This window comes from Notolepis coatsorum (assembly GCF_963971535.1).
Source record: "Notolepis coatsorum genome assembly, chromosome: 11".
NCBI classification, from domain to species: domain Eukaryota; kingdom Metazoa; phylum Chordata; class Actinopteri; order Aulopiformes; family Paralepididae; genus Notolepis; species Notolepis coatsorum.
Window position 1 is genome coordinate 37,104,932 of NC_140175.1, and position 142,452 is coordinate 37,247,383.

The 142,452-nt window shown below is 43.7% G+C and overlaps 1 protein-coding gene across 1 annotated transcript; it reads right to left on the reverse strand.

The window, feature by feature from the left end:
* Positions 1–37,387: 37,387 nt before the first annotated feature.
* LOC311237095 (exosome complex component 10-like) lies at positions 37,388–119,633 on the reverse strand (the record flags this gene model as incomplete). The annotated part of the gene is made up of 6 exons (XM_084324901.1): positions 37,388–37,639; positions 86,799–87,053; positions 87,970–89,311; positions 115,706–115,859; positions 117,464–117,556; positions 119,561–119,633. The coding sequence occupies 6 exons, from the start codon at positions 119,631–119,633 to the stop codon at positions 37,388–37,390; spliced, it is 2,169 nt and encodes a 722-aa protein (XP_084181027.1).
* Between the last annotated feature and the right edge of the window lie 22,819 nt (positions 119,634–142,452).

Below are 142,452 nucleotides of genomic sequence, written 5' to 3' on the forward strand. Positions count from 1 at the left end.
AGCGCGCCACACGCCGAAAAACAGGACCCCCGTAGGCGGCACGCGCCAACGAGGAAGTGTACTGCGCGGATCACCTCTGGTCCTTGTTTCACCAGCGAGCCGAGCCGAATATTCTGGCCGGGGCAGTACATCGAGCGCCCGGAGGATAATGCAGGTCAGTGGCATGGGCGGAGTTTATGGGGGTGCAGGGGGTGCATTGCACCCCCTGGTGGCCGGGGGTGAAATTGCTTTAAAAAAAAAAAAAAAAAATCAAGATTATTTTTATTTTAATAAAATTATAATAATTGTGAGAAACAAATCTGAATTCTATTATGTTTTGTTTTACAATACATTAATTTTATAGTAGTAATCATGTCACATTATAAGGCGAACCTTCTGTAGTGTGGCAGTGAAAGGGTTAACGAGCGGCCAAGCACCAAGCAGCAGCAGCAGAATGCCCCGCGAGATAGAACGCTTGTACTTAAGCCACTTATTCTGAGATGATAATTAATGTATCTGGATAACCAATGCACGGATTTTGTCGAGGCAGGTAGCGTTATTTCGGGAAAATTGATATCTATAGTCTGGTATATTTTTCGTCCACGAAAAATGGAGGCTGTAATAATTATTATTGCTCGAGAGTCTCTATGAATAATAATAATTAGAGCCTCCATTTTTCAAGTCAGTTAAAAATGATCCCCCGTAGTGCTGTGTGTGTGAGTGTGTGTGTGTGTGCTGCTGTACTACCTAAATAAAATAAAAAATTAGGGGTTAGGGCATTGTAAAAACGCTAAAATAATAAAATAAAGGTCAAAAAAATCGCGTGCGCGCGGCTATCGTTCGCCAATGACTCGCACCCCCTGGCGTCAAGTTCAAACTCCGCCTATGGTCAGTGGCCCACTTGGTAAAGTTTCACCTCAACGCCGTTTGTGGTCGAACTAATGAGCGAATCTTTAATATTTTTTTTGATTCATATTCAGAGGTAATTCGTCGAGATATTCCTAATTGGTATTTATCAAAAATAAATATTAGAAATATGGTCAAAAAACATTTCGAACCGCTGATCGCTTCGTAACGTTCGCCTCAACTGCGTTTGTGGTCGAACTAATGAGCGAATCTTTAATATTTTTTTTGATTCGTATTCAGAGGTAATTCGTCGAGATATTCCTAATTGGTATTTATCAAAAATAAATATTAGAAATATGGTCAAAAACAACATGTAGTCGTTTCTTTTGAACCGCAATTCGCAGTTGCCCACTTGGTAAAGTTTCGCCTCAACTGCGTTTGTGGTCGAACTAATGAGCGAATCTTTAATATTTTTTTTGATTCATATTCAGAGGTAATTCGTCGAGATATTCCTAATTGGTCTTTATCAAAAATAAATATTAGAAATATGGTCAAAACAAACATTCATCCGTCTTTTTCGATGAAAAACTCTGTTGTGGTGGGGGGGGGGGGGGGGGGTGACTCGGGAAGCGAGTGCATTTTCAAGACAGAACCTTCGCATCAACGCCGTTTGTGGTCGAACTAATGAGCGAATCTTTAATATTTTTTTTGATTCGTATTCAGGGGTAATTCGTCGAGATATTCCTAATTGGTATTTATCAAAAATAAATATTAGAAATATGGTCAAAAACAACATGTAGTCGTTTCTTTTGAACCGCAATTCGCAGTTGCCCACTTGGTAAAGTTTCGCCTCAACTGCGTTTGTGGTCGAACTAATGAGCGAATCTTTAATATTTCTTTTGATTCATATTCAGAGGTAATTCGTCGAGATATTCCTAATTGGTCTTTATCAAAAATAAATATTAGGAATATGGTCAAAACAAACAAGTATCCGTATTTTTCGATGAAAAGACATATTTTTTCAATAAAAACTGACGTGGTATCAAACAAACACTAATTTAAGTGGTTAAAATTCGAAAATATGTGTAATTTTTTACAGATATCTTGAGAATAGGCTATGAATGTTAAACATGGGTAAAAAAATGTTTTAAAAATAGTAAACAGTTAAAATTATATGGCTTTAAACATGATGTATCTTTTCCTCTCCCTAAGCCCAGTGAGCTCCCTCATCGTTAGGACAGCACAATTAATTGAGCTGCAATATAATAGTCCTTCAAACATGGAAGTGCAACCCCTCCCCTGCTCTTTGCTAGTTGTAGACTCTTGTATCTAATTCTAGGTCTCCGCCCTTGCCAGATGTACCTTGAAATAAGTTTATCCCATTCCTGAAATTTTTGGTCAGGTAGGTCTAGAGGGAGGGCCTGGAACAGATAAAGTAATCTCGGCAAAATATTCATTTTTACCGATTCAATTCGCGATCCAAAATTCAGAAGAGGTATTGCATCCCATCTCCTTATGTCTTCTTTAATCTTTTGATTCAGGGGGAGGAAGTTAATGGTGAACAAATTTGACAAATCTTTTGGTATATTTACTCCCAAATATCTCATGGATTCTGCTTCCCATTGTAATTTAAATTTTGTCTTTATATTTCTTGAAGGGCTATATTTAAAACTAAGAATTTGCGTTTTCGTTACATTCAATTTATACCCTGAGAATGACCCATATTGTTCTAAAAGCAAAAATAACTGTTTAAGTGAATGTTCTGGGCTTGATAAATACACTAATACATCGTCCGCAAATAAGGAAATTTTTTGTTCTCCCCCCTTCATATCTATCCCTTTAATAATTGTATTCTGTATAATCCACTGACTCAGGGGTTCAATAAAAATTGAGAACAATAAGGGACTAATTGGACAACCCTGCCTAGTCCCGCGTTCTAGTCCGAAGGAACTAGACACTGTCCCATTTATCTTAATTCTTGCCCTTGGTTTATCATAAAGAGCCTGTATTGTTTTAATAAAACTGCTATGAAAGCCAAATGTATCCAAAACCCTGTATAAAAATGACCAATTCACACAGTCAAAGGCTTTTTCGGCGTCCAGCCCCACCAACACTGCCTCTAGATTATGCTCTTTTATATGATTAATTATATGGCGTTTGTCTTTCGCGGACAAAACCGGTCTGATCTAGGTTTTCAAGTTTCAAGTTTCTTTAATAGTTGTCATACAGAAGTACAGAATACTTTTATACAAAATGCTTCTTACTGTTACGCTCCAGAGACTGTGCAAGACAAGATAAGTATGAAATAAAATAACATAGTATAGCATGTAAATTAGAAGTAAAAAAATGAGGTCACAGTGTTCAGTATAGACATATGTACAATGTTCGATGCAGAGTAGACGTAACTGAGTTACCATATAATATACAATACTGTGTAGTGTACTAATATACAATACTATATAGTGCAAGGCAGAAATAGGATGAGGTGCAATTTAGGTACAATTTACAGTAGGTGTACGAGTTGTAGTGCAAATCCTTTATCAATAAATATAAAGTGTGTTTGTGTGATCTAAAGTGTGGAGAGTGGGTGCTGCAGTGTGTTGTTTGTTTAAGTGAGTGTGTGCGTGTGGGTGTGTGTGCTGTGTGCATTTGATGGTTGTTGCATAGTGTTTATTGTTCGTTTAGCAGCCTGATGGCCTGGGGATAGGCTGATGATTTGTGGTAAAAGTCCCTCTATTCGCTTTGCCAGTATATGCGTAAAGAGCTTATAATCTTGGTTGAGAACACTTATCGGCCTGAATAAACCACATTCAGATGTATCCTTTCCCTCTTTTGGAATCAGTGAGATTACCGCTTCCCTCCAGGAGGGGGGTATTTTACTCTCCTGAAGGACCCAATTAAAGGTGGATTTCAGCACCGGAATCAGCGAATCTTTCATTAATCTGTACCACTCTGAAGGAAATCCGTCAGGTCCCGGGGCTTTACTTGGTTTGAGATGAGCTATGGCCGCACTAATTTCTTCCTCCGATATTTCAATTGCGAGCTGATTTCTCTGTTCACTGGTTATTTTTGGAAGATGAATTGTCTTAAAGAACTCCTCCATCTTTGTTTTGTCAAATTGGGGTTGGGAATATAATTTCTTAAAAAAAAATTCGAAACAGTTTTGTATATCACTTAGTTTGTGTTGTATAAGGTTAGTCAGAGGGTCTTTAATTTTATGGATTGAATACTCCGCCTGTTGTTTTCTCAATTTATACGCCAACAGTTTACTTGCTTTTGCTCCCCCTTCATAGTATTTCTGTTTTGTAAATATCAACTTTCTTTGAATATCTTCTGTATAAATCTAATTTATTTCATTCTTTATCTTATTTATTTGTTCTCTAATTATCCGGTCTACTGTGTCTTTATGGTTTCGTTCCAATTGTTTTAATTCTGATTGTAAATCGTCATTTTTTTGTCGAGACCTCTTTAAATGAGCACTGTATCCAATTATTTTACCCCGCAGAACTGCTTTACATGCATCCCAAAGTATCGGGATTAACTTCAATTAATATAAAACACCACATTTTTTTTTCTTCTTTTTTGCGATTTTTTTTTGTGCGCAAGGAGTTCATAGTTCATAATGTCTTGATACTCTTCTTAAATCAAACCCCCCCCCCCAAAGTCAAGTCAATTCAAACTTCAAAGTCACGAAAAAGTCTAAATAATCCAAAGTCATGAAAAAGAAACAAAGCCTTCATGACTCTGTCGACTCCTGAAGAAGGCAAATCTTTGTCACAGGTCTATAGAAAGCTGTCTTAATCCAGACCTGTCGCACAAGTCCGTTCTTGTCTGGCATCATCTCTGTAATCCTCCCAATGATCCAGGAATTCCGTGGTGCGGAATCGTCCATTATTGAGCACTATGTCACCGGGGATGAAGTTCCGCTTGATCTTTGTTCTGACGTTCCTGTAATTGTGGCAGATATGTGAGATGTCTACTGTTGAGAATTGATTCCACTTCGAGTACTGTATGGAGTCCCTCCTCATCCTCTTCTCTCCATCCCATCCTCCTCTCCTCCATCCTCTTCCCTCTGTCCTCTCTTCCTCCTCCTCTTGCCATCCTCTCCTCTCTTTCTCCTCCTCTCCTCCTTTCTCCATGTGCTGCTCTCTCAGCTTCTGCAAGTCGATTCTGAAACTTCTCCATAGATCCATATCTCTGAAACACCACGTCACTGAGGCTGCGTTGTTCTCTCTCCGCCTGCTCCTTCATCCTCTTCAAACTCCTCCTCAACCAACCAACACCTCCATCATTCTCTACTGAGGCTTTATGTGCTGCAGTACCAGTCTTATGCACTGGGGTAAGACCACTCCCTCCATCTTTCCACTATGGGTTCAACTCCAGCTTATGCAGACCAGCCTGTTGGATGGCCTCTGCCTTGGCTTTCTCCTCCTCTTGTCTCTTCTTCTCCTTTTTGATATTTTTTTACCTTGTCTTCTTCTTGGTCTTGAAGATGGTCTCCTGCTGTATCTGATGAAGACGTTGGTCGAGCTTTGGGAGGAGCCATGTGTTCTCTCCTCTCTGTATCTTCAACTCCTGCTTGGCCTCGTCGATCACCTCCTGATGAGCTTTACGTTTATACTCCCTCTTCTTATTGGTGCTGCTCGAGCTTTCAGAACTAGCTCTGAACGCTGCCGTGACACTGTCGTCTCCTCCAACTGGTCCATTTACAGTCCATCCAAGCATCGTATTGACTGCATATGGCCCTCCATCCACACTTCGGATGACTTCCAGTGGTTCTAAGGCTCTGGGAACGTTCAGACCAATCAACATCTCCACGTTTGCATCTATCTGTGGCAGATAGACATGCTTCAGATGAGGCCATTTTTCCAGATCTTGCCGTTGTGGGATGTTACTTCGATTGACAGGCATTTGATGTTGTGCAAAGATTTTTGGTATTTTACAGTATCGGTCACTGTCCAATCCAGCGACTTCCAAGTCAGATGTAATGCAACTGTCAACCACCTTTTCTTGGCCCATAGTACGTAAAAGGATCCTTGTTTTCCTCCCAGATAGTCCCAGTTTAGCCATCAGACCAATTGTGCAGAAGGACGCTGAACTCCCTGGGTCTAGAAAGGCGTAGGTTACCACTGACCTTTGACCTTTGCTTGATTTAACTTTAACTGGTACGATGGCAAGCTTGCAATCTTGATCACCGGCCCCAGTAAGGCCACCGGTATGGATCTCGACTAGAGTTCTGTCCACTGCTCTGTCTGAGTTGCTCCTGCCTTTCTCTGCATCTCCATTGAGCCACATGTCCTGCAAAACAGACGTTCCCTGCACTCTCTGCTGATGTGCCCAGTGCACAAGCATCCAAAGCAAACTCCATTCTCCCTCAGGAACTCCATCTTCTCGCTGTGAGCTCTCCTCTCCAATAGAGTGCATGACTCCAGTGTGTGTCCACCCTCTTTGCAGAAAAGGCAAGTCTCCTCATATCCATCCTTAACTCTGTTTTCCCAATGAGCATCTCTTTCAATTGAGGAGAACGTTGTGGCAAAACTACTCCCTCTAGCCTGAAGACGAGGCACAGGTCTAGCTCTGCCACTTTCCTTGAAAGCCCCCATCATTGGAGCGTCTTGTATGTCTCCAAATACAGGGTCTGTAGCGATTCTCGCTTCCCGCTCAATAAAAGTCACAATGTCAGTAAACATAGCACGTTTGCAATGTCTTTCCTGAATGTTACATGCTTCTGTTCGCCACTTGTCCCTCAGCTTGTAGGGCAACTTCTTGATAACAGCAAGCATGTTTGCAGATGTGTTTAGGTCACATAGGTTATGCACCTCTTTCATGGCATTGCAGCATCCGCGCAGGAATAGGCTGTATGCTTGTAAGGCTTTCCCATCCTCCGACTTAATAGCTGGCCATGCAAAGATTTTGTCCATGTAAGCGGATGCTATGACGTGCTCATTTCCAAAGTATTCCCGGAGTAAAGCCTTCGCCGTAGCATATCCAGTGCCATCAGTCATGTGTTGACAACTTCTGACTAGTTGTTTAGGCTGCCCCCTGGTGTATTGCTCCAAATAGTGCAGGCAATCAACAGCATTGTCAGCCCTCCTTTCTATGGTCTGTTCAAAGGACTGTATAAAGCCAATGTACTGCAGAGGGTCACCTTCAAATGGTTGGATGTCTCTTTTAGGCAGTGAAGCAATGCATTGCTGATGCACCAACATGGAAGTGATGTCGTTTTGTTTTTGCATAATAGACATCATGTTGTTCTGTTCACTGCTGTTGTTCCTGGAAACAGATTGTATGTCGCTATACAAAGGCAATGGAGGCCATGTAGTCTTTGGGATCGTGCTCTGTCTCTGTGTGAACATTGGGTACTCTGTAGCATTTGAGATCATAGTCTGGGTCTGTGTGAGTGGTGAGGGCTTCTGGAGGTATTTGGCTCCATCAGGTTGCCTTTGCTTTGGCCTTGTGCCTCCAACGTATGCAGGTTGTCCTCTTCCATCCTTGTGTGACAAATGTCTCTGCATTAATGTTGAGGCCCTTTTCAAAGTAGGATTAAATTCCATCCGATTTAGAAGAAGCAGCACTCCACACCCCTGACCCAGAGGTTCTCAGAACATTCAGCCTTGCTGCCGATGCGGCTATGTCCGCTTCAAGCTGAAGTTGTTCCTTTTGTTTCTTTATTTGAGCTTCCTGGTCTTCAAGAGCATGTTTTTGTTCAAGCAACTTTTGCCGAGCCATTAAGGCGGCCATGTCGGCCTCGGCTCTGAGACATGTAGATGCATTTAAGGAAACCTTTGATCTAATAGATCTTGAACCATAATTATTTCTACTATGGTTGGATATGCTGTCCTCTGGTTGAACATCCTCTTGAGCATAATGAATACGGTGCGACTGAGGCCCAGTCACTTCCACATTTCCCATGTTCTCCATTTTCGTCCTCTGCAACCTCATTCTGCTGCATTTCAGTAGGCCTGTTATGAGCCTCTAACTGAGGTTTGTTTCCTCTGGTTACTGAAAACCAGGCATTAACATCTTCAATGAATCCATCTTTATGTTTATTGACCTTTGAGAACCAGTCATTTTGTTGTTCTTGTTCATCGTGTGGAATAAGAGGCATCAAATAGTTATGTAGTTCATTAGAATTGTCACACTTGCATCAAAACGTCAAGTTGTGCTTTAACCAGTGCAACATTTTGCTAATTTTTCATGAGCTCTTTGACAGAGGTTATCAGATGTTTTATTTCCTCCACTTTCCCTTTGCGTTTCTTTTGGAGTGATTCGACTTTATTTGCCAGAGCTTTTGCAGTGAGAGTTATTTTTCTCTTTTCTTTGTCCTGTTTCCCAACATTTGAACCACTCATTTTGAATGCACAAGAAAGTTATCACCATGAGAATCCAATTCCAATATGCAATGCATTTGCAAAGCCCGCTACATATATCAGCCACAGCAAGAGAGGAGTGCAGTACAGCGCACGTTAATTGTTTGTTGTCACACACATGATACAAGTTTTGCCCGGCGGGCCATGCACACACATCCACAGCGTGTTCAGCATAATAACAGTTTTCCACTCAGCGGTAGAACCAGCTCAAAATTGTTCCAAACGAACCAACATGGGTCCACAGCAGAACGCAACGGGTCGGGTTACATTACCGCAAATCCGTTGATATATGCTGGCTCGGTCCGGTCCTTTGTGCGTGCGTGCGTGCGTGCGTGCGTGCGTGCGTGCGTGCGTGCGTGCATGCGTTGCTCCTTTGCTCCGCATCCAATAATGTCTGACATATCGGGACCTTTCGTGGCTCCAATCCTTTGTTCAGTGTCACTTTTTGCTGACAAATGTATGGCGACTGTCCAAACAAACTGTAGTCACTGAGAGACTAAATCGGGGAAATAATGATACCTGCCAGACGTGCCGCTTGTCATAAAATCACTGCTCCAGGATACTGCGTTTGGTTAGTTTATTAAAGTTAAATCAGTTCATATACTACAAAACTAAAGTGAATCACAGCTTGGTTTATCATAGTGTAGTGCGGTCAGCAAAGTGTGACTTCCCCGTTCACCCCCTAATCATTACCATACCTGAAACCCGCGGGTGAACAGCTGACTTTTACTCATACTACGACACCACGTGACCCATTTGTGAATGACGTGACCATAACAACCCGAGTTGTCTATACCTGGCTGTCACCAACACTAGTGAAGCACTGCTTCACACGTATTCATGCAGAAACCTCCACTGGTGTGTGTGTGTGTGTGTGTGTGTGTGTGTGTGTGTGTGTGTGTGTGTGTGTGTGTGTGTGTGTGTGTGTGTGTGTGTGTGTGTGTGTGTGTGTGTGTGTGTGTGTGTGTGTGTGTGTGTGTGTGTGTGTGTGTGTGTGCGAGAGAGAGAGAGAGAGAGAGAGAGAGAGAGAGAGAGAGAGAGAGAGAGAGAGAGAGAGAGAGAGAGAGAGAGAGTATGAGAATGTAGCCTGAATGCTTGAGCTACTGCATGTCTGTGACACATACCTGTCCCCACCCACCACCACACACACACAAGCACACACACCCACCACCACCACCACACACACACACACACACACATACACACACACACACACACACACACACACACACACACACACACACACACACACACACACACACACACACACACACACACACACACACACACACACACACACGCACACACACACACACACACACACACACACACACACAATCTTGCATCACTCCGACTGTAAAAGTCCAGTGTGGGTATACATCTGTGTCCTGCAGGCTAATAGAAGCTCATAGACAGCAGGCTAATAGAAGCTCATAGAGAGCAGACTAATAGAAGCTCATAATAGACAGCAGACTAATAGAAGCTCATAGAGAGCAGACTAATAGAAGCTCATAGACAGCAGACTAATAGAAGCTCATAGACAGCAGACTAATAGAAGAAAGATATATATAATTCATTAATTTATCTAATTAATCGCATAACCATTTTATGCCTGATATTCTATATTCTATAATCATATTTGAAATTGCATGTGTCCGGATGGCAGAATGGTTTAATCATCTTCCCTTTATTCATTTGCTTAGATTTTTCAGGTCTGGTCAATTTTAGCATGGTGAAGAAAAAGTTGATGGTGTTGTCGGACCTTTTGGTCTGGGTATAAGAAACGATAGAGGAGATAGACTAGTGGATTTCTGCAGGAAGAACCAATTGTGGGTCACCAACACTTGGTTTGAACAACGTAAATCTGCAAGACACACATGGAGATCTCCTGATGGAAACACTAGAAACCAAATTGATTACATTATGATAAACCACAGATACAAGAAAGGAATAACAAACTCTAAGGCACGACCATCTGCAGACTGTGGTTCAGATCATATTCCAGTAGTGATGAAAATGAAGATCAAACTGAAAACCATCAAGAAAAAGAAAACGACACACAAAAGATGGGATGTGAAGAGTCTGAAAGGAGAAACCATGAAGAGACAATACAGAAACGAAGTGAACAAAACATTAGAAAATAGAGAGTTAGCAGATATTGAAGATCCACAAGAACTATGGACAAAACTGAAAGAAAAACTGGGAAGCGTTGCAGACATAATCTGTGGTAAACCAGAAAAAGTTGAGAAACAAGAGTGGATGACGAAAGACATTCTGGATGAGATGAAAAAGAGAGCAGACATGAAGAATGCGGACAGAAAAACTGAATACAACAGAGCAAAACGAAAAGTACAGAAGATGTGTAGAGATGCAAAAGAGAAGTATTACAAAGAAAAATGCAAGGAAATTGAAGATCTAGACAAGAAGCACAACCCTCTCATGTACAACAAGATCCAACAACTAACAAGGAAGAGGAAAAAAACAACCCAAGGTGTCAGAGACAAAGAAGGAAAACTGCTCCTTGACGAGAAGGAAATAATCAATAGATGGGCACAGTATGTGGAAACACTATACAAAGACCAGAACAGAACATCAGACACAGGAATTAGTCTAGAAGAGATAGAAAAAGTCCAGATCACGAAAAAAGAAGTTGAAGAGGCTGTGAAGTCACTGGCCACGGACAGATCGCCCGGCGAGGATGAGATCCCTGCTGAACTGATTAAGAACTCTGGTGACCGATGCATCGAGCTCCTTGTGAAACTGGTAAACAACATCTATAACTCAGGAAATATTCCAAATGATTTCCTAAAATCAATGTTCATTCCGATCCCAAAGACCGGAAGATCCACAGAATGCAACAATTACAGGACTATCAGTTTGATATCTCATTCATCAAAAGTACTCCTGAAAATCATCAAGAACAGAATAGAACCCATAATTGAACATCAGCTCTCGGATAGCCAAATGGGTTTTCGCAAAGGAAAAGGAACAAGAGATGCAATCTGCCAACTCAGAATCATTGGTGAAAAATCGATAGACCAACAGAAGAAGCTGTATATTTGCTTCATCGATTTCACGAAGGCCTTCGACAGAGTTGAACATACAACATTGATGAGAACAATGGAAGAATTCAAAATACCAGTTTCTGACTGAAGAATAATTGCCAACTTATACTGGAGGCAGAAGGCTAATGTTAGAATAGGAAAGGAGAAATCAAGAGACTTCCCGGTGGAGAAGGGTGTAAGACAAGGATGCATCTTGTCCCCTGTACTCTTTAATATGTACAGTGAATCACTGATGAAAAAAGGTCTGAGAGGAGGGAAAGGAGTAAAACTTGGCGAAGAGAACATCACCAATATAAGATACGCGGATGACACTGCTATAGTCTGTAACTGTCAAGAAGATCTACAGGACATGATGAATAAGCTGAATGTCGAATGCAAAAACTATGGAATGTCGCTAAACACAAAGAAAACTAAAGTAATGATCATTGAAAAAACACCAGGAACTGTTTGTAAAATACAGGTGGATGGAGAAAAACTTGAACAAGTGAAGGAGTACATGTACCTTGGAAGCTGGATCAGTGAAGGTGGAAGAGCTAACATGGACATTAAGAGAAGAACCGGAATTGCAAAGGGCGCATTCTGGAATCATAAAGAATTATTGAGAAGAAACATAAGTTGGAAAACGAAGACCAGGATTTTGGAAACGTATGTTATGTCAGTCTTTTCATACGGAGCAGAAGCATGGACGCTGAATGAAGAGGCAAAGAGGATGATAGACTCTTTTGAAATGTGGACACTGAGGAAGATGCTGAAGATAACATGGAAGGATAAGATCAAGAATGAGGAGGTACTGAGAAGAGCGGATATGCAAGGAGGACAGCTGCTGGAGAGGTTGAAAAAGAGAAAGATGGAGTTGTGCGGGCATGTTCTGAGAGGATCCAGCGGGGAGATGTTCAAGAAGGTGGTGATGGGGAAGGTGGATGGAAAGAGAGGAAGTGGAAGACCAAGAAGAGGCTGGGTAGACGATGTCTGTGATTGGAGTGGAGTGAGAGGCGGAGTCACGGAGTTGGAGAGAAGAAGTGGGGACAGAATGGGTTGGAGAGTGATAGGCAACCTTCGGAACGAAGAAGCCACCTAATGATTGATTGTTATTCACAGTCAAAGATACACATTTTTTTTATTGATATTCTCATTTGGTTCATTACAATTTACTCAAGCCTAGTAACAGACACAGTATTTCTGACACTGGGAATACATTTCCTGAGATCCATAGATGTCCCTAGAATCAGATACCAAGAACATGCAAATGGACATTTATTTAAAAAAAAAAGTCTGTAAATGTGTATTATATGTTCTTATGGAATGAATGAGATAAAAAAAATATTATAAAAAAAATTATAATAAATTTTTTTTAATAAGTTTTGCGTTAATTTTCATAACGCGATAATTTGCTGTGTAATTAATTAATCTAATTAACGCAATAAACTGACAGCCCTAATATATATATAGAGAGAGAGAGGGAGAGAGCGAGAGCGAGAGCCGAGAGAGAGAGAGAGAGAGAGAGAGAGAGAGAGAGAGAGTTTATATGCTTTTAAAACAAACACAGAAAATGAGAGTGAACAAAATAATTGAAAAGAGTGTGCATTTAAGCACACGTGCATGAGCCTGTGTGTGCCTGTGTGTGCCTGTGTGTCCACATGCTCTTAGATAATAATATGTGCATCAGCTTTTGTGTGTCTGTGTACACTACAGTATGTTTGTGTCCACTTGCGTGCACAAGGAGGTGGTGTCTGGCAGTATGAATCTCATAGCTGGATGCAATATCCTGACGAAACCAACAACAAGCAGTCAGTATGAATCCACACTGATACACACTAATACAAGATAAGCCTCTGTCTCCACTGTATCACTTGAGGCATTATCTAATATATGCAAACCATAGCAGATATTGCAGACTGCGACAGATTACCAGTGTCTTTTAACCCTTTAAGGCAAGCATACCGTCACACTAGATAACAGCTGTCTGGGTCTTCCAGCACACATTCATAGGAGCATGTTGCTGATGCAACAGTGTGTGTGTGTGTGTGTGTGTGTGTGTGTGTGTGTGTGTGTGTGTGTGTGTGTGTGTGTGTGTGTGTGTGTGTGTGTGTGTGTGTGTGTGTGTGTGTGTGTGTGTGTGTGTGTGTGTGTGTGTGTGTGTGCGTGCGTGCGTGCGTGCGTGCGTGCGTGCGTGCGTGCGTGCGTGCGTGCGTGCGTGCGTGCGTGCGTGCGTGTGTGTGTGTGTGTGTGTCAGAGGGGGGGGGGGGTAGACAAGGGTTTGAAACCACTGGATATCCTTGGAGATGGATGACTACACACTAGACCCTGTGTTTTGTTTCAGAATAACTTTGGCATTTTTTTACCTGAATCCTATGGTGCTGATGTGAGGATGACATGTGATAATCCTATGGTTCTGTTGTGAGGAGAACATGTGATAATCCTATGGTTCTGTTGTGAGGAGGACATGTGATAATCCTATGGTTCTGTTGTGAGGAGAACATGTGATAATCCTATGGTTCTGTTGTGAGGAGGACATGTGATAATCCATGGTTCTGTTGTGAGGATGACATGTGATAATCCCATGGTTCTGTTGTGAGGATGACATGTGATAATCATATGGTGCTGATGTGAGGAGGACATGTGATAATCATATGGTGCTGATGTGAGGAGGACATGTGATAATCATATGGTTCTGTTGTGAGGAGGACATGTGATAATCCATGGTGCTGATGTGAGGATGACATGTGATAATCCCATGGTTCTGTTGTGAGGATGACATGTGATAATCATATGGTGCTGATGTGAGGAGGACATGTGATAATCATATGGTGCTGATGTGAGGAGGACATGTGATAATCATATGGTTCTGTTGTGAGGAGGACATGTGATAATCCATGGTGCTGATGTGAGGAGGACATGTGATAATCCATGGTTCTGTTGTGAGGAGGACATGTGATAATCCATGGTTCTGTTGTGAGGAGGACATGTGATAATCATATGGTGCTGATGTGAGGAGGACATCTGATAATCATATGGTGCTGATGTGAGGACATGTGATAATCCATGGTTCTGTTGTGAGGAGGACATGTGATAATCATATGGTGCTGATGTGAGGACATGTGATAATCATATGGTGCTGATGTGAGGACATGTGATAATCATATGGTGCTGATGTGAGGACATGTGATAATCATATGGTGCTGATGTGAGGAGGACATGTGATAATCCTATGGTGCTGATGTGAGGACATGTGATAATCCATGGTTCTGTTGTCAGGAGGACATGTGATAATCCTATGGTGCTGATGTGAGGACATGTGATAATCCATGGTTCTGTTGTCAGGAGGACATGTGATAATCATATGGTGCTGATGTGAGGAGGACATGTGATAATCATATGGTGCTGATGTGAGGAGGACATGTGATAATCCTATGGTGCTGATGTGAGGACATGTGATAATCCTATGGTGCTGATGTGAGGACATGTGATAATCATATGGTGCTGATGTGAGGAGGACATGTAATAATAATATGGTGCTGATGTGAGGACATGTGATAATCATATGGTGCTGATGTGAGGACATGTGATAATCATATGGTTCTGTTGTGAGGAGGACATGTGATAATCGCACATTAATTAAACATAACGACACCTGAAGGAGAGCAGTCCTCTGTCTAGTGAACTACAGACACTATTTCCTCAACTATTTTCAACTGTAGTAGGTCCAACTTGAGGAAGGTTGAAGAAATTGTCTCAGCAGTTCACTAGAGTGACTAGAGGTCTGCTCTCCTCTGGATGATGTCATCCAGCGTCAGTGTTGGGCAAGTTACTTTTAAAAAGTATCTAGTTACAGTTACTAGTTACTTCTTCCAAAGATTTACTAAATGACTTACTCAGTTACAAATGATAAAAGTAACTAGTTACTTCAGAAATCTGTGGGACAAACTGAGACTAGCCTCCAATCAAATGCCATGTATGTAAATATTATAATTACTATGTTTATATAGTGGATCATACAAATACAAACACAATAGATGTTTTGGAACTTTTGATATGTATTGCCGCCCCTCCTCCTTGACTCCACATCGAAGAGGAAGGGGGCGTGGCCAAAGCTGCTGTTACTGTAAGAAGAGGAGCCGAAGAGCATGGAGACACACGCTCACGACCAGGCACGTGCACACATAGAGCCCAAGGGGTGCTTGAGCACCTGCCTTTTTGAGCCTCATAAAAAAAGTGCCATTAAAAAAAAATATATATATATATATACCGTTTACTGCCCTTCCAACTGAAAAATGTCAGGATAGAATAAAAATATTAGGTAAAGAGAGAGAGATGCCCCATATTCCATTGCAGTTTGCACGGCCTCCTCAGCGTGCCTCTCCGCGGACCTATATATTTTATGCATAGCGTGGGTGGTGATGATGATGATGATAGAAACCGCTGTGCCGCATACAGTTGAATGCTGGTATTACACTCATTGAGGGACATGAAGAAGTCAAGTCCGATGGGATTTGGGATTCTCAAATACAAATCGGGATTCGAATAAAAAAATGCATTTATATTAAACAATACAGAATATACAGCACTTCTTGGGGTCTGTAGGGTAAGCACTTATTCCCTCCCCCCTGAACATTTATGGAGATGTATGGGCCTTTTAAGTCAGTGATAAAAGTGTCTTTCAAGGATAAGTGAGCTCCTGCACTGATTATTATAGTTCAATATTCAATATTTGATCACCAAAACCCCCCAAAAAGCATTTCTTATACTTTGTACAATAACCGTTTGTGGATCTCGCTTCGATCTTCACTTACACTCAGGCCTGGACTGGCCATCTGGCATACCGGGCCGACGCATATTTAGGCTGTTATGATAAAACAAAATATATATATATATTATTTATAAAAAAAATAAAAAAAATAAAAATGTATTTAACTTTTTTTTTTTCATTTGGTCAACGACCGGCCCTCTACTAGGCTGGGACAGCGGCCCATTGGTACTGACTGACACTGGGCTCGCCCAATCACATATCTTACTAAGCACCCCCCGCCAGTCATGCAGGTACATGACTGAGAGGGGGGCTGGTACATGACTGAGAGGGGGCTGTGGTACATGACTGAGAGGGGGCTGTGGTACATGACTGAGATGGGGCTGTGGTACATGACTGAGAGGGGGCTGTTACATGACTGAGAGGGGGCTGGTACATGACTGAGAGGGGGCTGGTACATGACTGAGAGGGGGCTGGTAGATGACTGAGAGGGGGCTGGTATACAGGACTGAGAGGGGGGCTGGTATACATACATGACTGAGAGGGGGCTGGCTGGTACATGACTGAGAGGGGGCTGACTGGTACATGACTGAGAGGGGGCTGGTACATGATTGAGAGGGGGCTGGTACCATGTATTGGTACTGACTAACACTGGGCTGGCCCAATCACATCTCTTACTAAGCACCCCCCGCCAGTCGTGTGGTACAGTACATGACTGAGAGGGGACTGGTATACAGGACTGAGAGGGGGCTGGTATACATGACTGAGAGGAGGCTGGTACATGACTGAGATGGGGCTGGCTGGTACATGACTGAGAGGGAGCTGGCTGGTACATGACTGAGAGGGGGCATGAGAGGAGGCTGGTACCATGTATTGTGCATCATTGTAGGTCAAACCTTTAAAAAGTTTATTTCCACAGCAGCCATTTTGGATTTTGGTCTCTCACAAATTTGCCCCGCCTTTTTTTAAATACACCCCGACTAAATTTGTTTATTAACCCTCCTAGATGACAAATCCATTGAGAAACGAAGTGCCACAGATGACCCAACTACTAGGTCCATATCGTATCATCATAATATTATTTTTTAAATCATTAGGATAAGGGTTCCCTTGATAAAGATGCATGAAAAGGCTGTATAATATACAACACCTGTAGCTCAACTGCAAAAACTGCTTTTTTGATTTGATTAGATTTGTATTTGGAAATTAAAAACACATCATAAAAACAAATAATCTTGACCAATTTGTATTCCTGAGGATATCACCTAAAAGCATTCATTAAAACTAGGGATGCTCGATATTGGCTTTTTTACCGATACCGATATACCGATATTGTCCAACTCTTAATTTCCGATACCGATATCAACCGATATCAACCGATACCGATATATGCAGGGTGTTATGGTTTGTAACCGACCCCAATCGCACAACACAAGACAGGTATGATGGTTTGCCAAGAAACAGATATTTATTGAACAACAGGGAAATACAGGGAAAAGGGCACTGTCCCTTTAAGGGAGAATCACAAATACAGGAATATAATATGAGGGGAAGGAAAGGTGCCTTTAAGAGGCTGGCAGGAAAAGGGAACACTAAGGGAAAGTAAGGGAACGCCTAAGGGAAGGTTAAGGGAACGCCTTGGGACAGAGGAACTAGAGACTAGGTAAACCAGGGACAAGGAGAACTAGGGAGAGAGGACTAGGGACTAGGAGAGCTAGGGAACAGGAGAAACGGGGACTAGGGGAACTAGGGACAAGGAACTAGGTGGAACTAGAAAGGGGAGAACTAGGGAACAGGAACTAGGTGGAACTAGAAGGGGAGAACTTGGGACCAGGAACTAGGTGGAACTAGAAAGGGGAGAACTAGGGAACAGGAACAAGGTGGAACTAGAAAGGGGAGAACTAGGGAACAGGAACTAGGTGGAACTAGAAAGGGGAGAACTAGGGAACAGAGGGGACTGAGGCCCGCGGAGGCGGGCTGGGGTACAGGGAGGAACTGGGGACTGGTGGGAAAACATCTGGGCCGCTCTGCAGGACAGAGGAGAGAGTTAATGCACAAAAGGGAAAAAACAGAGCAGGTGCAGAACAGTCCAAATAACAAAGTGAACAAAGTAATAATATCTTCGTGTGACAAACACACAGGGGGAGATGTAAAGTCCAAAAATACTATTCAAAGTGAGAACCAAAAACAGAGGCATTACGCTGGGAGATGAAATGTCCAAACTAACTAACAGAGGCAATACGCTGGGAGATGAAATGTCCAAACTAACTAACAGAGGCAATACGCTGGGAGATGAAATGTCCAAACTAACTAACAGAGGCAATACGCTGGGAGAGTGACATCACAATCAAAACTCACCCAGGCGTATGCGTAAAGGTACAGGAACAGCAGCGGGAACGGGGGCAAGAGGCATTACGCTGAGTGAGTGACATCACAATCAAAACTCACCCAGGCGTATGCGTAAAGGTAAAGGGGCAGCAGCGGGAACGGGGGCAAGGGCACTACGCTGAGTGAGTGACATCACAATCAAAACTCACCCAGGCGTATGCGTAAAGGTACGGGGACAGCAGCGGGAACGGGGGCAAGGGCACTACGCTGAGTGAGTGACATCACAATCAAAACTCACCCAGGCGTATGCGTAAAGGTACGGGGACAGCAGCGGGAACGGGGGCAAGGGCACTACGCTGGGTGAGTGACATCACAATCAAAACTCACCCAGGCGCATGCGTAATGGTACAGGGACAGCAACGGGAACGAAGGCATCGCCACCGGGGCGGCTGGCTGTCCGAGCCGAGGGAGAGAGTGCTGGAACAGTGGCGGTGACGAGGGCATCGTCCACCGGGTAGCCGCTGTCGGAGCCGAGGAACAGAGTGCTGGAACAGTGGCGGTGACGAGGGCATCGTCCACCGGGTAGCCGCTGTCGGAGCCGAGGAACAGAGTGCGCGCCACACCTTGGTGTGCGCGTCGGAACAGGGAGCTGGAACAGTGGTGGTGGCGAGGATGTCGTCCACCGGGTAGCCACTGTCGGAGCCGAGGAACAGAGTGCGCGCCACACCTTGGTGTGCGCGTCGGAACAGGGAGCTGGAACAGTGGCGGTGGCGAGGATGTCGTCCACCGGGTAGCCACTGTCGGAGCCGAGGAACAGAGTGCGCGCCACACCTTGGTGTGCGCGTCGGAACAGGGAGCTGGAACAGTGGCGGTGGCGAGGATGTCGTCCACCGGGTAGCCACTGTCGGAGCCGAGGAACAGAGTGGCGCGCCACACCTTGGTGTGCGCGTCAGAACAGAGAGACGCATCGGGGTGCGTCTGCCAGGAGGAGTGTGCCAAGCACGAAGGTCTGGAAGATGCGCGTCGGCGCGCTGAGGTCTGGAGAGCGTGCCAAGCTCGAAGGTCTGGAAGATGCGCGTCAGAGCGCTGGTACGGAGGAGCGTGCCAAGCTCGAAGGTCTGGAAGATGCGCGTCTGTGCGCCGGTACGGAGGAGCGTGCCAAGCTCGAAGGTCTGGAAGATGCGCGTCAGGGCGCTGGTACGGAGGAGCGTGCCAAGCTCGAAGGTCTGGAAGATGCGCGTCAGAGCGCTGGTACGGAGGAGCGTGCCAAGCTCGAAGGTCTGGAAGATGCGCGTTGCGCGCTGGTCTGGAGAGCGTGCCAAGCTCGAGCGTCCTTGGAAGATGCGCGTTGCGCGCTGTGGACTGGAGAGCGTCTGCGCTGGTCTGGATGTGCGTCAGGACGACAGCTGCGCGGGGGGTCTGAAGTGGATGACTGGGATGCCTCCCGTGGAAGTCTAGGGAGCGCAGACCAGTCCCACTCTCAGGCAACGGCGACAGCAGGCGAAGGCTGGAGCAAACATCTCGACGCCGGAGAATGGAACAGCATAGGCAGACAGAGGATCTCCCGAAAGAGTCTAGATGTTTAGAGAATATGACTCGGCAAGTATACAACACGACCCCACGCCAAAACGAGGGGAAGCGCCCTGGTATTTAAAGCCCACAGGGGGACTAATTAGCCTGCCACCACAGGTGCGAGAGATAATAGAATATCAAACAGGTGTGGCCACTAAGGGTAAGGAACGAGAGGGTGGGGGCTAGAGAGAGTGAGTAGGGAATTCCTAACAGTAGGCTTAAAGAAGACAGAGAATAGGGAATTCCTAACAGTAGGCTTAAAGAAGACAGAGAAAAGGTAGTGAGCAGCGGGCAAAACCTCACAGTATCCCCCCCTCCAACGGGAGCCACCCGGCGACCCAAAACAAATACAGACAGAGTGGCAGGGGGCAAAACAAGACAAAAACAAAGGCACTGGCCAAGCCAGTAGGGGAAGCCACCACAAGAGTGGGGCTAGCAAACGAAACAGGGTCGCCGAGGGGTAACTAGGGTAGCAGAGGGGCAACTGGTCTAGAGGAACTGGGCCTAGAGAACTAGTCTAGCGAACTGGGCAAGAGAACTGGTCTAGAGAACTGGTTTAGGGAACTGGTCTAGAGAACTGGTCTAGAGGAACTGGTCTAGAGGAACTGGGTCTAGAGAACTGGTCTAGAGCAACTGGTCTAGAGGAACTGAGGGGCAAGCAGGGTAGCTAAGGGGTAACCATGGAAGCACCGGGAAAGGGCTAGCAGAGGGAAGGTTAGCTGCCAGGGCACTGATAGCTACAGGGCCTATGCTAGCTGTACTGCTACATCAACATAGAGGCTGCGCTAGCTGCCGGAGCTAGGCTGGCAGACAGGGCTGGACCAGCATGAGAGCACAAGCTAGCTGGAAGGACAGTCCTAGCTGTGGGATAAACTACACAAAAAAGTGGAGGCCATGCAGAGGGACCGGGTTAGCTGCTTGGGCCTGGCTAGCTACAGGGCCTATGCCAGCTGCAAGGGCTGCATAAACATAGAGGCTGTGCTAGCAGCCGGGGCTAAGCTAGCAGACAGGGGCTCTGCTGAGGGACTGGGTTAGCTGCCAGGGCATGGCTAGCTACAGGGGGGTCAAACAGGGCAAAACGGGAAGCAAACAGGGGAGCTAACCGGGGAGACTAACAAGCTAAACAGGGGAGTAACAGGCTAACAAGGGAGCTAAACAGGACTAACAGGGAAGCTAAACTGGGCAAACAGGGAAGCTAACAGGGCTAACAGGGGAGCTAGAGGGGAGACTAACAAGCTAACAGGGGAGCTAACAGGGCTAACAGGGGAGCTAGAGGGAACAAGAAAAAAAAAAGGCAAACTCAACATACACCGTCTGTGCTGGCTGGGGTCGTCGATTTGGTGGGGTCGTACTGTTATGGTTTGTAACCGACCCCAATCGCACAACACAAGACAGGTATGATGGTTTGCCAAGAAACAGATATTTATTGAACAACAGGGAAATACAGGGAAAAGGGCACTGTCCCTTTAAGGGAGAATCACAAATACAGGAATATAATATGAGGGGAAGGAAAGGTGCCTTTAAGAGGCTGGCAGGAAAAGGGAACACTAAGGGAAAGTAAGGGAACGCCTAAGGGAAGGTTAAGGGAACGCCTTGGGACAGAGGAACTAGAGACTAGGTAAACCAGGGACAAGGAGAACTAGGGAGAGAGGACTAGGGACTAGGAGAGCTAGGGAACAGGAGAAACGGGGACTAGGGGAACTAGGGACAAGGAACTAGGTGGAACTAGAAAGGGGAGAACTAGGGAACAGGAACTAGGTGGAACTAGAAGGGGAGAACTTGGGACCAGGAACTAGGTGGAACTAGAAAGGGGAGACCTAGGGAACAGGAACAAGGTGGAACTAGAAAGGGGAGAACTAGGGAACAGGAACTAGGTGGAACTAGAAAGGGGAGAACTAGGGAACAGAGGGGACTGAGGCCCGCGGAGGCGGGCTGGGGTACAGGGAGGAACTGGGGACTGGTGGGAAAACATCTGGGCCGCTCTGCAGGACAGAGGAGAGAGTTAATGCACAAAAGGGAAAAAACAGAGCAGGTGCAGAACAGTCCAAATAACAAAGTGAACAAAGTAATAATATCTTCGTGTGACAAACACACAGGGGGAGATGTAAAGTCCAAAAATACTATTCAAAGTGAGAACCAAAAACAGAGGCATTACGCTGGGAGATGAAATGTCCAAACTAACTAACAGAGGCAATACGCTGGGAGATGAAATGTCCAAACTAACTAACAGAGGCAATACGCTGGGAGATGAAATGTCCAAACTAACTAACAGAGGCAATACGCTGGGAGAGTGACATCACAATCAAAACTCACCCAGGCGTATGCGTAAAGGTACAGGAACAGCAGCGGGAACGGGGGCAAGAGGCATTACGCTGAGTGAGTGACATCACAATCAAAACTCACCCAGGCGTATGCGTAAAGGTAAAGGGGCAGCAGCGGGAACGGGGGCAAGGGCACTACGCTGAGTGAGTGACATCACAATCAAAACTCACCCAGGCGTATGCGTAAAGGTACGGGGACAGCAGCGGGAACGGGGGCAAGGGCACTACGCTGAGTGAGTGACATCACAATCAAAACTCACCCAGGCGTATGCGTAAAGGTACGGGGACAGCAGCGGGAACGGGGGCAAGGGCACTACGCTGGGTGAGTGACATCACAATCAAAACTCACCCAGGCGCATGCGTAATGGTACAGGGACAGCAACGGGAACGAAGGCATCGCCACCGGGGCGGCTGGCTGTCCGAGCCGAGGGAGAGAGTGCTGGAACAGTGGCGGTGACGAGGGCATCGTCCACCGGGTAGCCGCTGTCGGAGCCGAGGAACAGAGTGCTGGAACAGTGGCGGTGACGAGGGCATCGTCCACCGGGTAGCCGCTGTCGGAGCCGAGGAACAGAGTGCGCGCCACACCTTGGTGTGCGCGTCGGAACAGGGAGCTGGAACAGTGGTGGTGGCGAGGATGTCGTCCACCGGGTAGCCACTGTCGGAGCCGAGGAACAGAGTGCGCGCCACACCTTGGTGTGCGCGTCGGAACAGGGAGCTGGAACAGTGGCGGTGGCGAGGATGTCGTCCACCGGGTAGCCACTGTCGGAGCCGAGGAACAGAGTGCGCGCCACACCTTGGTGTGCGCGTCGGAACAGGGAGCTGGAACAGTGGCGGTGGCGAGGATGTCGTCCACCGGGTAGCCACTGTCGGAGCCGAGGAACAGAGTGGCGCGCCACACCTTGGTGTGCGCGTCAGAACAGAGAGACGCATCGGGGTGCGTCTGCCAGGAGGAGTGTGCCAAGCACGAAGGTCTGGAAGATGCGCGTCGGCGCGCTGAGGTCTGGAGAGCGTGCCAAGCTCGAAGGTCTGGAAGATGCGCGTCAGAGCGCTGGTACGGAGGAGCGTGCCAAGCTCGAAGGTCTGGAAGATGCGCGTCTGTGCGCCGGTACGGAGGAGCGTGCCAAGCTCGAAGGTCTGGAAGATGCGCGTCAGGGCGCTGGTACGGAGGAGCGTGCCAAGCTCGAAGGTCTGGAAGATGCGCGTCAGAGCGCTGGTACGGAGGAGCGTGCCAAGCTCGAAGGTCTGGAAGATGCGCGTTGCGCGCTGGTCTGGAGAGCGTGCCAAGCTCGAGCGTCCTTGGAAGATGCGCGTTGCGCGCTGTGGACTGGAGAGCGTCTGCGCTGGTCTGGATGTGCGTCAGGACGACAGCTGCGCGGGGGGTCTGAAGTGGATGACTGGGATGCCTCCCGTGGAAGTCTAGGGAGCGCAGACCAGTCCCACTCTCAGGCAACGGCGACAGCAGGCGAAGGCTGGAGCAAACATCTCGACGCCGGAGAATGGAACAGCATAGGCAGACAGAGGATCTCCCGAAAGAGTCTAGATGTTTAGAGAATATGACTCGGCAAGTATACAACACGACCCCACGCCAAAACGAGGGGAAGCGCCCTGGTATTTAAAGCCCACAGGGGGACTAATTAGCCTGCCACCACAGGTGCGAGAGATAATAGAATATCAAACAGGTGTGGCCACTAAGGGTAAGGAACGAGAGGGTGGGGGCTAGAGAGAGTGAGTAGGGAATTCCTAACAGTAGGCTTAAAGAAGACAGAGAATAGGGAATTCCTAACAGTAGGCTTAAAGAAGACAGAGAAAAGGTAGTGAGCAGCGGGCAAAACCTCACACAGGGTTTCCCCCCCCAAAAAATGGAATAATTTCAGGTAATTAACATTACATATCTCTTGTTGTGGAATTAACACAACATTGTGCATACTTTTGACAATAAATAAAATCTGAATTTGTTCTTACTTGCTTGCCTGGGTAAATAAAGGTTATAGAATTGTACAAATAAAAAAAATAAAAATTTGAAAACCGATATTTTCCGATATCACATTTTAATGCCGATATCTGCAGATAATATCGGTAGGCCGATAATATCGGACATCCCTAATTAAAACACTTATTTCCAAGGTGGTCCTCAATGGAAGACATAAAAACACAGCACATAATAGCCTACTCAACTGCAATTTTTTTGCTCAACTGCAAAAATGTATGCCTATTTATGTATTAGCCTACAGGGAAAAACACATTCACAACAGGCAGCAAAGTTTATTTTCAGCCAAGTATGGTAATAAGGTAACTATTAGGATATATATGGTATGGATTACTTACTCTTATAACTTATTACTATCTGTGGTAGCTCTAGTCTCCACCTACACAAATCGTTTTTGTGCTGTCCATTAATCATGCACCTTCACATGGTATAGGCACATTAACTGTAGGTCAAACTCGCCAAACAAACAAGGACACCATTGATTTAATTGCCATATAAATCACATACAAAGATCTAACTATTACTCCTCTCTGAACATGAATATAAAGCAAGAAGGTGATCTAATTAACTGTGTAAATCTTATGCAATATTCATCATTGATATTTGAATACTTGAAATCTGTATGAACTGAGTAGTTAGTATCAAATGAAATAAGATGGAACAGCTCCATGCATTCATTGAATAAACAACTATGTGCTCATTACCAGTATGGTATTGTTTAAATTGTACAGCTTTTTGCACATCTTTGTCAGGGAATTGCAACAATTCTGGACCTGAATGTACCAGTTAATTGTAATCATCTCTCTCTCCTTATGTCTAGTCAAGCCAGGTTGTGGAGGAGAGAGACAGGGATGAACAGGCTATAGACTACTTTGCCCATCCTGAGCCTGCTATGATGCAGATGTTTTTACATCACCACCCAAAACAAGATTCAGCCAAGAGCGAGTGAGTACACTGGTCCACTTGCACTGGTCCACTTGTCCATGGCACTTACTACCCAGCTTTGTAGTGGTTTGGGGGAATAGTACAATAGGTACGCATATTTAAGGGGACCGCAAGGATGGTGTACTGGTGGGTGGTGTCCGACCGATTATGGTGGGCCGGTCTGGGCCAAAAATGTCAGGGCCGATTTTTGGTCCCAGTCCAGCCCTGCTTACACTTAGCCTAGAGATAATTGACTCTTCCTTGGTTTGTTGATTCACGACTGGTGATATAATAAATCTTGAGCGAGACCATGCGTTCTGGATTGGACAATCATTCATTCCTCCCTCACCGATCGATTCACTGGTGGTCCAGCACACTCTGGTAGCTCTGATCAGTTACACTTAATAATAAGATAAGTCACGTTGTTGCGAGTATAGCTAATCTCCATTTCAAATAAATAAAACTTGCCTTAATTGACTGACATCAATCCCTGTCTCCTGAGTCGTTCAGCCATTGTGTAGTGTGATGTGTGCCTGATACCAGTGTATGGCAGCCCTCAGTGACGCAGGAAGGGGGGGGCAGGGAGTGTAACTGCAAGGTTACAAGATACAAGATACAAGAGTTTTATTTGTCACGGCATACAGGTATACAGTGAAATGCGGGGGGTTGTTTTGTTTTGGCTTTTATTCCATTGTAATACTGTATCCTACTCAATGTCACCGAGCGGCACTGCAGATTTACCCTACTCTTGGAATTCATTACCGGCCAGATCAGTGTGCGATCCATAGCATCATCTTTGGGTGAGCCCCGTCGTCGGGGGGGGGGGGGGGTGCGCGGCGCGCCTCTCAGCGGAAAGAAACTCAGAGCGTGTTTTTATAGTCACATATTTGTCATGTGTAGGTGGGTTTTCCAGCAAACTCACCACTCTCGCTGCCGTTGAATTCGTAAGGGCTGCTACCACATAGTAGTACTTGGTGGCATCCGCGATAATATTCCTGAGAGCGAATTGGGCTTCGCGCGAACCAAGCGTTGGCACTCTGCGCAGCTTGAGTGAAACTGCGTTCAAAGTTCTGCAATCTGCGTTCTGTTGTTCAGTTGACATGTTCGATATAATCTCCGAAATACGTCCAAGGGTCACAAATGTAGGAATGCAGTAATGATAGCGTAGACGGAGTCGTGTTCCGATGCAAAAACACTAGTTTATTACGCACGCTACTGTCTCACAAACAACACTTCCATTCAACTTTCACTGTCTCTCTTTATCTACGTCATCCCCCGCTAAGGGTCATGGGAGATGTAGTAAACACCACAAAAGGCTAGAATGCCGTGAATTGTGTCCCAGTAAGTAGCCACTACACGCAAATCATTAATCATACATCCAAAATAGCATACGTTTATTATTATACACGATGATGATACAGCTCCCAGGGGAGCTTTAGAGACCCCCAGGGGAGCTGATGTCTGATCTAGGGGAGCTATAGCTCCCCGGGCTCCCCTCTTGTATCGCACCCTGGGCCAGATCCTCATAGGGGCGCTGTCTCGATAATGCAGTGTTATTAAAGTAGTTAAAGTTATGCGTGTAGCCGATGGCCTGGAAGCGTGTATAATTTCCCTAACGGAGTTGCACTTCCGCGTTCGGTTTGCGCGATCTGAGGGAAGGAGGCCATTCACGCTAGTGTAGAGGGGCTAGTCGCTCAAATATAATCGTTTTATATATAATTGTACCAACACAGATATTAGGCAGTACACACATTGTCCTGCAATACATGTACAGTGAATGCACAGCTACATACGCCATTTTTCCCTATATTTCTATCGCTGCTGCGGTCTACAGAGAAATGCAATTCATGCCATGAAACTGCCTAAAATATATTATATACAATATATATAATTGTATCAACACAGATGCACTGCATGGCACACAATTTATTGTCCTGCAATAAATGTACAGTTGATGCAGCTAATCACTCGTGTTTGACCTACATGAAAATACCTGAATTGAAAAAGACAAATAGATGTTTATATTTTTATTTTTATTTTGTGCACGTTGTGCAAATGGAGAGGCTGTGCTCTTTGCACACAACCCGTTTCGGGAAACCCAGCCAGGCGTCGGAGCGGCGGTGTCAGCCTCCCCGCTGGTATCGCTGTCTTCCTCCTCCTCCTCCACTAGCGTGAACGGCCTCCTTCCCTCAGAGCGAGCCCACTTGTATCACCGGCAGCTGGACAGCAACATCGGAGCACTGTGATTGGTCCCGCCCCTATCTGCTCCCGGCCAATCAGATCACGCAAACCGAATGCGGAAGTGTTATCTCAGCACCCCCAACTCTGACTGACTTCCCACGCCCCTGGCAGCCCTTGAGCCTGCATAGGCCAAGGTTGGGTGCTACCAGTGGTGGTAGAAGGAGGCAAATTTCCAGCCTACATTGTGGGGAGCGCTTTGAGTGTCTAGAAAAGCGCTATATAAATGTAATGATCATTCATTCAAGTCGTAATGCCGTTATTTCCTTTTGTCTGTGAGTCCATAAAGCACGTCTCCAATTCATGTGGGTGAAAGACACGGCTGATATAACGACAAAACCCATGATCAAATGATGGTCTAGGCGTTATTTATTTTCATTTAGAGGCCGAATGCCATCACAGGTGGAAACGCCTGAGGGACCAGTACAGGAGAGAAAGAAAGAGAGGGAGGGGAAGAGAAGTGGGGCAGAAGCAAGTGATGCCAGACCGTGGAGCTTTGCACGAGTCATGGGTTTCTGAAACATCATCAAATCTAGCCAGCCTTGAAGGGCCAGGAGCAGCCGACCGGTTACCCCTCCAGAACACGAAAAGGTGTTAGAAGCAGAGTTATTTCTCCACCTTTTTCTGTGTAGAGGACCCCCATATTGATACACATGAGGCTGCATACACCCATTCTATATACCTTATCTCAGGGACCTGTCCTGAGATAGAGAAGATTTTTATTATTAGATATGATTAGTCCAGAATTCCACAAATGTCTGTTAGCTGACGAGATAACAGTGGAGAAAGTGAAACCGATCAAAATAGTCACTCTTATACAGTGTACTTTCTCATTAGGCTAAGTTCTAGTGAATTCAATTGTGAAATTAAACTATATTAAACTATTCTTATTCAACTTTCTGGGGACCCCCTGAAACCTCTCCAAGGACCCCACATTGAGAACCACTGGTTTAGATAAAGCATAATTAAAAATCATAATCTGTTCCAAAAGGGGGCGCCCTTTTTATGCCTTTTGGGGGGTTTTGGTGATCAAATATTGAATATTGAACTATAATAATCAGTGCAGGAGCTCACTTATCCTTGAAAGACACTTTTATCACTGACTTAAAAGGCTCATACATCTCCATAAATGTTCAGGGGGGAGGGAATAAGTGCTTACCCTACAGACCCCAAGAAGTGCTGTATATTCTGTATTGTTTAATATAAATGCATTTTTTATTCCAATCCCGATTTGTATTTGAGATTCCAAAATCCCATCGGACTTGACTTCTTCGTGTCCCTCAATGAGTGTAATACCAGCATTCAACTGTATGTGCCACAGCGGTTTCAATCATCATCATCATCACCACCCACGCTATGCATAAAATATATAGGTCCGCGGAGAGGCACGCTGAGGAGGCCGTGCAAACTGCAATGGAATATGGGGCATCTCTCTCTCTTTACCTAATATTTTGATTCTATCCTGACATTTTTCAGTTGGAAGGGCAGTCTATATGCGTAACGGTAAAAACAAATATTATTATAATCTTTTTTCAAAAAGGGCACTTTTTTTATGAGGCTCAAAAAGGCAGGTGCTCAAGCACCCCTTGGGCTCTATGTGTGCACGTGCCTGGTCTGACAGCACTACAATTACATTTTCATATAATAATATCATAACGCAGAGGCTGAGACTCACTTTTTTTTGCTGCCGGTAGAACATCGCCGTACGAATTGGAAGAGCCGTCACGTGTAGCGCTAACCCTTCCAGAAGCTTTGTGGTCCGGGCTTGAACTTCCCATAAATGTGTCTCCATAAATCCTTTGTAGGCTACATCCCTTCAATATAATTACATGTAAATCCTTTTGTACATATATTGTTGACTTAATTACATATAGGCCTACATGTAATATATATATATATTTTTATGAATCTCTTTTTTATTTATTTTTATGAATACCATTATTAACTTCAGTCCTCAACATACATATCAAATATTAATAAATTTTCACGATCTTAACCCCTTAAATACCAGTTTTTGTGATTAAAATGTGGCATTTTTTCAAGACAAAAAACACAAAGGGTTAATTATTTTCCATCCCATAAATGATAAATGGAATTTTATTTTGGTGGGATTATCAGAGCCTGAAGTGTCAAAGATTGGCAGCAAAATTTATTTTGATACATTTAAATTTTTTGTGCTGTGACACATTGTATATCTTACCATTTGTGATTGTGACCAGAAATGTACATGCCATAAAAACATATATTTGTTTTCATGAATACCATTATTCACTCAACATACATATATTCAAATATTCATTCGTTTTCACAATTGTATATAGTTTTTGTGAAAATACTATATAATAATAATAATTTTATAACAGAAAACGTTTTTATGTACAGGAATAAAACATAAACATAACATAACAAATAACTACATAAACATAACAAATAACTACTATTTACAACTATTTACAATTTGAGCAAGTGTATGCCACTGTGCCCGTATGTTCCTTGCAAATTGCCCGGTGGCATTTGCAACACTCCCGGGCATATCTGCCTTCCGATCCCACGCACAAATGGCATCTATTTAGTTCGCGAAAGTCGACCATTTTGGAAAATTTGAACGTCAGGAATTGTCGTTTTTTTGTGGCCATTTTGAAGAGGCTGCACCGACAGCTTTCGATGAGCATTGGACGTTTTCCGAACGACACTTCCCAAAGGCCTCTATGGGGTTTCAAGCAAATTACTTCTGTATGAATCTTTTTAATATCTCTTATTACACAAAATGTAACATTATTGGTATATATTGAAGCACAGTTAGTTTCTCTTCCCTATGTTTAGCATGTAGCAACAATTATATTTGAAATTAGTTTCAAAATGGTGCCACCCTGGCAAAAATAAAAAAGCTACTGTACATACAGTAGATTTCATTATCTGTTCTTATGCACGCCATACTAAATCCAAATTGAACTCGGGCATTTGAAAGATAATATATGTATATAAATGTGCGAATTGGCTATAATAAGGTAATTTATAAGCCTACTATTCTATATTCTATAATAATATTTCAAATTGCATTGGTCCGGATGGGAGAATTCAGTACTGTATCTACAAAACCTTCTGTTTAATCATCTTCCCTTTATTAATTTCCTTAGATATTTTGTACACATGATCTCAAGAAAGTACTGAACGAGATCATTGGCAGTTTTTCATGTCTGGTAATTTTTAGCATGGTGTTATTCACTGTCAAAGATGCAAAGAAAAATCATAATTCATATTCTCCTTTGTTTCATCACAATTTAAGCAAGCCTAGTAATAGACACAATATTTCTGACACTGGGAATACATTCACTGAGATCCATAGATGTACCTAGATACCAAGAATATGCAAATGTACCTTGTTGAAGTGGAGCAATATTCCATTTACTTAGGTAAGTATTTTAGGCGGATTTTCAGAAAATAGGGCTCCGGGCTTAATAGGTTAAGGGGATGCATGTTTAGATCAGGGTCCCCCATTTTCAATTCATCATGACATTTATGACATACACGACATACAGATAAACAGTACTGTACCTCCAACCAGAGGACCATTGTACGCCGACACATGATGTTGGCGAATAAGGCCATCGGCCAACGCCTCGTCCCCCTCCGGCAGCTATGTGCCTACAAGCTGAAACAAAAGAAAAGAAAAGAGAGAAACCAAATACAATTATTAATTTCATTTTCTAGGCCAATAAATTTTTTTTTCACATCATACTATATGGAAGTGCAGAGAACATTTCGTCAGCGACTCAGTGCATGTGTGTGTGTGTTCCTGTGGGCAAGCCTGGATTAACGATGGGGCCGTTTGGGCCGCGGCCCGTGGGCCTCGAGCTCCTGAGGGGCCTCCAAACCATTTTTTTTGTTCTCTTATTTTGGAGATCGATGTCATTCTGTGACACTGAAATGAAAAAATATTTCATCAACTAAAATATTTAGTCAACAAAAATATTTCAGCCTAGTCACACCTCTCGGGTGACTTCCTAGTGCAGGGGTCGGCAACCTGCGGCTCCAGAGCCGCATGCAGCTCTTTAGCCAATCAGCTGCGGCTCCCTGGCCCAACATTTTTTTAAATATATCTTTTTGTTTTTTAAGTTTTTTTTTTATCTCTTATTTTGGAGATCGATGTCATACATGTGACACTGAAATGAAAAAATATTTCATCAACTCAAACAGTACGTCACACCCCGCGCCTATCCCTGCCGTCTGCAAGTGGCTAATCTTGAGTTTCCGACCCCCCAGTAAGCTAACCATGGATAAATCCAAAAGAAGGAAAGTCTGAGGAAAATAGAGGGTTTAATTCAGCGTGGACAGATTAATTTGCTTTCACGACTAACGATGCAGGCTTACCTGTATGCCTGATATGTGGTGAGAAATTTGCGAACAACAAAAAAATTTAGATAAATTATAGATTTTCGACAAATAAGGGAAGGACTCAAATAGAGCTGCATAGTTCAGGGTTTTATTTCAAAGTAGGTCTACAGATGCCAGTGTTTTTTCTCCTTTTCTGTGTTTTATTTCAAAGTAGGTCTACACATGGTAGTCTTTTTTCAAAGTGGACTACTTTTTATTTTATAAATGTTCCACAAATAAGGGAAGGACTCAAATATACCTGAATAGTTCAGGGTTTTATTTCAAAGTTGGTCTACAGACACCAGTGTTTTGACTGACGTTATTAGGTGGAGTTGTGACAGGTCCGTTGTTGTGGAGTGGAAAGAGGAAGAAGGTGAATAAAACCGTTATGTTGATGATCAGATATTAATTCTCCCGTGATTTTATTTTACTATAGTTTGAAAGTATAGGTGGACTATTCCTACGTAGTTACACCGAGACCCAGTTGCCCAGCCATTGCTCCATTATAAACCCATGCCGTGTGCAGTATACTGCTATCTAGAATGCTGGCTAAGAACAAATAACGTGGGTGAAGAAATGTATCAAAGCGCTTGCGCTGCACACATAGGAAACGGAAATGCTGCACTAATAATAACATGAATTATTCTAAAACTTATTATTTTGTCTCTTCTTAAAATTAAGAGAGATTTCGGCGAGATTTTATTTTGTAAACTGCATTTTGTGTCGTAGTTTTTAGTCAACGACATTGCATGAATCATTTAGTCACGTTAGTATCACATGATCTCCATTAATGTGACGTCTCGTCTCGTTGTTGTCAGGGGAAAAATATGGTCATTGACGACGATATTTAGTCATCATTTTCGTTGACTAAATTAACACTGGCCTACATAAATCACAGCCTATCTTTGTTCTTCAGTGCCAACATAACGTCCAGTTTCCAAAAGTAAAGGCAATATTCCAGACCTAATCTGGGCACACAGAGATCTTTTCTTCTTGTGCAGGTTATATTTCACATAATTCTCAGTACTGAACACATTTTTTACGTATGTTCTGAGTTTTGGCTCAGTCTAGATCTCACAGCCATTTTTCTTAAACGGCTGGAAAACAGCCTCCTTAATCATGACAATGTTAACATTCTCTTTGTATAATTCTTCAAGTCAACTTCTGTTCTCTGAAATATCTCCTGCTGAATTTTCTTCCACAACAGGAAGAATCACTGTGAGTGCTACTGTAATTTTGAGTTACAGAGGTTTGAATACACTGAAATAAAAGTTTATTTTACTTATGTCTGAATTATTTTGCAAACAGATACCTGCAAAAGAGTTCCAGCTGAGAGGTATGAGCTGGAAAACACAATGGGTCCACAGCCAAAGTTGATAACAATACCACAGAAAATCTGTGTTTTGCACATATTTTTCTAATGGTATGTATCGGTATGTTTATCCAAAAAATTGCCACCAATACATTTGCATGTGCAAGAAAGTCTTCTCAAGTATTCTATCCGCGGAAATATCCCTCACGTCATATATCGTATATATATAGAATTTCATTGGCTACAAAAACGGTCAATCATTTTCATCGTCAGAGGTGATTGGTCTGGTCATCGGGAGGTGAAACCGGAGGTGGTAACTTTTTCGAAACTGACGCTCGTTGGCTGTTTCGTCTTATAAGCCGAAATTGGAAGCACGTAATATGCCAGATAGGGTGTCAATCAAAGGGCGGCCATTTTAGCTTTCAACTGATGTGTTGGTTGATGGACAATAACACTGCATGATGGCTCTGGGCTGCATTTCTCCTGATCATTCAATACATTGGAAAGTTGAATTTGTTGAAGTTGAATTTTTCGATCGTCACCACACTCGACCTATTGCATGCTTCGTGTCTCGAGTTACAAGACGAAATATCCAGCGAGCGTCATTTGACAAGCCGTTCCGACGAGTGACCACCAGTGGCGGCCGGTGTGAACTACATTTGGGTGGGCGCGGGGGGGTGAAGGGGGGGGGGGGGGGGCAAGCGGACAGCTGACCAAGCGAATACTGACTCATAACGTTACCCGAGACGTGAGAGATTCGACTCACGCTCACGGCAATGAATCGGCTCTTATGAACGAGTCGCTCATGACCGACACATCACTAGTTACCCCGTTTCCAACGTTAAGTCGAGTTCATTCATACTACACTAGAAGTACACGTATGATCAATCCAATAATGAACACATATATATATCTTGTCATTTTAAACAAGTTACCATTCATTCATTCATCCATTATGCGTCACCTGCGGCGAAATTAAATGTTATAGTTCAACAACAACACGCTGTGTTGAGAGAGAGAGAGAGAGAAAGAGAGAAAGAGAGAGCGAGAGAGAGAGAGAGCGAGAGAGAGAGAGAGCGAGAGAGCGAGAGAGCGAGAGAGAGAGAGAGAGAGAGAGAGAGAGAGAGAGAGAGAGAGAGAGAGAGAGAGACCGCATTAACTCACTTTGTTTAGTTATAACGTGGTCCAGGAGGGCTTGATAAAGTGTATATATCCACTGTCCCACAGTCCCAGACTGTTGATGTATATCCACTGTCCAGACTGCATCCAGCTAGCCAAATAGCTTCTTGTTAGCCAGGTTAGGCACACCAACACAAGTGACGACGAGCTGTGTCTTTGCCCATTTCCGCATCGAACAGCCTGCAAACTACCTGGCGTTCTATCGCCCTGCTCTAAGACAAACTCTAACCTTAACCAACTTTGAAAGAGTGCCTAAGCTTAATCGTCGAAAGAACTTGCCTAACCTTAACCAACTTCGAATAGTAACTAAGCCTAACCTGTGTAGACACTGGCGTCGGCCAATCAGAGAGCGTCTCCGAGAAATGCGGCTAGAGCGTCTCCGAGAAATGCGGCTACGGAAAGTATAGACGCTGCTTGCTTAGATGATATAGATCGCTTGAAAACGCGCCCGGCTTCCATCATATTACATCATATTTCAACGCACAGTGCGTTACGTGCGTTGACCTATTTGATTGGCTGTGAGGATACAGCGATGAAACCAGTGCACGCCATGCTGTGCGCGATATGTCTCGCCCCCGGCCTGAGAGGTAGTTACTAGTCACTTCCTGTGAATGAAAAACTATTATTTATATTTGATATATTAACGTTATATTGTGCATTGGAAACACAAACATACTTAAAATGAGTAAATATTATTCATTTTAAACATGTTTATTTTATTTCTAGGGCTAAAAAAAAAATATATATATATATATATATATATATTTTCTTCTTCTTCTCTCTTTTAACCAGGGAGGGCGGCGCTCTAGCGCCCAGCCGCCCACTATCGGCCGGCCGCCACTGGTGACCACGTCCGATTGTAAACGGTCCTTAACTGATGGCGAAAATTATTGACCACCACTGTAGCCAAGGAGCGTCTGCTCCGAAAGCGATCCCAGACGAGCGCTGATTGCAACGATAAGGAGGCAGAAGAAGACCAACAAGTTCTTTGTTTTGACTCGCACGTCTGAATGAATAGAAGCGGCTGGCCATTTTGGATAATCATGCTGAATTATTGCGGTACACACATTACAAAAACCTTTGTAAAACACAGGTTTTCCGTGGGATTTTTATAAACTCTGGACCTGTATGTATAAGACTACAGGCTATGGAATCGTTATGTTTTCCAGCTCCTACCTCTCAGCTGGAACCCAAAAACAGGCATCTGGCAACAAGTCAACACAAAAGTAAGGAGCAAATATTTAATTTCCGTGTGTTCAAAACTTTTTCTATTACATTAGCACTCAAAGTGAATTTTAAGTATAAAGTATAATAAATCACAAATTACTTTGGGTATAATAATAATAATAATTAATTGTATTTATATAGCGCTTCTCAATGACCCGAAGTCGCTGACAGTAGTTATAGGAACATAGTAAAAACAAAGAAACAAAACACAAAGAAACAAAAACAAAGAAACAAAAACAAAAGGAACATGAGACCATGGGGGGAACAGGGGAAGACCGCATGAGATAGCACAAAAAGACAGAGCGACAGGAGACAGACATCAATCGGGTTGGATGGGGGGGGGTTATGGGTGGGTGGGGTTGAAGGCAAGGGCGAACAGGTGGGTTTTGAGACGAGCTTTAAAGGTGGAGAGTGTTGGGGAGTCTCTGATGGACTGAGGGAGGGAGTTCCAGAGTCGGGGTGCAGTGCGAGAGAAGGCCCGGGTATGCAATCAACCTGCGTTTTATGCTAAATGTGCCCGACTGTTAAGGGGTTCAATTAACCACCCATAATTTTTTTTTTTTTGGGTTAGCACTCCCTGCTAGTAGTGCACCTTAACCACACCTTCATACCTGCATTTCTGTGTTCACACACCAGAACTAAAAGATAACCAGTGTTTCATGTATGGGTGTGATTAGGGTTGCACAGATAGACAGACAGACAGACACACACACACACACACACACACACACACACACACACACACACACACACACACACACACACACACACACACACCTACACACACACACACACACACACACACACACACACACACACACACACACACACACACACACACACACACACACATCCACAACCCAACACTCTCTCATAACCCCCCCCCCACACACACACACACACAGACACACACACACAATGCCCTTAAACACACACATTCTCCCCCACATAACCAGACCCAATCCCTGCAATCACATAGACATGTATGTGCACGCCCCAACAACCAGCCTCCTCATAGTCCACTACCTCCACTGATAGACAGTGAAACAGAAGGCTGCTCTTTGAGTACAAGTAGAGCGATGTAATTCAGCGACCCAGGAGCCAGAGAACACATACCTGAATGGGCTCCATGGAATGGGGACAGATAACACATACCTGAACGGGCTCTGAGGACAGAGAAGACATACCTGAACGGGCTCCATGGCCTGGGGACAGAGAACAGATACCTGAACGGGCTCCGTGGCCTGGGGACAGAGAACAGATACCTGAACGGGCTCCGTGGCCTGGGGACAGAGAACAGATACCTGAACGGGCTCTGTGGCCTGGGGACAGTGAACTCATACCTGAACGGGCTCCGTGGCCTGGGGACAGAGAACACATACCTGAACGGGCTCCGTGGCCTGGGGACAGAGAACAGATACCTGAACGGGCTCCGCGGCCTGGGGACAGAGAACTCATACCTGAACGGGCTCCGTGGCCTGGGGACAGAGAACTCATACCTGAACGGGCTCCGTGGCCTGGGGACAGAGAACACGTACCTGAACGGGCTCTGTGGCCTGGGGACAGAGAACACATACCTGAACGGGCTCTGTGGCCTGGGGACAGAGAACACATACCTGAACGGGCTCCGTGGCCTGGGGACAGAAAACTCATACCTGAACGGGCTCCGTGGCCTGGGGACAGAGAACACATACCTGAACGGGCTCCGTGGCCTGGGGAAAGAGAACAGATACCTGAACGGGCTCTGTGGCCTGGGGACAGAAAAGACATACCTGACGGGGTCCGTGGCCTGGGGACAGATAACACATACCTGAACGGGCTCCGTGGCCTGGGGACAGAGAACTCATACCTGAACGGGCTCTGTGGCCTGGGGACAGAGAACTCATACCTGAACGGGCTCTGTGGCCTGGGGACAGAGAACTCATACCTGACGGGGTCCGTGGCCTGGGGACAGAGAACTCATACCTGACGGGGTCCGTGGCCTGGGGACAGAGAACTCATACCTGAACGGGCTCGGTGGCCTGGGGACAGAGAACTCATACCTGAACGGGCTCCGTGGCCTGGGGACAGAAAAGACATACCTGAACAGAGTCTGTGACCTGGGGACAGAGAACTCATCTGAACAGAGTCTGTGACCTGGGGACAGAGAACTCATCTGAACGGGCTCTGTGGCCTGGGGACAGAGAACACATACCCATAACGGACTTGAGGACATAGTAGAAGACAGTAGACAGCTATCCGGGTGCAAGCTAGCCTAGTTTAGTACAAATTAATGGAAGCAGATATGGACCACTAGACTAGCTTTTGGCCAAAAACACCTCTCCCAGAGTTTTAAGATAGGCTAGTGGTCCGTATCCACTTCCATTCATGTGTGCTAAGCTAGGCTAGCTTGCAGCCAGATAGCTTTCTACTGAACGCACACAGAAGAAATTGGTATCCATCTTCTTGTCTGACTCGTGTTCCTATAAAAAGGAAAGATATGCTTCATCAGAAGGGGTCATCTGCATAAGGTCATTGTATATCCCTAGCCAGTAAAGTCTACTTAAATATAGAGAGGCTACTGTATTATAATAACATTGTGTGAGTGGATATGAGTGGTTCAGAATGAGATTGAAGCAGGGTTGAAGTTTGATGATGTTGACCTCTTTCTTTCTCTTGTGCATCTGAAGGTGTGGAAAGTAGGTCAGGTATTTTAGGGGAAGTTAGTCTGCAGTCAGCAGAGCTCACACTCTGCTCTGCTTTGGGGTGTCTGCAGTAGCCTACAATGTACACTCACTGGCCTAGTTAAGCCTTCACCAAGGTGAATGCAGAACAATCTAGCTTCGTAGTATACTCGTAGGTTTTTTATTACATACATTAACAGTGTCTGGGCTTACATAATAATCAGTCTCTTTTTAATGAATAATGTAATTATTGGTAGAGTGGTGGTAGAGACTACAATGGCTGATTTCCAGTGTATCTAACCTGTGTGACCTTCAAGACAATTTATTCAAAGATCTCGTTTGGCAACAGTCAACAGAACATTGTTGGCTCGATTTCAGGTTAGGAATAATAATCAATTGAAGTACAGTGCAAATCTATGATGACTTTATTTAGGTCTGGAATAGGAACTGGGTCAGAGATTCTGCCAAGCCTGGTTGAAGAGATGTAGGCCTACTGTAGGGAAATAATATATTTTTGAAACCCTTCATCTTGCTTTACAATGACTCTTCAACCATACCAGTGAACTTCAAGTGTTCATGCTATTCTTTTTTTTAAATCTTTTTTTCTTTCTTTCCTCCCATCCCCCAATTTAGTCGCTCTGCCAATTTCCCTCCTGGTCATTGTGCTGCCCTACTGTCGGCCTGGGGAGGGTGTAGACTACCACATGCCTCCTCCGATACATGTGGAGTCGCCAGCGGCTTCTTTTCACAGTGAGGAGTTTCACTGGGAGAAAGTAACGCACGCAGAGGTTCACACCATCTCCCCCAGATCCCCTCCCTGCTGAACAAGTGCCCCCGACCAACCAGTAGGAGTCGCTATTGCAACAACCAGGACTCCTACCCCACCGGATTCCCACCCACGTGCAGCAGTCAACATGTATATTTTCAGCACTACGTTTGTTTACCAATGATTTTAAGTGTTATTAGCTAAATATGAGCTTATAAAAATCTCTGCGCATTGCACCGGAAAACGGACAATTTAGACGTGAGAAGAAGAAGGAGACCCAGGGCTTTCGGTGGACATCTACATTTCATAAAACTACAGTACCCAGCTCACACCAGCCGCCGACAACGGAAGCCCAACCATTTTTCTCTCCGAAATATTGATGTGATTTTCGTGTTTATATCTCACGGGTCAAACAAACGCTATTGCCATAAAATACAACGTATATTGTTTCTTTACCTTTCTGTGAATGTCTGGAAAAAAGGCGCGTCGCAATCCAGTAAAAAATGGCGGAGCTATGTATATTATACAAAAGTTATTGTAGCGTTACAGTAGATTTCTTTCACAGTCTTTGCTGTAACGGGCGCCTATACTAAAAAGAGGAGATTTGGCCCGATCCATAGATGTAGTATGTATGACTTATATAGGTAATAAGGTCATTTATAGGCCGGATATTCTATATTCATATTATATGTGTCTGGATGGCAGAATTCAGTACTGTATCTACAAAAAAGCCTGTAAGTCAACTGCCCTTTGTTCATTGGCTTAGATTTTTAGTACACTTGGGCCGGAATCCACAGAGAATGGATTGCGCGAAGCAAATTGCATTCACGGAGCCTGCCCTGCGTCTGCGAGGTATCCACAAAGCACATTGCTCGATGAGATACCATGCGCAATGTGTGTATAGCTTGCGAGCAGTCTGCACTCTGCCCCGCTGACAGCGCTCTTGGCAGAAATGTGTGTCGAAATAGCGTGCTGTCAAGTTTAGCGCGCTGTCCAAAAAAAGAAAAGAAATTAGAAATCAAGAAATCACTCCATCCATTAACTCAACTGGACTGTCATACTATTCATTTGCACTAGCACTATTGCACTTGGGACATTGATATTATATTATTGATGTTATTATTTATACATGCTATATTCAGTATGTTTGTATGTGGTGATGCTCTAAACTCAATTTCGTTGGACCAACAATGACAATAAAGATTATATTCTTTTGCACGAAATACAATACAAAATGAACGGAAAATAGATCTTATGAGTTATGAACAGTATTTAACTTGTTCGAGAAATATAAAGCCATAGAAAATAAGAAATAAGGCTATAGCACTGACATTTCAAATGCTTGCTTCTGAGATGATGATCAATACAGTAAACATTTATTTCTGATATAGGTGCTGGTCAGCATGCAATGTCATGATTATTATTATTCTGAAGTTATTATTATTATTATTATTATTAAATAAAAAAATTATAAATAATTAATTAATACGAACTCGTCTCCTTCACTATAATCTAAATTAAATCAGATATAGGCCAGGGCTTTACAACTTAATAAAGAATATATATTAAATGGGATGGGAACTAAATTAAATGTACCATATACAATGAAATAATATTATAATCATTTGGGCTATATTCCGTTTATATCCCATTTAATTGTATTCAATCTCTTTATTAAGTTGTAAAGCCCTGGCGTATATTTGATTTCATAATTAGATTATATTCTAGTGAAGGTTATTATTAATTAATTATTAATTTTATAATAATGTAGAAGGGTGGATTATCCCTGCTTGTGGGAGTAGTAGTACACAGACACTGGGTAGTAGGATACTATAGTATTGGACCTATAAGTACCCCCGTCTTTGGCCCGGAACGTCATACTGGAGGGCTTGCAGCTGGAGTATATGGGGCCAAGGATTTACTAACCTGGGGACTGGTACTCTGGTCTCCCTCGCCTTCCAAGGCGGTCAGCAGTAGCTCCCCACACACCCTCACTCCCTCAGTACCTCCGACAGCCCTCCCACACCCAGTGACTGTCAGTTCAATAGTATTATTGGGCTTCCCTTTAAGCAGTACCCTTCCTTGACCACCTGTATAGACCCTTCAAATGCTATTCTGTAAATGGGGTGTAAGGGTTAAATAATTATGCCGTCACAATATTTACCCAGAGAATAAAATAGCAAATGGAACTCAAAGAAAGAGACACACACAATGATCCCCATTAAATCTACGTTTAGTGAAGCCTGGGCAGATTATACATTACAACGTTAATGCTTACTCATATGGCACCGGGTGCTCTTGTTATCAATGTAGGGGAAGCTCTTCCCACCATAGGCACCGAGTGCTCAATACATTAAACCACCCCGCTTGTACTGGGGGAACCCAGGCATAGAACGTAGACACATTGGGAGTCTCAGAATCAAACAGTCAAATAAACCAATAACAAAAATAACCAATAAATGTGGGCCCACCAGGGACGCGAGAAGTCCGCAGGGAGTGGGGGTGCTGAGATATCGATTTTTTTTTTTTTTTTTTTTTTTTATATAATTTTTTTTTTATATCAAATATATATATTATATAATTATACTTGTAGTTGTATTGTCTGCGAGACATCGCCACCACGCAACACGCCAAAATGCTCGCTATCTGCAAACAGCTCCACTGTCTGTCACGTCATGTGTGCGAACCATACCAGGATCTTTGGGGGAGCGGCGCAAAAAAATAAAATCTCAGAGTGTTTCCCTGAGTCAGTGAGTCTCGCAACTGCCGAGAGAGAGAGAGAGAGAGAGAGAGAGAGAGAGAGAGAGAGAGAGAGAGAGAGAGAGAGAGAGAGAGAGAGAGAGAGAGAGAGACGCCCGCGGAGAGAGAGACGCCCGCGAGAGAGAGAGAGAGAGAGAGAGAGAGAGAGAGAGAGAGAGAGAGAGAGAGAGAGAGAGAGACTCCAGCTCACTGCCGCGGAGAGAATTACATTTGTTTTTCTTGCAGTTTTATTAAAAGTCACTCCTCATCTCCAGTAGTAAAAAAAGGCAACATTATCGCCACCCACCTGTCCTGATGGTCTGCCCAATTCTCAAAATCTGCATGTCACAGAAGTAGTCCCCGCAGCAGGTTGCTTCGTCTTCTTTGTAAAATCAAAATTGGTTAGAAGGCTTAACTTTACTTCTTTGATATTCCGTTTAACTTTCGACATTACCATTTTACCAATGGATTTCCAGTTCCGCGTTGACGCTTCCAGGCCGCGTCTATTCGAATCCCAACCGGTTCATGCGTCGGCTACACGCTGAACACTGCATTATCGAGACAGCGCCCCTATGACGATCTGAATGAATTCCAAGAGTAGGGTAAATCTGCAGTGCTGTTAACAACACTGCATTATCGAGACAGCGCCCCTATGACGATCTGAATGAATTCCAAGAGTAGGGTAAATCTGCAGTGCCGTTCCGCTCTGTGACATGAGTAGCCTCGGTTACAAATTTGGAATAAAATCCAAAACAACCTTGCAGTTGCAGTTACACTCCCATCCAGCAGGGGGTGCTGCAGCCCCCACCGCACCCCCCCTTCTCGCGTCCTTGGGGCCCACGTTATCAAAGAAAACCTAACCTAAGCTGGCTTAAATTGTTTGGGGTACCCCTTAGACACTGGTGATTAGCGTTCACTTCAATGGACGTTGCTGTTGATACACACGTGGTACTGTTAGTACTTAGCCAAGATGGCGGACCCACTCTTGTCACCACTAGTCCAGATGACAAGATGGCGTCGGCGATCCACGAGCACAGCCAGCAGGTTGGGCGAACAGCAGGCAGTGGTTAGCGGGCAGAGCTTGCTGTATGGCGTCCTCTGCTAGTGGGAAGAGGCGTCCTCTGTACCGTCTGGGAAACGTCCACCGCTGCTGTTGCTGTCTTGCTTCCGTCGCGCGAGCTAATACTTTGGCTACCTTAAACACAGCTAAGCTTTGGGTCTCGGTGCACCCTCCTGCTATTCGGTTACACTGTTAACGCAACGTGGCTGACTATACCACCGGTCTCTTCAGCGCCTCGCGCCCGGTAGTCTACTCAAGTCAGACGGAGCCATTAGCGGCATGCTACTATACCGCACACTATAACTACTATAACCCGATAACGATGACGTTAGTCTCGTTAGCTTAGACGTTAGTCCTTGGGTTCGGTTTCTCTTACTCACACACTATCACGGATACTTCTAGGATAACCCGTCACTAGCAAGTATGTCTCATCACCCGTCGCTCGCTCCGGCGGGGCTCCCCTTCACTGACTTCTTCAACGGGGCTATTCCAAAGCACCTCCCGTTGTGGCTGCGACCGTTCACGGCCAAGTCCAATGTCGAAGAGAACTTCCTGTTCCCCTCACCTCCAGGTGATTCCCTCTTCCTCGTTGCTTGCTTCTCTCCACTGCTCCACCTGCCACCACTGCACTCCGCCCCCTGCTGGCAACCTCCACCGGTCCCACGCAAAGACCACTCCAGAAAGGGAAACAAAGGCTCAATGTTATTGCTAGTAATCCATACTGCATCTGGAGAGGAGTAGCACCTCACCTCGTCGCAGTGGCGGCCGCTGGGTACTTCGCCACTAGGGGCGCTATACCAAATATTTTGCGAACATGTACAGTACAGTACATGTACACAGTACAGTACACAGTACCTATCCGACTCACGCTCACGGCAATGAATCGGCTCTTATGAACGAGTCGCTCAGCTGTTACTACAACAACACACAACCAGTCAAATAAAGTATAGTCTAGACTCTAATTCACAACTTGAAACACAATATAAATAGAAAAGTTAGAAACAAAACTCGCCCGTCTCCAAACACAGGCAGATCTCTCCCTCTCTCCTTCTCTCTCTCACACACAGCGCGACGTGGAATCGATTCGTTACACAATCAGACCTATTATATACCAAGAATAACTTCAGTATGAGTATAGGGCTGTACACATATTTTGCATATTGTTAAACGAGCCAAGGCTAGCTATTAAACTATCGATATGAATCGAAAATCTGGGACCCTGATGTAAACAAGACAAACGTCTTTCTCTGGTCTGCATCCCCTTAACAATTGTGTGTATTGAGCCGTACTGTATTGTACCCATTCTGCAATCTGTTAATAAAGTTCTCATTCATTCATTCATTCAAACATAGACGATATTGAACAAGCCATAATCCACGTATTTTCAATCCGAGAGAGCTGCAGTAGTTAAATCAATGAGCCATCGATAAATAAACAATCAGCAATGTCTCGCTTCATGAATGGCCAGCAGTAGTACTGCTCCTAAAAAAACTATTTACAACCGTTAACGTTAAGAAGAGAGAGAGAGAGAGAGAGAGAGAGAGATTTCTTCAACCTCGAACCTAAATTCCTTAGCAACCCGTGTTACCAAGTAAACAAATCACAGAACGATAGCCAGTTAGCCCGCACCAGCCTAGTAGTACTAACGTTAGTGAGAGAGAGAGAGAGACTCACTGTTTAGTTGAAACGTCCAGGGCAGGAAACGTGTATAATCCGCCATATAGCTTGTTAGCCAAGTGTTAGCTCAGCTGAGCTCGTCGACGTTAGCACAACACTCAACAAGTACATTCCTTTGTCCATTTCCGCTCGAACAGACTGCAAACTACCTGGCGTTCTATCGCCATGCTCTAAGACAAACTCTAACCTTAACCAACTTTGAAAGCGTGCCTAAGCTTAACAGTCTAAAGAACTTGCAGTCACAGCACGGCACGCTCTAAGACAAACAACAGTCCTAGTACCAGGAACCAAGCTAGAACTTGCTAGAATTGGAACATTAGAAATTGGATTCGGCCAATCAGAGATCGTCTCTGTGAAATTCTGCCATAGAAAAAAATACTGGCGTCGGCCAATCAGAGAGCGTCTCCGCGAAATGCGGCTATGGAAATTCTCACGGAAGTTCACGCTGCTTTCTAGACCGCTTCAAATCGCGCTCGGATTCCAACATAATAGTCATATTTCAACGCACAACGCCGTATGCACTGATTGGCTGTGACGGAGACAGCGATCAAACTGTGACGCGCACTCAGAGCGCTATCGCTTCTTGCCCGGGCGAGAAATACGAAAAAATAAAAAAAAATGTCACTTCCTGCCCATGAAAACGCTGTTTTTTTAATTTAGATAATAACGTTATATTGTGCATTGGAAATACAAACATACTTAAAATGAGTAAATATTATTCATTTTAAACATGTTTATATTATTTATAGGGCTATAAAACAAAAAACAAAAAAGTTTTATTTTTTTCTTATTCTCTCATTTAACAGGTGGGTCGGCGCCCATAGCGCCACCAGTGGCGAGCCGCCACTGCCTCGTCGTTAGACTGGGCAAGCTATCCAAAGGAACACTGTCAAAGGAACACTGTAAATCACACGTTATACACACACAGGGAAAGTAACAGTTAGCTAGCACTACTGAATACTTTGTAGAATATTCAGGCTGCTACAATAATAATAATAATAATAATAACTTCGTTTTATATAGCGCCTTTCATAAAACCTAAGGTCGCTTATATAGGGAAAAAATAACAAACAGACTGTAGCTAAGGGGCTACACAACCTTGACTGTATTTAAATAATGAGCTTGGCAAATACTAAATGATATATTAACCAATATTAAATGTACACAAAATGGCGGACACTGGGTCTCATTCCCGAAGTTTTTTTCAAAGATATATTCTGGAAGACTTATCTTAGAACCACTGAGACATAATCAATGACAAGTTTACTCTGAGTCCTGAACGTGCTGGTAATATGTCTTAAGTGGCTGAAACGGTCGCACAAATTATATTATCTGATATCTGCCTAGGAGAATGGCATTCTGTCGTAAACTCGAAAGCGCGTTCCCGTTCAGGTCATTTGCATACAAAACAACGCCTCCAGGGCTCCTTATTAAGAGCAAAGTAATGACGCTGTGTGAAAATGGAATGGCGGAAGTGCTTTGCGAGTCTTGCGAGCCGCGTGATTACGAAACCTAGCGTCAGTCAGTGCCAATCAGAGAGCGTCTCCGAGAAATGCGGCTAGGTTTCGTAATCACACTTGCGCGCCATCAAAACTAGATTAGATTAATGTATTGGCATCATATACAGCTTGCGGTACACCTGCCGCAGCGTGCGCGCGCAGTACTGTATATGAATGAATTAATGACATATAATATATATAGCCTACGGCGGCGTAATGAATGAACGCAGTATGGCTTATTATTCCATAATTAAGCCTATAGGCTGATTGATTGATTGATTGATTGATTGATTGATTGATTGATTGATTGATTGATTGATTGAAAAGTTTATTAACAGATTGCAGAATGGGTACAGTACAGTACAGCTCAATACATACAATTGTTAAGGGGATGCAGACCAGAGAAATACTTTCGTCTTGTTTACATCAGGGTCCCCCATTTTCAATTCATCATATGACACACACAACATACAGATAGACAGTACTGCTACATCTACGTCTAGCCGAACAGTAGTACGGCTACTGTTCATTCGTAGGCGGACACAAGACTTGTTATGGAATATTAATGCAGTCTATTTCCACCGATTAGCTTTAGTTCTTATTTATTTATCCACTGTCATTTCAGTGTTGGTGTATAGGCTATATAGTGTATTTCAATATAAGTTTAATTGATTAATGATATATTCGAAGGAATGCAGGTTTATAGCTATATCAACCTCCTCCAATGTACAGAAAAGTATGGTTTTGTCAATATTCCAATGTACAGTTTTGCTTGTACAGTGTAAGTCTATCAACCCCACCCACCCCTCCTACCCAACCTCCTCCAACAGTTTCTACGTCAAATGTACTCTCTTTTCTGGACTCTTTTTGTATCACAAACAGTACTGTATTTGCAAATCTGGTATGTCATAAATGTATAGATGTAGCAGTACTGTCTATCTGTGTCGTGTGTGTCATATATGTTATGATGAATTGAAAATGGGGGACCCAGATGTAAACAAGACGAAATTCTTTCTCTGGTCTGCATCTCCTAATGTAATTGAGCTGTACTGTACTGTACCCATTCTGCAATCTGTTAATAAAGTTTTCAATCAATCAATCAAACAAACAAAGGTCTGTCCCATTGTATACCAATCAATGGGATACATTGCATGTTGACCTGCATTCTTTCAAATGTATATAATTAATAATTAAAACAGATGTGTAACAAACAAGAAATACAAATTCCACAGAAGGCATTAAATAATTATTATTTTCAATCATTTCACAATAATTGCATAATTGTGTTTGAATATCTGAGTAATTAAAGTAATTATACATTTGTCCAAAATAGCTGGTTCAGATATGGTTAAGCAGCTGCCCTGTGATCAGATGAATCCATATTATTTATTTTTCCGACATCAAATGCGTAATTTCTTATCGTACAAATATTGTCATATTTATTTTAATTATGATTAAGTAATTAATTCCAAGGAGGCCTGTAGTGTTGACATGAGGGAATCACTATGAGAACACAGACTGTCAAGTTAATAAAAAATGTAATTAGTCGATCAATCATGAGATTTGATCGTGGCTGAGAGCAGATTTAAGAGTGCTCCTCAGCACTCTTAAATCTGCTCTCAGCCACGATCAAATCTGATCTCAGGGAAATTTGGGGACTCCCACTCCCAGCCCTAATATGTCTTAAATGGGCCGAAATCTGGCTAAGACGAAATTTTTTGTCGTAAATTCGTTCGGGAATGAGACCCACTCTTATTAACTGGAGGGGACAGGGGTACAGAGTTGAATTATTACATTTAATGTGTAACATTAAACTGAGGCTAATAAAATGTACATGCAACCAGTCGGGTAGTCGCTGGATAGAGGGGGCCTCGGAGTATGTCACTACACTTCTCCTGGCTTTGGCGATATTACGATACCGTTTTTAACTGGTAATTCACTTCACCAACGTTACCATACAGCGTTGTAGCAAAAAACAACTCCCTCCTCTCTCTCTCACTTTTTCTTCCCCAACTAACAGTATCTTTATTCTCTCCGTTCCAATACTAACGTGGGTGAGACTGGCTCGCAAACTATAACGGTAACTCTTCTCCATCCCAATACGTGCAGGTGCGCGCTGTATACAGCCACTATAGCGATATATCTCTGCATGTGGCTATTAGATTATGTTTATACAGCATTAAGCCAAAGTCCACAACGTTATATAACGACATTTAAATAAGTACGATGCTCAATATCTTGATTTGATATTGTCGTTCGAGATATTCTATATTCTTTCACGGTCTGCTACAATTACTGCTGCCATGATCACCTGTTTAGAGGCTCATTTACATAGAAAGGGGAGATTTTCTGCTCATATTACCTCATTTAAATATACGCCATTTGCACGGACGCAAAGCCTATATGTTACGCAACGAGCAACCTAATTTCATTCATTTGAGAGCGAGATGCGCCGGCTTTGCGTCAGAAAATGCGAGCAAAGCCTCTGTGGATTCCGGCCTTGATCTCTGTGCTGAATGAGCTCAGTGGCAATTTTTCACTCTTTGTCAATGTTAGCATGGTGTTCTTCACCGTCAACGATTTATAATAATAATAATTTATATTCTCCTTTGGTTCATTACAATTTACTCAAGCATAGCGTAACAGACACAATATTTCTGATACTGGGAATAAATTCCCTGAGGTCCATAAATGTCCTGAACATGCAAATGGACCCTGTAGAAGTGGAGTAATCTTCCTTTTACTTGGGTATGTACTTTTAGGCACATTTTCAGAAAATTATGGCTAGGACTTAAGAATTGAGAACTACTTTGTTCTCAGGTAGACCAACATCTACAGTCTTCTGTCAACTCATTCAGCCCATAAGGGATCCTCGTGCAAACCTTCTATTCACATTAAAAGCATGAAACAACTAAATTGGAGTTATAAGATAAGAGATAAGATAAGATAAGATACTCCTTTATTTATCCCCTTGGGGAAATATAAGGTTTTGACACAAAGTGAATTTAAGACCTTGTTTTCTTTCTGTCTGAATATCTGCTTCAAGACGGTCTCTGGGATGTCTGGCATCCTAAAACAACATCTTACACACACAGTCTAAAGGCCGACATGTTCCCATAGATCATAGGCGTTGTGGCACGGGTGAAGACGTGTCCCTTTCGTTCCTTACCCTCTGGCATTTCATGTCCCCTAAGATTTTGTCCCCCTTAAGCAGATTCAAAATTGAGTAAAGCACATTTCTTATCTGTAACATTCCCAAAGGCCAATGTGTTGCGCATAGTGTGCTGACTCTGCTGAACTGTCATGACACTGATATCTTGTAAAATGACAATGTCATAAGTCCCTGTCATAAGTTTGCTAATTGAGATCTTCAGAAACCTTGGAATCTCTCCTCTGATTTATGCACGACAACATTATAGGAAATGCGCTAACCGTCTTCTCCAGAGTCAAACAAGAAGATAGATACCAATTTCCTCTCTGTGCATTCAGTAGAAAGCTATCTGGCTGCTAGCCTAGCTTAGGCGCACAAATTAATGGAAGTGGATACGGACCAGCTAGTCTAGCCGTTGGCCAAAAACACCTCACCTTGAGTTTGAAGCTATAGGCTGGCTGGTTCATGTGATCCGCTTCCATTCACTGGTGCTAAACTAGGCTAGCTTGAAGTTGCTTGAAGTAAACCTAAGGTGGTGTTGTTCATTATCTGTCTCTGTCTGTCTTACTCTCACTCAATCTCCTCTCACCCTTTCCCGAACCACTGCCTTGTCTCCGTCACTTGCATGTGGTGCATCGTGACTCAATTGCATCTCTCCTCTTTTAATTTTGCCGTTCTAATCTACAGTATATGCCTCACTCTATCCTTCCCTCCCTCCAGACACAACCCCCCCCCCTATCTGTCAGGTCTATTTATACCGCAATTTACATTTGCATCTGGAGGCCTATAAATGCACCATTAAAGAAGTAGTGGGCAGGAATGGCAGGGCTTGACCTCCAATCAGCAGCTGACACACCAGCTTGTGATCCTGAGTGACAGGGCTCACTCCCCGCCCTCTCACAGGAGGGGGTTTGGTGATGAATCGAACAGGAAGAGAGGGAGAGAAAGAAAAAAAAGTTATTTAAGGCGAGACACTGCAGGTGAATAGGCAAATATACTTTTTTTTGTTGATTTTGAGATTTAGTTATATTTTGCTTCCTAAACATGTCTTCTATGAAACTAGTGACAATAAAACATCAATAACACACATTTAGTTGTTTATTTTACTTCATTTTGCCTTATTGCATCCATAAATGTCCACATATTTAATGGGGAAGTGCCTCATTTGCATATATAAACATACATTTCAGAAAACTTGCAATATATTTTTTCTTAGTTTATATGTACATAACAAACTGGGAAAGTTTCATAGTGATATCTATTCAAATATTTTTTGCCTATTAGGGGGTACTACACTGTACTACACTGTTTGTAGTTCTGTTCAGTTCAATAACATCATTATTATTTGCATATTTAAACATACAATTTCAGAAAACTTGTAATACAAAACAGTCTTGTCTTAATATAAGTAATCAACTGGGGAAGTGTCATTGTGATATCTATTAGTTAATTATTTTACCCTATTCACCTGTAGTGTCTCCCCTTAAACAGCGCCTGGCTGACAAACCCATGACAGTTCCCTCCTGGGCCCTCATTTATCAACGCGGCGTACGCACAGATATGTGCGTAACCCATGCGTACGATCATTTCTAAGCAAAGTGTGGGATTTATCAATTTGAACTTGTGCTTGACTTTGTGCGTATATTTAAGCACAGGTCGGACCATGCGTAGTTGGCGCCCGTTGGTAGAATATATTATTACAACAAGGAAATAAGCTTCTGTGCATTAGTTTCAACACTGGCATGTTCTGTATGAACCGTAATTCATTATAGTTCATTGTAAAATAGCAACAGTAGTGGTCAAAACCCTATAAATAGCATTTGGAATAATAGGTATTTTCTCTCAGAATGAATGCAGCATGGTTTATATAGCGTTATCGGAATATACGGGGTGTACTGACTGACTGCGCTCCGCTTACTGTAACTCAACTCGTTATTATTTTGCGCACAGACCGCAGAAACACGGGAACGTTTTGATTATATTTAAAAGGCTTTACGTTAAACGAAACAAGTGGAATTTCGAAGCTGTAAGCAGAATACAAGTCATATGAACACCCACGATATAGTGTTCTTACCCCTTCCTACTGTATAAGAAAGAATAGAAAACGCATTGCAATGAGACCAGGGTGTATGTGTATTACAAAACCCTTGCAATAATGTGTCTTAAATGAATGAAAAGCATACATGCTCTGGACACAGAGCATATATCGTGTGGGTGATATGACTTGTATTATGCTTACAGAATTCCACGTATTTAGTTTTACAATGTCAAAGCATTTTAATATAAATCAAAACGTTCCTGTATTTATGCAATCTATGCGCAAAATAATAAGGAGTTGAGGTAGATACACACTCAGAACGTATTACATGCTGGTATGCTGATAGAGTAAACTATTATATGAATATGATATGATATAAGGTATACACTGGTCCGTCGCATACACTGGTATGCGCAAGTTACTGTTGCATAATGTAGGCTATGGCTGCTATTATATGTAATTCATATAGGCTACCTAATAGTATATGATTTTTAGAGGCATCTATTTTGTTGTCGGTATTAGGCTAATACCGACAACAACATGGGGGGACCCTGATGTAAACAAGACAAACGTCTTTCTCTGGTCTGCATCCCCTTAACAATTGTGTGTATTGAGCCGTACTGTATTGTACCCATTCTGCAATCTGTTAAATAAAGTTTTCATTCATTCATTCATTCAAAATAGATGCCTCTAAAAATCATATTATAGCCAATCGAACACAACTAATAAAGGCATTCATATTACAGCACGGTTATAATGACACACACATGATGAATTGAAAATGGGGGACCCTGATGTAAACAAGACGAAAGTCTTTCTCTGGTCTGCATCCCCTTAACAATTGTATGTATTGAGCTGTACTGTACTGTACCCATTCTGCAATCTGTTAATAAACTTTTCAATCAATCAATCAAACCACCAACGCCAAACAGTGGTCAACGAACGGTCTTTATTAGTATTTTGAGCTGTCCAGGCAGAATTGCAGCAATGGTCTTAGGGAGCCGTTGATATCTGACATCACCGTTTACAAGTCAGCCTTTTATTTATCCCATAACACGCGTTGTGTCTTCTTGGTTCGGCAGCGCCTCAGTGAACAATCTCCCGTGAAGTTTCTCAGAGTTCCGCTCGGGTCAGTCCATTATTTCACATCCCATGGGGGGTGTTTCATCACTTTCATGACCATATATGGATAATCATGCACGAGCATTGACGGTAGAACAAAGAGGTATTTATCAACGCGGAGGAGCGTAGGACCTGTGTACGCACGGTTGATAAATCCCGTTTTTTTTTTGTGCGTGCACACATTCTAAATTCTGTGCTTACGTATGAAAATAGAATACTTTCTAAGAAAAATTGATAAATGAGGGCCGACCTTATGCCACACAGTAGGTAGTCCTGCTGGAGCCTGGCTCATAATTACACCGCCTGGCTAGAATACCATTAAAACCCGCCGCTGCGAGTGCGGTGACAATCGACTGCCGTCACTCCTCGTTTTCCACTCGATGATGACCTTTAAAAAACTGCATCCTTCGGAGTCCTGAACGTGTGCTTTCCACCAGATACCTTTCTCTTTTATACGAAAACACCAGCTGGATTTGACTATACTATGTTGTATTATAAGCAGAATATGAACAAGACTGCGTAGTGCACATGGGGTCATTGGCAAGGTAACTCATACATGTGTCTGTGGGGGATGTTCTATAAATAGTGAACTGGAGTTTACAAGGTCAGTCACCTACGGGCATTGGGGAATCTTTAGACAATGGCATCTTTGTGGAATGAAAGGCAGTGTGTCTGAGCCGATCCCGGCCTCCCTAGGCGGCCGTGAATCAATGGAGAGAAAAGACAGCGGGCTAGTGAGAGGGAGAGAAAAGGACAGAGGTTTCATTGTGAGGATCAGCTCAAGGTAAAACATTTATTATTTTTTATTATTGTATGAACAAGGTAGGCTACTGGGTGCATTTTAAATGTATATCCAAAAAGCACCATGGCTTTGATTACAACTTCTACACGATGTGTACACCTCACCAAAAAGACCACCAAAATGAACCAAAACATTTCTGAATAATTGTCTCAAATAAATAATTCGTTCCCTGTAGCTTTGATGAGAAGGGTCTCAGATCTACCTCAGAAGTGACTCTCTGCGGCAAGCACTTGGAAGTCATATGTTTCAATAATTTTGTATCTACTTTCTCTCAAATAAAGTTCACCACTCTCACATCCTGCTTCTGAAATGCAAAAGCCTCCCTCAGTCTCTCCTCTTTCTCTTCATCATAACCATGGTAGTGATGGTATTAAGATATGCACATGTTTCGAACACAGCGGGAGATATGGGGTCTGGAGCTATTTTCAGCCGCAGAGATTAATCCATTCTTATCCGCCCAGTGAAGGCCAGAAACGCAGAAACAACGTGGAAGAGGGTAGATCATGCAGCACTACACCGCTTATCAAGATTTGGAACCTCGTCAAAACGGGATGCACTTCGCTTCAAAGCACAGCCACTTGCTTGCGGCATTGAGTCAGGCTGTCACAACAATGAACGCCAGAGAGAGAAGCAACAGGTTTTCCTGCCCCGAGGCACTTTACTCCACATTTGTTGGTAAAATAGTCCGTCCTCCATCCTTTTATAAAAAAATTATTAAAAAATGCTTTTCAAATGCTGAAAGAAAGAATAAACAATGCGATATGGAGCAAATGGAATCGGGGGGCCGTAATATCGTCTTGTCACCTCCATCCATGATGGGATGGAGAAGGGGTGAAGTGAGGGAATCACGTCTCGGGCCAGCCGCGGCTCATCCTCACCCTTCCGTCCCTCCGACAGCCATCAAGCGGTTACTGGCCTATGGTTGCGAAGGCAGCACTAATACAACAGCCTGTGACAATGTTTTTAGTAGCATATCCACCCTCATAATGTGATCCGACAGTGGAAAAAACCCAGAATTATGGGGCACAATCTTCATGGCCTTTGATGTTTGACTACCCCCGGCTTTTGCCAGGCCTATTTTAAGAGCCAGCGTGTTATTTTGCTGTAGCCTATAGTAGGATTTTTATAATGCCCTCATTCCCATTACAGTAAATGCTGTCAGAGGCCACGTTGGTTGAATATAGCAGCCAAATGTGTTTTATGTAACATGCTACCACCCCCCCCCCACACATACACACACACACACAAAATAAAAACAGTCTCCCAAAATTCCAAAACAGCTTTTCTCCGTTCTAACGTTACATCACACCACCTCCTTCTGTTCCATGCTGCATTATGTGAGGTTAGGTTTCGTTAACCGTGCCACATGGCCACGATCATAAAACGAAGGCAAAAGTATTCCAGGTCCGGCCAGAGTTGGCTGGCTCGCTGGAATGGTGAGGGAAGAGAAAGAACTTTGCTCTCTACAGTGATTCCAGATCCGTGGCTTAAGACAAGCAGAACGGTTCAGTCTCCTGTGTACTTCCGTCCGACATTACTGAGTTCTAACAAGGTGGCTTTGGAGCAGATGACTTGACTTGACTGCTGACATTCCCAGTTCCACATGTGTCACAACCCCTCCCCACCCCCCCGCTGCAACTATTTCACCGCTTTTCTCAGCAAAGAAAATCCAGCAGCGAAAATAAACCAGCTCAATATGTCGGAGGCACCATGACGTTTCGACAACTTACTTTACTGTTGTGTTACTGCCAGCAGTAGCCGTGTGGCCATGGTTACAAAATATTGGAGGGAAAACATGGCAATTTCGCGAAATAAAAAGGCTGGAGGGGGAAGGGGTAACATTGAAACAAAAATACTGCTTTGTGTGTCATCAGGGTTACCTCAACGCCGTAACAACAAAGCTTTCATTTATAACATGGCCGACTCCAGCTGTTCAAAGTAATAGCTTGGGTTAGATAAATATCACACACATGCATTATGCCTTTGTAACTCTTGGTTGCATTTCAGCTGGAAAATGACTAAGAACCCCCACGCACACACCTTCACAACACCATGCGTACAGGAATGCATCATCGGCCTACAGTGTGACTGATGTTATGGCAACATAATGTACACAGAAACAGCACATATTTCATTGCCCAACAAGCACCTTTATGAATGTCAAAGTGCACTGTTTTCATTGGCGTTACATCGTTCTTGATTTAATATTCCCTGGAACTACAGGAATAAAGAAGGTAATTGTTTCTTAGCAAGAGCCTGAAGACTGGATGAATCAGTCTCTTGGCGACTCTGTGATATCCCACCCAAGAGGAAGAATGAGTTGACTGACATTCAAAGCCGCTGATAGTCTACTGTATGTACAGAGTGTATTAGAGGTTAATGCACTTGGTACATAGTACAGTACCTTAGAACAGGGGAAAAGGCGGAGTATAATATATGAGAAAGACTTTACAGTTATGAGAAATACCTATGGCTCTGACAGAACTAAGCACTTTGTTTTCTTACCCTTTTCTTATCAACCGTATTGTGTAAACATCTACAATACTGGGTTGATATGTCTATGTTATGTGTATCTGCCAATGTCATGATTTGATGTCTATTTTATGTGTATCAGTGACAATAAAACAATCAAACCGTAAACAAAGAGGCCTATTAAGATGTTAGATCCTAATATGAAAAACGTATGTGATTTAATGTTCTATGCCTTTTGCTGCTGTCTATTTTATGCTTATGTTGTGCTATGTCTGCACTTTATGCATTGTTCTTGATCTGCCCATTTTGTGCTCATTTTATGCCTTTTTCTACCGCTGTGAAGCACTTTGAGCTGCAATTCTTGTATGAAAGGTGTTATACAAATAAAGTTGATTATATTATTATTATTATTATTATTAAGGTACACAGGTAGGCCTACACCATTTGTAGGATGTGTCATCACATGGGGGAACACTGACATCATTTTGGATGCTGAACAAACAGTAGTGTGGAATGAATGTGCACTCAGATAACTAGATGCACAGTACAATATGGCCTTAAAGTGGAAATGAAGCAGTGCGATAAATACATATTCATAGCATCACATTAGTATTTAGATAAGCCACAGAAGAAATCACGTTATAAAAATAAGCAGTTTCTAAGAAAAAACGATTTGTTGTGTGCATTTCTGAAGCATTTAGCATTATGGGCGCGGCCATTTTGTTGCTGACGTCATGCCACTGGTTGGGTGTATACACGGCTGGTTAGCTGCCTATAGTGAATGGGTCAGTCAGTAAATAAAATGTTGCCTACAAAACAACGGGACCGCGGTGGTTCTGTTTGTATTGCTCCTGGCTGTTCAAACTAATTTTACCATGTGAGAGAGAGGAAAGTTGGTTAATTTCCACAAACTACCAGTGAAAAAAACAGTGTTGTTGGCACGTTGGCTCAGGCTGGCTGCACTCAGGCAGCGCGACCAGCCTGTTGGACAGGGAAGGAGGATCTGCAGCGAACACTTCATTGCCTCGGATTATGTTGTTGGGGTGGGATGTTTGTCCAGAAGACCACTAATCAGCTGAAGCCGGACGCGGTTCCCTCAGTCTTCGACAGACAGACCGGCGTTAGCTCTCGGGAGCAATCGCTAGCTAGTTGGCACCAGCCGGGGACCGGAGTTAGCTCTCGGGAGCGATCGCTAGCTAGTTAGCACCAGCCGGGGACCGGCGTTAGCAACCGGGAGCGTCGCGGAGCATTCAGCCTGCTGGCTACACAGCTTGTCGGTGTGCTGGAACCTCGGCAAGCTAATGGTAGCTGGCTACATAGCTTGTCGGTATGCTGGAACCTCGGCAAGCTAACGGTAGCTGGCTACACAGCTTGTCGGTGTGCTGGAGCCTCTGCAAGCTAACGGTAGCTGGCTACACAGCTTGTCGGTGTGCTAATAGCCTCGGCAAGCTAACGGTAGCTGGCTCCAGGCTATTAGCACATCAACAAGCTGCTGGAGCTCCCGACGCTCGGCTGGTTGAAGTGGATCTAGGTAGCCAGCAGGCTGAATGCTCCGCGACGCTCCCGAGAGCTAACTCCGGTCCCCGGCTGGTGCCAACTAGCTAGCGATCGCTCCCGAGAGCTAACGCCGGTCTGTCTGTCGAAGACTGAGGGAACCGCGTCCGGCTTCAGCTGATTAGTGGTCTTCTGGACAAACATCCCACCCCAACAACATAATCCGAGGCAATGAAGTGTTCGCTGCAGATCCTCCTTCCCTGTCCAACAGGCTGGTCGCACCGCCTGAGTGCAGCCAGCCTGAGCCAACGTGCCAACAACACTGTTTTTTTCACTGGTAGTTTGTGGAAATTAACCAACTTTCCTCTCTCTCACATGGTAAAATTAGTTTGAACAGCCAGGAGCAATACAAACAGAACCACCGCGGTCCCGTTGTTTTGTAGGCAACATTTTATTTACTGACTGACCCATTCACTATAGGCAGCTAACCAGCCGTGTATACACCCAACCAGTGGCATGACGTCAGCCATGACGTCAGCAACAAAATGGCGGCGCCCATGTTGAAAACAGGGATATTATATTTGATTTTTCAGACAAATAAGATAGATTTCACATTTGATTATAGAACCCTGTCTTACACAAGGTACACAACAAACAAACTAGGATCACATTGCTCACTGCTTCATTTCCACTTTAAAGGGGCACTTCACTGAAAAACAATGCTGATTTATTTTGCACATAATCTCCCACAAAAAAAAAAAAAACTCTGAACAGTTTTGCACAGATTCATTTAGTTTCACAGTTATTGAGATAAATAGAGAGATATTGAAAGTAATGAGTTTGAATGTGGCCACCAGCGATGTCATTGGGGACATTGAATCATTGTGTTGTGTAAAGTTCAAATGTATTATAAGGTAGCAGTCCCTATAATACAAGGTATTGCTATTTTCTTACATCATTACATGGTTCTGTAATTAACACAACATGTATATTTAAGGATTAGGTGTCCCCGATGACATCACTGGTGGCCATATTCAAACTCTCTCTCAACTGTCAAACTAAATGAAAGCAAAACCCTTTAGAGTTTTTGGATGTGTGGGAGATTATGTGCAAAATAAATCGGTCACGTGCCCCTTTAAAGTCCCCTCCCACACACTTCTGGCTCAGGACACTCACTGAGAACGTCTATGAATTACTTACATTTCAGATGATACTGGGTTTCTTGGTTCAAATACAGTAGATCCAAACATAGAGTACTTCACAATACTGCGCGTGTTGTCGACTTTTGAAATGCAAGCTCTGCTTGAAGCCTACGTGCCTGCAGTGGCCTTTGATGGCCTCATAAAAGCAAAACATTAAAAAAACGATCAAATATTTTAGCTCTGAGGTTGTCCCAGCGCTTTCGCAGTAGGATCCACTCAACAGCCCCTAAATCCACACCAGACCTGGGCCACCACTGATGATGTCACCGCCAAAAACGATTTCACGAGCGGTACAATTTCCCACACTAAAAGAAAAGAAAAACTCTGAAACGGGACGCGTCACCGACCAAGGGGAGGAATGAAGCGCCTGTCAGAGTGGGTGTTCTCGTCGGACGTTGCACAATTTAATACATATTCATGTATCCTGCTGTCATATACATATATACATACATACAAATATAACACATACCTCCGGGTGGTGAGCTTCCTCTGCACGGTGAGTGTTGGAGGTCAAAGAAATCCATACCGCTGGTTTCCCTCCAAAATAACAACAGCTGCTAGTCCCATCTCCGCTCTGACCGATATTCCCCCCATATTTCCCCCCTACCCTCCAGTTTCCAGAGAGGAAACCTCAGGTGGATATTAATAGGTCCAAGTACTGACAACAATGTCCAATTTGAGCGTGGTCATTCTTCTGTCAGCACTTTCCTAAACAAATCAATTGTTTTTCCTCCCTTGGGTGAACTAAAGCTATTAGTCCACTGGGGGACAGTTTCCTTCTAATTCGCTGACTCTCATTTGTCACGGCTCATCTTTTCACAGACTGAATATTTATATATTATTTATCCCTTTTTGCTTGAAGGTTCGCTTTATTTGATTTCCATTAAGAGCTACTGTATGTGGGTTGGCTGATTAGCTTGTACTCTCGCACGGTGAATGGAATGTCGTGAATGAATCAGTAAATAATTAGAGAGGGTAGTGTGGCCTTCCGGTCAACCCTCGCATTACCGCCTACGCACACACACACAAGCGTTCCTGTCATTTTAAAATGTGATGCAGCGGCCGCTGCCTCATGCATATAATTGTGAACGGTACAGCGCCGTTAGGGTGGTAATGGAAGTTGTGTTTGTCCCAATTTTCCGATTTTGAGAGGCCTGTTGAGTCACAGCGGGAATCTTAATCACTGTCAACAGTATAATTATTGTGATCAGGAGTTTTTAATTCAAGAGGCTATTATAGTCACATTATTGTGCCTGCTACACGTCATCTCTATTGCTTCTGTCACGACTCCCATCTACTAAAGCACATGCATCATTGTGTAGTTAATAGTAAGGGCATTGTATTGAATATTCATTCCCCAACCTTAACCCTCACCACCACCTATCTACCCTAACCTGAACCTTGACCTACTGGTAACCCTAACAATAACCCCTCTCCTAATGAGATTCCGAAAACCCTTACAAGAAGATAATTCCTTATTTTTTTCCCATTCATATATTTAAATGTTCACCTGTTATGTCCTTGTTTATTTAGTGGTGCTTATTTGATGGTTTTCAGTTGTTAGTTTTATTGTTTGTATTAGATTAAGATTAATTAAACTGGATTTTGAAGACTTTGAAGAAGTCTTTATTCATTGAGGGGCAGCGGTGGCCTAATGGTTAGAGAAGCGGGTTTGTGACCGGAAGGTCGCTGGTTCGATCCCCCGGACCGGCAGGAAGAAATCTGGGCTGGGGAAGTGAATTAATAACTCTGTCCTATCCCCGTAACACCAACCGCTGAAGTGTCCTTGAGCAAGGCACTTAACCCCCAACTGCTCCAGTGGAGTTGCTCAGTGGCCAACGGTGTCAGACTGTGGTTGTACTGGGCAGCTCCCAGGTGTGAATGGAACTGTGTGAATGTGAAGCAGGGCGTTCCTGAAAAAGAGCATCCGCTCAGCGAACCTACCCTGGGTAAATAAAGGTTAATAAATTGCACACATTGACAATGTCATCATGCAGTGACATACACATGCGATGGGTGGCACACACCCATCCCAGGTTCTCCTGTCCGTTCTGCATGTTTTTCCATTGGATTTATCTTATCGGGAGGGGAAACCCTTGTGAGCATGGGGAGAACATGCAAACTCCACACAGAAAGGCCCGGGAGATACCCAACCTGAGTAACTGGCAACCTGGTCCCCAAGCGGGAATCAAACCCTGGACCTTCTAGCTGTGAGGTGACAGTGTTAACCACTACACCACCGTGCCACCTTGTATTGTTTATTAGGTGAGATACCTTTCTAAACCACTATTTTTCTTTTTTTTAATCTCACCTGCACATTGTCTCATTTGTTGCTTTGATATTTTTTTATAATGAATAAACATTAAAAAAAACGGTGGGGTGCCTAAATTAAAAACAAAAGGTTTTTATTTTGCGGGCTGGACACATAATAATGCCTGAGGTCACTAGCTTTTTGTTTATCTATTACATTTGTGCAAACCAGCTCATTCTGTTCATTCCTTAGTGCCTGTATGAATACAAGGAAGGCTGTTTGTTTAAAAGGTGGGTAAGGAGGTCTTTTGCATTTAGTCATTTAGCTGATTATCCAGATGTATTCAAAGCGACTTACAAGTTCTGTACAACAACAACAAGAAGAAGAAGTCTTTATTTGTCATGCAGATTTAACACACACACACATACATGCGATGGGCGACCCACAGGAACTCATGCACTGAGTCGCTGATGAAATGTTCTCTGCACTTCCCATTCCATCGTCCTTCCCCCCAAGGGCAGAAAGGCCCGGGAGATACCCCACCTGGGTAACTGGCAACACGGCAACCTGGTCCCGAAGCAGGAATCGAACCCAGGACCTTCTAGCTGTGAGGGGACAATGGGTCTCATTCCCGAACGGATTTACGACCAAAAATTTCCTCTTAGGCTGATTTCTGCCCATTTAAGACATATTAGGGATGGTAGCGCGATTCCCCAAATTTTCCTGAGATCAGATTTGAGCGTGGCTGAGAGCAGATTTAAGAGTGCGGAGGAGCACACTTATGATTGACTGACTAATTGAAAATGTTATTAACTTGACAGACTGTGTTCTCATAGTGATTCCTTTATGTTAATGCTACAGGCCTCCTTGGAATTAATTACTTAATCATAATTAAAGTACAGACTGTACCTATACTGTACGTAGGGCAGAGCATATAGATATAGTATCTACTAAATCCTAATGCAACAAGTCATTAATGCAATAATAAGCCTATACTGCGTTCATTCATTACGCCGTAGGCATTAATGGAATAATAAGCCTATACTGCGTTCATTCATTACGGCGTAGGCTACAGTATACTGCGTGCGCGTGTGTGTGTGTGTGCGTGCGCGCTGCGGCAGGTGTACCACGGGCTGTATATATATGATGACAATACATTAATCTAATCTCATTTCGATGGGTCACACAAGACTCGCAAGGCACTTCCGCATCCATTTCCACACAGCTGCGTCACTACTTTGCCTTATAAGGAGCTCTGGAGGCGTTGTTTTGTATGCAAATGACCTGAATGGGGACGCGCGTTCGAGTTTAAGACATAATGCCATTCCCCAAGCAGATATCAGATCATATCACAGGTGCAACCGTTTGAGCCACTTAAGACATATTACCAGCACGTTGGGGACTCAGAGTGAACTTGTCATTGATTCTGTCTCAGTCGGTTCCAAGATAAGTCTTCCAAGAGAACTCTTTGGAACATTTTGGGGAATGAGACCCAGAGTTACTACACCACCGTGGCGCCACAAGCCAGCAGGAAGGGTAAAACCCTTTCAGCTGAGTAACAATGTTCATCAAACAGGTCTGCGGCGGCCAGAGGATGTAGAGTGGAGGGGTCTTGAGGCTGTGTAGTTAGAGACCATTGACCAATAACTGGTCCTTGACTATTGGAGAACAGAGTCGAATATACACGCACTCGCACACACACAAAACACCTCTCTCCTTGGCCTTCACTGGGGTCACGCAAAACCAATTATTTTCATGGCTTTGATTTCAGAGTAGGTGTGTAAAATGTATTAATAGAATAATGATGAATTTGCAAGCTATTAGGTTTCAATTAGTTATTCGCCCACAAGAGTTTGTCAGATTAGAAATTCAAGGTTAAACTGGTCCTGGACCAGTGAGAGTGGAACACAAACACACGCGACACACACAAAACATATCTCCCACCATGGCATCTCTCTCTACTGCAGCTTTCACTTATTTTGCACAAAACCAATAATTGACATGGTTTGGATTTCAGAGTAGTTTTGATGAAATGAACACTTGATGAGTAAAATTGGATGCATCCATATAATACCAATGGCCTGAGGCGAGTGAAAACAGATGACTGATTGGAATTCCCCTTTAAATCGGAGTCTGAATACATTTACATATTCTCCACCTCAAGTGCACACTTTGTATGAGACTTAGCCATGCATGTAAACAACATGGTCTGGTGCTCAAGTGCAGGACTGAATTGCATCCATCATCGCCAACACATTTCTTCAGAGGTCAGGGTCACAGGGCAGCATGCCTGGTGCAGTTTGGGAGTGATCAGTTTTTTTTTTTTTTTTATGTATTTAACCAGGAAGTAATACAGGACTCCCTCTTGTATCCAGGGAGTCCTGGTCAAGATTGGAATTAGTAACATTTGGACCTCACAAGACAGTAAAAACACTGATCACAACAATGCAACGTCCACCCTCCACACACACCCTCTAATCAAGCCAAGTCACTATTCCTTAACTTCAGCCCCTGCTGCCATGACCTTTTGCATGTTAGGGTCAGAGAGTAAAATTTGACATTTAATGAGATTACAGTAGTCTGATTACAAAACCCTGTCATTTTACAGGGTTGCTCTCAATAATCACATTACAGGTACTTTTTAAAGTATACATAATTGATGTGGAAATTGCAGAATGTACACACACACACAATTGACTGCACCAAAATGGTGGAGCGTCCACACACGGCAAATTGACACAAAGGTGGATGCATGACTACTGTTACTTTGCATGCTCCAGTTACAGAGCCACACATGTCATGCACAGGTTTTACACTCTGGTTCACTATAAGCACCGGGCTAAACATGCAACCTTTACACAATGGCATGCACAATGAGCTCTGCTTGGTGACTATAGGGTTGGGTACCGTTCACATTTGAACCAATACCGGCACCCAAAGGTACCTTTTTTCAGTACTTTACTCTCTCTGTAATAACAAAGATTTTATTTCAGTAAAACAAAGTCCAAACTTCCCAATTCCAACATTGTTATTTATTTAGAACATTAGAACATTTATTGTTGTAACACACCACACAAACTAAAACCCCTCCCTACCTCCCCCTCCCAAACAGTTACAACCTTTAAAAAATGTTTTGTTTAATGTCAACATTATCTGGCCATCCTCAACCTGTTTTGGGAACATTATACCGTAGTTAATGTTAGCAGTTAATGTTAGTTTCGCAAGATGAGTCGTCACAGGGCTGTCAAACTCAGGGCTGAATAGCTAGACGTCATAGCTTCTAAAATTGAAGGTGCGCGCTGGTCTGTGTGTGTTATGAAATGACAGTTCAATATGCACTCGTATTATGTGCAAGGTGAGCAAAAGGCACTTAACTGGGGGAAGATGGTGCATTGAGGAGCCTCCAGATACTCTAGTATAGCTCTGCGCCCACAGTGGAGGAGATGGAGGTAGATAGGATATTCCTTTATTGATCCCCTTGGGGAAATCCAGGCATCATAGCAGCATGGGGGAGGGGGGAGGGGAGGTACAGGTAGTAGAAGTCATGGTACAGGTCATAGAATTATAGTACAGTGGAGAAAAATAAAAATAGAATAAAAAAAGGCAGTGTAAACAATATAACAATATAATTAACTCTGGACATGTGCATATTGGCAACAAGGTGCAAGCTGAGGGTATTTATACCTTCTGTTATATTTGCCCTACAATAAATATAGTTACAATATATAAAATCTTAATAATCAAATAATCTAAATCTAATTTATAATCTCTAAATGCTAAATATAATGCTCTGATGAAGTATACAGTATACACATAAGGTGTGGTATGCATAAGGTAAGTGTGCCGTGATATACATCATATGTTATATATTGTCCTTTTAGGTGGGAGTCAGACACTCAGTGATGGAGACGGCGTATGGATGTAGAACAAATATGCCTCGCTGCCATTATAAAGCCTCTTCACGCACCTATGAGAGACCCGGGAAAGGGCACAAGCGGGGCTTTCCACAATTCATTCAACAACACACAGCTGTGGCCATTCACTCACTAATCAGCCATAACAGTCATTGGCCTCACAGCTATGGGGGAAAACACTGTCATTTCATTAAAAAAAACACAGCATTCAGTCAAGGAGGCTACACCACTGAATTACAGTCTGGCAATTGGTGTAGATTATTTGTTACATTTAGAATATGTGACGTCCAGGCAAAAGAGCCATACTTAGAAGTGCAATACAAAGTGGGGCTCTCGTCTAGAGGTTGCTGTTTGACGGCATTACAGACTCTACCTTTAAGGTTTCTATTTCATGGCTATTGGAGGCAAAGTAATCCAAACAACTAAAAGTAATCAGATGACAGTTTGAGGAGTTTGAGGTTACAATAATGTAATAAGATATACGTATCCATTTTAAAAACAGTTATCACTTTTACAAAGCAAACTAAAGAATGCAGGAGATTATAAAAATAAGGGATACAGAAATTGTATGAATGCAGAATGAAGAATAAAAACAAATAAAATATAACAAGTCATTATGAATTGTTGATCCGTGAATTGAGTGATTGCTAAATTCACAGTATATTCCCACTAGTTCAGACTGCTAGTGCAGAATGCTCCATATCACAGGCCTGATACTGAAAAGGCCCCACCTCAGGATCTCCGATGACTTTACAGATTATAATCTTAAACAGGTAATCAGTCACTTACAAGAAATCACATTTCTAAATGAATGTTCCCAGTTGGAAATAAAAATAAATAATAAATATAAAAAAACACAGAAGAACTGGCCTGTTTTCCATTGGTCCTGATGGGGGAGTCAGTCAGCCTTCCCTGCCGAGTTGGACGCGGCTCAAAGCCCCCACGGGCCGTCCAGAACCATCAGTCACCACATTCTTAGGGACGGAAGATAAACTTTACACAATTGAGTAAAGATTGATTCTCGCTGGCGCGCATCTCCCAAATATTTCTCTTTCTGGAAAGGAGGTTTTTGTATCAGTGGGGGAAGTGCTTTGAGCAGATGGGTTTCTAAGAAGTGTGAGAACGGATCCTGACGCTGCCTGGCCACCGCTGTCTGTGTACAGCTGTGCAATAAGCCTACTTTAACTTATCTTTTTTTCCCCTTTTGCCATCCGTCTTCTTGCTCTCCCCTCATGTGTATACAAATTTATTTTCCTTCGCCAGTTGAGTGGCCGGGCCGCAGAATTTTCTATTTTGAATATTTCCTCTTTCTGTTCTCTCCTGTACACATCAGCAGGAGATCCGTCAGTCTACACCAAGCAATAAGAACTCAGCTCAACAAGCACAGCTCAACGTTGTTGAGTGAAACACATCACATCCTCAGAACACAATCTGTCGGCCTTAGAAGCAGGCTCTGTTTGTGTTACATAGTACTGTGCGTACCTTGTTTAATTTTACCAACTTGTTGAAGTCAGAGGTTCTAGGTAGGATTGTTAGTAACTGTCTAACTGAATATATAACTGTTTCCACTAGAGGGCGCTCTAGGCGGAGCCACTCAAGACACCACCAGGTGGCGAGTATAAATAGGAATGTCTCCTCCTACTCGACCTCTCTCCCCCACCTACTTCTCACAGAGAGGAGGACTCATGTGTTACTGCTCATACCATGTGAATAAATAAACCACGCCAGTTAAAGGCTAAAGATAGAAACCATGCCTCTTGACCACATTATTGTTGCCCTATAGCCTGATTCTGTGAACACAACTACTGTGTAATTAATCTCCGTTGTTATCTCCAGTGTAATTACATAAAGTAAGCCTTTGTGGTTAAACAAGTATTTTTTATTTTTTTTATCCACTTTTTCTCCCATTTTCTATATTTTTCTCCCATCCCAATTTCGTATCATCCAATTCAACCCTCCCCTGTCACGAACGCTGTTTCTTGCCTCCAACAAGCCGGCTGCAATGTGGACTAAGTCATACATAGCACAAGTCCCCTCCGGTACTTGAGGTAACAGCAGTCGCATCTTTTCACCTGCGCAGCTCGATCTCTCATTGGCGAGGAGTAAGGCGTGGGAGGCTCACGCTGCCCCCGACACTTCCTGATTCTACTGCGCAGGCGCACCAACCGACCTGTAGGAGTCGCTGTCCACAACGCCCATCAGTTTCCCACCCCCTAATACGCCCAATGTGTATTAGTATGAACGACCAGCTAAACTGAAAGCAATGTGGAGCGCTGGGCTCGAGCAGGCGAGCCCAGCGTCTCTGCATTCGTGGCGAGCGCCTTGCCCACTACGCCACGTAGCCGCAACAAGTATTTTTTAAGTAAGATCTCATGTATAAGATGTCTGACTAAACTTTAATATTCAACTTGATTGCGCAAATAATTTTTCAAACTGTCCATAGAGCGCAGTTATAGAACTGACACCAAGCAACTAAAGCCGCATGCATACCCTCCAGTAATAAGGGCACCACATGAGGCGTGACACACACATGAACCCGGGAACTCCGGATGGGAACTGAGAACTGAGCTTGAAAATAATGACAATGGTGTGGATTCCTACCTACGTACTGTTGAAGGATCAAAACATATTGACAAAAAGAGACGGTGAGGAGAAGGTTGACAGATAGATTCCTACTGCACTGTGCCATGTGTCCTTGTACGAGGTTGGTTAGGGCTGGATAGTTGTTTTGTTTCAGTTTTTTTTTTTATTTGTTTGATTATGTGACAAGGCTGGCCATACCTTGTGCACTGAAAGCCTTTAAAAAGAAAAAAAAACTGAGAAGCATTTCTACTCAGCCACCCTCTCGTGAGACGTTTCCTGTTTGGCGCACGGCGTCTCAAGCCTGTGGAACGTGCTCTGTCTCCGAGCTGGGACCTCCAACTGGTCCTGGAAAGGCTGTTGGGGGCCCCGTTTGAGCCTCTTGAGCAGGCGCCGTTGGATCGACTGTCTTTCAAGAAGACCGCGTTCCTTCTGGCCATCACCTCCGCTAAACGCGTGGGTGAGCTGTGGGCTCTCTCGGTGTGGTCAGAGTGCCTGTCTATTGAGGCCGATAGCAGGCGACTCTGAGGCCTAATCCGGCCTTTGTGCCAAAGAATATCCGGAGCCCTTACAGCTCTTTGAAATGTACTGTATGCAGGGCCGCCTCAGGGGGTGTGCGAGCAGTGCGGTCGCACAGGGCCTCGCGGGAAGGGGGGCCTCGCAAAAAAAAAAAAAAAAAAAAAAAAAAAAAAAATATTTTTTATTAATTTTTTTTATTATTATTATTTTTTTTTTTTTTTTTTTTTTTTGCGAGGCCCCCCTTCCCGCGAGGCCCTTTTTCATCACAGACCTAAAATCTAGTTTTGCTTATATGCTTATATATTTCACATTAGACACGTTTGTAGAATGTGTCTGACTTGTTCCTGGGTCTGCAGTCCTGCAGCTGCAGACATACTCACTATTGGAGCTCAGCCTCTGGGGTTCTGCAGCAGCATTGGTTTCAACGAAGGGAGTGGTTTTACTTACAGCGTGTGTAGACAGTGTAGTTGCCGGCGTGGCAGCGTGAGTCGGCTGCGTTTGACATTTTCGCGCGTGCAGCTTTTGACTATGCTTAGTTATGCCCAATAGCCAAGACGAAGAAAGAGGTCGGTCATTATCAGTCGGTCGGTCACCAACCAAGGAACGTTGACGAAAGGCCTCTCGCTAGCGGGACAAATGGCCGGAGCCTTTCGGTATAGCCATGTCGGCTAGTAGCTAGCTTAGCTAAATGCTAACTAGCGTTAGCTAACCAGGCGAGGCGAGTGGATGTCTTTTCAAAAGAAGGAGAAGAGAACTTGTGAGCAGATAAATCTGTTAGGCAGCAATACGCCGAAATTACACCGTGGGGCCAAGAAAGTATCCTTCCACGTTGATACTGCGTTATGGTGAGTCAACTTATGATTATGTACCCGCCGTGGATCTGAGTCACCTGACCCTATCTCTCTTTCTCTCTTGGAGCCAAACTGGTCTAGCTAATACTACTAGTAGCTAACTGTGTGAGCTAACTGTTAGCCAGTTAGCTGTTTAGCGTCAGCTGGGAACGTTCGTTTGATGCTATCAGTTAGCCTTGAGAATAGCAGGCCCTTTGACAGAAGATGTAGTCGGGCCTGCACCATGACAAGGCTCTGGCCAGTGGCCATAGCTTCTTTTTGTCCCGCCAGCGAGAGGCCTTTCGTCAACGTGGAGACCTTGCGGCCTTTCGCCCAGCGTTCATCGTGCAGGTAACTTGGATTAATGAAAATGTCATGATGACATTACCCCACTCTTCCTTCCTTCCCCTCCCGAATGTTTTGTTAATAACGATGTTTTTTTCCAGGCAAAACATATGCTACTTCACAACATTTGGAGATACGACATGTGCTGTGTGTGAATGGTCGTTTGTGTAGCCACGTTGTGTGTGTCACGTGGCCTGGTGTCACAGTACCTGGCTAGCCTATTTAGCTGATGTCGGCCATTGGCTCCTTGCTGCTTTGGTTTCTCTGTTGACCCTCTTCTTGTTGGATTTAAGTGTTGATCTTTGTCCTTTTGAATCTCTCATACATGCTATAGTCTCTCTCTAACACACACACACACATGACAAACACACATGTTCTCTCTCTCTCTCTCTCTCTCTCTTTCTAACACACACAGTCTGCCTATGGCGGCCTTTCTCGATGGCTAGGCTGTGCTCAAGGATCTTCAGTCACAGTGCTCGGGTATTCTGCCACTGTGTACTCTCTGTTTAGGGCCAAATAGCATTTCAATTTCTTTCCAATGTGTCTCTCTCTCTCTCTCTCTGTACACTGTATATTGACTGTAGAACGGGAGCTCTCTCTCGCTCTCTCTTTTGCTATATGTTGACTGTATCATGCCCCGCCTCGGGCAGCGCTATTATTTAAGAATATGTTGACTGTATAAAAAAAAAAAAAAAAAAAAAAAAAAAATATATATATATATATATATATAATTTTTTTTTTTTTTTTTTTTTTACCTTGGGGGGGGGGGGGGGGGGGGCCTCGCGTTAAATCTCGCACAGGGCCTCGCATTTCTCCCAGGCGGCCCTGACTGTATGTGTGACGTTTCGGGATATTGTGTAGAGAGCCGGAAACCATTTCCAAATCGTTGCTCTGACGTGGGTTTCTTCCTGGATATAGGCCCGTTTCTGAGATAAAGATTCTTATTGTCAGGCTCTTCTATAATATAAAGCCCCAGCGATATGAAAATAATCCAATTACACAATATGCCTGCAAGGCTGAGCACTGCTGCTGCCTACATGCCTGGTTGCTAGATTAACTCACACACACACCTTTTTTATTAATAAGCATATATTCAAAATAAACATAGAATAGCCTACCATCTGGATCAAGCCTCCGAAAGAGGCCAAGAGAAGAACGTGTCATGTTTGCACAGCTTCAATTAGATATCATAACAGACATGAAAGACAGACGGACAGAGGAGAGGAGAGGAGGGATGTAACATAAACAAAGACAACAGAGCAAGAGGTGAGTGTTAGAAAGCTAGTGGAATGGGAAGGAGGACACGTTCATTCAACGGTGATAATCACCTGTGGTCGTGGCCCAGTACACCTAATCCATGTAAACAGATGCAGCGGTCACAGGGATCAGTGTGTTTGTGTGTGTCCATGTATGTGTGTGAGTGTGTGTATGAAATGCGGATATACTGTAAGGTGTGTGTCACATTTCAGAGCAAGGGTGTGCGCATTTGCCAGAGTGCCTGACGAACATCACCGACCATATGGAGGTCTGAAGCATGTGACCTGGCCTCATCCTCCTCCCCTGAACACCTCATTTGACCGCAGGCGCAGGGTACTACTGCTACGGTCGTGGAGGTGTCCCTTCATCTTAGTGGTCGGAACACTGTGGAGGCCGTGCAAGCAGACAATTAATGGGGTAGGGGGAAACACACACTAGAACTGAAACTACTACCCGAGTACCCGTCCTGCACTGCTGTGAGGTGGAGAAGCATAGTCAATATGGTCGCAGTTGACCCAGCTAACTCCTGCATGGCAGAAAGCCAAAACAACACAGGTGCGTTGACAAAGGTGCTCTGAAACACGGGTCCCCTGAAGGTTATGGCCACGTCTGGTCAGTCCCACAGAGTCAATGTAGCTGGTGGAGGAGAAACCTGATCAGTGGCTTGCTGTTCACAGTTTAATATCCAACCATATACATGCTAAAACAAAGAGGCACTTAACTGGGGAGTGGAGATGCATTGTCGGCCTCAATTAGTGGACCTCATAGCCTGTGGAGGTTGAATGATGGAAGACGAGGTGGATGGTGGATCCTGTAGGCAACGTTGAAGGTGTAGAACGGACAACACGCTGTCGATGAGACTTCCACCCTGGAAAAGTCTCTGTGTCATGTGCTTCCACACCCTAGAGCAGTCTGTCAACTAAATGCTGCATGGGCTGCCATTATAAACGTACTTACTTACTTAGGCCTTTAAATTCCCAAAGGAACATAGGCCATCGACGAAGCTCCTCCATCCTCTCTGGTCTTGTGCCTCCGCTCCAGATCTTGCCAGGACAGCCCTTCTTTCTTCATCTCCTGTTCTGTGGTTCTTCTCCAGGTGGTTCTCGGTCTGGAGAGGGTTATCCATGCCTTCAAATCGTCTAGGCTGGAATATTGTAATGCCCTGTATGTGGGTCTAGACCAGCTCTCCCTGCGATGCCTGCAGCTAGTGCAGAACGCTGCTGCACGCCTCTTGACCGGCACAAAGAGGCGTGAACACATCAGACCAGTACTGGCCTCCCTGCACTGGCTCCCTGTTCAGGATGATTAAAAAATTGCTATGTTTGTGTTCAAGGCCTTAAATGGTCTGGCCCCTCAGTACCTAGCTGAACTTCTCCACATGTGTACCCCAGCTAGAGCACTGAGGTCATCAAATAAGTTACTTTTAGATTTCCCGAGATCTAGGCTAAAGACAAAAGGCGACAAAAAGCTTTTGCGGTGGCTGCCCCTAAACTATGGAACAGTCTTCCACTGCCAATTAGGTCTGCCCAGACCTTAGAGAGTTTTAAAACACTGCTGAAGACTCACCTGTTTTTATTGGCTTTTTGAGGCTTGGTAAGCCATACATCCCTGGTCGTGTCGTGATTGTTTTTAATATATTGTTTTTTTTTTACTTTGTGTATACTGTATTTTGTATTTTTTTGTATTTCTGTTTTTATATTGTAAAGCACTTTGGTGCAACTTCGGTTGGTTTTTAAATGTGCTATAGAAATAAAGTTGACCTTGACCTTGACCTTGCCTCTCTTCCTCCTGCCCTGTGGGTTCCACGTCAGCGGCAGCTTTGTGCTGCCAATAGGCTTGTTCGAGATGGATTTCGGTTTGCCTCGACTAGTAGACGAGAGTAGCCGAGTGAAGCCGGGGGAGGAGTTAAAAAGGCGGACACTGCCGATTTCACGAGAGCCTCTCGCCTAGTCTCGCATGGCAGATACGCTTTCACGTCACCACACACACATTACACACCTGTCCAGCTAATTATAATGCGATGGCCGTGTGCAAAATTAGATCAGATTCAAATGTACAGCACACCATATACTGCTATAGTGGAATATACTATTCATATACCATAATGTATACCATCTTGTTGCGCGCTCCTGGCCGCACGCACACACAACACACTGCTGAATAATTCTGTTTTGCATCAATATATATATGTATACTGTGTATATTGAGGCAAAACAGAATTATATATACAGTATTGAGGCAAAACAGACGACGCATGTGTGTATGTGTGTGTGTCTGACAGCTTGAAGTTTATCATGATGATATGATGATAACGCATAACCAGTGGAGGTTTCTCTATGACAACACGTGAAACACAAATTCACTCATAATTCATAATTATTATTAATTTACATATATATATAAATTTATTTTATTTATATATATATAAAAAAAATATTTTTTTAATTATTATTATTTTATATTTTTTTATTAGAAAAGTTTTCCTCTGTAAAAAAAATACCAGTGAATTTTTTCTTTTTTAAAAATGGCCAAAATTGACAGCTCTGAGCAGGCCTGCACTGCAGTAATGACTGCAGTAATTATTCGTGAAGAAAACTTCACAGGTGTGACCCAATGTTATATAAATAATAAATAACAGCCAATCGAAATAGGTTATTAACTTTGTCTAAGCACGGTCTGTGCAGTTAAACTCTTGCCATTGAATGGATGATTGAATGATTGACAGCCCTTGCCATCCAATACATGGAGGTTGAATATGATTGGCAGCCTTGCAAATCCAATCAGAGATTGCTGCATTGCAAAGTCAAAACGGGTCCATCTGCAGGTTAGGTTTAGCTCTGGCCAATCTCAAGTTTCTCAAGTTTCTTTATTAGTTGTCATACAGAAGTACAGAATACTTTTATACAAAATGTAACTGAAATAAGCATTTTGTATAAAAGTATTCTGTACTTCTGTATGACAACTAATAAAGAAACTTGAGAAACTTGAGATTGGCCAGAGCTAAACCTAACCTCCGACCCTGCAGATGGACCCATTTTGACTGTTTGAAAGAGCAAGGAAGTAGTTTAGTTGTTGTTTAGTAGAAGTAAGCTGTACAGCTATAACAAGTAAAGTCAGGCTAAATTAAACTTTGCGCCAACATTAGGACCGAAGTATAAACCAGCAACTGAGCAACATGAAGAAGTGGACTTATGCATCTGGATCAGAAAAAACGTTGTGGATGAAAAAGTAAGTAGGCTAGTGTTTGTAAAAGCTTGTATGCTAACAGTAGCTAGCCAGCTTAGCCTACATCACAATGATAATCACCAAGCTAACTTACTGTACACACTGTAGGGCTGGGCAATTAATCAAAACAGAATCGCGATATCGATTCATAGACCTATGCAATCTCATTTCTAAGTTATGACTTTTTTTTTTTATTAAATTTTTTTTATTTTTTTTTTATACTTTTTTATACTTTTTAAATTATTTTATCTGGGTTGAACATGATTTGTGGAACTCCCTCTGGTGTTGTGGTCGTGGTATTCACTGTCCTTTGGGAAGTATTCCGACATGCACATGGGTATCTTAGTGGTGTAGTGTATCTTGTAGACCAGGCCCATTGCAAGTTGCTGTACTCTGTCGTCTACTCTAAGCCATCCTAGGTTGTCAAAGTGGGCAGGGGTGAGGTGGGTTTTAGGAGTAAGGTCAAGCAGTAGTCTGACCAGTTTGTTTTGTGATGTTTGTAATCTTGTTTTTAGTGCCTTTGAGGTGCTTTGGTACCATGAGGTGCAAGCATAGTCGTAGTACCCTTGAATGAGTGCTCCTGTTAGAGTCTTCAAGGTATTCTTGTTTACCAGAGAGGAGATCCGGTACAGGAATCTAGTTCGTTGGTTGACTTAGTTTTATTACATTGGATCCCATTTTGTCACAGGAATGATTTGCCTCTATAGGATGGAACCCAGGTAGGGAATTTCATCTTTCCTTTTAAGATAAGATAAGATATTCCTTTATTGATCCCCTTGGGGAAATTCAGGCATCATAGCAGCATGGGGGAAGGGGGGGGGGGGTACAGGTAGTGAAAACAACACAAGCAGTGTAAACAAATAGGTCAATATAATTTACTATCTAACTAACTGAAATATATTTTCACAGTGTCACATAAGGTGCAGTATGCATAAGGTAGTGTTATAATTTACTATCTAACTAACTGAAATATACATTATTCATTATTCACAGTATCACAGTATCCACATAAGGTGCAGTGTGCCTAAGGTAGTGTAAGTTGTCCTCCTTGGGTTCCTATAAGTCCCAGGTCGATGTCTGGCAGCAGTTGCTGCCCACTGTTGTGGAGCCTGATGGCCACTGGTATGAAGGACTGTCCGAGGCGGTTAGTTGAGTGTCGGGGGGGTATGAGTCTGTGGCTTCCTTGTCACCTTCACCTAATATGTTTTGATCTGGTCAGGTGCGCTGTCACCTAAAATGTTTTGATCTGATCAGGTGCGCTGTCACCTAAAATGTTTTGATCTGATCAGGTGCGCTGTCACTTAATATGTTTTGATCTGGTAAGGTGGGCTGTCACCTAATATGATTTCATCTGGTCAGGTGCGCTGTCGCCTAATATGATTTCATCTGGTCAGGTGCGCTGTCACCTAATGTTAATATGTTTTCATCTGTGTCCACTGACCACTGACACACAGTGGGGGATGTTTTAAAAATATAATTTAATATATAATATAATATAATAATTTGTGCTTCACCTAAAAATTTGGTCAGCAGCCTCCACTGCGCATAACATAATAAAGTTTTAAATCAATCAATCAATCAAACGTCTCATAACTCCCTGGCTGTGACGTGGCTGGTGACTGACAACTTTTCTGAGCCAATAGGCGCTTTGCGCGACCGTAGCAAGTCGCTTCCCAGCCGGGAGCAGCCGAGTGAGAGGTACTGTGGCGCCTCGCTCTGAAGGCTGTGCGTGGCTCGCTCCCGCGAGAGTTCCGCGCCTCGCCTCGTCAGATTTTCAGAGCAAGTCGGACAACATTCTAACCGTCATGCAACGCGCTTGGCGAGGCCGTAGTAAAACCTGCGCAGATCTGTGTCCGCCTATCCCATCTCGAACACGCCTATTATAAAGCCCAGGTATATCTCCATTACCTCATCACACACATATGAGAAACTTGGAAAACGGATACATTTAAACCTCCCACAGCTGTGGCCACTCATTCACTAATCAGTCAATTATCACAGTCCTGGACACACAGCTATGGGGAAAAGCACAGGTAATTATATTAGAGTAAATCCACACAAAAGACAGAGCATCTTCACAGTTAAAAACACCACTCAAGAATAAATCCTATCAACCTGTCACATAGCTGTACAACACATCCAGGGACACCAGGGAACAAGGTGTAAACCTCCACTTCAACACGTTTTAACACTTAAATTAAGCACACTGCTTATTTCCTGGATGGTACCAAGTTTCAAGTTTCAAGTTTCAAGTTTCTTTAATAGTTGTCATACAGAAGTACAGAATACTTTTATACAAAATGCTTCTTACTGTTGCGCTCCAGAGACTGTGCAAGACAAGATAAGTATGAAATAAAATAACATAGTAAAATTAGAAGTAAAAAAAATGAGGTCACAGTGTTCAGTTTAGACATATGTACAATGTTCGATGCAGAATAGACGTAGTTACCATACAATATACAATACTGTGCAGTGTACTAATATACAATACTACAATACTATATAGTGCAAGGCAGAAATGGAGAAATGGGATGAGGTACAATTTAGGTGCAATTTACAGTAAGGTGTACGAGTTGTAGTGCAAATCCTTTACCAATAAATATAAAGTGTAAAGTGTGTTTAGGTGATCTAAAGTGTGGAGAGTGGGTGCTGCTGCAGTGTGTTGTTTGTTTAAGTGAGTGTGTGCGTGTGGGTGTGTGCTGTGTGCATTTGATGGTTGTTGCATAGTGATTATTGTTCGTTTAGCAGCCTGATGGCCTGGGGATAGAAGCTTCTTCTGAGTCTTTCTGTGCTCGCCTTAAGACTCCGGTATCGCTTGCCTGACCGCAGCAGTTCAAAGAGGCAGTTGTTCGGGTGGCTCGAGTCCTTAATAATTCTCTTAGCCTTCCCCTTGCACCGCTTGTTGTAAATGTTCTGGAGGGTGGGAAGCCCCCCTCCAATTGTGCGTTCGGCTGAACGTGTCACTCTTTGTAGTCTGCTACGGTCTTGTGCAGTGCTATTCCCAAACCAGGAGGTGATGTTGCCGGTCAGGATGCTCTCTATTGTACATGAGTAGAAGTACCAAGCAAGCAGTTTGACAATAGTGAGGAAATTGGTCAAAGAGAATGTTTGCCAAGATGTTCATGTATTCCTCTAAACAACACTTCTGCAGTGGAATGATTCTGAAATGTCATGCATAAGAACTTGTCTCCTTCATCAACCCCTATTTTCAATAACACCCACCTACCGTGTCCACTGTAACACTATCACATACAGCTATCATCACAAGGCTATTCATCACCACTTGTCACATATCAGTTGCTGGATATATTTGTGTCAGTATACTGTGTGACACACACAAAGAGAGGGAATAATATGTATTACCCAGAACAGAACTCTTATCACTGGACTATCTTGTGTTTTGTACTTTTGTACTTAAATGAAGAATATTACTGTGGGCTTTTTAACATTACAAATCTATGGAATGCCTTACAGCTCTTTGAAATGTACTGTATGTGTGACGTTTCGGGATATTGTGTAGAGAGCCGGAAACCATTTCCAAATCGTTGCTCTGACGTGGGTTTCTTCCTGGATATAGGCCCGTTTCTGAGATAAAGATTCTTATTGTGAGGCTCTTCTATAATATAAAGCCCCAGCAATATGAAAATGATCCAATTACACAATATGCCTGCAAGGCTGAGCACTGCTGCTGCCTACATGCCTTTCTGGTTGCTAGATTAACTCACACACACACCTTTTTTATTAATAAGCATATATTCAAAATAAACATAGAATAGCCTACCGTCTGGATCAAGCCTCCGAAAGAGGCCAAGAGAAGAACGTGTCATGTTTGCACAGCTTCAATTAGATATCATAACAGACATGAAAGACAGACGGACAGAGGAGAGGAGAGGAGGGATGTAACATAAACAAAGACAACAGAGCGAGAGGTGAGTGTTAGAAAGCTAGTGGAATGGGAAGGAGGACAGGTTCATTCAACGGTGATAATCACCTGTGGTCGTGGCCCAGTACACCTAATCCATGTAAGCAGATGCAGCGGTCACAGGGATCAGTGTGTTTGTGTGTGTCCATGTATGTGTGCGAGTGTGTGTATGAAATGCGGATATACTGTAAGGTGTGTGTCACATTTCAGAGCAAGGGTATGCGCATTTGCCAGAGTGCCTGACGAACATCACCGACCATATAGAGGTCTGAAGCATGTGACCTGGCCTGGGCCCTCATTCATCAACGTGTTCTACGCACAGATCTGTGCTTACCCTGTGCGTACGATCATTTCTAAGCAAAGAGTGGGATTCATCAATTTCGATTTGAACTTGACTCCGTGCTTACGTCTACGCACAGGTCAGAGCACACTTACCTGACGCCCAGTGGTAGAATATATTATTACAACAAGGAAATGAGCTTCTGTGCATAATAACACTGGCATGTTCTGTACGAACCGTAGTTCATTATAGTTCATTGTAAAATAGCAACAGTAGTGTAATTATGGTCAAAACCCTATAAATAGCATTTGGAATAATAGATCTTTCTCTCAGAATGAATACAGCATGGTTTATATAGCGTTATCGGAATATACGGGGTGTAGGCTACTGACTGACTGCGCTCCGCGTAGCTTGATTGATTGATTGATTGAAAAGTTTATTAACAGATTGCAGAATGGGTACAGTACAGTACAGCTCAGTACATACAATTGTTAATTGGGGATGCAGACCAGAGAAAGACTTTCGTCTTGTTTACATCAGGGTCCCCCATTTTCAATTCATCATAAATCATAAAGCTCAACTCGTTATTATTTTGCGCAGACCGCAGAAACACGGGAACGTTTTGATTATATTTAAAAGGCTTTACGTTAAACGAAACAAGTGGAATTTCGAAGCTGTAAGCAGAATACAAGTCATATGAATATAGTGTTCTTCCCCCTTTTTACTGTATAAGAAAGAATAGAAAACGCATTGCAATGACACCAGATAGTGGACAGACTATGTATATGATGGGATTCAAGTTCGCGTTTTTGTTGATCATAGGCATGCTGTCAGAGTATGATATCTTAATCAAACATTCTAGAACATTTGTCGTCACAGATCATGTCCTAATAGAACATAGGCTATGGCATGGATCGTGATATTGTGTGGACTGTTATTATTACTGTACCGGTACCACCCATTGTGACAACAGCCTTGTGAGTCCCGCACACAAACATGATGGAATTCAAGTTCATGTATTGAAAGGCAGGCTACATCATACATGCAGTGAGATTCATTGTTCTTGTATATGCTCTCGTATTATTGTTTATATAGGCTACCCAATACTGACATCAAAATAGATTGTAGTATGCCTCTAGAAATCATATGCAGCAGGTAGAAAATTGACGGGAGATCCATCGCGATTTGGAATAAAATTGAGGAGAACTTTAATCCCTGGGTATTAATCAAACAACACGGGAAAAGGCAGTCATATTCCAGCGCGGTATTTATTAGTGTTTGCGCTGCCCAGGCAGCAATGGTTAATAGATATCATATCCGACATCACCGTAAGTGTACACGTCTGTCAGCCTGTCTCATGACACGCTTCCCTCGGCTTAGTCCATTTTTCCACATTCCATGGGTGTATTCCATATGGTTAATCGGGGCGTTTCTGGTATGCAAATACGTGAAAGTGTGCACGAGCCTCGGCGCAGAGCCAAGGTGGGATTCATCATGACAGGTGTGCGTAGAGCCTGCGTACGCACGTGTGATGAATCCCGACTTCCCTGTGCGTACACTGGTTCTACATTCCGTGCTTACGTGTGGAAATAGAACATGTTCTACGCACACATTGATGAATGAGGGCCCTGGCCTCCTCCTCCTCCCCTGAACACCTCATTTGACCGCAGGCGCAGGGTACTACTGCTACGGTCGTGGAGGTGTCCCTTCACCTTAGTGGTCGGAACACTGTGGAGGCCGTGCAAGCAGACAATGAATGGGGTAGGGGGAAACACACACTAGAACTGAAACTACTACCCGAGTACCCGTCCACCCAGACTTACCTATTTTAAAACATATGGAGGAATGGGGCAGGGAAGATATACAGACACAGGGAAGATGGCCTAATGGTTGGGGAAAGGGGGAAGTAAATTGAATGCACTGCTGTGAGGTGGAGAAGCATAGTCAATATGGTCGCAGTTGACCCAGCTAACTCCTGCATGGCAGAAAGCCAAAACAACACAGGTGCGTTGACAAAGGTGCTCTGAAACACGGGTCCCCTGAAGGTTATGGCCACGTCTGGTCAGTCCCACAGAGTCAATGTAGCTGGTGGAGGAGAAACCTGATCAGTGGCTTGCTGTTCACAGTTTAATATCCAACCATATACATGCTAAAACAAAGAGGCACTTAACTGGGGAGTGGAGATGCATTGTCGGCCTCAATTAGTGGACCTCAGAGCCTGTGGAGGTTGAATGATGGAAGACGAGGTGGATGGTGGATCCTGTAGGCAACGTTGAAGGTGTAGAACAGACAACACGCTGTCGATGAGACTTCCACCCTGGAAAAGTCTCTGTGTCATGTGCTTCCACACCCTAGAGCAGTCTGTCAACTAAATGCTGCATGGGCTGCCATTATAAACTTAATTACTTACTTAGGCCTTTAAATTCCAAAAGGAACATAGGCCATCGACGAAGCTCCTCCATCCTCTCTGGTCTTGTGCCTCCGCTCAAGATCTTGCCAGGACAGCCCTTCTTTCTTCATCTCCTGTTCTGTGGTTCTTCTCCAGGTGGTTCTCGGTCTGGAGAGGGTTATCCATGCCTTCAAATCGTCTAGGCTGGAATATTGTATAATGCCCTGTATGTGGGTCTAGACCAGCTCTCCCTGCGATGCCTGCAGGTAGTGCAGAACGCTGCTGCACGCCTCTTGACCGGCACAAAGAGGCGTGAACACATCAGACCAGTACTGGCCTCCCTGCACTGGCTCCCTGTTAGTTTCAGGATGATTAAAAAATTGCTATGTTTGTGTTCAAGGCCTTAAATGGTCTGGCCCCTCAGTACCTAGCTGAACTTCTCCACGTGTGTACCCCAGCTAGAGCACTGAGGTCATCAAATAAGTTACTTTTAGATTTCCCGAGATCTAGGCTAAAGACAAAAGGCGACAAAAAGCTTTTGCGGTGGCTGCCCCTAAACTATGGAACAGTCTTCCACTGCCAATTAGGTCTGCCCAGACCTTAGAGAGTTTTAAAACACTGCTGAAGACTCACCTGTTTTTATTGGCTTTTTGAGGCTTGGTAAGCCATACATCCCTGGTCGTGTCGTGATTGTTTTATTTTATTTATTTTTTTATCTTTTTCCCCCTCCTTTTTCCTCCGATTTTCTCCCATCCCAATGTTAGTCGTTATGCCAATTCCCAATCCCCTTCCTGGTCGCTGCGCACTTACCCCCCACAGTCGGTCTGGGAGAGTGGAGGCTATCACGTGCTTCCTCCGACACACGTCCAGCCAATCAACCGCTTCTTTTCACCTAGCAGCGCGGACTCTCACTGAGAGGGCGTAGCGTGTGGAAGGATCACACTATCCCACTTAGATCCTATCCGCGCTTAGCAGGCGCCCCGACCGAACTGTAGGAGTCGCTGTTTACAATGACCCGGACCCACCCCGGCAGCTTCTCCCACCCTCTAATACTGCCAATTGTATTAGTGTGAACGGCCAGCCAAGCTGGTGACAACCCCGGAGCTGTGAGCTGGACTCGAACAGGCGAATCCAGCGTCTCCGGGGTTGGTGACGAACGCAATCTCCGTTACACCACCTGACCGCCCTGTCGTGATTGTTTTTAATGTATTGTTTTTTTTTTACTTTGTGTATACTGTATTTTGTATTTTTTTGTATTTCTGTTTTTATATTGTAAAGCACTTTGGTGCAACTTCGGTTGGTTTTTAAATGTGCTATAGAAATAAAGTTGACCTTGACCTTGACCTTGCCTCTCTTCCTCCTGCCCTGTGGGTTCCACGTCAGCGTCAGCTTTGTGCTGCCATTATAAAGCCCAGGTATATCTCCATTACCTCATCACACACATATGAGAAACTTGGAAAACGGATACATTTAAACCTCCCACAGCTGTGGCCACTCATTCACTAATCAGTCAATTATCACAGTCCTGGACACACAGCTATGGGGAAAAGCACAGGTAATTATATTAGATTATTACATGGCGTTTTCACATTCGCCGAAATGCTTGCTTGTGATTGGTCAATAGCCCCCCGATTTTTCAATAATGACCGCAGAGCGCAGCTGTTCGCAATCAAGCCCACTGACACACTGTTTCAGTGCAATTAGACACTGCCGTGCCGGCGATGACAGGGGGCGGAGCACAGAACACAGCGGAGCCAGAACACAGAGGCTGCCCGCGATAATAATAATCACTTTATTTGGGCTGACAGAGCCACAGAACAACTGCGATTTGTCAAATGAATTAGGTATATTGTTAGTAAGTTAGCCATGTAATAAGCGGGATAATGTATAGCGCTGCACTGACAGCGGAGCCAGAGGCTGCCCGCGATAATAATAATCACTTTATTTGGGCTGACAGAGCCACAGAACAACTGCGATTTGTCAAATGAATTAGGTATATTGTTAGTAAGTTAGCCATGTAATAAGCGGGATAATGTATAGCGCTGCACTGACAGCGGAGCCAGAGGCTGCCCGCGATAATAATAATCACTTTATTTGGGCTGACAGAGCCACAGAACAACTGCGATTTGTCAAATGAATTAGGTATATTGTTAGTAAGTTAGCCATGTAATAAGCGGGATAATGTATAGCCTACTCGGTCATTGTCGCAAAATAATTGACCTTCACTACGTTTAAAACACCTCGGCGCGGCGCCTCTGTATTTTAAACTCCGTGTCGGTCAATTATTTTGCGACAATGACCTCGTAGCCATACATTATCCCTTACGTAAATTCACACAAAAGACAGAGCATCTTCACAGTTAAAAACACCACTCAAGAATAAATCCTATCAACCTGTCACATAGCTGTACAACACGTCCAGGGACACCAGGGAACAAGGTGTAAACCTCCACTTCAACACGTTTTAACACTTAAATTAAGCACACTGCTTATTTCCTGGATGGTACCAAGCAAGCAGTTTGACAATAGTGAGGAAATTGGTCAAAGAGAATGTTTGCCAAGATGTTCATGTATTCCTTTAAACAACACTTCTGCAGTGGAATGATTCTGAAATGTCATGCATAAGAACTTGTCTCCTTCATCAACCCCTATTTTCAATAACACCACCTACCGTATTCACTGTAACACTATCACATGCAGCTATTATCACAAGGCTATTCATCACCACTTGTCACATATCAGTTGCTGGATATATTTGTGTCAGTATACTGTGTGACACACACAAAGAGAGGGAATAATATGTATTACCCAGAACAGAACTCTTATCACTGGACTATCTTGTGTTTTGTACTTTTTTATATTATATTGTATTTGTATTTATATTTTAGAGTGTATCTATAGTGTATATAGATACTGGACTGTATAGGACTGTGAAGCTATGTATCCCCCACCCTGTATCCCCCCCCCCCCCCCATATGCTGCTTTGACACCCGAATTTCCCCAAGGGGATTAATAAAGGATCATCTTAATCTTAATCTTAACAGGGACTCTCAAACCAATTACAACCTGTCTCTTGCTGTCACTGGAAAGCTTTGTTCCGTGACCTCCAGTGGGCCAGACAGTCAAATAAGCCTCTTTAGAAATGGTGGAAGTAGCTCTTGCTCTACACTTTATGATTCATAGATCATAGTTAAGAGATGAGAGACAACTTTGATTCTTTGGTGCTGGCTGGATATCAAACGGATGTCAAGATGTCCCTTAATCGCAGGTGTTCAAGGGTCTTGTTTCTTTTCTTTAGATGCTATTTATATCACAACAATATTGTTTAATTTTTGCTGTAGATTAAAAAACAATTATACAGTTACCTCAGTTTCAAGTCAAGTGTTTCTTTATTAATCCTTTTGGGGAAGGTGTCGTAGCAGCATGGGGGAGGGGAGGTACAGGCAGGAAATATATAATAATAGAGTAGAACATAATAATTATAGTGGAATGGCAGTATATTCTATCAGTAGGGCTGACCCCTATTAGTCGAATAGTCGACTAATCGATCGAAAGGAGCCATAGTCGACTGCCAACCTCTTAGTCGAATGAAAAAAAAATATATATATATATTATTATAATTATTTTTTTAATTTTAATTTGTATCATTCTTTCTAAAAGAAAAGAGGCATAGAAGCGTGGCTAACGCTAATGGCACGCATACCAGAGGCTAACTGCCTAAGAAAACAGGCACAGAGGCACTGAAAGAGGATTTCACCCATCTAATGAACACACTAGACTAGACAAATATCAAGATGTATCCATCAGTGGACCAATTGCATGCTTTTGCAGAGGACAAGAAGTCTTTAGTCGACTCCTTCAGACATTAAGCATCCCCACAGCCCAAATGGAATGATAAAAAAAAATTATACTTTTTTCAATTATTTTTGTTTTTCATAGTCGACTAATAGTCGACTATTGGCTTATTTCGGCCGATCAAAGTCAACTATCCAAATCCTTAGTCGGGGACAGCCCTACGATAATGATACAAATATTAATAATCATAGTATACATGGGGTCGTTCAGTGTTTAGTAACTAAAAGGCAGACAGTCCTAACAGTTCTCCAGCCGCTATAGTTCTCTTTGGCAACTATTGGCAGCAGTCCATGTTCCCAGTTGTGGGGTCTGATGTCTAGCCTTCCTCACCAGCTTGTTCAGTTTGTTAGTGTGTCTTGAGTTGATGCCCCCCCCCCCAACATACCACAGCGAAGAAGAGGACGCTGGCTACTACAGACTGGTAAAATTACTGCAGCAGCCTATTACACACATTGAAAAAGTCTCCTCAAGGAAACTATAAAAGAAGGACGTCACTGAAGAACTTGTTTGGCCAACATTGAATTAAATGGTATCACCATCTCCTCATTTATGACCTGTCATTTAAACAGGTTATTACCTCGGGTGTCAGAATCATCGGCAATTTGTTTTTTTTGCATTTTTAACTACGTAGCTAATGTTTCTCAGATAGCTGCTATATTTCTCCCATAGGCTTCAATAGAAATAGAAAGTATGGCACCTTGTAAGTATTGTCTAAGTGTTGTATGTCTATAAATGTTAAATACAAATTTAAGTTTAAAAAAAAGAAAGTATGGCACCAAGCTGAGCATAGAACGCTGGTATTTTGACATATTTTATAGTTTCCTTGAGTCTCTTCAGGAAGAACAGCCTGCTATGTCCCTTCCTGTAGAGGGCCTCTAGTTGTCCGACCACTACTGTTCAAGTGTACTCCCAGGAACTTGTAGGTCTCCACCATCTCTACCTCCTCCCCTCGGATAGTGATGAGAGTAGGCTTCAAAATATTTACAATCATTTAGATCTATAGGCCTATTGCTAATATATTTGTATACCAGAAGTACTGCACAAATTGGTCATCTGGTCCCATACAGCTCAATGGGTAGATTGCATAATACACCAGAGTTAGGAGTTTGATTCTCACTGGGGCAACAAGCGATGTCCCCATACCAATACCAGTATCAGGTCTGATACTGTGCTCATGTACTCGTAAAACTACTCCCCTGCTTCTACTCAGTTCCATGTTTGTTCAGGAAAATACAAATGAATAAAAATAATATTATATTAATATTTTATATATTATATAAACTTAAAATGTCAGCAACAGTGTTACAAAGGATCAGATTAAACCGAATATATATATTTATTGATTGATATATATTGCATAATATTTGTATATCGTTTGATATCCCTTGTATATTCCTTGTACATATACACGGAATATCCCTTTAGCCTAGTACAGACCATAATATTTCATTCTCCTATTGGACAGCGGTCCACAGGCGCCAAGGCCATGCCTCCAGAGTCAGGTTCAAAGCCACCGTCAAGACATGTCTGTACATGCCCGGCCTTGCCCAAAAATACGAGACAGAAATGAGGTTGGCACTAGATTGTTCGCCGCGCATATAAATATGGCGCAGGTGAATACAGAAGTATGTTACCCAATAAGTTGAAGCCTCACCCACGATACGACGTGCGGTGAAGTATGGCCTGTTTGGCCCCAAATAGAGCATTGAGACCGCGTGCGAATTAATAACTGAATTGTCAGAGTTTGGCGCTATACCGTTGAGTGCGACATATTTCTATTAAGTCAGTAATAGTCTATTTGTGTATAGTGTATCGTGCGGCTAAAGTTCTACAGTGACCAGCATCACCAACGCTTCCTCGTATCAGCTAGAGTGCTTATCCAGGCTGGGCTGCTTCATGGCGCTTTCACCCGAGGAGCCCTAGACGAGAACCGTGTGGACATGTACACTGGATTAATCTACCCGACGACTACATAGCCCTTTGCGGCTGGATTATATTTGCTTTTGGTCCTGTGATTAATGGAGCGGAGAATCGCCGACGCCTACACGTGTGTGGGATTTACCCTGTGAGGAGCCACGTCGAGTCTGCGCCTCAGAGAGCCTGAGGCAGGCTAGCTTTCTTCCCTGTGGATCTACAGGCTACGGAGAACAGCTGTATTCGTCTGTGGATCAAGATCTTATTGCACCGTCTCCCGTACTCGGAGTCTCCTTATCATCGTTGACCCAGGCTCTACTACCGACAGATCCTCTACCCCTGCTGGCTTACAACCGGGGGGACCCTTCCAGTATCTCCCGCTATATATTACTAGTGTACCATAGATATAATTCCCTAAGATTCAGGTTGTATAATTACCTCCTGCGTAACCAGAGAATGGACATTCATTATTGATTTGCCTACGCACATTCCTTTGCCTTATAAGCGCATTCAAAGTAGATTAGAGAAGTATATTATGTACCTTTTGCTGCAATAAATACTTAATTACAACTTTGTGTGGAACCGATTCATTGTGGGAAGTGTTCATCATATATATATATCATGTACTGTATGGCCAGTAATTAAAGTACATAAGACGGTAGTGGTTTAATGATACCATACTTATCAATACAGTCAGGGAATTGTACCCCTCAGTTACAAACAGTGTCATGTTGTATATTATTTTATATTAAAAGTGAGGAACATCTGATGAAAATAAAACAGGTTTTCAAAGTAATTTGAATACCATAGAACTGTAATGGTATTATTAAGTACTCGTATGTACTCTGTATCGGCAAGTACCCAAATGTAAGTGCAGAACTTATACTTTGTATCAAGACATCCCTAGGGGCAACCATAAAATGTATCCTACCATGGCACTATAAGGTGCTTTGGACAAAATCATCCAATATACTGTCTTATTTAAACCCCCTAAATGCAGAATTCTGCATAATAACATCCAATCCTCCTAATATAGTGGTGAGTATGAGGGCCGACGTTCCACTCTACTGGTTAAAGTTGCTTACTCGTGAGTAGTACGTTCGTTGATAAAGAAAAATAAGGTCCACAGCTGCTCCGGTGTAAAACAAAGATATCCAAATGGTTTATTTCTCTTCCACAGCGAAGTCTTTCTTTACAGAAGTGATCCTAAAGCTATCCTAAAGACATACAACTATAGAGAGGATGCCGCTCTTCTTGTGGGTGGTCTTTCTTGTAGGACAATCTTGAACTTGAAGTTGTCGCTCTCAGTACACCACGGGACTCCCAAAGCTCGCTCGACCGGGAGCATGTCGAGATCCAGATCTAACTCCCTCAGAGGTTCTTCTTTGTCCTGGGTTCATAGCCTTGCCTGTCTGGATCTGGCTGTAGCGAAGAGGCAATTTAGTCTTTTGCACGTCAACCTCTATTATGTTGTCGTCTTCTATGAAGAGTGTTGGTTGCTTGATAGGGGCTGGTTCATGTGGAAAGGCGAGGGGGAACTCACTCTCCAAGACCTTGGAAGTATCATGAGGGCCAAATAAGGTCATCTCCGGCTTCTTTACTGGTGTGAGACCTTTCTTATTCTGACTGAGTAACAATTTCAGCCTTAACACTTTGAGTGCCACGGACGAGATAACTCGTTATTTCATGCCAACCGTTGAGTGCCAGGAATGAGATATGCAATTTTTTATCGTTATTTTTTTATTAGCAATTTCCATTCATATTTCATCAATCTAGCCTCACGTTACCACTGCAAACTCTCTCTGAGCTCCATTGGGAAAATACCACCCCCTATCGTCTCCCGGATGGTACTGCACCCCTTTGGAATCGATTGAATGAAACGCATGGGAAAAAAAGAGTCCGGAATCCACATTTTACTTGTCAGGCAAGTAACCCGGGCCGATTGCAGTCTTTGTGGTCCCGCAGAACAGCGTGGAATAATGTGTTCGAGCACCCAGCGTTGGATCAATAAACGCGATCGATATTTGGAATGGCGATCAGGGATTGGAATAATCCTTTTGGAGAACATCTGATCTGAGGTAAGGAATCTATTTTACCATTATTGGGATAATCAGAGCTATTTTCACCTATATATCATTGTGTGCCATATGTGTGTATGTGTGTGTGTGTGTGCGATCAGGAAATAAGAGAATCGATTTTTCAGCCAGCTTCTATAGCGTGCATAAGTACACATATACTATCGATAATCTAGCGTTTATTTGAAAACTATTCATAAATAGGCCGAAAAATTACAACGTGTTTTGTGTATTACAGTAAAGGCCGTTTATCACAGAATCTTCTGAAATCTTCTGGAAGTTTCAAGAAACTAGAGTTTTTCAAAATGGTATAAAACGGAAATTAACCGATTAAAAAACAATCCGTTTTGACAATGTTGACTGCAAACAAGTCATTGATAAGCGACAGCCACATTAGACACATAGCCATAATTTAAGATGTGGTTTATGCAAATATGAGAGCTCTATCATTGAAGTGGGTGGCGGCATTCAAGGGGGTAAATAGGATGTCCCTCCCCTGCTGTACCAATAAATGGAGTTTGTTGACCTGCTGCCTCACCAACGGGGGGACATAATTACAACAAGCGACGATGCCCTGAGGTTCCTTTGGCAGCACCTCAGATATCTTCATCATCATGTGATTGGGTAGGACATATCCGGTGCTTTCGTCCTCCTGCCTGGCCAGCTTGTCCCTCCAGTTAAACAGCAGCCTGAAGGCAGTCAACTGCTGGGTGTTGAACACCCTCTTCTGCTTCCTCTGCAGCTCCAGGTATGACCCCTCTGTGAAGATTGGCTTCAAGTATTTCTTGAGGGAGATGTCTCTGCTCTTGTTCCAGACACTCTGCAGGAGGCCAGGCTGGCCATTGCTCTTGTCCAACAGGTCCACTCTCATACGGTCGTAGACGTAGAGGAGATAGTGGGTGTCTGCCCTGGCGTACTGGACCATCTTATCTGGCAACGGCCGAATACGCCAGTCAGCCAGCTGGTAGCGCTTGTCGGAGTCCACGTTGCAGAAGTGTTTGAGCAGGTAGTCCAGGGAGTTCCTGGCCAGGTTGAGGGCGCGGCTGGCCTGGTGCGTGTCGAACAGATTGACCACGTAGAGGCCCATGTCCTTCTGGAGCCACTCGATGTCAGAGTCGGCACCGTGCAACACCTTGATGATAGCAGGGTCTGTGAAGGCCTCGTTCAGGACGTACATCTCACTACGCAGCTCCAAGGTGTCTATGATGAAGTCCTCCTCTCTGGTTGAGATCTGCATCAGACAGGTGATGCCCAGGTAACTCCTGTATGAGTGGTGCTCCAGATCCACTGCAAATTCAGACGTCTTGCACAGCTTCTCGTTCAGGGCCACCAGGTTCTCCAGAGTGTCGATGAAAGAGCACTTGGTCTCCACCAGGGGTCTGTATAGCTCTGGCTCAGGCCTGGGAAGTAGTTTGTCTGGTACTGTGAGATGATCCAATTCATACTGGTATGGATGAGCAAACATGTCCTCCACGTGTTCTTGCGTCCTCTGTTGGTGGATTAAGTCGGCCAGGGCGGCGGGGACATCCAAGTCCTCACATCTCTCTTTATGGATTTGTTTATTGGTGAAATAGGAGGGAAGGGGCTTTATCGCATTGGGCTTGATGAAGATCTTCGGAATGAAGGGCGTGTTGCTGTTGTCGACCTTTTCTCTGAATTTCATTTGAGGCCTGATAATGTTATTGGCATGGAGCAGTCTGAACATCTGGCCACGGCCAGATCCAGAGTCTGAGCCCTTGCGATTCCAGCTGGACACATCGATCTTGGGAGTCTCAAACCCTACAGGCATGACGGGCTGTTGGCTGCTGTAAAAACAAAGTGTGTAAAACAAAGATATCCAAATGGTTTATTTCTCTTCCACAGTGAAGTCTTTCTTTACAGAAGTGATCCTAAAGCTATTTTCCTAAATATTCACGTCACTACTACAAGGTAAGAAAACTGTATTTTCCCAGTCTCCAAAATCACAGCCGACTCGACACATGTAATTCCTCCTCACCTGAAAGCCGTAAATCAACTTGCCGGCTCTTTCCACAGCAAAACGGTAGGCAGGCTTCAATCTATGTTGTTTAGTCTATCTGTTCAGTACTGCTGCGCACTGTTTCAAGATGCACAATGAGAGAGAATTGTTGAATATATATAGATACACAAATGTTCTAGAATGTTTGATTATGACATCATACTGTGACGTCACGAATGCTCTAGAATGTTCCATTATGACATCATACTGTGACATCACAAATGGTCTAAAATGTTTGACTATGACATCATACTGTGACATCACGAATGTTCTAGAATGTTCTATTATGACAAATAATACGGTTCAATGACTTTATATAAATCCAATCAATATTCCTAATGCCGTTTCAATGTAAGGTTATAAAAATAAACATATAAACATTCATATAATACAATAACCTAAATATATAGCTTTGGCTCCTCTACAATACTGTCTACTAAATGTAACATTCAACATAATAACATCCAATATACTGTGTTATTTAAACTCCCTAAATGTAGCATTCAACATAATAACATCCAATATACTGCCTTATTTAAAACCCCAAAATGTAGAGTTCTACATAATAACATCCAATATACTGCCTTATTTAAAACCCCAAAATGTAGAGTTCTACATAATAACATCCAATATACTGCCTTATTTAAAACCCCAAAATGTAAAGTTCTATGTAATAACATACTGTATAAATTGTTAGAGACATTAGTAAACTGTAAATAAACCATTGCCAAGACGATTAGCATAATTCTCAAACTAAGACCACATTTCCGTTTGCCATTTGTTCTCACCCCCGACAGCATCCCACGTGGATTTGTTTTGAAGAAGCAAGGATAGGGTTAACATCCCATGCTAACAGTGAGCGTGAAGTTGTTTTTGTTGGCAAAGCAAGTTTTGTTTAGAAAGGCTTCATTTGCGGGCGGTCAGGTGGCGTAGCGGAGATTGCGTTCGTCACCAACCCCGGAGACGCTGGATTCGCCTGTTCGAATTTGCCTGTTCGAATCCAGCTCACAGCTCCGGGGTTGTCACCAGCTTGGCTGGCCGTTCACACTAATACAATTGGCAGTATTAGAGGGTGGGAGAAGCTGGCGGGGTGGGTCCGGGTCGTTGTAAACAGCGACTCGTACAGTTCGGTCGGGGCGCCTGCTAAGCGCGGATAGGATCTAAGGGCGGTAGTGTGATCCTTCCACACGTTACACGCTCTCAGTGAGAGTCCGCGCTGCCAGGTGAAAAGAAGCGGTTGATTGGCTAGACGTGTGTCGGAGGAAGCACGTGATAGCCTCCACTCTCCCAGACTGAATGTGGGGGGTAAATGCGCAGCGACCAGGAAGGGGATTGGGAATTGGCATAACGACTAACATTGGGATGGGAGGAAATTGGAGGAAAAAGAAGGGGGGAAAAGATCAATAAAAAAAATAAAAAAATAAAGGCTTCATTTGCGCTGTAATGTAGTCCAGCAGAACTCCTGTTGATCCGACCTGGTGGCTGTAATGTAGTTCAGCAGAACTCCTGTTCATCCGACCTGGTGGCTAAATACTAAATACAATTATAGAGGCTTACATTTTCATCCATTCTCACCGGTCTCATTTCTGTAGTCATTATAACCCCGAACACATCCACGGTGGTAGATATTTTGTGTGAATGTGATAACCAGAGTAGTTTTTATTCAAATCTTTTCAAACATAGTTTACTTTAAGTCAAGTCAAGTCAAGTATTAATTTATTAAAGCTCAAAGAGCCGACCAATGTGCTGTACAGTAACTACAAAATGTAAAACTATAGACATAGTCACACAGTGTAACAGAGGAGAATACAACATGACAAAAGACAGGATGGACAGTCAATAGAGTAGGACCACAAGACACTAGGAGTAGCCTATAGTATACAACAAATGATACAGACAATATAGTAAGATGGCAGTAGGACTATGCAACAGACAGTACGGTAAGACATAAGACACAGGGAATGACGATAAAGTAACTGGACACTGTACAGAACACAGAACAGCAACACAAGGGGGACAGAGTAAGCACTAGGCTGACAGAGACCATTGTAGAGAGAATGGTAAGGGAGCGGGGATTAGTCCTAGCCAAATGCTATGGGGTAGAGGTGGGTTTTGAGGCGGGATTTAAAAGCATCCATAGAGGGAGCAGATCTTATGTCTGGGGGAAGATAATTCCATAGCCTGGGGGCCACTGCTGCAAATGAGCGGTCACCTCAAGTTTTAGACTTAGTGCGAGGGACAGTCAGGAGGGCCATGTTGGATGATTCTAAGGGAACTGGGGGCTGAGTAGGGGGTTAGGAGGTCTGATATACAGGGGGGGCTACGCCAGTCATTGCCTTAAAAACAAAAAGGAGGATTTTAAAATCTATTATCAGGGTGACAGGGAGCAGATGGAGGGAGGCCAGCACGGGGGTGATGTGTTCCCTCCTTTTGGTGCCAGTCAAGGGCCATAGTTTGTTTATTCTGGTCATTACCTTCTTCTTTACAAAGTAGGTATACATAGAAATCAATAATAATAATTTGTATGTGTCTAAATAGGTGTAGGGAAAAGCTTATATAGCTTTTATAAACTTACTGTACACATTCATGACCCCTAGACCCCTTTTGATTTTGCTGACCCCATGACATTTCTTGTAGCGCCCCCATTTGGCCAAACTTTCAATGTTCAAATGAGCGTGTCTCTGATCCGTTTGTTGTGCAGTCACAGAAATTATATCTAGAATACTTGTGGGAAACAAATCTGTCATACAGACACGTACAAATACACCAGATTGGGTTTTCCTTACTCCTCCTGTCTGTTCATCTGATTCTCACAAAACGTCTAGGCATCAAGGTCTTCTATGTGATTAGGATAATTCATTGATCAAACTGTATGACTACCAGATTGCATTTCAAAAGACGCATGGTAAACAGGAAGTGATGTGAACTCTTTCTCCAATCTTCACCTCTGTCCAATTTTCACCAAACTTGACAAACATGTTTGACCTACAATAACCTCCGACATTTTGAGTAATTTAGCTACACGGTGACACTATTCCCACAAAAACGTGAACTACCAGCGATCACACATTTCTATTTCCGGCAAAAAATAAAAAAAATTATCCATTATAATTGTAAATCCAGATTTGTTTTGGCAGTCTGAGAGTTGTATGTTGAGTTGTTTTTTTGTGGAGGACATCTTCGGTTTTGCAGGATCTTTGGAGAAGGCATGGCACTTGAGACAAAACACACTGTATCCTATATAATTGTATTTGAATTCATCTTGTTTTTCTGTTTATTTACATTGAGTACAGCTTGTGTTATATTACGTTTTATTGTATTTTCTTGTATTTTCTTATGGCCATCTTGGTCTATATGTCATTTGTTAAGTAATTGGTAAAGTATATTATTATATACTTATTGCTATGTGTCTTGTAAGCCCATATGGGCTGGGCATACATCTGTATGTAAGACACACACAAAAAAAAAAAAAAAAAAAAAAAATCAAGACATGAATGGAAAACATCATGTTTATCTTAAACGTGAAAATATATAAACATAAAATATAAATAAAACAAGGTGGATGCAGACAGTGAAGGTACACAATGAACAGTGAATGAACAGGTATGCATACGTGTACCTCCCCTCTCATACCTGTACCTCCTTCATGCTGCTCTGACTGACTGAAACTGTACATTAGAATATCGACGAAACCTTACTTGGTCCCAAGAAGAGGGTCTTGTGTATTATTGGGTTAGGACATTTACTGTACATTGGAGGGGGTTGGGTTAGGACATTTACAGGGGCCAGTTTCGAATTGCAGTCTCCCGTAGGTGCTCTTTGAGAGTGGTTTTGAAAGTGGGTAGTGATTCACATTCCTTTACAGCTTTGGGTAGGGCGTTCCACATTGATGTGGCATAATTGCGAAACGTGTTTAGTCCCTTGTTTGAGCCGAATCTGGGTTTAACATGATTTGTGGAGCTCCCTCTGGTGTTGTGGTCGTGGTATTCACTGACCTTTGGGAAGTATTTTGACATGTACATGGGTACCTTAGTCGTGTAGTGTATCTTGTAGACTAGGCCCATTGCAAGTTGCTGTACTCTGTCGTCTACTCTAGTCTAAGCCATCCTAGGTAGTGACATAAAGGAAGTTACTTAAAGGAAAACGCCAACATTTTGGGAAATTAGCCATCATTATTTGCCATCTACCCTGGAGTTAGACAATAAGATACATTGATTGATTGATTGATTGATTGATTGATTGATTGATTGATTGATTGATTGATTGATTGATTGATTGATTTATTGATTGAAAACTTTATTAACAGATTGCAGAATGGGTACAGTACAGTACAGCTCAATACATACAATTGTTAAGGGGATGCAGACCAGAGAAAGACGTTCATCGTGTTTACATCAGGGTCCCCCATTTTCAATTCATAATGACATTAATGACATACGCAACATACAGATTATATCTTGACATTTCTGATATACATGACATACAGGTATACAGTACTGTTACATTTGTGACATACAAGATATGCAAATATACAGTACTGTTAAACAGAGATCGTAACAGCTAATATATATTAGCGGCCCGCCTGATCTCAAACCTACCGAAGTCGGCCCATGTCACCCCACTTCTTAGGGACCTGCACTGGCTCCCCATTGCTGCACGAATCCGCTTCAAGGCCCTTGACCTAGCATACCGTGCGGCAAAGGGAACTGCTCCCGCCTACCTCCGGTCAATGGTCTCTAACTACACACCCTCAAGACCCCTACGCTCTGCATCTTCTGGCCGCCTCAGACCTACTCCTATCCAAGCTCCGGGAGGGTCATCAAAGAGAAGTCGCCTATTCTCAGTCCTTGCCCCACAATGGTGGAATGAACTACCCACCCCAGTTAGGACAGCCGAAACACGTCCAATCTTTCGCCGTCGACTAAAGACTCACTTCTTCAACCATTATCTGAATTAAAAAAAAAAAAAAAATCTAACCCTAACTAACCATACTGTCATGCACTTGTCCTAATAAACTAACCTACACTGTAGCACTCAACACTTTGATGAACATTGTTACTCAGCTGATAGAGTTGTGCTCTTCCTGATGGCTTGTCGTACAGAACTTGTAAGTCGCTTTGGATAAAAGCGTCAGCTAAATGACTAAATGTAAATGTAAATGATATATGCTTCCTTCTTTCCCACATCGTTTTTAATTATTAGTTTCAGTTAGTTTCCAGGGTGGGTTTGCTATAGTTTCAGTTTAGTTTGTATTGTTTGAAATTGTTTGGTTTTAGTTGAGTTTTTAGTAGTTTCAGTATTTGTTTATATGTATCAGGGGCCAGATTTAAGAAGTTCAGAATAGGTATTATGTGACAGAAACACATCACTTGGTGAAGACAATTGACTCACAGTCATGTAGCATCCCAGTCTCAATTAACATTATGCACCAAAGACTAAACCTAAATAAATGTTCTGTAATCTTTTATTTTATTTTTGTTAATTTTGTAAGGACATACGTTTCTAGTTTACTACAGTAGTTTATAATTTTAACAATTTAGTTTAATTGTGTTAAGTTAACTATAATAACTGGTAGGGACGTTTTCTTATGTGTGCAGGTAATGTAGGGGCTTCAAGCGATGATGCCAATACAGCTGTGATGACTGGATATCTATCCCACTTTCACTTGGAAAATATTAACAACACTATTCCATGTTCCACTAATTATCCAGTCAAAATGGCAGCTATTCTTAGTGGATAATGTTACCTCTAAGACGTAACTGGGAGTATAGGTTATGTCTGGTGGATTTATAGTTGTACTCCATCAAACAACAACAGGCTTACGCCACTTTGCCAGCGCTTATAATAGCAGCCGCTTATAAATTCAACATCTTCAAAAGGCTCCATATCCTGCCAATACGTAAAGAGAAAGCCAATTGTGATTTGTCCAAAGCCAAAATAGACAGAGTGGATCACATTCCTGCTCTGAGAAATGTACGCACAATTCCACACACACACACACACACACACACACACACACACACACACACACACACACACACACACACACACACACACACACACACACACACACACACACACACACACACACACACACACACACACACACACACACACACACACACACACACACACACACACACACACACACACACACACACACACACACACACACACACACACACACACACACACACACACACACACACACACACACACACACGTTTTTCACTGAGATGTGTCCTTTTTTGGGGCGTGTTTCCCCCCGGGGTGCCAAATAGGAGAGAGAGAGAGAGAGAGAGAGAGAGAGAGAGAGAGAGAGAGAGAGAGAGAGAGAGAGAGAGAGAGAGAGAGAGAAATGGTCAGGAAATTAATAAATCAACTCTAGACTCCGTTGCTTTCCCTAAATAGAGTGGTTGTGAAATGTGATCTAAGCTTATTGAATTTAAACACATGTGAACGCTCTCTTCCAGCAGGATCCTGCTCCACGCGTCTCAACGGGTGGGAAAAAAACCTCTAACGAGGTTGATCTTTATTTGTTCCTAATTTCATTTTGTCACGACTGGCTCAGTGACCCTTAATCGAGTTTGACTTGATCGTATTTTCCACATTCTTTGTTATTGATTTCAGAAGGGGTAATCCCAAAGTCATTCATGGTGTACAGTCATTTTTCTCCGCTGACCTGCACCGCAGTAATGCAAATGTGTATGCGGATTTCACAAGGGGTTGTCAGCGTAATTATGTGAACCGAAGACAGAGGTTGCTGAAAGGCATTATAGGTTGCCTGTTTTCCAGTGGGCTCTGGGTTCATTCCCGCCGCCGTACAGAAACCTGGTGTGAAGTTCTCACATCGCTTCAGAATCTTTCCATTCGCCTTCACTCCTTGAGCTTGTCAAGAACTTTGAGCAACAGCTGAATTCACTCTTCCAATTACGATCGGAAAAAGGTTTCAAAATCCCCTCCAAGAGATCGGGAAACAATTCCAAGAACCCGAGTGGCTTGTGTCCAAACCTCCCCTGAAACGTACTGAATCGTCCGCGTCCATGAACCCCTCCCCCGCCCCTGTGTCTACATGCTCCAAAACCGAGGCCTCAAAGTTGATCCTTGACCACATGGTTGCGCAGGACGCAGGTTAGCCTTATAGTCCGATTATCTGCAGTGCACCGAGGTTAGCCAAAGTCGAAAATTAGATCATAAAAGAATATACATCCGAAGGGGAAGAAACTGTACATTGGAGGGTGTTGGGTGGGGAGGGTGGATTGACATTTTGACTATCTCCACCTATAGACCACCCCCCCCTAAAAAGACAATGATAAATGGGTCAATGTTGGTCTCAGAGGTTGTTCTTTTTTAACATAGCTTCACTATACTTTATAGATACATTATATGTTCACACAGGTTTCAGGAGGCTTGTGGCATGGCGGCTGGCCCTGGCTGGTAGGATTAAACAAAGCAGGGTCATGTGTGTGTGACTGTTGTTTATCGGAAGCCAACATGATTGCCTTGAAGTTGGCTTGCTTTGCAGGCGCAAGCAGCAAAACATGAGTCTGACCTGAATTGAAACCCTCTCTCACCTGTCTAGGTTTCCATTAGACTTCTCTTTTCTATGTCCTCACCTCTATGACTCCTCCTCTCCCTCCTCTCTCCTTCCCCCCCTCTCCTTTCCTCTCTATCTTCTCCTCTCTTCCATTTCCCTCTCCTCTATAATGTTCTCCTCTCTGTCTTCTCCAGAGAGCATTGGCTGATGATAATGACTGGGATGTTTGTTTGTGTGTGTGTGTGTGTGTGTGTGTGTGTGTGTGTGTGTGTGTGTGTGTGTGTGTGTGTGTGTGTGTGTGTGTGTGTGTGTGTGTGTGTGTGTGTGTGTGTGTGTGTGTGTGTGTGTGTGTGTGTGTGTGTGTGTGTGTGTGTGTGTGTGCGTGTGTGTGCGCGCGCAGGGGCATCATGGTGGGGGTACTGTGGAACTTACTACCCACGGCCCAGTGTGGGGAGGGCCCTCTAAACACTTCTAATGAAAGGTGTGTTTTTGCCAGCAATTTTACATTTCTAAGTAATACGTATAAAATATTGGAGGCTCTCTGCGGCCCCGCCCCCCTCTCAAAGGTGCAAATGATTTAGTCCGCCCTTGCACTAGGATTTGTCTCCAAATGTGGCTAATCCTGGTGCTGGAGCCCTAATATACCCTTTCAGTCAGTTATTCCCCAAGAAAGTAAAGTCAAGGTACCAATAATGAAAGGAAAGAGAAAGAAAGAAGAACTGTTGACTCATTTCCTTCAAAAGAAAAGTGAGCACAACTTGCTAACAGTGTATAACAATGGTTTATATCTGGATGGTCTATATCGGACCTCTATAGTTGACTGAGGTATTAACTGACATCTTCAACCTGTTAGAGAAGCCAGTTGTCCCAGTGTTCTTCAAAACCACCTCCACCCCGCCAGTGCCGAAACACTCCTCTGCAACTCCTTGCACTCACCCCCATCAATCATCATGAAGTGCTTCAAGAGGGCGGTCCTGGCTCACCTCAAATCTGGCCTTTCACCCTCACTGGATAAACACCAATTTGCCTACGGTGAGAACAGGGGCATGGAGGACGCCATCTCCTCAGCGCTACATTCCGCCCTCTCCCATCTGGATGAGTGCAATACCTACCGTACTTTTCGGACTATAAGCCGCGGCTTTTTCCCCCATTTTTCGACCCTGCGGCTTATATAACGGTGCGGCTTATATGTGGACAAAACCCGAAAATCGAAATATTGCTTTTTTTACTGCATTGAAATGTTATTTATCTGTTCCCTTATTTGCTAAACTTAATACAAATGAGTTAATTCTTGTTATTTGTCCGACAGTATTGTGTCCCAATGGGAGTCATTCTCTGTAGAGGTGGGAACTTAAAGCTCAATATAAGAACGGCCATGCACCACCACCCACAGAATCGAGAAAGAGCAATCAATCTGTCAATCCTTTCCGTGTCCGGGCCGGGTGAGGTTTCCCGTGTTGAGTCAAATTAAGCTGCAGGCTCCACTCCTTATTATGGTAATTAAACATTAAAACACATGCGGCTTATAGTCCAGTGCGGCTTATATATGTACACATCATTCAATTTAGCTGCTGCGGCTTATAGCCCGGTGCGGCTTATAGTGCGAAAAGTACGGTATGTCAGAATGTTGTTCATCGACTTCAGCTCAGCATTCAACACCATCATCCCCTTCAAGTTCATCCCCCAACTTGTTGACCTCATGGAAACTAAGGACCTGGACATTAACCCCTCTGTCTGAAGCTGGATACTTGACTTCCTAACCAACAGACCCCAGTTTTTTAGGATAGACAATCTCACCTCCTCCACCCTCACCCTGAACACCAGTGTCACACAAGGTTGTGTGCTGAGCCCCCTTCTCTACCCACTCTTCACCCACGACTGAACTCCTGTACATGGCACCAACACCATTATCAAGTCTGCAGATGACACCACAGTGGTGGGCCTCATAAAAAACAACGATGACTCAACCTACAGGGAGGAAGTCCAGCACCTGGCGGCGTGGTGCGGCACTGGTGCGCTGACAACAACCTTGCTGTCAACACCAAGAAAACCAAGAATTCTGCACTTCAGGAAGACCAGAGCTGGCGCGAATGCCCCGTCCATATCAGCGGGACGGAGGTCGAGTGTGTCTCTAGATTCAAATTCCTGGGTGTCCACATCTCCAAGGACCTCTCTTGGACCATCAACATCTCATCACTGGTCAAGAATGCTCACCAGCGCCTCTTCTTCCTGAGGAGACTGAGAAAAACCTCCCCTCTGGGAGGCGCTATAGGAATCAAGGAGGCTCAGGAACAGCTTCTTACCCTCAGCTGTCAACTGTCTAACTCTGTACCACGATGACAGCCCCACCCCCATATCAAATAAACAGTATAGGGCCCAAAATACACCCCTGTGAGAGAGAGAGAGAGAGAGAGAGAGAGAGAGAGAGAGAGAGAGAGAGAGAGAGAGAGAGAGAGAGAGAGAGAGAGAGAGAGAGAGACAATACGTGTGTGATAGAGTAACTGTGTGTGTGTTGGTGGGGTTTCATCAAAAGGTCACTCAGTTAATATTTATGTGACTCACAACCACTGCATGTGTACACACATACACACTCACAAACACTGCATGTGTACCAGGCCACGTGAGCGGATCGGCGCGGCCGAGAAATCCGCTCTTCGCTCTTTAAAGCTTGGTCCGCTCCGCTAATCGATCATGTTGACCCCGCCCCCAAGTCGCTCTCCGCTCGCTCCCCGCTCACCTTGAATCGAGCCCTGCGCCAGATCGCTCGGCAGATTTTTTTTTTTTTTTTGGAGCATGGTCTAAATTAGCCCAAACTACAACAGTCTATACCCCCTGGGCCCCTTAACAATTGTTTGTATTGAGCCGCATTGTAATTGTACCCATTCTGCAATGTTAAATAACGTTGTTTATCCATTCACTAGCTATATTAAGCGATGATAGGCTAGCCGAGCCACAATGCTATGGTCGCTGCCATTAACGTTAGCATGTAAGCTAACGTCAACAACAATGGCGTCGATACTTTTTCTAACAGGAGTGAGTGTGGGCGTCTCTACAGTGACAAAGCCTGAACCGGATATCACAGGTTCACCCTTCTCATTGGTTGAAAATGGCCTTCATGTTTGTACATCGCCATCTGTTGCTTTGGCATTGTACTGCATGTATATTACATCAACAGTGTTAAACCACTGTGAGCGACCTGGAGTGGATTGGAGCGGAGGAGAACTCTCGCTCCGGACGTCGCGCCGACCCATTTTAAAACCCACTCCTCGCTCACGTCAAAACCGCCCGCTCCGCGCCCCGCGCCGCTCACGCTCCGATCCGCTCACATGGCCTGATGTGTACACACATACACACTCACAAACACTGCATGTGTACACACATGCACACTCACAAACACTGCATGTGTACACACATACACACTCACAAACACTGCATGTGTACACACATGCACACTCACAAACACTGCATGTGTACACACATACACACTCACAAACACTGCATGTGTACACACATACACACTCACAAACACTGCATGGGTTCACACATGCACTCACAGACACTGCATCCATACACGCTCACATCCAACGGATGCGTACACACATGCACACTCACAAACTTCACGCGCACAGGCCCTTATTGCCAAGCCGTCCTCAGTTTGTTATTCTGAACGCATCGAATTACCGCTTTCTTCCCCTCCCTGGTGTTTTGGATGGTTGTTTTTCTAATGGTAAACGATCCACAGCAGACAAATGGTCAAAGATGCCTCTGTGTTCCTCCTCTGCCAATCAACATGAGAACGCCCCCTGCCTCCATGACAGCCATGGATGCATGTGTCTCTCATTCTCTCTCTCTGCCCCCCCCCTCTCTCATTCTTTTAATCTTTGTATCTCTATCTGTAACACAAAACATGGGGACTGGATTTACAGTCTAAATGGGAAACTACTATAAAAGAAGGAGAGAGAGAGAGAGAGAGAGAGAGAGAGAGAGAGAGAGAGAGAGAGAGAGAGAGAGAGAGAGAGCACGAGAGAGAGAGAGAGAGAGAGAGAGAGAGAGAGCAAGAGACAGATGTTGTTTGTCAGTCAGTCCTTTACTCTGTAAGGCTTTGCTCTGTAAGGCTCATCCTAGTTTCCACACAGCCTGACATCACTCCTTGGTCCAGTCTGCAAGGCATCAGGGTGTCACAGCAGAGCTACTAACACTGGCCTTTCTCTCTGTGTGCGCTGGCAGAGAGCCACAGCTTTGACCTCCCCCCTCAAAACACTTAAAAGTAAACTATTTATATAAAATAAAATCAAGTTGCTGTGGGTTCTGTGTTCCATTGCTATACGTGCGTTGCACGTGCACGTGCACGTGTGTGTGTGTGTATATCTCGAGCCGCGGGCCGACTGGAGTGATGAGCTCTCGGGGTCCTCGGAGGGGATGTTGTCTTCGCTAAGACGTATGACCCGCGGACCGGAGCAAACTGTATAGACAACAAGGGAATGTTTGTCTCGTCTGTGTGCGGGGTTAAGCAACGAAAATAGTCTCACATCAAACAGGAAACTGGCAGCGGTCCGACGAAGCATGTGGTTACTTGAAAAGACATCGCTTCTCCGTCATTGATGAGGGACTGTTTGTTATTTATCAGAGGGATACATTTGTACATCAAAAAAAAATTTAAGCACTTGGGAGGGACTTTATTATTGACTTTTGTTGTCTTGGGTGTGCAGAGATTCTCTCTCTCAGAGCGAGGTGTCGTATGTTAATGGCTTGTTGGCCCCTATTTGATCTGTGATTTGATAGCCTATTTTTATACTGGTAATATTCATCCTGATTGAAATACCCAAGTTGGCTGAGCCCTCACACTAACGTGAGCTGAGCCCTCACACTAATGTGGGCCTATAGCTAAATGGGTGATGTCAACTGGCATCAGCAGCAAATATACTGGTTGGAAAAGTCCATGATTTACTTTGATTTTATTCTCCAATGTTACCCTTTGGTGGGAATATAAAAAAAGAAACATGGTTATTAGAGAGCGGGTCATGCATGTCCTCTCATGCGTCACTCCTGAGCGAACAGACCCTTATTATACATCCACCGCCATAAACGGCTTACGACGGGTTTGCTGATCATGCGAATTCCGCCAATCCACGGCGTACAACGTTATTGAGATCATATTTAATTTTTTCGCCATGGTATTCATAATTCCGCCACCCAGCCTCGGCTGAGACAGTGGGACTCGGCACAACCATGCAACGCTTCAATACCGCCGCCTGGTGGATGATCGGGCGAGTTACAACCGGAAATGGATCTCTGGTGATCTTGATGCAAGAGGGAAATCCGTCCGGCAGTCACATATTGTTGCAGGACTCTAGACACACATCCGTGTATGGATCGCTGCCATAACTCAATAATCGATATGATTTGGGCGTTTATTGCGCCATACAAACCGGAAATGGATCTAGTTGATCGACGTCAAATAAGTGGGATCTTTTTCCTCCAGTCTCATCGGCGAACGGTAAGAGGACAGTAACATTACTTTCAGCTTGATTGTTTTTTCTTTTCAATGCAAACCGCTCTGATCAATATATCACCCATACTACATAAAGCATTTACTGACGATCACGGAATTATAAACAACCCCCCCCCCCCCCCTTTCATCCACGCATGATGAGTCATAACGTTTAGGATCGCATTCAGTTGGATTTTTTAATATAGCGTGTATCGCGAATAAACTGCAATCGATAATCTATATTATGTGTTTAGGCCTATAACTAGCGTTCTAGGAATTACTGCAGAAAACGATAAAAACATACTTATATTCTAGACGGTATTTTCGTATGAATATATGAATGAAAAAGTATAACGTTCCTACATCCTGAACGATAGATAATCGATGTTGAATGGGCCATAGTAATGTCAATTTAGCAATACAATTTAAAAAGTTATAGCCCTGCAAAGAAGGTGAACATCTCCATAGGCTTAGACTGGTGGCAGTGATCATACATTGATGGATATAAGCGTGGCAGTTAATGTGTAATAATTAAGGATCAAATTAAATAATTATTAAAATAATTATTAAACACTGTTAATCCAAGCTCCCTTTTCACTGGAAAGAACGCTAAACATAGTCCACCAAGCAGCCAACGTGATTTCTCAAAACCTCTTCCAATGTAAAAAAAAAAAAAAAAAAAAAATCTAAAAGAACAATAAAAACCTCCGCTAGGGATAGCAGTGCATGCACCTCAATCACTTACTTCCCATGTAGTGAGTTCCACGTAGATAATTGCTCAAGACATTTCCAGGCGAGCACGCTTGCCCATATGTCCCCTGTGTGCTATACTGTACTTTGTCCTCCTCTATCCGCTTGTTGCCTACTGTTGTCCTATTTTCTGAATGTACTGTCTTGTCCTCTTGTGCCTTTTTGTATTTTTGTATTTGTGTATTTTATATTAGGACATTGATTTTATGCTTCGATTGTACAGCACTTTGGTTGGCTCTTGAGTTTTTAAACGTGCTTTATAAATAAATTACTTGACTTGACTTGACTTATGTCACAGTAGAAGCCGAAACTCACACAGTCTCAGGCGGGCCAAGCCTTGCTTTTCATGGCACAGGCTTTTGTTACCGTAAAGCAATCCAAGAAAACACTTAATGGGAGAGGGGAGGGGGGTTTGTGGGGTGAATATAAAACTGAAGTGTGTGTTTTCCGTGAAGTAGATGTCAACACTGGAGCTCTGCCGTCATGCTGCGTGGTGTTCAGAGGCCCCCGTATACACTGGAGCTCTGCCGTCATGCTGCGTGGTGTTCAGAGGCCCCCGTACTGCTGAGGTCATTTCTGGATCACAGCGGCGTGCCTCTGCATCCGCTGTACTTCAGATGGCCGTGCTGATTCGCCGTTAAAGGTGATTGTTTGGGGGTCACAAACTCAGGCTGTACGTCACCGCCGTCCGGACGAGGAAGACCTTGATTCCTAGGTCCTTAATTTCCTTCTCCTGACGTTTCACTCGAGACACACTCCACCGCCGCGGAGCCGCTGCAGCGGCGCTCACTGCCAACGCGTTGTTTGAGGTCAGCGTGGTCTGATTGTGAAACGGGAGGGACAGCGACGATGAGTTTTATAAAGCGGTTTAGACTCAACAGCATCAGTTGTCCAGAAATACCTTTCATTTCTGGAAACCAAGGCCAGCTCGTTTCTGTAGTGTATCTTACTACCCGAGTATATACAAATGTGTATACCTTTCTATACTGAAAGTATATTTTTAGTATATTAAGTATATTTCTACCCCTATGTATTTTTCTGAGAGTATACTTGCCGTGTGTTTTTGGTATTTCTTATGCGCTCTCATGCACTCATTCAAAGCACATGATTAGTATGATAGTCGTTAATATGATGCGAGTGTAATCTAAGCACACTTAAAATGATGTTTACCAAATTTAGGTTGTACTTTAGTAAACTAATCAAATGTGTACTAGGTTGGGAATCAAAAGTAACCAAAAATACACCATAAGCACATCTTATAGTTCAGATTTGTGTAAGTTGTATGAAATACTTGACAGTAATGTAGTGGAAGCAAAGCCCCTGTGGTACCAAGTTCTGGCCGGGTTCCAAGCTAAATGAAAGCAAATGAGGTCTTGAAAGCAAAATGTTTGAATCCACATCACAACATGCAGGCAAAAGGGTTTCCTATTATTTCTAACACAAAATCCTCGTCCTCCACCACTATGGATTCTGCAATCACTTGGCACTATTTTGTTGCTCTTAAAAAGCAGATGTATTAAGATAAGATAAGATATTCCTTTATTGATCCCCTTGGGACAATTCAGGCATCATAGCAGCATGGGGGTGGGGAGGTACAAGACATGGTACAGGTCATAGAATTATAGTACAGTGGAGAAGTAAAAATAAAAATAGAATAAAAAAGGCATGGACATGTGCATATGGGCAACAATATGTTTTAAAATGCTGGAGGACCTTTGTCTGCATGTTGTGGTGTGGATTAAAAAATGTCTAGTTGCCTGTAAAGCTTCCCAGTTATCTCGGAACTCGGCCAGAACTCCGACCACAGGACTCTGTAAGTGCGCTAATAGCTTTGCATCCACTACACTACTGGTAAGTATTGCATACGTTATGTCCACAAATCTGGACTATCCCTTTAAGTACAACATTTAACACACTAAGTACATGAATATGAATACATTTACATTTACATTTAGTCATTTAGCTGATGCTTTTATCCAAAGCGACTTACAAGTTCTGTACGACAAGTAATCAGGAAGGGCACAACTCTATCAGATAATGAAATGAATACATAAAACAGTGCTGTCAATAGATACTTTTTTTTACTAATTAATCTCACAATTTTCTGTAATTAATCTAGATTAATCTAAATTAAAAATAGCATTTTTCTACTTAAGACCGAAGCTTGTAACAGATATTTACTTGAGTAAAATCATGTACTTAATGTAAAATCAACACAAAGAAAGTATATTTAGATTCAAAGACTATTTTAATAGCTTTCTTTGAATACAGTTTCTCTCTGAAATACAAATGTTCAACAAAACCATCAACATTGACTCAGCTAGACCTCTTTCTTATATCTGCGGCGCTAAGATTGAAGATTTTTCACTCCATAGATTAATCTAGATTAATTTATTTTAATGCTTTAATTAATTTAAATTAATCTCCAAAGTTAAAGCATTAACTTTGACAGCCCTATAAAACATATATCGCTTTTTTGTTTTTTTACTTGGGTACTATTAAATTGTAAAGAAAAAGTGCTTTGGATAAAAGCGCTATATAAATGCACCATTCTTTTTTACTCTGATGCCACATCCTCTAGGAGTTTCAGGCGCTAACAACTCTGCATGATTTATAAAAAAAAAAATTTGGTTGCCGTCTTCATCTGGCTTGAATCAGGCACAGAACAATTGCAAATGGCGTAATGAAAACACGGCCCGCGTCTGTTATGTAAACTTGTGTTCCTTTGCAACACTGGGAGACCACTCGAGGGAATCTTGTTATCTTCACAATTGAGTTGGCGTGAATCCAGAACCACAAAACGGCAACCCCTTCAAATTAACAGCAGCAAAAAACTGAAACCACTGATAGTTATGTCTCATTTCAGATAAGGGGGCTGTTTAACTGGCGAAGAGTTATGTCTCATTTCAGATACGGGGCTGTTTAGCTGGCGAAGACTGGTTACCCTGAATACGAATGTGATAATCTGCGTGAGAAGGATACAGTTTATGTTTGCCCAAATCTGGCTTAAAATGTGTAAATAAAGCACTGTAGTAGTAGACCCTGCCACACTAAGCTAAGTGGCTTTTTACAGGGCTCTCCGACACAGAGACACAGGCAGAGATTATGGTGAATACAAACCGGTTTACTGAAGAGAGTGGCAAGATTACCCCAATGTGCAACACGTGTGCAGCCACGTCTGCCCAGGTCTGATTATCTTGACCCAGGGCAGGGGTGGCTGCTCAAACCAACAACGCCACAAGCACTAATCGACCACAGAAAAAAAAGGTGTTATGTTATAACCATAAGTAATATATTTACGCATTGTATAGGAAATGTAACATGTGTACACGTATTACAAATAAGTACATATTACATATTCAGAAAATGTTAACTTTTGTTTAAAGGGGACATGCATTATAAATAGCCTTTTCCAGTGTTTAGCATGTTTTCCTAGCAATTGAGGGTTATATCAATGTGGTCTGTGTCGTTAATTATCATATTGACTCATCAGTCTAGTCTCGAGTTCACGAGATCCTCCCTCACTCAACTAAGCTGTTCTGATTTGACGGTATTGCTGACGTGAATAGGGTACTGATTTGCATAACTAACACCCCCTCTATGGTTGACAGCGACAGCAGAGCGAGTGGAAATATCTTCACTTCCTCAAACAGAGCGAGGCAGAGAGAGAACGAGCGAGCGAGAAAGAGAGAGGGAGAGAGAGAGATAGAGAGGGATAGAGAGAGAGGGACCGCGGTGCAGGAGTGTGTGAAACACAAACACACACGCATTTGATGCGCGAGGCTTCTCCCTGGTAGAGAGAGAGAGAGAGAGAGAGAGGGACCGCGGTGCAGGAGTGTGTGAAACACAAACACACACGCATTTGATGCGCGAGGCTTCTCCCTGGTAGAGAGAGAGAGAGAGAGAGAGAGGGACCGTGGTGCAGGAGTGTGTGAAACACAAACACACACGCATTTGACGCGCAGGGCTTCTCCCTGGTAGAGAGAGAGAGAGAGGGACCGCGGTGCAGGAGTGTGTGAAACACAAACACACACGCATTTACACACACAACCTGGACCGCGCGGGGGAAGCAGTGGAGAGATAACTTTATGCTCCGTGTCCCTCTCTCTCTCCCTCCCTCTCCCCCTCTCTCTCTCTCTCTCTATTTCTCTCTCTGTCTGCCACTCGCATTGGGTGACTGTTTTTCAAAGTGCTTATGGGCGGAGCCCATCCAATAACAGCCTGAAATCCTGAGGCTGGAAAATGAAGCTTTTGAGTACTTCATTAGAAATATAAAACAATGCATTTTTTTGAAAATAAACGTACAGATGTGTTCAATAGACTCACAGGAATTGTGTAAAGTTGCCCAAATAGTGCTAGGAATAGCAATGCATGTCCCCTTTAAACTGACTTTTAAACCTGTATGTTCCCCTAGTGGGGATCGAACCTTAACCTTAACCATAACTTTATGTCTTAGCCATCACCATTAAGCAAATGTTAAAACTAACCTTACCTCTTAACTATAATAGTTAGATAGTGGTGAAAGCACTCGTCCACGACTGCAATGATTGTTGGTTCAACTCCTGGTTGCAGCGTTTGTTTTGGTCTTTTACCGATACAAATAAGTAAATATATTATATATGGCTATAACATAAGGTACATTCGATTGCGGTCGATTAATACTTAATTTGCGTTTTCTGATGAGACTGCGTTGGTTCCTGACAGCACCTCTTATGTAAAGCTAGGGAAAGACTTCCTATAGTGAGGTTGCATCGAGCAAGTGGAGAACGATATCCCTTTGTTGAGAAGAGACAGATGTTGAACTAGAGTAGAGATGTGGTGATTTATAAATAGACCTGACAGAAAAGAACATAACAAGAATATAACAGAGGCTCAAACATCAACCCACTGCGTTCTACCAAATAAGGCCCCCTGGCCAATGTAAAGTCTATGACAATGTGGCCCGATACAACCAAAACAGTCACGTAGGCCTACTGTACATAACACTGTCAGCGTCGCCTCTGTGTCTCTGACAAACCTCAGTTGCCCACGCAGCAGAAGCTGACGCCGCCTCCACTGATAGCCTGAGGAGGCTTCCGGCAAACTCACTCACTCACATCAGTGACGAAAGAAGGGCTAGCCATTGGGGAGAGGGACGTCGAGAGGAAGAGGACTTACAGGAAGTTCGGGGTGGTCTGCATCATTGTGGTTCACAGTGTGATTGCGTCTGAAGAGGGGGGAAGAGGGGCGGGGGGGGGGGGGGGGCAGACAAACAGAAAGAGAGAGACCACAAAAAGTATGCTGGGATAGTAAGGCTCTGTGCTTGGGGCCTCAGCAGGACGTTTGACTGCATGAGTCACCAGCACTACGTGTCGGCTTTGAAGGTCACCCTTACACTGTGAGAGGAAGACCCACACAAGCCATTTTCCACTGTGTGTACAGTCTGGAGAAAAGGAGAACGGGAATTTTAGTTACATATAGGCCACTTATAGTTATGACCAGTTATCCTTTTGTTACTGCTGAATTTGACCTGGAAAAGGACAGCATACAGTATATAGCACAATGTTGCAAATACATGTGTGTGAATTCTTTCTCTTTCCTTGGTGATTATCCTTTTGTAAGAAGACTACAATCACCTCAGCTGTGCTCGTATTGTGTGCTGGAAGATCGCAGGAATAGAGCAATTTAAAGCAAACATAAGGAGAAGGACTTGGACATGTTCTTACCTTCTTCTCTAGACTGTATGCCTTTTTAATGTGGAGGAGGAAAATCAACAGTATGGGGCTGACTTTTTTTTTTTTTATGTATTATTTATTGTTAATTTATTCTGAAGGAGCAATAATATACAGTATAGATGTGCTCGGAAATGAATGGAAGGGGACATAAAATTTATATTAGTAAAGGGTACAGGAGGCTTATTTGATTGGGGCGAAAATTTGCAATGGTCTTAACAATGGTCTTATTGACATTCGGAAACTCATTCAGCAGATATTTTTTTACAGGGATTTTTTGTTATACAGTATTTTGGATGCATATTGATGTATTTCACGTACAGATTAGATTAGATCATTATACAGCACAACTACAGTACAACGAAAAGAGGTTTGGCATCCAACCAGAGTGCAAATGTAACAGTAAAGTGCAATAGTAATATACAATGTACATGTAATTAAACTGGATATAAGATATAAATGAGTACTACTGAGTAATAGTGCTAATCAGAGTTATGTACAGAGTTGTAGTATTAATAGTGATACAGGTATAAGGACACTATGGTAGTAAGTCATACTGGCCAGCAGCGTATGTCGTAAGAGTAGGTAAGGGATATGTACAGATATAGATATAGTATCTACAGACATGTAAAAAGGATTATATGCAGATATGTACAGATGTGGATACATATGTATACGGTAGGGCTGTCCCCGACTAAGGATTTGGATAGTCGACTTTGATTGGCCGAAATTAGCAGATAGTCGACTAGTCGACTATGAAAAAAAAATGGAAAAAAGGATACTTTTTTAAAATGTATTATGTGTTTTTTTTTATCTTTCCATTTGGGCTGTGGGGGTGCTTAATGTCTGAAGGAGTCGACGGAAGGCTTCTTGTCCTCTGCGAAAGCATGCAATTGGTCCACTGATTGATACATCTTGATATTTGTCTAGTCTAATGTGTTCATTAGATGGGTGAAATCCTTTTTCAGTGCCTCTGTGCCTGTTTTCTTGCCTTTTTTAAAATAAAAATAAATATAATAATAATAATTTATAATATTTTTTTTTTTTTTTGCATTTGACTAAGAGGTTGGCAGTCGACTACGGCTCCTTTCGATCGATTAGTCGACTAATAGGGGTCAGCCCTAGTATATGGTAAGAATAAATATATATACGGTATATACAGCATTACTATCATTCATGAACAAGAGTTTTCCTTTCGGAGGACTGCGTTGGCCAACAACGGTGAGTAACCTTGTCTTGCGAGTAGGACTAGCTGAGAGGAGTGAAAATGGCCCTGAAATTATTAGAATCACATTTCTCAGCCCTACTGTAAAATTAGCCATGCCTTGGTGAGCGTGAGCGTGTAATTCCAATTTCATGGTTTTAAATTTGGAGATGATCTCTTATCTCCACAGCTGCAAGACGCTGAGCTGCCAAAGCCAATGTGTCTGTCGACATGCCCTTGAGCCAAAAGAAACAAACCCTGAACCTACTTCAAGGGCATGAGTGACCCCTGTGCTCTGACCGCCCAGGTCAAATGCTGACATGTAGGCAATACATTTTTGTCTCAGAGGGATATACAAAGGAATAAATTCCTACACAATGTGCAATTTGGTTATTGAGTGCTCTATGGGATGACAAGCAGGGGTGTAAAAAGTACCCAGAAATTATACTTAAGTGAAAGTATGGGTACTGTCTCAAAATCTTAGTATCTGGCTAAAAAACACACTTGAGTAAAAATAAAAACTTTTTTTTATTGCAAGGGATAGACCAGGGGCAGGCCTGGACTGGCCATCTGGCATACCGGGCATTTCGATGCATATTTGGGCCGTTATGATTTGATAAAAAAAAAAAAAGAAAAAAAAAAGTCAACGACCGGCCCACTACTAGGCTGGGACAGAAGCCCATTGGTACTGACTGACACTGGGCTGGCCCAATCACATATCTTACTAAGCACCCCCCCCCCCCGCCAGTCGTGCAGGTACATGACTGAGAGGGGGGCTGGTACATGACTGAGAGGGGGCTGTGGTACATGACTGAGAGGGGGCTGTGGTACATGACTGAGAGGGGGCTATGGTACATGACTGAGATGGGGCTGTGGTACATGACTGAGAGGGGGCTGGTACATGACTGAGAGGGGGCTGTGGTACATGACTGAGAGGGGGCTGGTACATGACTGAGAGGGGGCTGTGGTACATGACTGAGATGGGGCTGTGGTACATGACTGAGAGGGGGCTGGTACATGACTGAGAGGGGGCTGTGGTACATGACTGAGAGGGGGCTGGTACATGACTGAGAGGGGGCTGGTACATGACTGAGAGGGGGCTGGTAGATGACTGAGAGGGGGCTGGTATACAGGACTGAGAGGGGGCTGGCAGGTACATGACTGAGAGGGGGCTGGCTGGTACATGACTGAGAGGGGGCTGGTACATGATTGAGAGGGGGCTGGTACCATAGGCGCCCACTTAATGGAGCAGAAGATGCGGGTGCTCTAGGACTATTGAACTTGGGGGAGCAAGCTTGTCTTTTTGCTCCCTCACTTTTTGATCATATCATATGATATAAATATCCCCCCCCAATTTATAAATCTTATCGAACCATAACTACGTAATTTCAATCAAATTAATAATACGCAATGACACTTAATAGCAAGTTTTTAAGTTTCCAAAGATTGTGTGACCCCCCACTTTAATGGTTTGATCCAGTGCCCACGGGCGTTTGTCGGCATGACGTATACGACATGTTGGGGGAGGCGGCTTTTTCGAACCTTTTTCGAAATTCAGGCTGGATATTGGATAACATTGTGACTCGTGAGGATTATTCTTCGGCGTTTACATTAAAATGGAGCAAATCATCACGTAAGTCGAACACTGTGACTGTATACTAAATGCGCAAACCGATTGAAACTGAATATTTCTCGTATGGTGAGCCTCGGCGCTGAACCGAGTGAATCCAGAGATACGGGATGGTGTGCACTGCGCAGGCGCTGTGATCACCCAACGACGGAAATAATGCCGCTTTGAGCAGTTTATAAAAAAAATATAAAAAATATTTATTAGCAACGCCGAGCTTTCAAACCATCCCGTATCTCTGTGCGAACCCCTCGTGCAACTGTGAGCACCTTTGTAATGTCTCTGTGATACTTGTATAACGAACGGTTCGGCCAGAACCAGTCCTTCATGGTAAATCTAGGTTGGTTTCCCATTGAGGAGTAAGTGACTGTGGATTCACTCTGTGCAGCACAGACCCTGATGTAAACAAGACAAACGTCTTTCTCTGGACTGCATCCCCTTAACAATTGTGTGTATTGAGCCGTACTGTATTTTACCCATTCTGCAATCTGTTAAATAAAGTTTTCATTCATTCAGCCGCCGCGCTCACTGGGGCTATTGATAGCGTCAATTAGTTGTTGTTGTTACTTGTTGTTGGTGCGGCGGATGTGAACGGGGCTGGAGGGGCTTTGGGAGGATGGGAAAGTTATTATTATTATTATTATTATAATAGTAATTGGCTATCATACGTGCCTAGCTAGCGTTAGCTAAAAGAGCCCTCGCAGTGAAGTTATTATAGCTATCATACTGCAATATAAACTGAGTTTTATAGTGAAAAGAGCAGCTTTATTTTGGTCAAGATTGAAGGCTCTATATTGCAGGAAATTGCACATACAGGTGTTCATTAAATGTAAAAAAATCTGCCGTGGAGGGGGTCGTGCCGGACCCCCTCCAAACCACCCCTTGCAAAAAAAAATAAAAATAAAATAAAAAAAAAAAGAATAAAAAAAATACTTGCACCCCCACTTTCAACTATAACTAGGCGGCCATGGCTGGTACCATGTATTGGTACTGACTAACACTGGGCTGGCCCAATCACATCTCTTACTAAGCACCCCCCGCCAGTCGTGTGGTACATGACTGAGAGGGGGGCTGGTACACGACTGAGAGGGGGCTGTGGTACATGACTGAGAGGGGGCTGTGGTACATGACTGAGTGGGGGCTGTGGTACATGACTGAGAGGGGGCTGTGGTACATGACTGAGAGGGGGCTGTGGTACATGACTGAGATGGGGCTGTGGTACATGACTGAGTGGGGGCTGTGGTACATGACTGAGAGGGGGCTGTGGTACATGACTGAGAGGGGGCTGTGGTACATGACTGAGAGGGGGCTGTGGTACATGACTGAGATGGGGCTGTGGTACATGACTGAGAGGGGGCTGTGGTACATGACTGAGAGGGGGCTGTGGTACATGACTGAGAGGGGGCTATGGTACATGACTGATAGGGGGCTGGTACATGACTGAGAGGGGGGCTGGTACATGACTGAGAGGGGGCTGGTATACATGACTGAGAGGGGGCTGGTACATGACTGAGAGGGGGCTGGTATACAGGACTGAGAGGGGGCTGGTACAGGACTAAGAGGGGGCTGGTACATGACTGAGAGGGAACTGGTATACAGGACTGAGAGGGGGCTGGTATACATGACTGAGAGGAGGCTGGTACATGACTGAGAGGGGGCTGGTACAGGACTAAGAGGGGGCTGGTACATGACTGAGAGGGAACTGGTATACAGGACTGAGAGGGGGCTGGTATACAGGACTGAGAGGGGGCTGGTATACATGACTGAGAGGGGGCTGTGGTACATGACTGAGATGGGGCTGTGGTACATGACTGAGAGGGGGCTGTGGTACATGACTGAGAGGGGGCTGTGGTACATGACTGAGAGGGGGCTGTGGTACATGACTGAGAGGGGGCTGTGGTACATGACTGAGATGGGGCTGTGGTACATGACTGAGAGGGGGCTGTGGTACATGACTGAGAGGGGGCTGTGGTACATGACTGAGAGGGGGCTATGGTACATGACTGATAGGGGGCTGGTACATGACTGAGAGGGGGGCTGGTACATGACTGAGAGGGGGCTGGTATACATGACTGAGAGGGGGCTGGTACATGACTGAGAGGGGGCTGGTATACAGGACTGAGAGGGGGCTGGTACAGGACTAAGAGGGGGCTGGTACATGACTGAGAGGGAACTGGTATACAGGACTGAGAGGGGGCTGGTATACATGACTGAGAGGAGGCTGGTACATGACTGAGAGGGGGCTGGCTGGTACATGACTGAGAGGGGGCTGGCTGGTACATGACTGAGAGGGGGCTGGTACATGACTGAGAGGGGGCTGGTACCATGTATTGTGCATCATTGTAGGTCAAACCATTAAAAAGTAAATTTCCACAGCAGACATTTTGGATTTTGGTCTCTCACAAATTTCCCCTGCCTTTTTAAAAAATAAACCCCGGCTAAATTTGTTTATTAACCCTCCTAGATGACAAATCCATTGAGAAACGAAGTGCCATATATGACCCAACTACTAGGTCCATATCGTATCATCATAATATTATTTAAAAAATCATTAGGATAAGGGTTCCTGTTACGGGTAGTGTTGTCGGAGGACCCAATTGCTGAACAGAATGAGGATAAGAGGCAACAGGCAATACGAGACGTGGAGCCAGGGGTGAATAGTATAAAAAGTATTTACTTCAAAGGCAGCAGCAAACAAAACAAGGAATAGCTCAGCTAAGACTGGCAGAGGGCAAAATACTAAATAAAGAATAATCTCATAAATGAGAGCAAGTCCAAAGGCACAACACAAATTCACTGCAAGGCAGGCAAAGAAAAATAGAACAACTGACTACAAATAAAACCCTAACAAACTAGACGAACTTTACACGAAAACAAAGAATGGTGGAACAAACAAATTGACACTTAGGAAACTTACTAGGAACACAGGAGAACAGCACATGAACAAGGACGTGGACATCAAACATGGAACCGAAACAATGAACCGACAACAAGAGAAGGGAACACACACCAGATATAGGGGGAACAATTAACACTAGAGAGACAGCAGGGCAATTAGCAAAACAAGACGCACATGAGAGGGAAAGCAGAACTAACACATAGGGCTACAGGAAAACACAAGGCCAAACACACTGGGGAATAAACTTGGAAGCACATAGAACTAACACACACACAAGAAAAGACTGAACACTAGACAGAGTAAACATAACAACCATACAAGGAACTCATAAACATAACAATTAACAAGGGAACAATAGACAATGTAGCAGGGGAAGGGCACGGAGAGACATGTAGACATTAAAGATACACCAGTGCACCAGGAGGGTATGCATGAGGGAGATAAGGGGAAGTTCAGATGAATGTCCAGCAGGGGGAGGTACAGATGGGAAATGTCTGTGCAAAGGTGGGGGTAACGGTGGGTGTTGTGAAGGGCCAGATTAAACTGAATATATATATGTATCGTTTGATATACTTTGTATATTATTTATATATATACACAGAATATCCCTTTACCTGCGTACAGACCAGAGTAATATTCGCTCTCCTATTGGACAGCGCCCCCAGGCGCCAACGCGCAAGCCCCCAACGGCAAGTCCAAAGACAACTGCAGGCATGTCAGAACATGCCCAGAGTCAGCGTAGTAATACTCTCAGGCCCGGGGTGGAGAAGAGTTTGATCATAATCTTGGATGATCAGCTTTGTCAGGGGGTGATGTGGATCCAAGACGATTGGGTGAATGTCATCCATCTCCAAGTTCTCGGCCCTGTGCGGCCTACCGCCTACTCCGAGGAGACATGTAGCCTTGTCATACTCCGGAGATAGAGAGCCCAAACGACTGTCTGGGGGAAGAGGTCGGTCAGACTTGAGGGCCTTGATCTCCTCTGGGAGTGAGTCCAGTTGAGCTCGTTTAAGGAGGACCTTCTCAGCGTTGAGGAAGTCGGCTGCTTCATAAGGCTGATCGGTGGTCTGGGCATCAGCCGCACCGTGAAGGGACCTGACTGTTGCTTGGACGAGATCTTTCCGTGAAGAGAGGTCTTCAACGGCAGGGAGCGGAGGACTGGTAGAAGTCCTAGGTTGAGTTAGTCGAGTACTGGGTTGAGTACTGGGTTGAGAACTAGGTTGAGTACTAGGTTGAGTACTAGGCTGGGTGCTAGGTTGAGTACTAGGCTGAGTACTAGGTTGAGTACTAGGTTGAGTACTAGGTTGAGTACTAGGTTGAGTACTAGGTTGAGTACTAGGCTGAGTACTAGGCTGAGTACTGGGTTGAGTACTGGGTTGAGTACTAGGTTGGGTGCTAGATTGAGTACTAGGCTGAGTACTAGGTTGAGTACTAGGCTGGGTGCTAGGTTGAGTACTAGGCTGAGTACTAGGTTGAGTACTAGGTTGAGTACTAGGTTGAGTACTAGGTTGAGTACTAGGCTGAGTACTAGGCTGAGTACTGGGTTGAGTACTAGGTAGGTTGAGTACTAGGTTGAGTACTAGGCTGAGTACTAGGTTGAGTACTAGGTTGAGTACTAGGTTGAGTACTAGGTTGAGTACTAGGCTGAGTACTGGGTTGAGTACTAGGTTGAGTACTAGGTTGAGTACTAGGTTGAGTACTAGGTTGAGTACTAGGCTGAGTACTAGGTTGAATACTAGGTTGAGTACTAGGTTGAGTACTAGGTTGGGTACTGAGTTGAGTACTAGGTTGGGTACTGAGTTGAGTACTAGGTTGGGTACTGAGTTGAGTACTGAGTTGGGTACTGAGTTGAGTACTGGGTTGGGTACTGAGTTGAGTACTAGGTTGGGTACTGAGTTGAGTACTAGGTTGGGTACTGAGTTGAGTACTAGGTTGGGTACTGAGTTGAGTACTAGGTTGGGTACTGAGTTGAGTACTGGGTTGAGTACTGGGTTGAGTACTGAGTTGAGTACTGGGTTGGGTACTGAGTTGAGTACTAGGTTAGTACTGAGTTGAGTACTGGGTTGGGTACTGAGTTGAGTACTAGGTTGGGTACTGAGTTGAGTACTAGGTTGGGTACTGAGTTGAGTACTAGGTTGGGTACTGAGTTGAGTACTGGGTTGAGTACTGGGTTGAGTACTAGGTTGAGTACTGAGTTGAGTACTGGGTTGAGTACTGGGTTGAGTACTAGGTTGGGTACTGAGTTGAGTACTGGGTTGAGTACTGGGTTGAGTACTAGGGATGGTCGCACCATAGGTAGGACTCTGGGTACTGTGTGTAGCTACAGGGGGCTTGTGTGAGATTGTAGGTTGCTCAATTGTACCAGGCATGTTGGGAGCTGGGTACCATGACACAGGGGGAGCAGCAGAGCGAGGCGTCGCCTGTGCTGGATGGTGTATCACTGGAGTGATGGCGGCTGGATTAGCCGGCGGGGGATGCATGTTCTGTGGTACGGTAGGAAGGGCTAGAGGCACAGGTGCCACTACGTGGTGCTGTTGTCCAGGTGGTGAATAGGTCGGCTCAGATGCTGCTGCACGCACAAGAGTCCTCATCTTTGACTCTTGAAGGAGTGAGGTGGCCAGTTTGGCAACTTGAAGTTCCTTCTCCTTCTTCTGTCCAGGCGTTTAACGATAACTTCCTGTGCACATTGTGCTTCCTGCTGTAGGCGTTGTAAACGTTTACACTCCAGGTTGGCGTCGTAGTCTTCTTGTACCTGGCGCTGTAGCTCCTCAAGCTCCAGGGAGTGGATGTACTCCTGGAGGATAGCTTCCTGGACTGGTGAGAGAGCATGTTGTCGGTGTACACTCCCAGATGAACGATGGGAGCCAACACCTGACCTTATGGTGGGTCTAGGAATTGACAGACGTGAGGACCTACTACCTTCATACGGGGCCCTTGTGGTACTCGCCGGGTATGAACGATGGGAGCCGACACCTGACCTTATGGTGGGTCTAGGAATTGACTGATCTGAGTACTGACTGATCCGAGTACTGACTGATCCGAGTACTGACTGATCCGAGTACTGGCTGATCCGAGTACTGACTGATCCGACTACTGACTGATCCGAGTACTGACTGATCCGAGTACCGAGTTCAGGTTCATATCCCACTTCGAGGTCACGTAGGTGGCTTGGTAGGTGGCGCTCTCTCTGCGGGTGAGCGGTGGTCTCTGTGGTGTCCTGGTCTGCCATAGCGTCTTGGAGGAGCTCTATCCGGCTCGAAGGACCATGAAACGGAGGGCTAGGGCCTCCACGGGTTGCGTTTGATAGAGCTGGCGGACACTATGGCGTTGTAACTCCGATTAAAGAATCACACAGAGGCGTGCTGCAGGTATTGGTTGTATTTGGGAACAGAAAGGTGTGTGTGGTTGTCTACAAGGGAATACAATACAGTATACATTAGTAAACACAAAGGAATACAATACAGTATACATTAGTAGACACAGTAGTGGCGCACATAAACATAATGTCATAAACATGTGGTCTATAGCTGCAATAATATTCATTAGCAATACAGTGCAACTACTAGTAACCAAGACATTCACTTAACCGGAGTTATTATAGATAACCTACATAGCCTATGCAGGGGGATTACTCATGCAGTGCATGTAAACAATATATAGGTAGGCGGACTGTAAACCGGGTGTAAAGATACATTCTATTCACTAGAAGTAGTGAGTGAGTTATATAGCCTAGGCTAGCTCATGTGCGGCTAAGCTAACCACGCAGCATCACTAGCAGGCAGCATATCATAGCAGGGGGAACCTAGGTTGGCTAACGTGTAGCTAAGCTAACGGCGCAGTGTTTCAATAACAGAGGGAACAACGTCAACAGGAATAGAACATATGAACATACTGTAAAGGTAGAGTAAGCTGAAGGGATGAATTAGGCAGGACTAAACATAGGTACCGTACTCACGTGTCATTTACGCACACGTTCCTCAAAGGGAAAGATCTTACTGCTGCAACAGCCGCACCGTCGGGCAGCAGCACAGAGAACAGCTTGTGCACACGTTCGTCAAAGGGAAACTCTTAAAGGGCCAGTAACGTTATCAGAAGACTAGAGTGCAACACTAGCACATCACGCTGAACGAATACACTGGCATAAATCAATTACCCTATCCTGTCAACAACAACATATTAAAGGGCTATTACAGAACAAAGTAGTCTATTAACGGGCTTTCCTACAACCTGTGTACGCACGTTTGATAAATCCCGATTTTTCTGTGCGTAGAGACATTCTAAATGCCGTGCTTAGGAACGAAAATAGAACACTTTCTACGCATTATTGATAAATGAGGGCCCTGAAGCGTAAGCCAATCACCAGAGTGCTTATATGACCAGGTCCAGTCCAGTAATGAAGTGATGTAGGGTGGGAGAAGATCACCAGTAATGGCTGTCTACAGGAACAGATGCCAATGCAAGTCACGTCTCTCTGCAGCGAGAGTGGTGTGTGGAGGTGATAATTAATAGGATAATTATTACACATTGTCGCTTAAATACCCCGGGGGGAATGGACTGGTCTCTACCACCAACTTGCTTCCAGTCAGCGGGTTTTGAGGGTAACACGGTCACATGTTGTGGGCTATAGTGTAGTAATCTGAGGGAGTCAGTCGCTTTCCAGCCCATTACAATCCCATTAAGGCAGTGCATTATTCTAGCTTAGAGTCACTGCACTATCAACACTCATCAGCTAGAGTGTTTTGGTGATTGGCACCAAGCATCCTCCCCCCCCCCCCTCTTCTGTTTTCCTCCCCTCCTCCTCCTCCTCCTCCTCCTCACTTAGCTTCCCCTCATCATCTCCTCTTCCGCCTTTCCACTCCGCTCCTCTCATTTCCTCCTCCTTCAACCCCATTATCACCGACTTACCGAGGCTTCCAGTCACACGATCACGAGTGGCGCCGATTCACGTCAATTAATCTATCATCCCGTAAAAACCCTCTTAGAGAGTAGAATTACAGCCGCCGTCATGCGATGTCGCAATACGGGTAGAGTCGCACGGCAACGCCAGACCGTAGGTTGGTATTAGAGGTGGAACTATTTTATGAGATGTGGGTTACATAATGGTTCATTCTACGTTTAGTTATTCATAGGCGAAGTGTACAGAATTAAAAGCCCACTAATATTATTACCTAATTCCTGCGTGACCCGTTGACTTTCCGGAAGGGCGGCCCCGGCCCGAGGTGGGTGTGGTGTGAGTACGGGGGGAACTGAATTGATTTGATCTGCCCTGACAGGCGCTCGGCAGTGATGTCATATGGAAATGCCAGATGTGGCGTCGACCCGGGGCGAGATGAGGTATAGGCTTATACCTGCTATGCCCATATACAGTAGAACCACTTTAGCGGACATAATGCACTCACGCACACACACACACACACACACACACTTTGGAGGTATGGACAGGAGATGTTTATGTGTTTCTTTCACTGTTATTCTCACTCGGCTACACTTTGGGAATGGGTATATTACGCAACTGATCCGTACGGATCAAAGTTGAAGAACAGTGTAGCACTCTTTCTAGGAACGAGAGAGAGAGAGAGAGAGAGAGAGAGAGAGAGAGAGAGAGAGAGAGAGAGAGAGAGAGAGAAGAGAGAGAGAGAGAGAGAGAGAGAGATACTCTGTGTCTCTCTTGCAGTGTATCAGGTTGTGTTAATGTTGGCTGCATTTGCAACAATAAAAGCACTTTGAAATGATCTCTCTCTCTCACACGCACACACACACACACGCACACACACACACACACACACACACACACACACACACACACACACACACACACACATACACACACATACTGACCTACTCAGGAGTGGACTGTGTATCTTTATGCACTTTGCTACTAAGGAATCTACTTGGCCTATACTACTACCTACTATGCTAATATGCCTACTATACTATGCACTCATTTACATTTACATTTAGTAATTTAGCTGACGCTTTTATCCAAAGCGACTTACACGTTCTGTACGACAAGTCAGCAGGAAGGGTACAACTCTTACAACTGAGTAACAATGTTCATCAAACAGTGCTGAAACTTGGGTGCTGCAGTGTTGAGTGCATAGTAGTAAAGACAAGACATAGTATAGTAGGTAGAGTGCATGATAGTATAAGACAGTAAGAAGGTTAGTGTATTTTTTATTCATTTCAGATATTGATTGAAGAAGTGTGTTTTTAGTCGATGGCGAAAGATTGATTGGGTTTTGGCTGTCCTAACTGTGGTGGGAAGTTCGTTCCACAATTGTGGAGCGAGGACCAAGAATAGGCGGCTTCTCTTTGATGACCCTCCCGGAGTTTGGATAGGAGTGGGTCTGAGGCGGCTAGAGGATGTAGAGCGGAGGGGTCTTGAGAGTATGTAGTTAGAGACCATTAACCGGAGGTAGGCGGGAGCCGTTCCCTTCGCTGTGCGATATGCCAGGTTGAGGACCTTGAAGCGAATTCCTGCGGCGATGGGGAGCCAGTGCAGGTCCCTAAGAAGCAGGGTAACATGGGCTGACTTTCGTAGGTTGGAGATCAGACGGGACGGCTGCTTTCTGAATGAGTTGAAGAGGCTTGGTGGCGGTGGTCGCTAGACCAGCAAGCAGTGCATTGCAGTAGTCGAGGCAAGACATGACTGTTGATTGGACAAGGAGTTAGGTGGCTTCTTTTGTCAGGAAGGGACGGATCCTTCTGACATTGCTCAGGAGGAACCTGCAGGTTCTGGTTGTTGCGGCGATGCGAGCGGAGAAGTTCAGCTGGTCATCCAGGACTACACCAAGGTTCTTAGCGGTCGGGGACGAGGCTACAGCTAAATGTTCCACTGTGAGCAGCAGTGTTGGGCAAGTTACTTTAAAAAAGTAACTAGTTACAGTTACTAGTTACTTCTTCCAAAAAGTAACTAAATTACTTACTCAGTTACAAATTATAAAAGTAACTAGTTACTTCAGAAAGTAACTATTGCGTTACTTTCAAGATATTTTTTTTTACATAAACAACATACACAAATCTAAACTATTTTAATGTTGCTGTGGGACAAAGTGAGACTAGCCTCCAATCAAATGCCATGTGTAGGCTATGTAGATATTATAATTACTATGTTTATATAGTGGATCATACAAATACAAACAGAATAGATGTTTTGGAACTTTTGATATGTATTGCCCCTCAACAGGCCACAACTGGGCAACATTAAATTATGCTTGTTAAGCACTATACCAAAAATAAATAACAAATATATACTGATTGATTGAACATTTTAATTAACAGATTTCAGAATGGGTACAATACAGTACGGCTCAATACACACAATTGTTAAGGGGATGCAGACCAGAGAAAGAGTTTCGTCTTGTTTACATCAGGGTCCCCCATTTTCAATTCATGACATTTATGATGAAAGTCTTTCTCTGGTCTGCATCCCCTTAACAATTGTATGTATTGAGCTGTACTGTACTGTACCCATTCTGCAATCTGTTAATAAACTTTTCAATCAATCAATCAATGACATACACAACATACAGATATAAGAATCTAATCGAATCATCTAAACTAATCTAATCATTACATTTAAGACATGCATGACATACAGATATATATATCTCTCTGAGCAGCTGAAGCCTGTGCTATTAAACCAGGAAGTGCAGCACTGTTGATAAGGCTGTCAGCACTGCAGTATAGCCACTCAGTGCCCTGCGCTGCAAAGAGTGAACACTGAACACAAAACGCTCAAGGACCCGCGGTCTCATGTTGACATTGTGTTGTTCGTTGGATTCGTTTTTGAGCTCAAAACGTACACTACACGGACCGCGGTCTCATGCTGACTGATCAGTGACCCTATTGGATCAGTGATCGCTTGTCTTGTCGCGCTGTGTGTCAGACTCTGGATGCTTTAGACACCCGCCCACCTCCACCTCTGATTGGCTTACCATGACATTGTATTCAACCTCAGCCAATCGTCAGCATGTATGCTTGGCTCGCGCACTGTCCACTAAACAAGGAAGAACATTATTATTGCCTCTCGGCGCAGAGATATGTCTGATGAAAGAAACAGGTTCATTCATAGTAACGCGCCGCATTTTTTTGTAGTAACGATAACGACGTTATTAAGATTGGAAGAGTAATCGTTACTGAAAAAACGAACGCCGTTAGTAACGAAGTTACTTATAGTGCCGTTATTCCCATCACTGGTGAGCAGAGAGGATTTGGCCGGCGGGGGAAGCAGTTCTGTTTTGCTTAGGTTCGTTTGAGGTGGTTGGTCGTCATCCACGCAGAGATGTCGGAAAGACAGACAGGCCGAGGGAAATGAGGAGGGGTCCAAGGACAGATCCCTGGGGGACACCTGTCCGAAAGGGGGGGGGGGGGGGGCGATAGCGACCCTCTCCATAATACTCGGTAGGAGTGGTCGTCGAGGTAGGATGTCAGCCATGCCAGTGCAGAGCCAGTCACTCCCATTCCTGTGGGGGATGCGAGGAGGATATGATGGTTGACCGTGTCGAAGGCTGCTGACAGGTCCAGGAGAATCAGGACAGAGGAGAGGCCCTTCGCTTTTTCTAAGTGAAGAGCCTATGTGACCGCTATGAGGACCGTCTCTGTGGAGTGACCAGTCCTGAAGCCTGACTGATTAGGGTCTAGGACGTCATTCTGTAATAGATAATCAGTAAGTTGGTTGGATACAGCACGTTCAAGTGATTTAGAGAGACTGTAGCAATCAGCTAAATGTAAACACACACACACACTACACATGCTCTCCCCCTGATCCTCCCATCCTTTCTCTTATCCTTCTTATCCTTCCTCTCCTCCATCCTGAACTAACCTTGTATTCCAGTTCTCCAAGAGAACATTGGTGATGAGGCAGCATCACATACACCCCCCCCCCCCTCACACATCATCAACAGTAGCTTATGAAGTTAGCCTCAGCCATGTACCAGCCGTGATAAAAGTCCACTCCTGAGTAGGTTAGTATGTGTGTGTGTGTGTGTGTGTGTGCACGCGTGTGCATGGATGTGTATGTGGTGTAAATCTGTGTGTATTTACTATGAGTCTGTGTGGATCTATACATGTGTGTGTGTGTGTGTGTGTGTGTGTGTGTGTGTGTGTGTGTGTGTGTGTGTGTGTGTGTGTGTGTGTGTGTGTGTGTGTGTGTGTGTGTGTGTGTGTGTGTGTGTGTGTGTGTGTGTGTGTGTGTGTGTGTGTGTGTGTGTGTGTGTGTGTGTGTGTGTGTGTGTGTGTGTGTGTGTGTGTGTGTGTGTGTGTGTGTGTGTGTGTAGGTGTGTGTGTGTGTGTGTGTGTGTGTGTGTGTGTGTGTGTGTGTGTGTTGTCCTCGAAACTGAGAGACAACCGACTTGGACAGTTGTGAGATATATATATACTGTATATGCGGCCGTCAAATTACATTTCAGGCAGTCGAGGACAGACACTGTACCTTCTGCTGGTGTCCAGATGTCAACCAGCACACAGGCTATTCCTGTCCTATGAATCAAGACTTATGTGGCCGTAGAGGGAGGAACACCATCCAGACCAGGGTCAGGGCCAATTCAATCAATTTCAAAATGTAAATAGAAATGGCAGTTTGTTTACTTTTGATAAAGCAGGCATTGTCAAACATTTATGAATAGGTTGTATTGTGTTTCTAGGCAGCAAGGACGGTTAGCTTGATGCTTTTGTAATTCCACCTCTCACGCATGGGTGAAACAGGGTCTAGAAAGGGATATATGATTAGCCTTTGATGTCCGTACATTTTGAATGAAAAATGGAAAACCACTTGTTCTTGTTCTTCACAATAATCACCTACAAGGAGAATGAGTTAGCTAAGCAGTTTTGTCCATATAGATATTATTTATATAGAATATCCACACGTAGCGTTTTTATCACGAAGGTCAGCAGACAAAGTACGGTGAATATGATCAAACGTTTCACGCCAAAAACTTTGAGTATTTCCAAAGATGCTCTGATAGACTGATGATGCATTGAAAAAGCTGCAGCCAATGGGATTGCTCTCCTCTCTCTCTAACACAGGTCATATTAACGTTAACACTGTGACAAGTCTCAAACAAGTTAGTTTTGCTCTACATGTTAAGTAAATATTCTATTTTAAAAAGGAAATAAACCCCATTTGGCCAAAACCTCTACATCTCTCAATGGGGTGAATGTAGCTCTAGCCTCCTAAGGTGGGGTTGGTCAGTAGGCTAACCCTGCCAATGCCATGCCATGCACAGCTCAGGAGATGCATTACAGGAACTGGGAACCACTTGGTTAGTTTCCCTTTTGAAAGGTCTCTGGTATTTGACTTTGGATGGAAGAAGTAATCTTAATACAACGCTGTCCACATGACATCACGGATGATTCCAGATGGAGTTTCAGTGTTACAAATAATAATAATAATAATAATAATAATAATAATAATAATAATAATAATAATAATAATAATAATAATAATAATAATAATAATAATAATAATAATAATAATAATAATAATAATAATAATAATAATAATAATAATAATAATAATAATAATAATAATAATAATAATAATAATAATAATAATAATAATAATAATAATAATAATAATAATAATAATAATAATAATAATAATAATAATAATAATAATAATGTTTTGTAGGGCGTTTTGGAGACACACTGTTGCTGCCTAGAATAGATCTGGAATAGGAGAGCTTCTGCCAACTCAACTAACTAAAAGCACTGCTCAATCAAACTTGGTCCAATTGAGATGGTGGTTGGGTTGGAAGCTATTGCTATGATGGCACACCATAGACTCCATGTTGAAAAGCCACTGAAAGACAGAGGATGATGATCGATGTGTATTTTCTCATTAACATGAGGATGCATTCACATGCTAGCAAGTTAAATGTGACTGGAGCTGCCAAGATAATTTATTTACACGGTTGCAGTTTAATCTGAGATTTTTTTTTAATTTGTATTCAAATACAATTTTGACTTTGAATAGTACTACTCTGTTTCACAAAACTGTGAGAAAAGCCTCTTCAAACATTTTCAGGAAGTATGAGCAGGAAGTTAGCATGACGGAAACTAGCTAGTTAGCTAGCTAACCAGGTCTTGAATTTAATAAATAAGCAAAGATACACAACGTTGATTAGCAGACACAACTCAAGTACCATCACACACCATTTTAAACACTGTTATTATTTAATTGATTATTTGTGTTACTCTTTGATTTAATCATGGAAACAAGATCCTTAAACGTGATTTCATTACAACTGTGTGTGTGTTTGGGTAGGCATGTTGGGATTGTCTGTTTGCTATGTGTCCCTATCATTCATGAATCACATTATTTGGTCAGCATTTAACCCTGGGGAAAAGAGCGGATCCTAAAGTTTTGCTTTCAGATCATGAATGGATTATTACATGATTGTATTACTCAGAATCAAGACCTACACAGGCGAATGGTAAGTAACCTTATGCTATTGTTAGCCTCACTAACCCTTTTCTGCCTGGGGAGGGTGAATTTTATTCTACCTTTTTCAGATGCATTTCCAACATGTTTAAATAATAGTTCATATCCTTGAGATTTGCTTCTATGGAAAATAGTGAAAATAGCCCAAAAATGACCGTTTTTAGCTCTCCCGTAAAATGGCTAGCACCGTCTCTTCCCTGGGTGAGAACGACTGGGTTTCAAATGAATGACCAAAATAAAAAGGGCCGCTGACGTCAACAGTAGCCCCAGTTGTCTGCTTCCATTGTGTGTCCTTTGGGAATTGCCCCAAAGGAAACCATCACTTCTGGTGGTACATTACATAGTTTATGCCTAAACTGAACATCAAAGCAGTGACCGGAAAACAGTAAAACATGACGTCATAATGCTGCTCGCAGGGGCGATAAAATACAGCACCAATGATGGATCATGATTCATTTGACAATGACATATTGTAATTCAAGGGGGGAATAGATCCTACAGCGGTGATATTTATGCTTGAGCATCTGTGTCTCACTGAGTGCCCAATCAGCCAAAATGACTTGTGTGATTCTGTGTGTGTCTGAATCAGTCAAGATAACGATACAGGAGTTGACCTGAAGATGACAGACAGCAATCTCTGGCAGAGAGCCGTTTCCATTCATTCCTGAAACATGACCAAGTTCCACAAGAGATTAATTCAGCACAGCTGGACTGACAGGACGCAGCTGTTACCGTTGGAGCTGGTCACAGTACACACACACACACACACACACACACACACACACACACACACACACACACACACACACACACACACACACACACACACACACACACACACACACACACACACACACACACACACACACACACACACACGCACCCACACACACAGTTCCCCCTTTCACACACATCTCCATGGAGGTCAAAACCAAACCAAACTGCTAAAGTCCCTCGATGGTTTTGGGTTTTGCGCTGAGTGCCCAGCCACCTACAACTGCAGGGGCCTGCAGACCACAACCTGACCTTTGACTTTTGCGAGCAGCCACAGGCTCCATCTGGCTGGGAGGCTGGCTGTCAGCGCCTGACCCAAGAACCCCAACAGGATGCTGGACTCCCTAGGGATTGGTTTTCTTATTCCTGACCAGCATGATGTATCAATGCAGGCTCTATGGGATGATTTTACATTTTATGGTTGTTGCATATCACTGTTGTTGAGTGAAGTTCGGTGACTCCAACCTCGTTTTTCCATTTCCACATACTTGAATGGAGCGATTTGAACGTTTTTTGATTGATTGATTGAAGTTTATTTCAAATATTCAAACAACAACAAACAAACAGCAAGTACAGATATAGCCTTAAGCCGTTCAAATAATATGTACATAAAAAAAAAAAAAAAAAAACACAAAAAAAAACACAAAAACACAAACACATTTCCTTTTTACATGTTACATTTTTTTTTGTCATTTACATATTTGAAAAGGAGTGGGAAGAAGCATACACTTATTTAATCCCACCCCTTTTTACTCAGATCATACTATATTAACTATACTAATTCATACTTTACTAACTGCTCGTTTTGTTGTCAGACTTATATTAAAAACAAATATATATATTTACCTAGTTAACTCTTTGATGGCCAAATACGTAATATTACGTGTTTCACCGCCAGCGCTTGAGTGCCAAACACGTAAGAATACGTTTTTAGATCCTTTGATCTTTATCCTCTGATCCCCATTCTAAACCATCATTCGGATCATTCTAGCCGTCCCTGGCTCATTTGCCTACGTTGGAATTGCAATGCAGTGGCAGTATCGCCTACCTTTTGAACTCTGATAGAAAGGGAACAGGAGAGACATTGAATGAAATGGACTATCAAGACTCGCTCTGAGGGGGAGGAGCTCCTGCAAAGCAATCGCTGCTCACCTCAAAACCTATTGTGTCCCGTAAACACGTGTAATTACATATAAACACGTAATCGCGATCGCCGATGGGATCATTGGAATTATTATTTTTGGAGTACCTCCTGGCTATAAGGTAAGGACCATGTCTATTTTACCGAACCTGAAACATGTTTCTGTAAGAATCACAGTGGCTTACTTTACCGGTCATAAAAGCTTGATGATTTTGTGAAGGTACATATGTACATGTTATATACCTTTGGAAGTATTTGGGTTTCAGGGAATCAACCAGAACGATTCGGGCTTATTCCATATAATGCATCCTATCTCGCAATCTATGGAAAAAGACTGGATTCTTTCGGAAATGGGCGGTGTTCAGCGTGTAATAAACTACAAATTACAGTGTGTAGAAACAAACGATTTTTTACATGTTGGATTATAAATAGTGTTTGTCAAATGAGCCATACTATTGTCTCCATAGCCATAATATAGAATATATAATAGATCCGCAAATATCGTGAAAACGGTCAAGAAAATAGTCAGTGCAGATGAGGAAAAGGGCGTGGCCATGAATGAGTTAATAAAACATTTTGGAATAATACCACATTCATATTTGCCAAAACTGTAGGTTGCCCTGTATAGTATCTCCAGCCCTTTTATATACATATACATAACGGTCAATCATGTGCTTGGTAATTTCCATCACCCTGAGGCCAATGAAACCACACTACAAACATGTCGTATGGTATCTGTAAGTGCAGAGACATACAACACCGAAATTACCTTTTAGATTCTGACCATGAGAAAAAAACTACTTTCTCAAATCAAGGACATTCCATTTTTAACAAGAACTCACCAGTGCCTGAGGAAACTTGACTCCTGTGTAGTCTGACTGGACTTTGTGTCCACCCCACTCCCAGCGTCCCTCAGTCGTAAATCTGGCCAATCGCAGTCTCGTTCCTTAGTGCTACCGGTGCACACCCACGACAAAAGCTTTGACCTTACTCTGCAACATCAATCTTCCACCGAGATGAAAAGAAAAAAAACATACATATAAAAATATGAAATATGAAATAACACAGGTTTCCATTTGATTGATTCCAGGCCTTGTCCTTGTCCGACTGTCAACCTGTCCACCAAGGTTGAGCCAAATCTGTTGTGTGAGACGGTGAGTATGTGTGGTTATGGCCACACACACACACACACACACACACACATGCACGCACGCGCACGGACGGACGGACGGACGGACGCACGGACGCACGGAAGGACGGACGGACGGACGGACGGACGGAGCCAAATCTGTTGTGTGAGACGGTGAGTATGTGTGGTTATGGCCACACACACACACACACACACACACACACACACACACACACGCACGCGCGCGCGCGCACGGACGGACGGACGGACGCACGGACGGACGGAAGGACGGACGGACGGACGGACGGAGCCAAATCTGTTGTGTGAGACGGTGAGTATGTGTGGTTATGGCCACACACACACACACACACGCACGCGCGCGCGCGCACGGACGGACGGACGGACGGACGGACGGACGGACGGACGGACGGACGGACGGACGGACGGACGGACGGACGGACGGACGGACGGACGGACGGACGGACGGACGGACGGACGGACGGACAGACAGACAGACAGACAGACAGACAGACAGACAGACAGACAGACAGACAGACAGACAGACAGACAGACAGACAGACAGACAGACAGACAGACAGACAGACAGACAGACAGACAGACAGACAGACAGACAGACAGACAGACAGACAGACAGACAGACAGACAGACAGACAGACAGACAGACAGACAGACAGACAGACAGACAGACAGACAGACAGACAGACAGACAGACAGACACACACACTATGCACACTATGCATGTGGGTGTAATTACATCAGACCCTTTGTACTGGTAACAAATATTGACATTTGTGTACACTGATTAGGTAAATAATATATAAGTCCATTTCATTGGCAACTTTTAACCCCAATGTTTTTCTATTAACATACCAAATACTTAAAGGACCATGCCAGTCTTTTTGACATGTGAGTTCCAAGTTATTCTTGCCTTCAAGGCACCATTCTTTTCTCATACTCTTTACTGTTATTTTCTGCTGATTCGACATTGTGAAATGTGTCCTCTTAACACGCAATGGCCCACATGTGGGCCCTCTTGAGAACGATTTGCCCACCGGCACGATGCATCACTTTGGCGACCTCTATCGGCTCGGGTGTGCATATTTTTTAACACAATATATCGAATTAAAGCTCTATTTGTTGCCTGTCGATAGCCCTCCAACCGAACATGACAACATCCCCTCCAAATTCCTCAGAGACTCAGCATCCGCCATCACCCCAGTCATCACACACATAATAAACCTCTCCATAAAACAAGGACACGTCCCCAAGGACTTCAAAATTGCGAGAGTAACACCCCTGCACAAACAGGGGTTACTCTGACATAACAGAAACATTTCAAGAATTATATTTATCGCAAAATCATTCTGAGGTACTAATTTGCAGGCTAATGTAAACTAATTTCTCTCCTCCGTGAACTGAATCAAAACACCTTTAAAGGGCAGAGAGGGAACCGACGGTCTGTTTGGTGTTGTTCCTGATGTTCTTGATGAGGACTCGCTGGACAACAGGGACTGGTTTAAAATAGTACCTCGCTGGCACGCTGTTGCAAACACACATCAGCATCACTCATGCAGAGCCTCATTTAGCAGACAGTTATTGAGGTGTCGGGAACAGTTGAAAACAAACAGATGGACCGGTGTTTACAGTGCATGTGGGAGCGCACGTGTATGTGTGCTGGAGAAAGTGTTTACAGTGAGGTAGTGTCCCACAGGACCCATCACACACACAACTTCACATTCATCAACACGCCACCTCACACCCGTTTAGGATAGAGACTATGGCCAACACACAAACGTACAGAGGTTTTGTGGTCAGGACGGCCAGTGGACAACAGAGAGAGAGAGAGAGATATTTAGACTTGAAACGGAACCCAATTAGAAAGGGGGGCTTAGTAGAGCGCAAATATCCACCAGGCGGCAGCCACCCATTAGGCAGGGCTAAAGTGTAGCAAACGTAGCCCAATGAAAGCAGATCTCCCCACTTTATTACTATTACACTATTACACACTATTACATTATTACACTAGCACACTATGGTACTATTACACACCATTACACTATTTTACACTATTACACTATTAAACACTATCACAAACTGTTAACCCCCTAAGCCCGACGGGCCCGGTATGGGGACGGAATTAATATCACATCATAATGTTCTTTTTTCTTTTTTCAAATGTAGCCAAAGACCCTAACTAACCCTATCAAAACAGCAGTCAAAGTGTATATTTTCAGCACTATCTTTGTTTACCATTGATTTAAAGTGTTATTAGCAAAATATGAGTTCATAAATTTCATAAAATTATACTACCCATGCTCACGCTAGCCTCTGTGAAAGCTGCTGAAAATATTCTGATGTTATTTTCATGATTATATGTCACGGGTCAAACAAACATGAACGTTATTACCATAAAATAGAATGCAGTTAGTTTCTCTACCTTTCTGTGAACTCTGCCATTGGAAAGAGGAGATTTGTCCCGATCCATAGATGTATGACTTGGCCATAATAAAGTCATTTATAGGTCTGATATTCTATATTCATATTTCAAATTGCATGTGTCCGGATGGCAAAATTCAGTACTGTGTCTATCTACAAAACCCCCTGTAAATGATCTGCTCTTTATTAATTTGCTTAGATCTTTTGATCTCAAGAGGGTGCTGAATGAGCTCAGTGGCAATTTATCACGTCTGGTTAATGTTAGCATGGTGTTATTTACCGTCAAAGATACAAATTATAATTATTATTATTATAATAATAAAAAGGTTTTCGTTTGAAACAACTTTTAGTTGTCATAATAATAATAATAAAACTTTATTTGTATAGCACCTTTCATACAGAAACTGCAGTTCAAAGTGCTTTACAACAGAAAAAAGACAGGAAAATGAGCACATAAAGTGCAGACATATAAAATCACAGTTTTTCACATTAGGATCTAACATCCCAACAGGCCACCTTGTTTATGGTTTGATTCAGTTTAAAAAATATACAATAATAAAAAGAGTAAGATAGAATAGACAGAGTAAAATAGTGCAATACGTAGTAGAATAGAATAGACATTAAATGAGCACATAAAGTGCAGACATATAAAATCTGTTTTTTTTTTACAGTGCAATAAAATAGTTCTGGATTACTGTTTAACAATTTAAAGTCATCTTTACCTTCTCTGTTTGGCATCCACAGTTTAAAACCTGACAGTCTTCCCTCCTGTTTGATACCCACTTTGACCCTTCGAACCTCCCGCTCAGGGCAAACCTCATGGTTTCATGGTCATGGTTTCTCCATAGAGCCCCGTTGTACTTTTTTTTAGTGCAGCAGCTCGCGCAGGTAGTCCACAGTCACGTGACTCAGTTGGTATTGCTGATTGGCTCGAACACGGTATGTTTGTAACAGTGGAGGTTATTGCATGACAACTAGTGAGGCAGTAATTCACTAGTATTTTACAGACAAAAATATATATATATATTATTATTAATATACATATATATATATTTTTTTTTTATTATTATATATATATATTTTTTGTATTATTATTATTTTTATTAGAAATGTTTTCCTCTGTGAACAATGCCAGTGAATTTGAACAAAAACAATGCCAGTGAATTTTTTTTCTTCAAAAATGTCCAAGTGACAGCTCTGAGCTCTCTGACCTGACTGCAGTAATGGCCAGCTGTCAATCACTTACTGCTAAAATAGTTGCACGGGTTGGGCTTATCAGAACGTTTCATCAGAAAATATCGAAGGATGGATTTAATTTACAAGTGATCAGATGGGAGGGACACTATTTCCTCGTAAAGAAGTACATCAAATGGTGAGTTCAAGTTCAAGTTCAAGTTTCTTTAATAGTTGTCATACAGAAGTACAGAATACTTTTATACAAAATGCTTCTTACTGTTACGCTCCAGAGACTGTGCAAGACAAGATAAGTATGAAATAAAATAACATAGTATAGCATGTAAATTAAAAGTAAAAAATTAGGTCACAGTGTTCAGTATAGACATATGTACAATGTTCGATGCATAATAGACGTAACTGAGTTACCATATAACAATATACTATGCAGTGTACTAATATACAATACTATATAGTGCAAAGCAGAAATGGGATGAGGTACAATTTAGGTACAATTTACAGTAGGTGTACGAGTTGTAGTGCAAATCCTTTATCAATAATTATACAACGGCATGCAAATTTCTCGATTCTGATTGGCCATTCACACGTCTTTATTGGCAACAATCCACGGTCCTGGGCTCAGGACCCGCCCACAACCGAATCACATAATCCTCCCCGGCTCACTCCGGGAGAAAACAAGATCGCGGACAACAAATGGTTATGTTGAAAGCACCATAACGACTAAATATGAAGCGATTCTGTCAAGGGGAATGTGTTAGTCCTTTAAACAATGTTGGATGATGTAATTGATGGGTCTTGACTCAATCTAGAACAAAAGAAAAATCGCGGATTGATTGATAGATTAATTGATTGATTTAAATTTCTTCCTTCCTACTTTCTCTCTCTCACACTGTCCGACGCTGGCGTACCCACAAACACACACACACACATACACACACACACACACACACACACACACACACACACACACACATACACACACACACGCACACACACACTGTGACACACACACACACACACACGCACACACACACACACACACTCCTGTCTGCAACAGCGGGGGAGTCAGACTGAGAGAGAAGCAGCGCTGTTTTAAGTGAGCATGGTCTATTGAATTGATTGATTGGTTGATTGCTAATTTTATTACTGTACCCCTGGTTTCCAACTGGTTAAGTTTAGGCTAAAAGAAATAAATAAAAAAATAGGGCGAAGAAAACGTTTTTTTCCTATAGGGCAAAGAAAACGTTTTAATAAATTTTCAATCAATCATTCCAATAATACACAGTTGGATGTGTTAGTTGGTTGGATGCACTTCAAGCTGCTTCCACATGAGGCAACTTCTCTCAATCATTCCAATAATACACAGTTGGATGTGTTAGTTTGGTTGGATGCACTTCAAGCTGCTTCCACATGGAGTTGTGGGAACTACTTTTTCTGGCGGATGGTTTTTTCAATAAATCTTCGATTAATGTGTGTTTATTGTATAGAAATAAGGTTGGATGAATCTGGCAGTTGTATAAAAGCTTTACACCACGTGCAGTCGTGATTTGTGACCAATAAACCATGCCTAGGGGGGTCTAACGACCCTCGGCTGCGCCTCGGGCCTAACAACCACCCCTAGGCATGGTTTATTGGTCACAAACCACTCCTGCGTGTGATGTAATGCTTAAATATAAAGTGTGTTTGTGTGATCTAAAGTGTGGAGAGTGGGTGCTGCAGTGTGTTGTTTGTTTAAGTGAGTATGTGCGTGTGGGTGTGTGTGCTATGTGCAATTGATGGTTGTTGCATAGTGTTTATTGTTCGTTGAGCAGCCTGATGGCCTGGGGATAGAAGCTTCTTCTGAGTCTTTCTGTGCTCGCCCTAAGACTCCGGTATCGCTTGCCTGACCGCAGCAGTTCAAAGTGGATTTAAAATATATATATATATATATATTGGGCCGCTGCGTCCAGTGTGTCAGTGACGTGTGTGTGGCTGAAATGCGTGCGTTTACTTTCGAATTACCCACGTAATTGTCCTTGTGTTACATAAAACCCATCTGTGGCCTTGTGCAGAGGAAGGTGGTAAATACATGTTAGATATTCCAATGTACAGTTTTGCTTGTACAGTTGTACAAGCATGTACCATTGACTCAGAATGGTCTGTTTTATTGAAATCGTCACAGCAGTATAGTTTGCTTATACTTCAGAAGTATGATATTTAAACATGGTCCCCAAAATGAATGGAAGCGAATGAGAAGCCTGACCCCTGGGAGGAATGGGGGTGTTGCAGCCTTGGGGATGTTTTAAAAATATAATTTAATATATAATATAATAATTTGTGCTTCACCAAGAAATTTGGTCAGCAGCCGCCACTGGTTTGTAAACAGCTAACAGGTCTATACTAATATGTCTCTGCTATTTACTACTATGCACTCAAAACTGCAGCGCCCAAGTTTCAACACTTTTTGATGAACATTGTTACTCAGCTGAAAGAGTTGTACCCTTCCTGCTGACTTGTCGTCGTACAGAACCTGTAAGTCGCTTTGGATAAAAGTGTCAGCTAAATTACTATATGTAAAATGTAAACGTATTCCACAACTATTATCGCTATAATCACAATTATTGCTATGTTCTATCACTGTGTTCTATGTTTATGACCTCTTCTGTCTGCACCTCCCCTCCCCCATGCTGCTATGACACCTGCATTCTCCAAGGGGATTAATTAATAAAGGAACTGGACTTGACTGGACTTGACTTGACGTGGAGGCGCATTCTGATGCCAGGTGTGTGAACTGGAACGCATCTCGACCGGATCTAGACACAATCCGGATCTCTCTGGATACAAAGTGCAGGTCTGAGCAGGTCAGAGTGTGTGTTTATGCCAAGCTGGAAGCCTGAGCCCCTTTGTGTCTCAGCCTCAAGTTGTGCTGAGCTGTGTGGATAAAGAGTAAAGTACACACACACACACGCACGCACACACGCACACACACACACACACACACACACACACACACACACACACACACACACACACACACACGCACACAAGAAGAAACAGGAATAATAGGCTTAAGTGTGACAAATGGAGCTGTTGGCTCAGTATCATCGTCAAACCCCCCGCCCCCACCTCTTTTTATTGGGTCCCTGGGCCGCTGCTCAATTCCGTGCGGGCAGGGAGACAGGACACCTGCTGCCGAGGTCCTTCCTGCCTCCAGGAAGCCGGGAGGACGTGGACCTCCCCGGAGGAAGAGGTGGAGACAGCTGTTTGTGAGAGGTCCCTACACACACACACACACACACACACACACACACACACACACACACACACACACACACACACACACACACACACACACACACACACACACACACACACACACACACACACACACACACACACACACACACACACACACACACACACACACACACACACACACATATGGAAAGGAAGGGAGTTACAAGCATGAATGGGGGAGCAGACATCAAGTCCCGCCCGCCCACACACACACACACACACACACACACACACACACACACACACACACACACACACACACACACACACACACACACACACACACACACACACACACACACACACACACACACAGACCAAATCACATGGATCAAATTTCCCTACACACAAATACCACCCTCCGACCACCATTGTGCACACATACTCGCACACACACACACACACACACACACACACACACACACACACACACACACACACACACACACACACACACACACACACACACACACACACACACACACACACACACACACACACACACACACACACACACACACACACACACACACACACACACACACACAGACCAAATCACATGGATCAAATTTCCCTACACACAAATACCACCCTCCGACCACCATTGTGCACACACACACACACACACACACACACACACACACACACACACACACACACACACACACACACACACACACACACACACACACACACACACACGCACACACACACACACTGGCACCCTTCTCCCTCCAAAAACATCCACAGTGTTTCCATGCAGCCTTCAGGCCCCAGTCTGCTCTTCCAACAAGTGCCCCACTCACCCCCCTCACCCACCCCCCTCCATCTGTCCCATCCCAACACGCCCAATGATAGTTGGGGTCCATGGGGTCACAGCAATGGCAGCTGGGTAGATGTGGCAGTTCCTTAGCAACTCGCCAAGAGCCTGGCGCAATTGGCCGCGGTGAGTAAAAAGGATTAATCAAGGCCAAAGCCCCCTCCCCCAACTGCTGGCACCACTTTATGCATTCAAGCCAGGCACGAGGCGCCCAGTGTGTTTGTGTGTGCGGGTGTGTGTTTGAGTGTTTGTGTGTGCGGGTGTGTGTTTGAGTGTTTGTGTGCGCGGGTGTGTGTTTGAGTGTTTGTATGTACGGGTGTGTGTTTGAGTATTTGCCTGTTTGTTTGTGTGTGCGGGCGTGTGTGTGTGCGGGTGTGTGTTTGTTTGTGTGTGTGTATGTGTGTGTGTGTGCGCGACGCGTGTGTGGCGCAAATTAACATACTGTTTTGTTTTGTTTCAGAGCCAAGATTCCCCATTGAGTTTAATGTGAATGCTGTTCATGTGTGTCAAATTGAGTCTCTGCTGCCAAATTAAAAGTGCCTCCTCAATAGGAGCAGAGCAGAAAGGCCACCGGCTGAGTTCTCAGAGCGCTGCACACACACTGCGAATGTCAAGGAGTCCACCGCGGTTTGAACTCAGCTCGTCTATGTAGACGTGAAGGCAAGGGCGTTACCCCCGGGGTGCAGTCTAGCCTGTGGAGTACTCATCCCCCCGGATGAGGAACACTGATCTGTATATCTAAGTGAACATGCTCCTCTGAATGGTGAGAGATCCATTAGAGTACATCTCGGTGTCGCCAGATCCATGACAAATGTGACATTAGCGTTTGTTAGTTAAGTCAGTTAGTCAGCCAGCGAGAGAGTGGAGGAGAGTCATTGGCTGATGTTAGCCAATGCCATTGGATGTCAAATTAGCTGAATCACGACAAACACAGGGATTAGATTGAAATAGTGTCACTAATATCACAGTACGGATGCGTGGTCATACAAACCGCATTCACTAATAAGCAGGACATGCGATTAGAGATACAGTCTATCACTACAATGCGTGTGTTGAACGTACTGTACCTAGTCACTGGGGAGCTTTCTGCCTGTTCAAGGGAAATTCTAGTTAGCACTGTTGACCCGTGCGAGAATGCTTTTTGCTCAATACATTTTGCAATGTTTATGTTCGATACGCTCTATATTAAAACTTGATAAAAAAAAAAGAAAAAAAACACTTTATATATGTACAATTTACTACATAAGTGGGGGGGGGGGGCTCAGTAGGTAGAGCGACAGTGGTCAGTAGGTAGTCGTCTGGTAATCTGAAGGTTCCCGGTTCGAGTGAATGGGTGAATGTGAGGAACAAAATTGTAAAGCGCTTTGGATGAAAGCACTATATAAATGCATCATTTACCATTTATCATTATCAGTACTCTATCAGTTGCAATGTGATAAATGACTTGTACGCTTCTCAAAATGACTGATACAGCATGTGATTCTCTGTGGCAGACGTGTTCACACATGTGGAAAAACCACGCTTGGTTTAGGCGAGGGCATGATGCAGAAAAGAGAAAACTAGTCTACCGCCTGTGTATAGAAGGTCACAATTTGAAATATTTATTTAACTGGCATGTAATTCGACATCTTGCAAATGAGGGCAACCTCAATTTCCTTCTAGTTAAAATAAAGGTTTGAAATTAAATTAAACAAGGGTCAACGGAATTCTGTATAGAGTGAAATAAGTGATCAGTGTTCCATGCAGAGCAAAAAACAGGGATTTTACGTCATGAAACTATATAAATGGTTTACAATCAACTGACATAAACGTTAATAAACATTTCATACAGGCTAAAACACTGTGCGAAGCATACATTTAATATAAATACTACTTTTCTGCAGTCTCAGAGGCGCACGCCTGTTCCGACATGGCTCAGTTTGCCATTGCATGGACTTACGACTTGGGTGCTGTGAGGGTAAACTCAGTGTGAAATAATGTGAATGTTTGCGTTCGCACATACAGCCCCTCCGGTTAACTCATTCATGCCAGCCATTACCCATATCCCGTTCTTACTGGGCCACGTTTTAAAGATAGGGTGGGTCACCTTGTTTGTAGAGCTATATCTATATTATAGCTATGGAGACAATTGTTAGGGCAGCGGTGGCGGAGCCCAATAGCAGAACACAGGGAGAGAGAGAATGGAGCGTTTTAGGTAGGTTTTAATTCCTTTGGGTACCAAGCAGACAAGGCAATAGAGAATATACAAGAATCTGCGACTTTGGACGAGTAGTGACTCTTGCTTGAGGTTCTCAGGAACGTCCGGGCGGGTGGTACATCAGGAGACAGCGTCGGCCGAGAGTGACGGTCCTGGGCACAGGGAGAACAGAGGTTAGGACAAGGCAGGCAATACAGACAGAGGATGGAGTCGGAAGCTGCCCATATAAGGGTGTGGAAGCAGGCGGAGAGATGGAGGCTCTCGCCGTGATTGTGACAACAATACTATGGTAATTTGAGTGAGTATCTTCCATCGGACATGTGTTATCCCGTGGTGAATATTGTATAATTTCAGAGTGATCCGGGCTAAAGCTAAAGCTGAGTTATAGGGTGCTACGTGAATTCTGCTAAAAGCATTGGCGTTTCATCCCTGGACACGCTACTATTTCCAAATCAAATGTATATAATAGGTATTGTGTTTCATCATGAATGCATGAAAGGGGGGGGGGGTCGTTTTTTGATGCTTTGATCGCCAGTAATGGCATTCGTTTTGAACACCGCACACGCTGATCAGCTGGATCTATATGAAATCATCGTAGGATCAAGGTGGAATTGACGTCAGATAGTCCTTACTTTTGATCTGGGTTATTCCAAAAAGAATATTCCAATTGTCTGATCGTGATTTCCAGTATTGATGTCCATCTGGTTCCCAACATAATGCGGCACAACACATGCATCGAGTGTCCTGGACACGTTTCAATGTGATCGGGTGAACCGCTAGGCTTGCCTGGACCAAAATTCTCCACCCGGAGGGGTTTAGATGTAACACAAAGTCTGGAACAGGGTTTACTGCACTCTTGATACTGCCACCTAGCAGGATCTGGCCGGTACTGCACCCTCGGGGTCCCAGTTTGCCTTTTAACGGTAACATAGACCTCCGTGACACTGAATAGAATATTAAAATCGAAAAAAAGGAAAACGGACCAAAATGATATATGTGATTGGCGTTCAACGGTTGTCGAACAAACGCGTATATATACGTGGACTGCGCAGATTGAGTTAATGTGCAGTTAAGGTCAGGACTCCAGTGCATGTATAGAAAGGCAAAGAAAGTGTGAGCCTGTTATGAGGAGTAATGGATTATTATTATACCAGCGGGGCCGTTGCGTCAAGCAAAGCATAACACTTCCAAAAAAAAAAAAGATCCATTGGCCTTTCGGTTTAGGGGCTGCGTGAGCCTTGTAAAAGTCAAATGAAAGTTAAAGAAATAAATGCCACATGTATAAGACTTGGCCTCTGATTTCACTGGGATGTTTTGGCAGTTTCTGTTATCGTCCGTGTGTACAACACAGACACGGTAGGACGTTTTGAGAGTTTCTGTTATCGTCCGTGTGTACAAACAAAGTCGTTTCCTCCTCAGTCCAGAAGGCCACAGAAGGACACTAACGTTTTGCCGTCACAAAATATCAACAAAACCTGAGACAAAATTACCCGCCTATTGCCGCTCCGTGTCCAGCCGAAATATGTTGACCGTACGAGGAAAATATACTAGAGCGAGTATAAGAAGCAGGAGAACCTCTGACTGCCATTGTTGCTACAGCTAGCATGACCAAACGGACCTAGGAAAGCAGGCACCAGCACGTTTGGAATGGAGCCCCACACGAAGGGCATGCTTTTCTATGGGAGTGTGGGAGAGGCCGACACTTGGATATAGCTTAAGCAGATTATATAGGGGAGGGGGAGGAACCGGGAACAAGAGGATTTGAAAAAAGAACTCTGGCTTGTGACGACAGGTTCCCCCGTTATGAGTGAAAAAGAAAGGAGAGAAGGATAGAAAAAGTATATGAGGAGGTCAATGGAAAGACAGAGAGACACTTGAGAGGGTATAGAGACAAGAGAGAGAGGAAGCGAGCGAGAGATAGAGAGGACAATGCAATTGCGGGGGGGGGGGGGGGTTGTCAAAACAGATGGCAGCTGGTAAAGAAGATTAGTCGTTATCTGTTACTGTCTCTAAAAAGTACTGCAAACTGAGCAGACCCAACCCTTGAAACACACACCCACACACACACACACACACACACACACACACACACAGCCCCTTCAAAATGCATCACTGAGTTCCAACTGTTTCCTCTCATCCTGCACCATCAAACCCTCCGAACCTACCTCAACCCCCACTCCAATCCACACACACAGACACACATGCACACTCCCTCCCTCCCTTTTTTCACTCACACAAAACAACAGACATCCACTTGGAGAGCCCTATCTCAAAACAGACCCTTAGTGCCCCCCCCCCCCTCCCTTGGTAGTATGCACAATGTTGACGAGGCTAGACTATGGAGACAGATTGTAATTTGCCTAAGTACATAATAATACAGCCATGGAGTAAGGTCCTACAAATGAAGTTCAATGCACTAATGTATGTCTTAAAGGGATAGTTCGGATTTTTGGAAGCCTAGCCCTGTGTCCTACTTACCAATGATGTTGTCCATTGGTGGAGTGCTTTCTTAGCACAATCCATGCTGTTCCTCACTCATTGGGTAGGAGGTTGGGTAGGAGGGGTGGGGGGGGGGGGCACTGTACAACTGTACAAGCAACACTGTACATTGGAATATTGACAAGACCATACTTGGTCATTTTTACTGTACATTGGAGGGGGTTGTGTTAGGACATTTACATGGGCCAGTTTCGAATTGCAGTCTCCCGTAGGTGTTTTTTGAGAGTGTTTTTGAAAGTGGGTAGTGATTCACATTCCTTTACAGCTTTGGGTAGTGCGTTCCACATTGATGTGGCATAATTGCGAAACGTGTTTAGTCCCTTGTTTGAGCCGAATCTGGGTTTAACATGATTTGTGGAGCTCCCTCTGGTGTTGTGATCGTGGTATTCACTGACCTTTGGGAAGTATTTTGACATGTACATGGGTACCTTGGTCGTGTAGTGTATCTTGTAGACCAGGCCCATTGCAAGTTGCTGTACTCTGTCGTCTACTCTAAGCCATCCTAGGTTGTCAAAGTGGGCAGGGGTGAGGTGGGTTCTAGGAGTAAGGTCAAGCAGTAGTCTGACCAGTTTGTTTTGAGATGTTTGTAATTTTGTTTTTAGCGCCTTTGAGATGCTTTGGTACCATGAGGTGCAAGCATAGTCGTAGTACCCTTGAATGAGTGCTCCTGCCAGAGTCTTCAGGGTATTCTTGTTTACCAGTGAGGAGATCCGGTACAAGATAGGCCCGATGGCTTTCAAGGTCCCTGGAACATTATTAGATCACTATCTTGAATATGTT